At 37.5% G+C, this 144,179-nt stretch overlaps 1 protein-coding gene across 1 annotated transcript; it reads left to right on the top strand.

Moving 5' to 3' along the window:
- The first annotated feature begins 77,582 nt into the window (after positions 1–77,582).
- Positions 77,583–143,781, top strand: SLC12A2 (solute carrier family 12 member 2). The gene is made up of 27 exons (XM_084305621.1): positions 77,583–78,288; positions 96,777–96,896; positions 98,567–98,642; positions 99,214–99,309; positions 100,926–101,065; positions 101,836–101,946; positions 106,151–106,259; positions 106,767–106,894; positions 106,985–107,069; positions 111,372–111,526; positions 119,525–119,632; positions 120,533–120,656; positions 122,020–122,121; positions 123,379–123,534; positions 124,618–124,717; positions 126,563–126,674; positions 128,514–128,654; positions 128,886–128,992; positions 131,659–131,738; positions 133,092–133,232; positions 133,906–133,953; positions 135,418–135,540; positions 135,713–135,824; positions 136,271–136,357; positions 138,206–138,341; positions 139,759–139,826; positions 140,672–143,781. The coding sequence occupies exons 1-27, from the start codon at positions 77,683–77,685 to the stop codon at positions 140,805–140,807; spliced, it is 3,507 nt and encodes a 1,168-aa protein (XP_084161747.1). The 5' UTR covers positions 77,583–77,682; the 3' UTR covers positions 140,808–143,781.
- Positions 143,782–144,179: the final 398 nt, after the last annotated feature.

Below are 144,179 nucleotides of genomic sequence, written 5' to 3'. Positions count from 1 at the left end.
TGCTGTTCCTTGAATTCTCGTAGAGTAGAAGAAATGTTAGAGCTTTGCTTTTTTTTAAAGGAAACTTAATGTCTTGTTCTTGTTTTTCCACATTTTGAAGGAAGTCTCCCAAAGGAAAGGCGTGGGTTGTATCAACTGGGAGGAGAACATCAAACTCCATCTGCCCCAGCTGTGATAACCGTCTTGCAGCCACTCATGGCAAAGAATAAGAGTTAGGGACTAAAACCTCAGGGAATGTATTTGAAATGCTGCCAGTTTCACCAGTTGCCTCCTACTCCTAAATTAAGCTGCAATCTTTCAGCCAAGGAGTTGGATAGTTTGGAAGCACAGTAAAATGTGAGCTGGAAAAGAGGTGTTATCGTGAAAAGAAATAGATTAATCTACATTAGATGGATTGTTTTGAACAGAGAAGCAATTCTTTTTGATGGTGATGCTTTTAGGAACAGAGGACTAGTGACAGCTTTTGAGTCATCTCATCCAGTCCTCCAAAAGAGTAATTGTCAAACCCTGAAGAAAGGTGCAGCACTGAACCCCAGTATTTGGGTATTGGTTCCCAACAAAGGGAGGGGTGTGAAGTATGGAAGAAAGAGTTCACTTGAATTGGAAAGGCAATTGTGACTGCTAAGGACAGAAGACCCAAGCCTACTTCTTTCAAGAATTTATTTACTTTGGATGGAAAAAAATAAAAATAAAAAAGAAATCCACCTCTTTGTATTTACTAGGGTAATCATGTTTCAGAGCCCCAGAATATAGCCTATTACTCCAGGCTCTGGGGAAGTAATGTGGAGACTTAAGATAAAAAGTTTGAAGAACTTCAAAATTATGAAAGTCTTTGCCATATCTGTTTTCTGATGTTGAAATGGAACTAGAATGTAGCTGTCTTATAAAAGTCTGAAGTCCACACTTTGGGTAGGCACTGAAGGTATTTGGAGCCTTTGTCAACCCCTATCCAAAAGTGTGAGAGCTGAGTCAGAGACCTGACAAAGTCATAAGTTTATAAGATTTTCAGTATTTCATGTGTTCTGTTGAAGCAGAAAAGAAACTGGTGCTTATATGTTTGTTTGTTATTCACACTTGTTCCCCTATTTCAGAAGAGAATAGGAAATGAAGTTTGTTTATCTTTCTTTTCTGTGAGTTTTTAATTAGTCATATCCTTTGAACTTGTTCAGGTTGGCAAAATGATCTGCTAATTTGCAAATTAAGTTCAAAAGTACAAAACATTCTGATAAGTATAAATATAGAATTAGAAAAAGGTTCATCTTCATGAAATTGAATCTGAGCTGTCTTAGAAAAGAGAAAAATAATAATGATTGCTTTTATTGGCGTTCATTTAAATTGTTATAACATAAAATGTTACAAAGTAATGAAGTGTTTGTCTGAAAAGGAAGAGAAAAGGAGATAATCCTAGTATGAAATTGCCAAAGATGAAATTAATAGAAATCGTTGATTCTCTTTATCAGCTAAGCAGAGAATCATGAATGTTTCTGCTAAGACATTTTAGATTCAAAAGTGCCTGAACATTTTCACTGATTTTATTGGAAGAACTGCAGGACTTTTTGTTATTTAGTTATTTAGGTATCTCCTTGCCCACTTTGGTGTCAGGCTTAGCACCCAGCAGCACTTTTAACCAGAATTGTCCTGTTTTCTGCAGGAGCTATGGTGCGTCCATTTCACCTCCCACCACCTCTCTGCATAGCTATCACTGAATACAAGTACCACAGGTATGCCACCATTGTGAAATAGTGGCAGTTATTTAGTGAACTGAGACACAGCATAAAGCCAGCAATGGAAAATGTACTCACTTGGTCCCCAGCCTGGCTCTGCAGATGTTGCAATGGTACACTATGCTGTTTTAAGTTGTGAACAGCAACTACGATGAGTCCCTGTTGTAAAGGACAGAACGCAATTATATTCCTCATGGAAATTATTTTACAGAGATTACTGTTTTTATATGTTTTTAAACATGGAAGGACCCAGTTTTCTCTAAAAGACTTATGACAAATACAATGGACTACATTTAGCTCAGAGGTGTGTTTTAGTACTGTCGGAGACATAAATGTTTTCTGATGTTTCTGAAGTAACCAATGATAATAAATGGCTGTTCATTGTATAATAAGAGTATGATGATGAAGCTAGAAGGAAATAAAACTTTATCAGAACTTCAGAATTCAGAGAATCTTTCATAAAATGCTGTAAATATAATTATTTATATCTAAGAGTTTAATTGCTGCAGGTGAAGACATGACTGCACTCGCTATTGTGAAGAATGGATGGTAGTTTGGGGTGTTATTTTTAACTTTTTCTTCTATTCACAAAAAAAAAAAAAAAAAAGTAGCCATGATTTGAGGTATGACACAGAGATTGATAATGTTTTAATTGATTATGCCAACCATAGTTTGAAGTACTGCAATTTAAGTACATCATATCTGGAGACTTACGTTGGGATACAAGTTAAATTTGTACAGATAGATGGGAAGAAAGAATAGAAAGGTAGTGTAATGCTTTTAAGCCAGAACAAGTTGTAACGGAAGTAGATGAAGTTGCACCTGTTTATGACAATGTGGTTCTTAGCCTGTGATAACAGTACTAGATTATAATGCAAAACATGATAGAATCGTGCATATTTACCTTTGGTATTTGATAAACGCCAAGAACAATTCACAAGCAAATCCTACATGATTGCTAGACACACTCAACCCAAATGATTTCTTTTATTGCATGAAAAAAAATCAAGTTTAATTTTTTTAAAAAGTGATTATGAGAAAATTTGTCATCTAAACACACAGAAAGAATTGTCTATCAAAGTGTCGCTAATTCATCTGCAATAGACTTAAGTAAACAGTGAAACCAGTATGTGGATTGTATTGTTTCTTTTTGTTTCATTTCAATAAAACAAGCATCTAACTAAAGCCTGAATGTAGGCCTTTATTTTGGTTGTGTAAGCAGTATAGTTTGTTTTGTGGGTAGTAATTAAGCAATATAAACCCTGAAAACTTATATCCCAAGTCCTGGGCTCACCATAGCGTATAGGACCAACTAGAGGAAGCTGTGAAGTGCACATACTAAAGGCAGGATTTGGTGAAATACTGGAACAGGCTTCCTAGAGAGGTGGTTGATGCCTGTTGGTGTTCAGGAGGCATTTGGGTAGTCCCCTCAATAACATGCTTTAACTTTTAGTTAGCCTGATGTGAAGTGATCAGGCAGTTGGACTTGATCTTTGAAGGTCCTTTCCAACTGAACTTTTCTATTTTAAATTACCCATGTTGTAAATTTTCAGTTTATATTTGAAGTTCAGAACTTTGAGTTGGCAATAACTATCAGTGACAAGTTAACAATTTTGAGACATTGACCATGGAGAGAAAGGGTTAAAATGTGTTCTCCTGTATGACAAAGACTGATGATGCCTTATCCAATCCAAATATAGGGGAGGTGTGAGTAAAGAGGTTAGAAAGAGAAATGCTGGTGTGGTTTGAGCAGGCCTGAGACAAGAGCCCTGAGGGCATTCAGGTTGGGGCAAACATTTACTGTTTTTTGAACAAAGACAAGCACCAGTAAGAATTATAGTGTTGACTGTAAGACAGTCACTAGGGATGTGACTCATGAAGATAAGTGCCTATTTCCCATTGACTTCAGTGGCATTAAAACGAGTGCTTAGATGTTTTCTTTAATAGTGGTAATTTTCTGAAGCAGGGGCTTTGCTTCCTATACTTTAGAAACAAATGGGGAAGAAGGTAATAAATATAATTTTGATGGAAAATATTTTTTTACAAGAAAACAAAAAGGCAGATTGCCCTTAATAGCTAATTTATTAATATTTGCTCCAGGAATTCTGTGTTGCATTTTTGCTTGTTTGTTTGATTAAGGTTACCTTGGCCTTGAGAAGTAGTACCTTTTGGTAGAGTCATAATTCCAGTAAACTCATAAACTGCAATGAAATATAAAGTCTGACCAGTTTGTTTCTACCAAATAGTCATGATGGCACTCAACAGAAATGTTTATAATGCAGGAGAAATGCCATTGAAACACATATTTAATTAAGCTTTTGCTTTAACAGAAAAAGCATCAGAAACAGAAAAGCATCTTTTTGTGGAATACTTCTTTTAGTTAATTGGTCAAAAATCTTCAGATGAGCCTGACTACTTTAGAATGTGATAAAGAAATGCTGTTTGCTGCTGTGGAAGAGTTAATAAACTCTTAGTATATTTATGTCTCATAAATTTTCTTGAAGATCCTGCAGATACATACTATCTGAGGTGTCCAGCTCAAGACTGGACATAGGAAAAATGTCTTATCAGTAAAAATATTTATTCTTAAGGTAAAAGTTCTCTAAAAAGGCAGAGATTTAACTAATGACTATTTGTCCAACCACCCCTGGGAACTGCTTTTTATATGTGAATGAAAATATCAGATGGCAGCAAATGAGAGTAAGAAATACAAATTTTCTTAGTAGGTACCCGGAAAGAGTATTTTTAGATATTATGACCGAAAGTGTGCAAACAGCACAGCTGATGATGCTAAAATGAAACTCCTCATACAGCTGATAAGGTGTGGGTTTTGTTTATTTGCTTTTAATCAAGCCTTATATTAACAAATTACATTTTTAAAATGGAGTATTTTTATGCTATTATTCAGGTGAACAAAGAAAAAAAAAGACCTACACTAGTCTAAGCAACCAGGCTAGAATTTCATGTTGGTTATAGACAAATTGCTCATAAGGAGCTGAATTACAAAAATAGATGGTGATAATAGTATTTTTTCTTCAGACTTGTTGCAAATGGAAAAGTAGAGCCTAATGATCTATCATTAAGGTCATTAAACAATGCTTGCTTTCTTTCAGTAGGGAAGGGGAGATTTTAAAAAAGGCAAATACAAGGAGTTAAAATTAAATTTTTGTTATGCATTTATTTTTATGTAAGTAAAAAATATTCTTTAATAACACATGAATCAGCCATTTCTGAAATGTAGATATTTGAATGGAAAAAAAAATATCTTATTTTGAATAGAGAGCACTTGAGGTATTTACTAGTTTTCCCTGGAAATACAGTAAAATATGTACTGATGCCTTTGCCATGCCAAGGCAGTAGAAAATAGGGATAGGTGAGAAGATATCAAAATTTGGGGTAAAATTGAGTAGGTTTGTGGCTGACCTGTTAAAGAATAACCAAATTGATTCACTTTGGGTGTCCCATAAATTTATCAAGGAAAATGAAGTACCATTTAGTGAAACTACTTGTTAAAGTGTTTTTAAATGACAGGCAGAAATAATTAGACTTTGCTTTGCATCAGAACCTTGATGTCCCAGATCGGCACAAGAACTTATTCATATGGAAGAACAATTAGTAATTTTTAAATAATACTTTAAACCAAGAAAAAGAGAGAGTGGGATGAGAAGTTTTAATCTCCAGTGGTTTACAGAACACATCATAGAGGGAAATGATGAAAAAACCTATGTCCTTAGATCTGGATCTTGGTGGGTATGATGTGAAGATTTAAAAACAAAAAGTGAGAAAACAAACAAAAACCCTTTCTACCTTTCCTTAAACAGCGTTTATGAAGTTGTCTTTTATCCATTTTCACAGATGAATCCTGTTAGACTTCAACCTCCAGCAACATAACTCCTGAACTTGTGAAATTCTATACTTACTCATACTTGGCCACAAGTGCTGCACTTTCTGTCTCAGGTGCATGACACATGGTTAAGCTATCACACTTCATTCATAGTGTAACTTCGGTGTATTTGAAAACCCTTTATCTGAGAAAGAAAAGGTGATAAGATAAAATACCTTTTGCTGAGGTCTTGTATTCCAGGACTTGGCCAATATGGCCTGAAGTATTCATACAGTAATCCTTTCCCTTGGGTTTAATTTTTCAAAGCAAAGGTTTTAGACAAAAATTGAACAGTATTTAGGATACTGACATGATTTGAAGCACACAACACCTGTTCATTAAATTTCAGTAAGGCATAGGGTATGTTGGTGCAGTTTTTTAGTGAAGTTCTCTCTACATGTATTGTTCCAGAAAGTATTAACTTTAAAAGGAAAAGAGTTTCAGAATAAAAGTGTTCTTACTGTACCGGTTGTTTTTCCAAATGCCTAAAACTTACTGTGACAAAGTTGCCCTTGCCACAGGGATGGGCTGTCCATTCTGTGGACTACAGGCCTCTTGTTTTTCTTAAAAGCAGTGGAAATTATACCTACAATTTTACTTTAGGAATGGCTTTTCACACCACTCAAACTTTTTAATTGCAATGTACACTGTGCAACTGTGATTACAAAGGACACTCTTAAGGACTTACTATTATTTCTAGCTTGGTAACCACTACACCCACAGATATATGCTTTATATATATGTTTATAAAACATATAGGTGTATATACACCTAAACATACATGATTACATTAAAGTAAAGAATATGCTTATATGAGATCATTGTTGTTATATTATATTTCATATTTACATTCTATTTTTATATATAATATGTGTATTTGAAAATTACACCAACACACACATATACACATGTAATATTTCAAATGGAGGAACTTAATCTGGTTGCCTTTATTCAAATAAAACTTGTTCCATTCTATGTGGAGTTATTTTTTTCCCTTGAAAAAGGGGTGCAGAATTTCTGAGTTGCATAGTTAATACATATTTGCTAAATGTGAATGTTATGTGCAAGACAGAATGCTTGTATCCATATTCCTACTATTCATGGTGCCACTGAATCACAAAATGCAGCAAACACAGAGTACTAATACTAACTGGAGACATGGAGTTCTGGAGAGTGTTTATTTCAGAAATTCTTATATACATGTAGTCCAAAGGTCTAGAAATGGAATGGAAAGACTGCCTCGAAGAGATTGTGCAACATTGTGGAAACTGATGTTCGTTTGTTACTGCTTCAGCTTTACCTCCAGTTCCCCCTTCTGCAGATCTCAAAGACTGACATGGGTAAAGACACAGTCTGCATGATGATGCAATCACAGTGCTGTTTGAAAAACTTCCACAAAATTTGTAACTGTTTTCCCCATCCCCATTGGCAGCCTTGAGGGAACCAAGCCCACTAATGGGCATGACCTCCCTCCATTCCAAGAAACTGCTATCCCTTCTTTATTGTGGAGAATTTGGCGACTGATTGAAAATTTTCTAATTTCATGTTTTCACAGGCTGACTAACTTCTAAGTGACTGACTTCACTTTATTATTTGAAAACAATGTATTATTCATAATGATGCTTTCAAAACAGCTTTGTTCTGCATTTATGTGGTTAAGTCTATACAGCTGTGAACAGTCATTTGGCTTCAAAATAGTCTAGCTTTAGGTGACAGTTTACGGGGGTTTATTAATGCAGTTTAAGGAAAATTTTTATTAAGATAATCTCTATAAACAGCTAGTTTGTGTATTACACAGGGTATTCTTTCTCCTGGTGTTTTGTTCTTTCTTCGTACCAGGTGCTGTAAACTGAATAGAGTACTTACATGTGCTACAAATACAAAACAAACATCATCAAAAAACAAACAACAACAACGACAAAAACTTGCCTTTCTTTATTATTGTCTTCTTCCCTTGCCAGTATATCTTCATTTAAGTACATATAAGATCTAATTATAGTCTTCCACTATGAGCTCTCTAGAATGGATAGTCTGTAGTGCTTCTTTATGTCATGTTGGTGCAATGTGACAGTATTTCATGACTGAAAGCTGTTGGTTTAACCATACACCAGAATTCAAGGTTGTGTGTGTGTGTTTGTTTGTTTAACAATAGCGGGAAGGCTAAGCCAACATCCCACTAATTTAAACTAATCCTTATAACATGAAGGAAAAATAAAATGTCTGAGCTCCAGGAGGAATGTTGTTACACTTTTACTAAAAGAAGGCATAATTATATATGCAGAAGGCTACCAATGATCAGCACATTGTGTTATAATCAAATGCTTTCATCCAAAGTAAGAGAGATCCTTTAAAGGCTAAAATCACTTAATAATAATAATGAATCTCCTACCCTAGTGAAAATTGTATTATTTGATAAATGTCTGATTATAATTATGATATGCATGAAAAACATTTTAAACATTCACAATGTTAAGAAGGCAGAGAATGCATTCCAATCTCCACTTCCCCTCTCTCCTCCTAATTCCTTGCTAAGACTGAACTTTTTATACTGAGTTTTCATTAAAATGATGTTATAAGATTTTCTGTGAAAAAATACCCTTGTCTTAAGCATTTTAACTTCAGCTATATTGCTGCTTTGAAAAGAGACAATTCCCGTTTAATTGGACCAATATTATATAAATCATATGGTTATTTTTTAACAGTAATTTTCTTTTTTTCATGACTGGTTGAAAATATTCTGTGAATTTGCCATTGCTTTTCAGTGGAAAACTGTGTCTCCAGTTAAATATTCAGTATTTGTTTTTGAAAGTTTCTGCTGCCTGTGAAAATATCCCAATATCAAGTTGGAAAAGTCAACGTAGTAAAATGCTTGCCTAGTGCCTGAGTTTCAGTGACCCATGCTGACTTTTCCGTGAGTCAGGTTTTACAGCCTGACTTAACTACTTGTAATACCTGCTGGCCTTGTTACCACCAGAATATTTACCCCAGAACAAAGACTGCTGAGAAAATTCATATATAAAATACAAGTTACCATTAGGATAAATTTGGGAGTGTTCAAGCTCTGATATAAAAATGTTGTGTACGATACCAAAAGAGTTCCAAACTGAAAAATATTACTTTGGAGTTTTCTACCTCAAACTGTGGCTTTTCACTCGGGAGAAACAGGAAAGGAGAGACGGAAACCCTCGCATTTGATTTCCAGCAGAACTGCTGACCCAAGGCAGTTTTGAGAGGATGAGCGGAAGTCTCTTACTTTTGGTTCATCACCTCCAGAACAGTCTGATAAAATCCTGCTTGCTGCATTCTGCAGCCATCAGTGCAAATGTTAGTTCTGCATTTTTGGGAGAACATGCCAATCCCTGTTCCACTGTTTAGCCTGCTGGAAGGGAAATATTTACCTGTCTTCTCAAGGTTAAAACAGAGTGAACAATGAACAATGTGACTGAACAATGGAACTGAAGATACTACTAACAAAATAGATTCATAAGTTGAACCTTTGTGAGATAGATTAAAGAGAAATAAATAATGTGCACAGAAATCCCAGAACTACTTTTTCAGAGACACTTTTTGAAGGAGAACGCAGTAGTGAACTCTATACCAAGTCATATCCTATGCTTCCGTGACTAAGAGTTAATCATGGCATGAAAGTTGTTCATGTCTTTAAACTGTGTACATAGATGTGTGATTTGAAGACTCATGTATGGTTTCTGCCCTTCTAATTCTAATAAATGTGTAAAAGGAGCCAAGAACTTTGCCTGTGGTCTTTGCATTTTCTGCATCTAGGATCTTCACAAGGTGTAGGATCTTTTCAGCTCTGCTGGTGGGGAATTGTTCCCTATTCCATGGCCAAGTAAAGAAAACTGTGATATCACGTCTCCTTTCCTTAGTAAAGCCATTCAGTCAGCTATAGACAGGCTGTCCTCATAGTCTCAGGCATGATTCAGGCTACATCATGCAGTGAGCTGTGTGAATAAAAGAGCAGTTCTTGCCTACAAGATCTAATGGATTCAGATTGCTCATTCTTGATTAGTTTAGCTCTGCTCTGTTTTCACCATCGTCTGGATTTGTAATTTATATCAGCTGACTCAAGCAAACGTTGCAGTTGTACTCCCCTCCACACACACACAAACCTGAAAACTTGGAGTGAAAATGTAGAGGTAGCTCAGTTACTAGCACAGAATTAGATTTCAGTTAGGCGTTCACATTTAGAATGTGATGGCTTTCCTCAGCATTTTAGAGAGATTCATCACCATTGCTGATGGACCCGATATAGTCAGTTTCCAAAGTACAGAGTAATGACTGCACTGGAAAAAAAATATTATAAGACAATTAATTATAATAAGGTTTATGATTTTCACAGTATTGTCTACCTGCGTATATTTGTCAGTATTTTTTTCTGTGTATTTTCAACTGGAAAGTCTCATGAAGTGGGAGACAAAAGGTTCTGGTAAAGTACTACCTCTTGCTCTGTGTGCAACAATTTTATCTTATGATTATGCTTCATAAGCAATAGTGAGTAAAGTATCAGATTTCTCTACAGCTCTGTCTGGACCACACTGATAATGATCTCTTCTTGAGAAGATAACCCTTGCAAGGCAGCTGCTATCCTTTACTGTGAAATTTACCATATATTCTCCAACTACTCGATACATCCACTGTATAATAAATAATCTTTGATATCTGGCTATAAATCTTGCATGTTGGACCTATACTCTTTGTAATATCTTTCTTTGTTTTAATATACCTTGGACAGTATTAGCTAAAAATCTTAGTGTTTGCTTTTGTTTTTTAATAATTTCTTCTGTAATTTGTCTTGATTTGTCTTAGAGAATACTTAAAATATATTACTTCCTTTTCATTAATATTTTAGGGGAAAAAAAATATCTATGTACTTCTTTTCTGTTTTACCTGCTTCATAATACAGTTTACCTGCTTGATACCACTTGTCTGTCAGAAGAGAATACACTTGATTTGCCTTTGGAACTTGATTCTATTTCCAATCACTCCCTTATACACCTAAATAAGACAATTACTTTTTATCATTATATTTTCCTCTTTCATACTACTCCTGATGGTTCGTAGCCTAGCCAGTTTTACTTTGCAGTGGCTTCTCTTCTATCAACAAAATGCACATACAATGAAAGTCCACTGCAGCTGCTGATCTTCACAACCTGTCCTATAGGTAGTTATCAGACAGCAGCAAACAGTTGCTACTGAGGGGTTAAAATCAGCAGGATTAAAACTGAGGGGTTAAAAACTATCATTTCACTCAAGTCCCAGTGCTCTGGGGTTAAATGCCATATGAAAATGTTAGCTTTCCTCTGATGTATGTATCTAGCCATCACAGTTATGAAGGAAAATTTTGAAACACAAGTTATTGTAGAAACATAGAGATCAGACACTAAATATAGAGATTACAATTTCCTGTAATATCTTGACTTTTTGAGAACTCTGGATTTTTTTAAGGTAACAGGTAAGGTACTTTGGTACTTTAAGGTAAGGTACTGTGCCCTTCACAGAAGTTTCTGGAGGTCAGTCAGGAACCCTACATGACAAAGGACTATCTGTGGCTGTAACTGCCGCTGGTGCCTGTGGACTTCAAAGAAAAAAATATCTAGGTATGTAAATAAATCATAGGAGCCAAAGGCTTAGATTATTAAAAAAAAAAAAAAAGTCAAAAAGTCGTGCTGTTATGAGTGACATGGCCCTTTCACACTTCATCATCCTGAATGCTTGGTTAAAAGAGCAGCTGGACCTCAGAAACATGTCATGTACTTTACTTCCCTTGTTCTCTATTAATGAAAATATTTAGATAAAAAGGGATCCTTGTTTCCCAACAGTTCATCCGCCTCTCCTGTTTATTCTCTACCTGGTGTTACAGTCCTCCAAATTTTGGCAGAGTAATAATTTCCAGAGCAGTCCTGCTCTGTCACAAACAGAGGATTAGGATTTCAGATTTTTAATAAGTAGAAAAAGAGATGAATACTTAAACAAAGACTCTGTCTTCAAGTAAATATCCTTAGTAATGCACCATGAGGAAAGAAAAATAGTATGGCTTTTTCAAACTTTTCCACACACTCCCAGATGAACTTCAGGAAAGCCATTGTCTTTTGTCTTTATCCTTCATTAAAAAGCTGGTTCTGTGTTTCTGGGCAGAAGAAAGCCCTTGGCAAAATTTCAGACTTCACTGAATTGGATTTTAATGACCTTTTTGTAATGCTGAATGGCAAAATCCCACCTTAATTAAAGGGTGGGATTCCCGAAATAGTGCAGAGAGAATTCCCCTCAGATGGACACAGATCAAGGGGAATATGGTGTGGACTCGGGAGAGCAAGGCAATGTTGGTGTTCAGTATGCTTCAGGCTTGTGCCTGTGAAAAAATGTGGTTCTAAGGAGGTCATTGATTACACTAGCATCCAAGGTTACTCTGACTTGCATTACCTATCACATATTTCTCTAAAGTAGGAGTTTTAGTCAAATTGGGTGGGTTAGTCAAGCACATAAATAATTGAACTTGTACAATTTTAATTAAAAGTACCATGAAGCAATTAGAGTTTGATACCATGAATACAAACCTCTAGGTGTAGCTTACATAGCTCTGATGCAAGTTAAAATAATCTCTGAAGGACAGATTGTGCCATCAATATTCCCATGGGGTACTTGTTTATTCTCCCTCTAGTCCCTTTGAAACAGAGAATGTTTAGAACAGCAAAATCTGCTCTACATAGCTACTAGCAACTGGCTGTGTTGCAGGTAAGAACCCTCTGAAAAAAAATAGAGAATGCTTCCATATTTTCTCATCTGTTTTACAGCTAAAATAAGGCTCTAAGTGAGATTTATTTTAACTATTGCCAAAACAGTATTTTAGTGCTAGCTATCCAAGATATGGCATTTCACACAACTTCACAGATAGGAAGACCATAATATTCTGGTACAGCTATAGCCCTGGGACAATCTGCTCTTGTTTCTGATTGAAGGTACAGCTTGCCTGAGACACAAGCATACTGTCATAAGCTAAGTTTTTATACCTTCAAAGAATAATGTGCTGCTTTCCATGGAACATCAACAATAACATGTTCCATTGCACTCTTATGGAGACTGTAAGAACAGATTTTTTTTTTAGCTTTAGTTAAAAGAAACAGTGCACTGTTAAAAAAAAAAAAAAAAAAAAAAAAAAAAAAAAAAAAAGCCTGGTATTTTACATAGCATACTTGATTTTCCAAGAGTGATAATGTCTTACATGAAATGCATCTCACCAAAGCATAGAATGGCTTACTCCATATAGATATATCAGTTGTTCTGAGACTTATTCCTCTCTAATGTACATAAAACTAAAAGAAATCTACCAAGGATCTGCTGTGAGAGAAAACCAGGCCCTTGGTGCTCAGCACCTTGCTATGAATGTGCAGTCTCTATGTATATATATTCATATTTATACTGAACTGTGTACCAGTTCAGTAGCCAGAGCAAGGTGTAAGGTCAATCCACTCTGATGGTGTAACTAACCTCCATAGCTCTAGTCAGCATTGTGTTAGAAGCAAACTAGAAGCATGTGGTGTTGAAGTTATGTTGCTCATTGCAAAAAGCTTCCAAGAACTCCCTCATGTATCCCTCTGTATCACTGGGCCAAGTTGTCTGCCTATCTGTGTGGCTTCTTTCTTGTTTCCGTTTCAGAATACAAGAAGTACTCACCTGATAACCTATCTGCTGCTTTCTGAAAACAAACCACACAAACAGAAAGTGGACTGGATAAAGAGTCTGCTACCGTCTAGCTCAATCAGGTTTTCAGGACTGTATTTGCATTCAAGTATTATGTGGACAAATTAGTAATACTGTGATGTGTTTATATATGCATGCCTGTAGCAAGTTATTGTGTAATTTGGCCATACCGTGGATTCATCTGCATATACAGTTACTACAATTATATATGCAAATTACATATATATTCATGTGCATGTGGGATAACTGTAAGTACAAAATTTTGACTATTTAGCCTATATTTTATATGATTTATTATCAGGTTCACTTATCCACCCAATTTGCATGTCTTCTTTCTGGGTAAGAGCTATCACAGCCTACAAATTACTTTATTCTTATCTGCACTAGAAGATAGGTTTGCTGTCATTTGCACATCTTTCTCTATACACTGAGTTGTCTGATATGGTAATGTCAAAACACTCACACCTTCTCTTCATTATGCTTTCTATTCCCAACAGTTTAGAGTGCAAAGCCCTCCATAGCTGAGATATTCCCTCTTAACTGTTTTGCTATGGCTGCATGATCCAATTGAACATGATCCAATTGTAGCTTTTGGGGGCAGTTTTCTGGTTGACATTGCACTCTGTGTTGCTGTAGGTGAATTAACAAATGGTTAACAGTACTGGTTGAAAGTGTTAGCCCATTTTTCCCTACTCTGTGATAATCACAGTTTTGTAGATATATGTAAAGATAGCCAGGGAAGAAAAAAAAAAAAACAACACTGGAGGCATGTGAGGACTTGTAGTTTCTTTTGTTTGTTTCTTTGTTTTGATTTTAATTTTCTTTTGTGAGAAACTAATTTCTCAGTATAAAAGATACGGTGTCAAAGGGAAGGAGAGAAGGGTAAAAATGATAATGGAAGTGAATATTGAAGTCACATAAAATTGTTTTCTGTGCTGTGTCAAAGGAGAAGAATCTGCTACTTGTAGAATGATTTCATTGTGACAAGTGGTGGCGGGATGCAGCTGCTGTGGCCTTAGGCTGGTGGGGGGAAACCATTGTTGGTGATTTGCATGCCACTGTAATTCCCATTTCCCTTACCATCTCCTCCCTGTTCCTATGGTATATAAATCAGCAGTTTCACTACTTAAATTTTCTGCTCAGGGAGCAGGAAAAGACCAAAGCAGGATGAAATAGGGAGAACAAGCTCAGCAGAAAGGGGAAAGCTGTTGAGGTATTTAAGAAACAAAATATGCAGCAGTAACCTTAACCTACTACTCCCTGAGGGTCTTCAATTGAAGGAAATTCAGTAAAGAATGTAGAAATTTTTGTTCACATCAACCAAATTATCAGAGAGTAGTGGAACACTTGTGTCAAGTCCCCAGCCTTTCGGAATGAGACTTGGGAAACAGGATATGGGATTCAGCATGCTGAGCAGGATGAAACACTGTATTTATTTAGACAACACAAAAAATAACAGCAGAATAAATTTCTCATAGTGCTGAGGATCTCTAAGGATTTAAAACAAGGATCGTCCTTCTGCAATAACACACCTGCAGGTGCAGGTGGAGAGGTCCTTCAGTAGGAGCCACAGAGTAGATTTTTCTCAACTACAGGCAACACAAGGGCATATGTTTAAAAGTCAGATGGTTTTCCACATGGTTTAGGATAGCCCAAGTTTGGATTAGCTTGCTATCATGAGTTTCTATGCCAGCAAGTTTGATCTGTTTGATCCTGAAAAGTTAGGCATGAAAATAACTGCTGATATCTCATGTGGGGCTCAGGTGCTCTATGGAATAAAGTCTATCTTCACTCACCTGTGTAGATGTGTACTGGGACATTGCAGGTCAGCATGCTAATGCTATTTGAGTAGGGATAGCAGCTACTGCAAGATGCACTTCGAGCCTGAATCTACAGAGGGTCATTGTGTGAATGGATGCTTCCCAGAGAGAAGATGCATTCAATATGACCTTCTTCCTTTTTTTTTTTTTTTTTTTGTTAGAAGAGGATGTACCATAGAATCTACTCCATCTCTGTGCTATTTTCTGGTTGTTCTTTATCTGAGCTTTACAATAATGTTTCATGAACAAAGTAGGGTTTAATTCAATTTAATATAAAAAAATATATATATGTATTGTTTGTAGTATTTGTACTGTGTATAAAAATCTTGAATATTGAGGATTTCCCTGCCCATATTGGACTTTACAGATTTCATAGGACTTTTCTGAAGGGGGATATTTCCCTTACAGCCCTTGCAACAGTATTGCCTCCCATGCATTACTGTTGCTGATTTCCAAAGTAGCTGCATTGCTGTGGTCTGGTTTCCAAAAAGTAACTAAGCAAATATTTCCATATATATATATAACTAAAAGAGTTTGGAAATCCTACAGCTTAATAATAATAATAATAATAATAATAATAATAATAATAATAATAATAATAATAATAATAATAATAATAATAATAATAATAAATACATCTGATATGTTGGACTTTGCCTTCAGGTTTCACTGAAGAACCAAACTGAACAGATTTCAGGCAGAACAATTCTGAGAGCTGGAACTTTTCTGCAAGTCAGAATAGTTTTATTATATTTGGCAAAGTTGGAAGGTCTTTATTTTCTGAGTGAAGAGGTAATCCTTGTATGACCTGGAATTAGGCTATGCATTCCTATAACGGCCTGACAGCTTGTTTTGGAGTATCATCTTATTTTTTTAACAAGGTTTAATCAGAAAAACAAACAAACAAACCATAAGAACAGAGTAACAGTATCTTAGAATTCATGCATTAAAGGAGATTCATGTATGAAAGAAGAGGATTTCTCAGCTGATGTGCTTTTCTGACATTCTCCTTTTTTCCATCAGGCAGATTTTCCTTCTCCCTCACTCTCATGAAGTCATAGATTGCAACCGACTTGGAAATACATTCTCTTTTGTAATGTCTGTGTTGCTTTCATGTCTTATTTCCCTTTTGTTGATCACTTGTTTCTCTCTTCATGAACCATTACTGTAACTTTGTTCTAAGTATAATTGTGTGGGGAAAAAAAAAAAAGTATTTGGGTCAAAAAAATCAGAGGAATGTGGATCTTTATGGTACCAGGTTTAGTCACTTCTATTTTAAGAGGAGAAATTATTTGAAATGAGATGAATGAGACAAAATCAGGAATCTTACATTGCCATAACTTGCTGAGAAATGGTCAGCAGATTAGTTTATAGGAGAAGCAACTATTATTGTATTTTCAAATTGTACTGTACTGCAACTAATCCTGAAATTTAGTGTGTTTACAACAGCAAATGCATAGCCCTTCATCAGCAGATTGAAGCTTTCCTGAAAAAGTATTGTTTGGGTGAGCTATAGATCAATACAGAACAACTGACAGCTACGTGATGAAATATTTTCATTGGTTTTGGTGGGAGTTTAAGTGGGACACTAAGGACAATCCCTGAAAAGTTGTTAGCATGAGTTGTAACTGGTTTTCCTTTGGTTTCAGAGTGCTTGCTGAGTGCTCAGAACCTAAACTGATTTGAGCTGTGGCTAATCATGTCCAGGTCATAAGAAGAGTGAAATATTTTCCCTTTTGCCTCTCAGCTTGCAACATTAATGTTTTGATGCATTTTCATAAAAGTCATGTAGCTATCTGTGCCTCTGTAGTTGCATTCTGATCTGGTAGAGAGGTGCCTATGTTTGTCTTCTTTAAGTCTCTTTTAACATCAAACTTTGAGGGAGCAAAAAGCAAGCAAAGAAACAGGTATTTCTGAACATAGATTAACCTCAATGAGGACAAGACATTTAATGAATCTTAAAACATCTAATATCCTAACACACATAGGTCACAATATGTTTAATATGTCAATATTTAAATAATAATAACAATCAGTGTTTTCTTAACTGTGGAAATAGTGATTATAAACATTTTCTTTCATTTTTCATGTTGAAACTTTGCTTTTATACACTAGCAATCTGCAACCCTTTCTCTCCCTTCCCCCCAACTTTTTTTTTTTTTTTTTTTTTTCAGAGAGATCTGCATGATTCTAGAAGTCGTATTTAACTTTATAGCAGTTTGATGCTATTCTGTTATGCTTGAGTACTGTTGTCAGAGTTTTGTCTCTGAATGGTCAGGTTCATATATTAATTCTTCTGTAAGCCATGTCCAATAATATATACAAAAAGAAAATCATGTAAAATTGTGATCACTTTAGTATATTTGTATTAAAATTAAAGATAAATGGAAGTATCTAAGATAAATGCTTTAATGAAAATATTTTATGGTATTTGCTTTATTCCAGACAGTACAATTTTGCAGCATTTTGCTAAGAATAAGAATTTGAAAAACAACTTGAAATTTTCTGTTTTGATGGAAGGAAAATCAAATTGCATAAGCAAGAACAGTAGTTTTTGTCTAAAAAAAAAAAAAAAAAAAAAATGAACCATAGAAATAATTCTTCAGTTTGCTACCTATAGTTTCTTTTTAATTATTCATTAAAGAAGATATTATTGCTTTTTTATATATACATAGAGCTTGTGGAAAACATACATGTATTTATCTGTAGACAGTCTTCTGAGCATACTTGCTAAAATTAAGAAATTAAATCAGTGTTAAAATTGGTAAATCTTTTACTGAGTACTTCAGAAACTTGAGATACACTTTCAATTAATTTGATTATTTTGATGACTATTTAATTAACAAACCAATCTAAATAAAGTCAAATGCTTTGTAGTCACCTCCAAGATCACTGAGTCCAACCTCTGACCTAACACTAACCAGTCCTTCAATAAACCATATCATCTAAACGTCTTTTAAAGACCTCTAGGAATGGTGACTCAACCATTTCCCTGGGCAGCCCATCCCAATGCCTAACAGCCCTTTCAGTAAAGAAGTTTTTCCTAATACCCAACCTATACCTCCCCTGGCACAACTTTAGCCCATTCCCCCTCGTCCTGCCACCAGGCACGTGGGAGAATAGACCAACATCCACCTCACGACAGCCTCCTTTAAGGTATCTGTAAAGAGCAATAAGGTCGCCCCTGAGCCTCCTTTTCTCCAGGCTGAACAAGCCCAGCTCCCTCAGCCCTTCCTCTTAAGACTTGTTCTCCAGAGCCCTCACCAGCTTCGTCACCCTTCTCTGGACTCGCTCGAGCACCTCCATGTCCTTCTTGTAGCGAGGGGCCCAAAAACTGAACACAGTACTTGAGGTGCGGCCTCACCAGAGCCGAGTACAGAGGGACAATCACCTCCCTTGCCCTGCTGGCCACACTGCTTCTTATACAAGGCAGGATGCCATTGGCCTTCTTGGCCACCTGAGCACACTGCTGGCTCATATTCAGCCGACTATCCACCAATACTCCCGGGTCCTTCTCTGCCAGGCAGCTCTCCAACCATTCCTCTCCCAGCCTGTAGCTCTGCTTGGGGTTATTGCGCCCCAGGTGCAGGACCCGGCACTTGGCCTTGTTAAACTTCATGCAGTTGACCTCAGCCCATCAGTGCAGCCTATCCAGATCCTCCTGCAGAGCCTCCCTACCCTCGAGCAGATCAACACACACACCTAACTTGGTGTCATCTGCCAACTTACTGAGGGTGCACTCAATCCCCTCATCCAGATCATCAATAAAGATATTAAAGAGAACTGGCCCCAGTACTGAGCCCTGGGGGACGCCACTAGTGACTGGCCTCCAACTGGATTTGACTCCATTCACCACAACTCTTTGGGCCCAGCTATCCAGCCAGTTTTTAACCCAACAAAGCGTATGCCAGTCCAAGCCTTGTATATTATAAATATACAAATTCAGCAGCTGAGACAAAATAAGATGCATCTAGTCCCAAATCTCACCTGGTGGCCTCAGGGGTAATACTTAGTTTGGTAGTAAGAAAGCCTATTGTACAGGGAAGAGAAATGTGTTCTTTGCAGAGAGTAGAAGGTAGTTTAGAGCTGCACAGAGGTTGCTGTTGAAGATCATTCTGCTACGTTCAGGCACTGGAGCTGATCTGAAATTTATGTCTGTGGTTGATAAGCCTGCTATTTCAATGTACAGTAATTCTTTAATTATGTCTCTGCATTACTATGCATTTGTGTAACTGTAATATCATGTAATTATGTGTAACAATGTGTGACATAATAATTAATTCAAATATGCGCACTGATTCATAACACACAACTGACTCCTACACATACATGAAAAAAAATATATACTTTAAAAAGCCCCAAATCCTCATGCCTGTTCCACTACTTCTTTTTACCATAGAAAGTTTTATACGGATTTATTAAGACTACAGCATTCTAAGAAATTTGATTGTGTTGCTTTTATAGGTAAGCAACATGAAACACTGTAAGAACTACAGTTATGATTAGAATGATTAGAATGTTAGTGCACTTTGGTGAGTTACTTATATACCCAAATAGCATATAGTCAAGGAGTTCAGAGTGTAATTGGCAGAAAAATGTTTAATGCCCTCAGTAACAAGAAATTTTATAGTAAGGAAATGAGTCATTTTATCAAAAGAAACCAGCAGAAATACTAGACCTCTAAGGCTAGTCTTATTTTTAAGAGCTGAATTGTGCAAATATTAATTTACCTCAGAGTTGCCTACAGTAATGATTTTTTTAAGTGTTTATGATACATTTGATGTGGAAAAGACCAGAGAGATTAAGCTTGAATTAATCTAGAAGAAACGCAAATGACCTCTGTGTGCAACCCAGGTTCCCTTATTGAGCAAGCTGTGATTGTTGCTTAACACTGTCAGCAACCCAAATAAAATATCACATATTGCTTTATCACCAACAGCAGACATGCAAAGGTTTTTCATACACTGCTACACTTCTCTAGTAGAATGCACTGCAGGAAGATACCTCCTTTGAAATTCAGTACATATGCAGTTAAAAAAAAATAATAATAATAAATAAAATAAAATAAAATAAAATAAAATAAAATAAAATAAAATAAAATAAAATAAAATAAAATAAAATAAAATAAAATAAAATAAAATAAAGGATAAAATAAGTGTTTGAGTAGCATGTTTGTTTGTTTGTTTGTTTGTTTTTCAAGTTTCTTACAGGTGTAACAAGGCAAGCTACTGAGAAATATTGACACCCGTAGTAGTGATAACATGGGTGAAGGGTGTATGAAGGAGGACTCATTTAAGATATTGGTCTGGAATATTTCTTATAAAAAAAACTTTCAGCTTGACAGGCCACAAGGAAGGATTCCTGCCTCGTATTACTGCCATTTTCCTCTGAAGAAATATACAGACTTACAGTATTAGAGGACAAACTATGTTTTAATATTATTCATAAAGAACAAGGTACTAAATCCACTACAATACAAGGAAGAAAATTGCTTATACTGCCCTTTAATTTGGACTCCACACTCTGTTAAGAAAGTACCATCTTTTTGCTCTGTATTTGCACAGTATCATCCTCAGTGAAGATCGTGGAAATCCCAGAAGCTCTAACAATGCAAGCATCAATACTATGAGGAATAATTCTCTAATTTGACTTTAAAAAGGGGGAAAGGACTCAGAAAGTATTAAAAAAGCTTTAGCAGATAAAACATTTTTCTACATGCAACTGAAAGATTTTCTCTCTCTTATTTATGCCAAATAGTACTACTAGTTTGTAAGCAAACTAGTTTGATTTCCTATTTGTTCTCCCATAACTCTGGCCTGGGAAATTGATTTGACCTGGAAAGTGTTAGATGAGTTATTGCTGCTGAGTAACAAGATGACTTGCTAGAATATGTTGCAGGAAGGTGTTTCCCTTATTTAATTCACTGATTATCTAAATAATGAAACAGTCAGGTATTTGCAGGGCAGCATTGAACAATATGACAATTGAGTTCACACTGTTTTCAGTGTAAAATATCACTGGAAGAATCCTACGCTTTCAGCAAAACTAATCACGAATCTCAAAACAAAAGAAAATGCTTGTTGACCTTTTTTTCTTGACCTCAGAGAATGTTGAATTGCACAGCTGAAATAAAAAGTAGATTTGGCTTTGTGTTTGCACTGAAGCAAGGTATTACTCCAGCCTTCTGTTTATGCACTTGCTGCTTAGATAAGAAATGGCAGGCAAAGAAGGTAATTTCTAGAAGAGTTTATTACTGCATATGTAAACAGGAAATGTTTGTTACATAGGGGCACTGTTATGCTTATGATAAAAGTTCAGTGTGTATGGTGGGAAGGACAGAATTTTGCAACACAGAGAAAGCCAGCTTCTTCTGGCAGGACCTAGAGCATTCTAGGTGAAGAGTTTGTACCATTGGGCTTTATTTAGCAAAGGTTTGGTGTCTCATTGTATGGTGAAACGTTCAATATTTCTTACAATAAATCCTGCTTCAAAGGCTGTGTTAGAAAGAATATTTTATGTAAGCAGATAAATTGCACAAGCAGTGTGGACTCGATTAGGCTTGAATTTGACAAAGAAGTTGATTTTAAGTATAACTGTACTTTTTTCTTTAAGAGTTTTATTCAGTTGGCATTAACAAAAACAAAGCATTAATGACCTACAGTATTAAATGATAACATGAAGCTTACTAAAGTAAACTGTAGATGTGAATGCATGCAGAAATATGAAGAGAATGTCTGGTAGACTGGGGGAAACAATATTTCCATAGAATATTCTTGAAAACCTTGTCTCTTATTTCCATGTGACTATTCTAGGAGCCAATGAATTCAAAAAGGAGAAGTAATCAGGATTTTTTTGCTGCTGGCATTTCCTGGTTTTACCCTCCCTGAGCATTTGCACTTTTGATATTGCTGAGTGAAAGCTGTGACTAGACAGTCCTACGGATCATCCAGCTCTGTAATAAATTGTACTTTCGCATTTATTTGGGGGGCTGATAGGCCATGTAAATGTAGCAGTAACTAGTTCCACCAGCTTCACAATGGTCTTGTACCCAGCTACCAACATGAGGCTGTTCTAAATAGACACAGAATCAAAATGTGTTTCTTCACTTTTCTGCAGGTAAGGAATACAAGAAAGATGTTTCCAAATAAGCAAGGAAGTAAAACTTTAGAAATCTAAATTTCTTTAGAAATAAAAACAACAACTCACGAAACATACTATAATAACTTAAGGGGCTGTTTTTCGAGGTGATGCAGATGTCTTGGAGCATGGAAACAGACCAGAAAACAAACAAAAAAATAAACAAACAAACAAACAATCAAACAAGCAAAACACATTACTCCCATTGATTTAGGTACTTAAATCCCTTTAAAAGTCTGTTATTCAGTCGTGCATGCTGTCATAATACTTGCAGCCCTCCCATGCTTAAGAGCAAGGAACAGAAGAGACAGAGTATGTTATTTCTAAGATATCCACAGCAGACAAACATATTGTGTAGGACTTTTTAGTCTGATATTAAAGACTAAACCTGCTTGGATAAAGCTCCTTTCCTGACAAAAAAGAAAAATAAATCTGTTTCTTCAGGCTTGAACAAATCACTTCTACCCTTTCTTTAGGTAAGAGCCTATAATAGGTTGTTGATAGTTTGCTAACATTCCACTTATACACATAAATAATATTTATTAACCTGACCCCATATTACACCCTGTAATGGTTTTACTCGGGTGGGCAGCCGAGCTCCACCACAACCACTCTCACTCTCCCTCTCCTCAAAGAAGAAGGGGGAGAAAACACAACACAGAGAGCTCAAGGTTTGAGATGAGAATGGTTTAATTAAAGGGAAAGGGAATGGGGAGAAAAAGAAACAAAAGAAACAATAAGGCTGCGTGGAAGCACAGAGAGAAGGAAAAAAAAATACTCTCAACTTCCCATCAACGAATGGTGTTCGGCCATGTCCTGGGAAGCAGGGCCTCAAAACGTGTAGTGGTTGTTCGGGAGGAACAGCCCCCTCCCCCATGAGAGCCCCCCTTTCTATTGCTGAGTGTGACATCAGGTGTTATGGAATATCCCTTTGGTTGGTTTAGGTCAGCTGCCCTGGCGATGTCTTCTCCCTATCACTTGCCCACTCAATTTCAACAAATATGAATATTACTTTCAATCTCTCTCTCTCTATATATATATATTTTTTTTTTTTCTGAAGCTATTTAGAATATATAGTTGCTGTGGATTCTGTACTTACCGTATTTCATATCCTTTCCTTCCCACTGCCTTACCCCTTCTGTCCACATTAATTTCAAGAACTCGGTAAGCAGTAGGGAAAAAGGTTGGATAACGGATTTGAAGATCTTAGCAGTTGCTGCTCTTTGAAAAGCTATTAAGTTATCACATATTCAAAAGTATTCTACTGTAAGCCCCTGAGATTCTTCAAGCTCTATTCCAAATGCCTGTCAGTGTTGCCATCGCTGTTAGCTGTTTGTGGTAGTGATAGCAATCTGTCTTCACATATTCAGTATCAAAATATTCAGTGGTAAAAAATTCAGATAAAAAGGAATTAGAATGCCACAGATACAGCTTGTTTAAGTTTAATTTCAGCATTTTTTTCCAGCAGGAACCTATAATTGTCTGCACTGGTTGCAAGTCTTTAACCTGTTTTTTACCTTTCTAGAATATGAGTTACAAAGTGACTAGGAAAAAAAAGGAAAATTCTTACTTATGCCAAGTCAGATTAAAATTGAATTGACCTTTTATGTTTATTTTAAAGGAAAGCATGACAGAGGAGCTCTGTAGCAAACTCTGATTAGTGAAGGAGTGGAGGACTCTAAGCTGTGTTTGACTCTGGTGTCACCTACTCAAGTTTCACTGCAGCATGAGAAGATAAAGCAACTGGAACAAACTTTAGAACACAGTGGAAAGAAGATGCAGCAGCTGGTAGCAGATTTAAGTCCCAGGATATTCTGGTTGCTAAAGTCCCTTAAAAGCATTTATCAAAAGTACCAAGTGGCCATAATGTCATAATAAATTCCAGGGAAACTTCTGAGAACTGTATTTTTTTTAATTAAAATACTAAGTTTACAATGTAATGTAAAAGCCACTGAAGTCCATACAGTTCTCAGAAGGAAAGGTTATAACAAGTATATTTTGTAGCAATAAATAGAACATTTTCCTCCTTTGTTGTATCATTTAGAACAAGAAAATCAACAAATTTCAAAGCCAAATCAGAAATGGAGCCTTAATGATAACTTTAATCACATAATTAGCAAGGTATCAATAACCTTGGATGAGGGAGACACAGTATCAGTTAAACTAGGAAGAATGCGTCAGTCACAGTCATTAAAGTGAGCGCTAAAAAATAAACAAATATGCTAGAGTTCAAAGTTACTAAGCAACTGCATATAAAGGAAGAAAAGTCAAACTCCATGCATTTCTTCTGGGGAGTTCTACTTACTGAACTGACTGCACAATTATAGCTGCAAAATAAATTACCCTAGGGATTTTCTTTCATTGCTCTTTGTTTCCATTTATTTATTTTTATTTCATTAACACTTGGTAAATGTCTATAACACTAAAAATTACAATCTAGACAAGCTGTGGGTGGGATAATACCAGCCAAGTGGGTAAACTTCCACTTGGTAATATTGCAACTCCGTAGGAAAGCATAATGTCCTTACTTTCTCTCAGTCTGCAGTTTACTAAAAAGGAAACGGAGGCACCAGTCCACCTTGCTCAGACAGCACAATGGCAGTAACCCTGGGGTAGTGGAGATTTTTAAAAGGGAAGGAGAAATTCCAGCGAATCTAGCACCACATTGCATCTGACCCCTGTACAGCATGCCGATGGGCTGACCAACAGCCTTACAGATGCTATGGTCAGTCAGATTGCAGTCTAAGCATTTTCCTTCTTCTTCTTTAGATGACAAAATCCCACAGACTGAGGAAAGGTATGGTTCTGACTAGAATTTATCAGCAGCTCAAGGGGAAGGAAAAAGGAGGCCTGTTACTCCTTGCAAAGCAAGGTCTTTGTGCATGTGCCATGGGGCTCAGGGAAGACTTTTTATTATTGAATGATTATTGTTTAGTTTAAAACATATTAAAATATGAAACCATGTTCATACTCTGCAATGTGTATGAATAGCTTGTATCTTCACAGGTGGCAGTCCTTTTTAACAGCAGTTTAAATGTAGTCCCTCTGCTATAAGGATTCCATTTGATGTACTCCTAACTGCCTAACATATAAACTCATGGTTATATTTAAGTCTTTTTTTTACAGGCCTATAGCTCCTTTAAGAACCACAACTTCTTTTATTTAATGAATCATTTCATCACAGTATGATGAAGAATGTTTAGGTAGACTTCGTATCATTTTAGTGCATAGAAAGTGAGCTATATAAAGAGCACATAAGAGACAAACAAATGAATGGCTCCCATTCATATGACAGTTTCATTTCTGTCACACACCCATGAGACGATACATCCATGAAAGCCATTAGCCTGCTGGACTTTGAGGCTGCTGGTACTGTATAGAAACAAATTAACTGTTGGGCGAAAAAATATTTAATCAATTTTCTGCTAGAGAAACCTGTTACAAAAATGTATTTGTTGAACAAATCATAAAAATGATGATCTAACATATTCTGTTAGGGGAAAAAAAAGGGGGGGGGAAGGGAAGGGAAGGGAAGGGAAGGGAAGGGAGGGGAAGGGAAGGGAAGGGAAGGGAAGGGAAGGGAAGGGAAGGGAAGGGAAGGGAAGGGAAGGGAAGGGAAGGGAAGGGAAGGGAAGGGAAGGGAAGGGAAGGGAAGGGAAGGGAAGGGAAGGGAAGGGAAGGGAAGGGAAGGGAAGGGAAGGGAAGGGAAGGGAAGGGAAGGGAAGGGAAGGGAAGGGAAGGGAAGGGAAGGGAAGGGAAGGGAAGGGAAGGGAAGGGAAGGGAAGGGAAGGGAAGGGAAGGGAAGGGAAGGGAAGGGTATGCTTTTTAAATATCCAAAATATACACCAGCCCACTTTTACCATTTTGATATTTTAAATTAAATTTTTATCTCTAATTTCAAACTAATTACTTTTTTTATTATTATTATTAATCTTGTACTGTTCCAAAGGCAATTGAAATCAAAATGAAATATTTCACATTTATAAAAGTAAAATACTTAACTTGACCTGGTGTGATCTTTCCAGATATGTGAAATTATTCATAAGCTAGAGAGTGCACTTTCTGACAAGTCATAACTAAGCTTGCCAGAGAAAGTAAGATTTGTAAACTCTAAAAACTAACAAGATTTATAATCTTGCAAAAAACAATGAGTAACTTCAGTTAGTCACAGCACAAACAACCTGTAGTCATGCTAGAATTTCATAAATTTTCAGGAAAGTAAATGCTATTACCGAGTCAGCAACTCTCTGGAGTGATAAAGCATTTTTTGCAAAGCCAATGTCATCACTATATGCACACACTCATATGAATGGAATGCTGGAACCTGCAACTCCATTCGATTGATCTTGTATTGATTTCATTGAGAGTCTTGGATAATGATGACCCAAAGTAAGCAAAGTGTCCAGAGCAAACAGATCTTCACTTTCCTATGTACTTTGCAAAGACAAGCAAGAATTAAGGTTCTTGTTTGGCAGATATGAAAGATTATGACTTGTCTAATGTTACGCAGGCAGACAGGCAGTTATGAAGCTGAGGAGAGCCCAGTTCTGACATGTTCTGAAAGCCCTGTCTTCCATGTTACCCATCAGAAATTATCCAGTCATAGGAGATTGGAAGAACTATCCAGAACAGCTTCAGTCTGCTTTTTGTACAACATACATATAAAAATCCAAATTACAATATTTAAAAATTTTAGAAATACAGAATTATTGCTAGCTGTCACCTAGGTCCTTTTGAAACAAAGGGCTTAAGCATCATTGTTAAACCCTTTGACTTCAATGAGCTTTGAGTCAGTTGCTTTTTTGTATGCATACCCTTTATTGTAACTGTTTTCTGATGCAAAACAGAGTCTAAGCTGGTTGCATTGCCTGCTTGCATACTAAATTCTGTAGCTGTATGTAAAAGACATTTTTTTTTCTTTATGGTTAGTTACTAAATTTGAGGCATGAGACTCGTTCCAAGCATCTAAAAGAGTTGGATCATATTGGACTACTTACTAACTAACATCCCATGAACACAATATAATATATGCAAGGATTTGAACCTGCAAGGAATTTGGTACTCTAAAATATCATTCCTTCTTTGAAGCTAAATATATTGAAATCTCTTTAGTGCAGTTACATGAAATAAACATCCTACCTAAAGAAATGCAAAAAATATTATTTCTCTAAAAGTTCTTGCTATGATTTAGAAGAAAAATCTACAATTTTGTGACTGTGTTCACTTCTGCATTAGAAACTAGTGTAATATTTGTTTTATTTGAGAAAATTTAATCAACTAAATTTTTAGTTAACATATGCAGCTTAAAGCAACAACAAAACCCTCCATATATACAGTCTCTACAGGGAAAAAAAAAAAAAAGTAAACACTAAGAAAAAAGTTTAGAAAATATCTAAAAAATGTATTCTGAAGGAACGTGGGCAGCTTAAAAATCAACCCAAGTATTTCTGCTTGTCTACCATTATGTTATTCATATGCATAAATAGCTGAATGCATTATATATTTTTTTTCTCTTTTTAGGATAAGCATTCATTCTGATTTCTCTCTGGTCTTAATCATTTAGTTCCTTTTTTATATCTCTTTGCCTCAGAAATGTTTATTGTTAGATGAGATCATCCCATGTGTACAGACATGCTAATGACTAGTTTCAACACTTGAAGAAAGAAAATCTCAAATGAAAACATTGCATAAACACAAAAGGCTTTGGCAGTAGGTCTTAACTAGAGCCATGTAGCTATGAATGTATTTGGCAGGGCGGGGCGGGGGGAGGGGGAAGAATAGCTTTTCATCAATACTTAGCTTATGATTGAAACGTTTTTCACATTAATTTCATTCCAAGTTGTTTGCAAGGGATTGAAAGTGAGAGTGTTTTATCAGTGACCTGGGAAATAAGTTAGCGTACTCGTGACAACTATTTCTCTTGAATAAAAAGTAATATACTTCACAAAAATGTAAGTGGATAAATGATAAGCTATGGGAAAGGCAGCTGAGACACACAAGTAAAAGAAATAAGTATGGTATATGACTACCTGAAACTTAGATGTCTGAGTTTAAAAATAATAAAATAAAATATTTTGTCAGATATATGTGAGGACTATGGAGAATATAAACGATTAAGCTTTTTCTAAGCCCTAAATAAATAGTAATAATAATAATAATAATTAAAAAAAAAAAAGTTAATTTTTAAATAATTCTCTCATTGGAAGGAGATGTTTTCATTTGGATGCAGATCATCTCGCACTTTACCATGTTTTGGTTTTCTAAAAAAAAATATCATGGGTATATCTCAGCTACGAGTAAACAGAACAAAAGCAACACAGGAAGGAAGAAGAGACCAACTAATTTATTTTTTCTTCTCCATGATGTGTGTAAAGTGAACTGTCTGTATACATGTATAAAATACCAGATTCATATTTGTAGATTTTTGCTCAACACTGATGATACAGATTTTGCTACTTTATTTATTCATATATATTTATTTCTACTAAAGGAAACGGGTCCTGACCCTAAGACTTTCAAAGCTGATGGAAAATCTTTCGTTTTTACTTTCCCTTCCCTGGATCCAGCTCATGGAGCATAGGAAAGATACATATATATCCCTGTATATTTGAGATATGGTAACAACATAGTTGCTGGTACAGAGGATTATATAGCTTTATTGGTGGTGTTGGTGGTGTTCAGTTCCCCGAACAGAGCATATGTGGCTCCAGAAGTCCTCATATGCCTGCCTAGACCACAAGTCTCAAGGCCCTGCAGCCTTAACTGCCCTGACCAGCCTCACCGGGTTTCAGCTTCCGCACTCTGCAGCTTTGGGCCTAGGAGCTCCATTTAGGCTCAGGTCCAAGTGCCCTACTCCTTACCTGAGCTAAAACTTCATCAGACCTATGCTCAGGCTTTTCCTGGGCTTGCAGACTGGACTTGCTGGGTTGATGTTGGACTTGACTCATTACCTTTAAGTTGTCTGATGATTGGTAGGTTCCTGCTGGCCCTGTTGCCACTCGCTCTGCACTGCTCACATTGCTCAGGTACTGTCAGACTGCACCTGTTTCGGGTGGGCTGTCTTGGCTCCTATCCTGTCTTCTGCTGTGGAGCAGTCCCACTCTTGCCGTTTCCTGACAAGAAACTCTGTCTGTGGATCTGAGGTGCAGATTGGTTAGCTGTTAGTCTTTAAGCACAGCTTGCAGAGACAAAGTATCTATGAACATAACATCAGCATGACCTCTTTGTTAGATGATTCTAATGCGATTCAGAATGCTTTATCCAATCACCTTGAGAAGGTGCTGTGGGAGTGAAAAAGGGGGCTGCAAACAGAAGACTGCACCAGAAATTGGAGGAGAGGTCAGCAGGCAGTCTTTGTGGGCTTTACCATTGTGGCATCCCTGTATTCGCTGAGAGAAAACAAGGCAGCAAAGTTTTAAAAGAGATGACAATCTAGCTTGGAAATAGCTGAGGAAATTGGGCACATTTGTGTGTGCCTCAGCCTTCTTTGGCAAAGGGGGGAGGATCATAAATCTTTTGCCTTCCTTTAAGTTTTGAGAAGACTACAGGTGGAGGAGGTAGCAGCCATCTTAGGTAACAGAAACAAGCAAGACTTCATGCCAGAGGAGGGAAATGCCAGCTTAGTCTAAGAAAAAAATATAGAAACTGAGGTGTTAACCAGCCAAGGAACTGCAAAACAACATTTTTAAAGAGTAATTTTTTTCTTCAAATCCTGCCTGTCATTAAGTGTAAATGAGCAGTCTGAAACAAGAGTTAGCATCTCATTTCCACAAGCATGGTGGAAATGGTGGGAATGAAAAACGGCACCTCTAACATAAATTGCCCTGTTGTATTTGAAATATGGGAAGGTAGGCATTCATATGAATTGCAGGGACTTGAGAGCTGACAAAATAAAAAGCCTTTAATACAGGCTCTCACCCTGCATATTTCCAGTTTTTTGAATGGCTTGAATGCTCTTCCAGATATAAGTGTTTGCAATAATTTTCTGTAAGTGTAGTCTCCTCATTGTTCCACATACAAAAGTAGGTGTATCTTGCAGCACTGTTAATGCCATAGCTGATGCAGTAGCTTAAATAAGGCACATGCACTTCAGCCAGTTTTATGGCTACTTTTCCTTTCAGGCAATTATCACCTAAAGAGGTTGCAGTTCTATTTCCAAGTCACTGAAATAACTGAAATTCTAAGTCACATAATAACTAGGTAGAAGACTTAGAGAGACTTTCAAAAGCTGCTATGTTTAATCTTAAATGAATTTAATGTGCAGATTTTTGAAAGTTCTGCATTAAGGCACTTGAATCTTTAGGTATCCTAATACCTGTAAACACTGGTGCCTTCATAATAATCAATATAGACTTCCAAGGATATTCTTCCAGTAAGTAATAAACCCTCTTTATAGAACAAAACAAATTTATTTTTGCTGTTTCTTTTACTGCACATGCTTACCAATTTAAACAGCAAATGGGTCATTTCAAGCTATAATGTAGGAAAAGCAAACAAGTTGGTATGAGTGCTACAGACTCCGGCAGATTGTGTAGAGAATTAAAAAGTATATTCTTCAAAGGTGGCTTAACATCTAAGTGCTTAAGCATAGATATCAAACAACTGATTAAAATGTACACTGTCTTTTCTTCAGATTGAGACAGTATGGCAATATATGGAGAATATATATAATGATACCGAAGTTTTATTTTTTAATTCTTGCAAAAAGGAAAGCTCAGAATGACATTTTAAACATTATTTAACTAGGATAGAATACTGACTAAATAAACAGCTCTTATCAAATGAAAGCATCATTCCTGTTTGTCTGCAATAGCCTTGCAATTCACAGGACATCTTTTCTTTCTGTAAACTTCTGCCATGAACTTCACAAAGTCATGCTTTTGGTATATTTTGTATTTTAAACTTACAAATATTAAAGGAATATTAACAATATTTGGAATGAATGATCATTTTCTAGTTCACTCGGTACTGTACTTGAATTTATTTTCACTTCCATCGCTAGCACCATGCAGTTCAATTGCACACAGCAGTGTCAGCTGAGACAGTCCCCTCTTGGCTACATGTCTTACAAGGCAATAGGTCTCTTTTGTTTCTTTGCCCAAAACATGGGAATTTCCATGCAGCCTCCATCCTCAAGAGACCAACCACCCGCAAGTGCTGACAACAGTTACTATATACTAAGCATTTCCCAGTAGAGAATTATGCCAAATTATTTGACCTTTTCTTTATCTTTTGCAGTAGTTTTGTTCCACTGGCAATGCATAGTCCTGCCTAAAGAGGTTCTGCACAACTGTCTGTAAAACCAGTTTAAAAGGAGAACATTTAGAAGTGGCATCGTTTACTCACTCATAAACTTTTCAAACAGTTACAGTCCAGGAATCCAGCCTGGTAGCCATGACTTTAAAAATAAACATTTGGGATTATTTCTCTGCTCCCTCCCCTTCCCCACCCGCTTCTACGGAAACCGTTGTGGGGGCACGATGTGAAGCCAGTGGCTCCCTCGTGCTGACCTCTGTACATGGTTATGAGTTCTCCATCCTGAGCAGGATGCAGAAACACTGGAAGAGGTTCATGGGACAGCAAAGCAGGTCAATGAGCAGTAGCAGTGTGGAAGAAGGAGCACATAGGCTGGATCTCTCCCCTTTGGAGAAGACTGAGGAGGAACAAGAGAGAAGTTAAGAAAAGTTATTAGTGACAGGGAAGAGGCATGCAGGGAATGACTGTTCATTGCCTCTTCAAATGCAAGTATTAGGAGACATCTAATAAAACTACTGTCTGGCATGTTCAGATAAAACAAAAGTGTTACGTAACTTGATGCTATGAGCAGGGAGTGATGAATTTTTTCAATCATTCAAAAAGTAACCAGGCAAAATTCAATGGAAGAAAAAGCCACCAAGGGTTGTTAAGTATACTGCTTCTGACTCAGGTAGTCCTTGGAGTGCCAGTTACTAGATGTTGTGACTTTTCTGGGAAAATATTATTACTAAGAGATGTTAGTGTTCCCTCTTCTTATCTTACATATCCGATGTTGACATCTACTTCCTGCACACTCCTCACTTCTCTAGTTGTTTTTATGCTTCTCTGTAGATTTTGAAAAGACATCAACACTGCTTTTTGCTGTCTTTTTTTTTTTTTTTTTTAAATTTCTCATCAGATTTTGTCATCGGATCTTGTAACGGTGATTGCAGCACTCTACCCACTACGGGTACACTACTTTCCAAACAGAGCGGTTACCAACTGCTCAGGTTTGATTCACTATGGTTCTTTGGCATTGCCCTCCAGGATAATTGGGAAGTCCTTATTTCTCTCCCACATTTTGCTACACTGCAATGATGCTCTACATTTGACTGCTTTACTCTTATATGGCAAAATCAGTGAGGTGAGGCTCACAGACAAGAATTGCCAGTTGCGTAAGAGCTTTCCTTCACAATAAATCAGGTTGAATTTCTTAGCATTTTTTTTTCTTACACATCTCAGGGATATTTGAAGGATTCTATGAACATAACCATTTCTTTGAGTGTATTATACAAAAGGCTAGCTCCTGTTTGCAGGTAGGATGCAGCCAGAACATTGTTTGTTGCTTCCTGTGGGCAGCTTCCCATGCAGTCCTATTAAATTTGTCATTTATTCACCTATTGGCTATAGTCATTTATTGGCAATAGTCACTTATTCTGCTATAAGCTTAACTGAGTACCTTTACAATGAACCAGAAGGAGGGCTTTGAATCTGAGCAATTGTCAGAAGAAAGTTCTGCCTGTTGCTGGCACTGATTTCAGCTGAGCTCATAAGTGAAGCCCTGGGTCCAATGGGAAGAGAAAGGGCCTGAGGGTTGGATCAAACAGGGCAGTAGCTGCCAGGAGCACGCAGATCAGGTAGCTTACCAAATGGAGCCTGGAGCACTGCCCGTACAAACTCATCGAGAAGCAGAGAGTGCAAACCCACAGTGGAGATGCAACAATTCCCACTGAGCTTCCCTGCAAAATGCTGAGGGGATGTTTCTCAGGCTGTGTTCAAGGTGACTGGATAGGGTGTAGGTATTACAAGCAACATGTGTGCATGCCAGTAAGCTGTGGCATATGTAGTACTGTAGCCTCACTATATACTGACAGGGAAATTTACTTACCTGAAGATTAGTGCTTTGGTGTTATAGAACAGCAGTAAATCCTACATTTAATGTTATGTAAGCTCTGTGCAACTCCTCAGTTGCTATCTTCCCATTTTTCAAACTTCTTTTGGCATCTGTGAACATGGCAATCTAGCTGATCGCATCATATTTGTGCTTTTTGCATGTCCCAGAAATATGATGAAAAAAATGCACTAACTTTTTGATTTAAAATGGTGAGCTGTTCACCTACTGGAGGGAAATCCAGAAAAGCCTCTTCTCACTTTTTGTTTCTGAAAGAGATTAATTATTTTTCCTTACTCCTGTGAGGTAATTAGAGTAGTAGCCCACTTCTTATACATGCAATGGTAAGGGCACAAAGCAATTTTCAAAAGTCAGACTGAGAACAAGGTCCAGAGTTCTGACATTGACCCTCCTGCTCAGACTAAGAAGAAACACACACACACACACAAAAAAAAAAAAAAAAAAAGAAACCCAACTTCTCCCATACAGATTATTCTTTTCCTTTGAAACAGAAATATAAATACAGCAAAGCTGAACCACCATTTATAGGTGCAGTTTTGTGATTCTAAAAATAGCTGTAAGCAGAGCCTCTAATAGTCCCTAAATGACAGAAGCAAAATTCTTGTGATGTCCTCACAAATTATCTTATGCCTCAGAGTAACCTCCTCTACTGTGGAACTCTTTTTTTTTCAGTCTTGCTACACTGTTGAGACACTCAGTCATGGGAAACTGCGATTAAAACCCTCCTCCTAACACATTGTGGGAAGAGTCCTTTCAGTTGCTACCATGGCTACGATACATAAGCCAAGATCATTGTTTGTTATGATTGTAGCTGTGCTGAGCCTTTTTTTTTTTTTTTTTTTAAACCAACAGCTGTTGCGTATCAGTGAAATTAAATCGTTTCAAGCAGATATAAAATATAGGATTATTCTAATTCAGGTGAGTCATGCTGTAAAGCCATATCTCAGTCCTGTATAGAGCTATTTCTATCTTCTCTGTGGGCCAATCTCTGATCTTCATTATCACGATACTTTAAATACAGAGTGATTTAATTACTTAAAATTTTTCTGCACTATTAGTAAGATCAGCTTGTGCTGCTGCACCTCCTTACTGGTGTTTGTATAGATAATTTGTATAGATAGTTTGTATAGATAATTTGAAACAAACTTGTAGTTAGAGAAATGGTTTAAGTGTGTATAATTGCAAACTTAGCCATGTTTTAGAGGTGCATTTCCCAAAACTAATGACATTGGTGGCAATCAGTACTTGCACTTTATTTAAGTCGTATTATCCTCTGAATTAATCGGATTTATTCTGAGTGGATTTTGTATGAAACATTCACAATTTCCAAAACAAGATCAACAAAGAAATGTAATGTAAAAAATAATTCTTCTCTTTTCAACTGTAGGGTTGGTTTGGCTATTTTTATTTTTATTTTTTTTTGTTATTTCTAATTTAAATAAGTTACTCTTAAGTATCTGTGCTATGAGAAAATCAGCTATGTATTTTAAAAGAGACTGCTATACAGTTACAGACATCTGGTTAAACCATAACCTGAGATGCTAAGACATGGTCCAGTGCTGTTCTCCATTTATTCAGCCCCTAGCAGAGGTAAACCCAATTTCTAGTGTAAATTAAAGTAGATTCTGCTTTGCTTTATATTAAGTGTACTGGGACTATTTTTTTTCAAGTATCTCGTTACTTATTGGTGCAGCAGTCTAGCAAGGGGGTTGATATAAGGAAGTAACCCAGGCTGCAAACGGTGTAATGTTGGCTAACTTCTTTGGGTTAGTTATTCCTATACATAACATTGATAACTAACATATAAAAAAAAAACACAGTTGTGCAATTGTTCTGCATTTTATTTACCTGCTGTTTCTAAAAGCTGTTTTTCATAGGTACCTTTCTGAAATACATAATGATAGTTGTGACAGGTGTTTCTCTCAAAAGAGAAATATTGCCAATGTCTATTTCTCTGCAGAGAATATTCAGTATTTCTGCATTCTGCTTTGGAAATGGTGTATAACAACATATTTGGCATCTCTGGATCAAATATCATTCAATATCCACTTCCATAAAACATACGCATATATGCACAAATATACGCAAAACTGTGATTATCTTCCATTTCATTGGGACTGTCATCTAATACATGTTCTCAAATATATCTGTGACCTTAGTAAAAACGTACAGTTCAGGCTCTTATTTTATTTTCCATCGTTTCCTTTCTGACGGTGTTGACAGTATGCCAAGCAAGCAGAGAGCATTTCTATCTTGATATATGCTGAAAGGTTTATTAAGCACATCACTTTTCCAAGGTTGAATTAGTGTTCAGTCTCAGAAAAGCATACGGAATAGGATACTTCAGAAAGAATCTCTAAATATTAATTATCTCTTTAGTCTTAAGTCCTAACATATTGCAATATTTCTGAAGGTAAACAGGCCAAAGATTTGTTATAAGGGAGAATACTGGATGACAAATTCTTGGGTAAAATTATTTACGGGAAGATAGGAAATGAGTCAGGTATCTCAGGAAAAAATAGCTGTCTCACAGACATCTGAAAAAAATGTCCAGATTCATTTTTTCATTTCAGATGGAGAAAGGAAGGGGAAATATATCAATAGGAGTTACAGAACACAAATTCCCGACTTTCTTCTTAGCTGCATACCAGCTTTGTCTTAAATTTTTAGTGCTAGGCACCAACGGGTAAAACAGGCAAGGGAGAGAAATTATTTAGCTTTATTTCGTACATTAACAAATCCTGGATGCTGACACTGAATAGAACTTGAATAAGTAATTGCTCTGCTTCTGAAATTCTTTGCAAATATCAATAGCACTGCACAGAAAAAGGTTTCCGAAAGCTGCTTCAGGAGCTTTTTATATGCTATACAGAGTGCATTTTCATACGCTAAGCAGAATAAGTACAGTGTTACATGCAAGGAGGAATCCAAAAGATTAATGGAAAAAATATTTACTTCTTTCTAGGTTTTATCTTGCTGCAGCAAGATAAAAATAAAAATGCGGTAAACATGGAGAGTTAAAAGAGTGGACTAAGTAGAAGAACATTTGAGGACTAGACAAAACACAACTTAATAACTATTCTACATGCTCTAAGGAAGGCATCAGGGCAGCAATCACTAAGTGACATAGTTTAAACTTAGATATTTCAAAGAAATGGTTTTCTATCTGAGGGAAAGAAGCTTTCAATAGCATCATCCGGTACATTCTTTTGGTATGATTTGCCATTCACATGTGGCAGTGTATGAGATGGATGTCTTCCTGCAGTCTGAACTCTGTCTCTTTCGTGTCCTAGAGGCACCAGAAGATACCTCAGAGAGGTATCTATCTCTGAGGTACCTCAGAGACAGAGAGGCCTCAGTCTCTGAGTCTTGATCTCTGCCGCTCCCTCATGGTCCCTCCCTGCCCCTGCTCCCCGTGGGGTCCCTCCCATGGATGCCATCCTTCCCCAACTGAGCCCGCGGGGGCTGCCGACAGGCAGCAGCTCTTCAAGCACTGCTCCCACATGGCTCCATCTCACGGGGTCCATCCATCCATCCCCCAGGAGCAAACTGCTCCAGCATAGGTCCCCCACGGGTGGGCGGCAGCTCCCCCCAGACCCCCTGCTCCTGCGTGGGCTCCTCTCCACGGGCTGCAGCTCTGGCCCGGGGCCTGCTCCTGCGGGGGCTCTCCATGGGCCGCAGCCTCCTCCAGGCCACATCCACCTGCTCCACCGGGGGCTCCTCCACCCATGGGGGGGCTGCAGCGTGGAGATCTGCTCCATGTGGGACCCATGGGCTGCAGGGGGACAGCCTGCTCCACCAGGGGCCTCTCCCTGCACAGCCCGCAGGGGAACTGCTGCTGCCTGCCTGCACACCTCCTGCCCTCCTGCTGCACTCACCTGGGGGCTGCAGGGATATAGCTCTCTCATTTCTCACTCCTCTCTCCCAGCTGCTGTTGCACAGCAGTTTCTCCCTTTCTTAAATCTGCTCTCACAGAGGTGCAAACACCACCACTTACTGGCTCTGCTCTGGCCGGCAGTAGGACCCTTTTGGAGCCATCTGGAGCTGGCTCTGCTCTGACATGAGGCGGCTACTGGGTGCTGCTCACAGAGGCCACCCCTACAGCCCCTCTGCTGCCAAAACCTTGCCAGGTAAGCTGAACATAAGGGAAATACTGAGAACACCTTTGATGATGCACAATTTGCTAATACATGAGCAAAATGAAAGAATAATTGCTAGGGTAAGATTTTTGTTTTTCTAGACAAATGACAGGAACGAGAACACTGGGACAAAGGACTTGCTTATACAAGATATGCAACCACATTTTCCAGATAGTAGAATTCACTAAAACAAACAAACAAAAAAAGACATTTTTTCATACTTCCAAGGTTTACTGGTGCAGCAATAGTAAGGTACGTATTTCAGTATGGTAAAGTCAGTTGGTTTCCTCTTGTAGAGGAGCTTGCATTGAGTACCTTTCAAAGCTTGCATGCTTACTTTTAATACCTTTTTTGGGATTTGGAAAATAGAAGGGGTCTGGATCATTTTCATTTAAACTGTTGTAATTTGCTTTAATAGTTGGTCCTTTAACAGCAGTTAGATCCAGTCTGACATCTTTACTTCCAATGTATCAGGTAAGTTTATAGCTCCACGGATTATAAATCTGTTCAACTAGATCAGTGGAGAAACATCTGTCTCTTAGCCCCAGGAGAGTACCTACATGTATATCTACAGCTCTAGACCATTACTCTCTACAAGACAGGCTCTCTGAATAGTTGGTGATTCCCTGACCATTCCTTTACAATGAGGAATGGAGGAAGACAGCCTGACTGAACAGACTGCTCACAGTTTGTTCACACAGATTGAGATATATTCGGAAAAAGAACAGCATGTCAATCACATCTCACAGAAGTCTTTTTCCCAGGGTACCTGTAACATTTTTATTGTAATTCTCACGTACACACATCAGCAGTAAAAGCCATCAGCACAAAGGGCAGACCAGGCTTTAAAGAACAATACATGCTTAATATACTAAGAAAAATGAGTAATGACATTTTTATTTTTTTCCAGCACAGGTCTCCTTAGATTAAATTACTGAGTGTTTATTTGCTGCTGCTCCCCAAAAGCAACGTCAATTGGCTTACATGCACATTTAAATCCAGAGCTGCTCTTGTCTATAAATACCTCTTTCTTTGGTTGTGACAGAATAACTGTCTTCCATTGTGTTGTCATCCAAGATCATGATTTAGCAAAAGAAGCAGAAAATGACCTAATTAATTCTCTGTACTTAGTTGCACTCTTTCCAAAACTTCAGAAAAGTATTTGAGGTATATAACCTATATAACTTGAGACAGCCTGTGTCCCCTTAGAAATATTACTCATTGAAAATAAGTACTTGGATTATTTTCATATCAGATCAGCTCAGTATCTTCTTTTATAGTTCACAAGATGGATGATGATCAAAAAATGAATAGCAAGCTAGTATTATGCTGTCATTTGGTGTGAGACCTCATACCTTTGTGCATTATTTACTGTCTATAATTGAAATGATATGGTGCATAGCGAACGATTAATTTCCTCCTAGAGTTTCCTCTAGTAGCCTCATTATTTTAAAATTTCTTTTAAAGTGATTTCATCACCTTCCAAGGTGCTAATTGCTCTTGTGAGTTTTTAATATGATAATTTCATTAATTGCTATTAATGACCTACCTCTTGATTGTTTAGAAATGTTGGCTTAATAACATCCTATGAAATTACTTGGCAATTTTCTTAATTGAATGTAGGATGGTAGGGAACAGGAGGAAACATTAAAACTAAAATTATTTCAGAATTTACAGCTTTATGAAACTTAAAATGTATTTTTTTTTCTGAATGTTTAGTATGTAGCTAAACTTGTTTTACTGAATGATTAGTATGTTTAGCATCTTTGAAAAGTCAAACTCTTGACTTCAATTACAAAAGTCATTGCTCAACTCTGCTGCATATCAGACTCTACATGTTTAAATTTAGCTCCCAGAATAAAAGAAATGCATACTATCTGTTTCAAAGATGTGACTTGGCCAGTATCACATGCCATTTTAATAAAAGAGGCAAGAATAAAATCTAATTATTCAAGATGACATTCAGTTGGTATGAATATGAAGAGACATTTTTTACCTGGAGTTTTTCATGCTTTATTCGTTATTCATGTGTGATTACATGCATTATGTTGTACAGAAGTTTTATTTATTTATTACAGCTTGAAAGGCTAAAATAAATCTATGATACTAGCAATTTAGCTGTTGAATAATTTGCTAGTGTCATGTCAGGTCTTGGAATTTTTAGCTTTGGATAGAATTTATAGTCATGATGTTTTGCAAGTTTTTCATTGTTGAAAAGTATGTGAAAATACAGCAATGCATATTATTTTAATAATTTACTTTGAATACACTTACTTTAGAATGCACACCTACTTCTGTGATGTATGATTCCCAAACACTGAAAATGGTGGTTTTATTTATATTTCTATGTTCATCTGTGTGCAATACATTTGTATGGAGCCAAAGTCCTGGTCTCTGAAATACCTAAGTCAATTTCAGAACTTTGCTCCTAAAACTGATGTCATGGATTACACTGTTCTTTCAGTTATGTAGGTGAAACAAGAGGTCTGTTACTTCATAATTTAATAAATGAGAAGGAGAAAGAAAAAAAAAGATTTGGCTTATCAGCAAATGCGTTCAAGAGTTCAGCCATGCCAAGATGTTCTTACCACCATGTGAACATTCAGGCTACATGATTGAGCAAAGTAGATACAGCTTTCGTTTTAAGTGTCAGTTAATGTTAAAATTTTTCTTCACCCTCTGAATTCTTAGCAGGCTAAAACCTGTTAGCCAAATCAAGCCCAAATCTCTGATTTTCAGGTCCATTCGGTCCAATACATGTACCTTTTAAGCTGGTCATTCATGATACCTACTGAGTAGGTAGCTCCTTTGAAATTGGAGAATTTCCATTTATATTAGTGTTTCAGTCACAAGTGCTACAGGTGCCAGGCTTCTCTTTTCACCTTTAAATCTAGAGCACATTCTGTTTTTCCATTTTTATTTAAAAGCCAGAAAGCTGTATAAACCAGTTGATCATCCCCACAACTGTGTGCAGCTTAAAGGTAGTTAGTAGTGGATTGGGAGGTGGGAAGATAAAACACAAATACAGCTACTTGAATCATTGTTGTTTATTGTAATTTTTAACGTTGCAGTAGTAAATGAGGACTTCTGCAGGACTGTTGGTACATGGAAAAGTTGTGGTCTAACCTGAGACGAGACAAAGCAAGAGAATAACTAGCAGAATCATGAAGAGAAAATAAAAAGTCATAGCAAAATGTGATATCTAATTGTTATATAGTCAGCAGCTCATTATCTTAAGGTACTCATATAGTTCAAATTAGTTTAATTATTTTTTTATTGCACCTTTCTGTCAATATATAATGATATCTGTTCAGACTTTGCCAATGTGATAACACACACATAAGACCAGACTGCATCATCACTATGTTATGGGGCTGTTACAGACCTTCTCTTGTCAGCAATGTCTGTCAAATAAATTAAGCTGTTTGACAGATAACTAATTAAAAGATGCTTATCTATGCTTTTTGGAAGAATTCCCAAAACCATAGATGGCAGGTTTAGAAGCTTATTTTAGTAACAATAGTACCGTATGAGTTCTGCAATATGCATTAGCAGTTAACTCCCATATTACTGCAGTAGGTTGACTGGAGCATGACAGTTTCATTTCTCATACAAGGTAAACTAGGCAAATCTGTGCAGCTGGTAAAAATATAAAAAAATAGAAGTGAAAATCCATTAGGTTCTCTTTGGCCTTCTGCCCATTTAAGGAGAAAGTAACTCTGGCAACTTGAATTTCCCACAAAATTAAGACAGCAATGTAAATAGAATACATGATTCACAAGAGATGTGGCTTCATGTTTTATTATGTTTTCAACTCTCAGGACTACAAGGCATTGTGCTTTTTAAATTAGGATACCCTGGACTCAGAAAAGGAAATGTGTTATTCTTCTTGACCCCCAGTACAGGAAATGATTAAAAGTGGTATTTACTTTCAGCAACGAAGCGCTGGGTTAAACATGCCCTAGATCAGTACCGCTAATCATCTGTAATAGTTGAAAGTGTTTGGCTTCAGCACACTTTCAACACACAAGAGTCTTGAATTGCATTAATTAATTCATGAGACCACACAGTTGAAGAGAATGTGTCTGGTTGATGAGGTTCTTGGATGGGAATCAATGGCTTCATTGCATGGCCATATTAACTTTCTAAGTATCAGCACTGTGAGTTTCATTACAAAGGACATAATAGATGGCACGCATCTGAGTGAGGTACACCCCGGCAGCCAGTCACTTGCAATTTATATACAGTCCCTTATGAATCAAGCTGTCCTGCTAGTGTTCAGGAAGGGAGAGAAGGACATCCCTGAAGGTCCTGATTCACAGCTGACATCTAACCTCTCTTTGAAGTATCATGAAATGGATGTAACAGGATGGGGTTTTGTGCATTTGTAGAGTATGTGCTACTGTGATAAATAGACAGGAAAGATGATCAAAAATAGGAAGGAGGAAAATAAGGAAGTATGATTTTGGTAGTTTTACAGAAATCAGATAGTTTGACAAAAACTTTTTTTGTTTTTATTGACAGTGGGATATTTTTGAAAATAAACTCAAAATGAGTTTTTATGTATATTTTCCTTCCGTTTTCTTTTGTCCCATCCCATTGTTCTTTCTTCCCCACTGAAGACAACGCAGGGCTTTGTCTTATTGATGTATTTAGGGCTTTTTTTTTTTTTTTTTCTTGTTTCCATTTGTATTTTTTCCAGAGTGAAGAACATTTTGAAAAGAAAAATAGGTTACTTTGATTTTTTCCTCCGATTTTCATATTTTTATAGCTTGGGAGTTACCTATTCTGCTACACTCAGTTGCAAGCAGAAAGGAAAAATGAGAAAACTTAATTTGTATGAAAATAAGCACAGTGTTCTGGAATGAAAATCAGAAAATGCTTTTACAAAAAAAAAAAATAAAAAAAAAAATCCCATGAGCTGTACTATAATATATAAGTATGAACTGCACAGGATCTCGAGACACTCAAGGTGTGTATGCTTCATTTAAAAAATATTGCCCTCATTTCCCAAATGGAGGGCTCTTCAGTGACATCTCTGAACAAGGTGATAACACTGGCAGGGGCACCTATTGAATGGGCTGTTAATCTGGAGTCCCACTGTGTTTGGGATGCTCCAGAGTCACAGTATGTTAGCATAATGCCATACTTTATTTTGTTTTATTGAGTTCCTTGGTCTTGTTTTTCAGTTCCTCCCTCTTCTAAGTCTTAACTCTTCTGTTTTTATTTCTGTTTTCAATGCTTTTCTTCTAAATTTTTGTTCTGTAAGTAGGAAAAAATCTTTCTGAAGTAAAGAAGTAAATTGCTAGTTAGATACCAGTTGGGAAGTACTCCTGACTTGTGACACGAATCACCCACTGGCCTATTTGATGTATACTTGGCTACAAAAAAGAATGCTACATAATTTATTGTGGCAGTGCATTTGGATGACAGTGCACTGCCCTACAAATTTCTGCACTCTCCTCCAGTGTCCCTTTTCCTGGTGCACCAGTGTACTGAATCACAGGCTCCTGCAGAGCTGAGCAGTAGCCTACTGCAGCCAGCTCCTCCTTCCCCCTGCTGTGGGTGTAGTAATGTAACCATCAGATACTCTGCAAGTTAATGTACCATTTTTACTGTGTGTGTGTGTTTCAAATTCATCTCCGAAGACTATCATTTCTATGGCATCCTACAGAGCTTCACAGCAGTAGAAACATGTGTTTTACTTGACATTATTTGGAGGTTGAGTTGGACATACAGTTAAAAATATTTTTCTCTAACTTATGGGGAACTGGGTTCCTGATGTTCAGTATATGCAGGGTGTTGAAAAGATATAAAACCCTTCTCTGTTAACATCTCAATGAACTTAATGATAATCCCATCTGATGTCTTACACTCACATTTCACATGTGCTGAACAGTTACATGTTTCTTGTACATTCCTTTGAAGTCCTTATATAAAAAAGATCATCACAGAATTTTTTAATCTCAAATATTAAAAGCAGTTGCATATCTGACTTGAGGCATGCTACTAACTGCTGATATAAGGCATACCAGAACAGGAAAAAAAAAAGTGTCAGGCCTTTATCTTACAAGCCACCTGTTTCAGAAACTGTCAGCCACCAGCCTTTTGAACTTACTTCATTAAAAGCACAGAACTGAGAAGGAGGAAAGGGAGCTGGGGAAGGACAGAGAAATTTCAAGGCAAAAGTTCCAAAAACAAACTGCAGTTTCCTTCCAATCTAGGGAGTACCCCAGCAAAGTCCCTGCCCGAAACAAAAGGCCTATCCTTGAACGGGGAGGGAGGAAGGGTGAGGTTGAATTTTGTGTTTTAAAGGGCACCTCAGTTCCATGTAACTGTTTGTTATAGCACAGACCTGAAACATTGCTGACATCAACAAGGATAAGATTGGTTTGTTGCAACTGGGATGTGGACGTACTGCTTCATAAAGTAATGTAATAGCTTTACATTTTCACTCCCTGAGATTCGTAGTTTAGTTCCCTTACATGGACCATTTCCATTGGCCATATAATTTGTGGGACTTACAATAATTACAAAGGAACCCAGTTTTCAACCTAAGCCCTAAGCCTCTTTGTCAGGGATTTTAGTAATACCTTAAAAGACTGAGTGGAAACTGAGTAGTTAACTATTGTTAACTATTTTTTGTTTTGTTTTGTTTTGTTTGTTTGCTTGTTTGTTTTTTAAAAATTCTGTGTTTACATTTTAATTTTCAGGAACTAAATTCCAAATTGTTCAATGAAGTGAGATGAAGGCATTCACTTTATCATGGTCATTGTTCGGATGGAATAATTATGATGTTAAAGAGACAGCTACTCCGCGATGTCAGTGCCAGTGTCAGATGTCTCACAGTGCAGAAGCCTAAGAACAGTTTATGGAAAAAGAATCTAACAGCACCGAGTTATAGAAACTGGAAATATTAATATCGTGGACTAACAGTTTTGTTCACAGAATTTCCTGTGGTCAGTCTTGAGAGCCAGAAGCAATAGTCTTACTTTGCTCTAGCTTTTTTTCCTGGAGCAACTTAAGCAGTGTATGTGGGTTGGAATACTTCTCATGCTTTTTGCTCTCTCATTTTGGTTACATGTATGGAAAAGAATTTACCAAAGAGTTTTGGAAATAAAAGGTCTTCAAGAGCTGACAACAATGTATGAACCTTCAAAAAACTCAAGGAACTGGGGTGCTTGTATTCTAGGACAAGAAATAGGATTGATGTATTTGCTTGTATTGCTTTTGTCAATGTATAGAAGAGCTTGCTGGCTTTAGACTTACAGCAGTAAGCTGTTTGGTAAAGTGAGAAATAGTGTCTTAAGGCCACTTGTACTGTTAAAAGGAGAATAAATGCTGTAAGGCACAGTGGAGACCTTAAAAAGCAGCACTGGCATGTTATGATTGTAATTCATGTTTACGTCACTTTGGTTGTCACAGACTCAGAAAAGCCAGACAAACTGAGTCATCCTGGATAACATCCAAAACCTCCCACATGTAACCTGGAAAAGACTGTCCTTTCTAAACTACATATATATCATAAATATCCTACCCATTTTCTGAAAAGTTAGTTTGACGTTCTGATGTTTTCATTTACAAGAACTTAATTACACATAGTAAATAATACACCATTTTCTACTGTTTTTCTAGGAATAGCTTTAAATCCTGAAAGCAGATGGATGCACCTTCCTAAAAATATATATATTACTGGTAATACTAAGAAACTCAAAGGTCATGACTGCTATTCTGGTGCATGGTACATTACATGTTTCTGTAGACTGGAATTCAACTTCTGTTTTAAGTTGTTTTAAGAGTATAAATGAAATATTCTCAAAAGTACTTCATACATCTAAGAGCTGTCATGGAGATACAATTGGACCTGCATGGCAATTTCCCATCAGTGACTTCCCACAGAAGTGGGTAGAGTTACAGAGAATCAGGCTGAATGAACTCTGGGAACTCAACAGACATTCAGCATAAATTATCTACAGCTGTACCAGATGTTGCATGACACTAAAAAGGCGTCATTTAGGTTTTTTAGACCAAAGCTGGAGAACACTATGATCCATTACCTTTTTACTGTTCTTTGGAAAGTTTCTGTAGACCAACTTCTGGTCTATTTTTGTAAAATCATGAATAGAGACCTTATTTGCGTGTTTCCCCTGTGTACATCATGGATAAGCCCTCCACGTGTAATTGTCTGATTGTTACCTGATCTGTATAGCACCTAAGAGGGCAAGCTGTATAACAGTACCACTTATTGCCCTCTAACTGGGAACTACCATATCCAGTCTAGCTTGTCACTGTAGGATTTTGAGCCAAGTTTAAATGTCATGATGTATGGATTTGTTTTGTTGATAATTCAGAATGTGTTGAAGGGGAATATTGGGATACACCTGATAGTCTGCCTTATCACCACTGTATAAATTTTCACGTTTCCAGTTCTGAACTCAGAATAAAAGGGGCTTTTATCATGTCTAACAAACAGTAGAGCATCACAGCAGTTTATAACTGCTGGATTCTTTTAAAAATTATGCTGGCAAATACTTTATGTGGTAATTGCCCTTTTTGGAAACTTGTTTGCCCGCCTACTAGATTCTCATAATCTCTCTTTTAATTGCTGTATATTTATTGGATTCTGACAGAAAGTTGCCAAACATGCCTCTGATGACTGCATACAGTCAAACACATTTAGATAGCACTTTCCTTAAGCAATCGGTGCTGTGAAAGCAATCCTTATGTAAAAGAGAAGAAAAAACCCTGTAAACCAAAAAAAGACAATGTTCTGTCATCTTCAGAATCATGCAGTCAGTCTAACACTAATGCCAAGCATGCTAAAACAGTGGAAAAACCCCAAGCACTGTACGTCAGCATTCCGGTATCTTTCAGAAATGATTCTTGTAGCTTTGGACTGGTGCGACAAGAAGACACGAGACATCAATCTTTCCCTAGCTGTAGCAATAGGATTATATGTCACTTGAAACATGTAACTTATTTTCTCTGTTTTATGTGCGGGACGTTTGCTCATTCTTTAAAATGCTTTGAACTATGTGTGGAACAGTGCTGTGTAAAACAGAAATGTTACTGGAAGATATGTGAGAGGTAAGGTTAGTAACGGTAGGTTTTCTCTCATATAGTTTATTTGGCCAGCTGGAAAAAGGGTCAGACATAATGTTCTTATTGTCTAAATAATTGACTTGATTGGCTTAAGAGGTCTGTCATCTCCCTTCTTCTGAAAAAAATAAATAAAATAAAATAAAATAAACATTCATATATCACTTTGCTGTAATAACTATTATGAGGACCTGGCTCCCTCTTAACTCGAACAGTAGAAGGCCTGACAGTGGTGCCAGTTGGGCCAAGAGTAAGAGGGAAGGGAGGATAGAGGGGAAGGACTATAATAGAATATAGGGAAAAGTGGGTGGAAGTAAGTAATGCGATCAGAACAAGAAATTCCATAACAAAAGAAAGTTTGATGACCTATTTCTATCACCAGTTTTAGTTGCAATACTAGTGTGTCTTAAACACATCCCATGCAAAGTGCGTCACAGACTTCTGCTCCCAAAGTGCATTAAGTAACAATATGTAAAAGCGCGTGGCTGGCTACCCATTGATATGAATACGTGTGCCTTTTTCCTACATGCTGGCACTACTTCTTCCTCAAATTTAGTAACCTAGAAGATTAAAGCTGTCAGTTACATATAAGGGTTAAGAACTCCAGGGAAGATTTATGATCTCTGCGCAGTCTCCAGGGAGAATAAGCAGACTGTTCCCTGCCAAAACACTCCTAAACTGCCCTGCAGTGAGGAGCATTACAGGAAAAGCACCAGAGATAGATAGGGGGGAGGGGGAACAGTGAAGGAATAGGGAAATGCATCTGTCAGCATCTTACCTGCTCTGTTTATTCTCCACTCTTACTTCAGTATACTTCCTCTTTTCTTTCAAGAATTATATTCACTGAAATTAATGTAAAGGTGACTTAATTCAAGTTGCAGTTTTATAACATGTCTTCTGCTGCAAATAAAAACTTCCTTAGAATAATGAATTTAAGCAGCTTTCTGGTAAAGAAAGCTGCATAGATGTTAATTGCTAAGATTCTAACCTGAGATAATTTTCATAGTTTACAAGTCTACTGATACCTGTAACATTGTTTATTCACTTAGTGCTCTTTTAGAGAATAATGCTTTTTGACTCAATTTAAAGATTAAAGCCTTTCTGTGCCTGAAAATCTGAGAATACAATTTGTTTTCGGTTTCTGTCATTTAGGTATTAAATAAAAATGAGTTTCTGGAATTACCACAGTCCAGCCTCTTGTCAAAACATGATCACATTCTCTGCCTCTGCCTCTCTCTCCACCCCAATACCTTCAGCATAAATGTAGCATTAAGCAGAGGTCTTTGAATCACTAATTTCTCAAAGGCTTTGTGAATAGGCTGTTTAAAGGAGAAAAACTCCAGCTGGGGGGGGGGGGGGGGGGGGGGGGGGGGGGGGGGGGGGGGGGGATAAATAAATAAATACGTGTGATTTATTCTGCAAATCTGCACCTGAGACAAACTGCTTATATGCCCCAGCTGTGTGAAGTCTCCAGCTGAAAGAATACATATCTTTTTAAAAATGAAAAACAAGCATCAGCCACAGTTCATTCATTCCATTGCTTGCAGAACAGCTTGCTTTTCTACAGCTGTATTCAGACTGGGGCAAAGGTGAGGGCAAGCATGAAGGTTCACAGGACTGTAAGTTAACCCATATGTGTATTCTTACGAGTAACATCATTTGGGTCAGCTCTTTACAAACTATCCAGTCAGCATTGAATCCCCTTACCCAAAAGTATGTGTAGTAGTGTTCAACACAACTTTGAACCGGCACTGGGTGCTGTTTCTCATGGTGCAGCTCTTCCCCACAAGTGATGAAGTAGCAATGTCTTGTCAGTTAGAAACAGAAAAACAAGCCAAAGGGAGGGTTTCACTCTTTGGCCCAGGGAAGGGCCATGCCAACTTCACCTCAATAGCCTTTCCAAACTTCACGTTGCGTGTCCTCACTTGTGTAACAATTCGCATCTTGTTTGCATAAGGTGTGTGAATGAGATGCATCTTTCCTGTGAAGCAGGAGCATTTCTGAACAGTTATGTAATAAAGGTATTAGTGTGCTTGCATGCATGCATAATACTGAGGCAAAAGGAGAACAGCGTGTGAAACTTAAGAAAACACAAAAAGCTTAAAACTCTTCTATAAGTCCAAATTCAATATCTGTGCATCCTTGGTCAACAGTGTTGTACTTTATAAAACATTGGCAATAGGAAGTGCGGTCTAGTAGAAGCTACACACAAGCACCAGGACTATGAATTTGAATATGCTGTGTAGCCCTGAGTATGTTCACACCCTTTGCATAGCTGTGAAGTAATTTTATTGTAGTTTCACTGGGCAAATGAGTGTCCATGTGTAACAACTCATAGATGGAGGGGAAAAAGTACACAAATTACGTAGAGATTTAGTTCTAGCGGAACCCTGTAATTTGGCACGGTTTGGGTTGAAGCATCTAGCCAAATGACTCATTGAAACTGGATTGTTACATTAGAAAAGTATTGTTCTGGAAGGAAATTTAATGAATTGAAGGTACAATCTAATAAGACTCAGGATGCCAATATCAGTTTCAAGCAAATAGGCAGCTTCTTTATGGAGCACATGTATTTTTGGATAGCACTAAAACAGTGCCATAAGGAACTGTAGGAGGATAGCAGAGTACAAGCCAGGATATCTTAGAAAAAGTCACAGGCAGGAAACAAGCAGAAGATACCATGGGGAGTCTGTCTACATCCAAAAGCCTCTTTGGAATGCCTCTGAAGTTAGGAACTGAGAAGAAGTGAGACAAGCTAATTTTATTTTTTTCAAAGCAAAAATTGCTTTTACTGTTATCTCCACCACTTCTGTTCCAGAGGTACCAGCTTTGTAGATTTTATGAATGTTTTTCTCAAAAAGTGAACTGAGGCAGTATCACTGCATCCTTTTTCTCCTTTAGTTCTAGCACTGAGCTTCAGTGTCAGTCCTGTTGCCCTTCAACACCTGACTTGGCTCTTTTTCCAGGCAATGCAGAATTTTTTAGCCTTATCTGAATACTGTTCCTGCATGGTTCCTCTTCCAAGCAGGCCAGAAGTCCAAGGCAGATGGTTGATAGCAATTGACTAAATCGTGTCTCTAGCCACTGGCTGAATAGGTGTAAAACTCAAACTAAGCTTAAGGATATGAAATACAGTAATGCAATCATAGTGATGATGAATCATGGTTCCTTAAAACATTTCACTGTTAGACATTGAAACTAGGGCATTTATTAGAGAAAGCTGGAAGGAATTTTACTATTTCTTCTTTCTCAAGGACAGTTTCAGAATTTTATTTATTTATTTGTTTATTTTATTGCTTTAGTTTTGTAGTCTAATAATCAGGTAATAATAATTTTCCTGGATTTCTTGCTATTTTTTTCTGTGCCTTTCCTGTTCTGGAGTACGTTTCTTTGAAATAAATCCCTTTGGATTTCTTTCAAATAATTTTACCTGTTTGAAAGTTAGGTGTCTTGTATAAATTCATCATCTATATTCCTTCTCTAAGTGGAAAGAAAAGCACTTACCACCTATCTTAGATTTCTACCTTAAGGTGGCATGAATCATACCGTAGAGGTAAATCTCTTTCTCCATTCTCATTGTATCAGATTAAACAATTTAAAATTGATGTTTAAATTTAGATGGCTAAAGTTAGGGGTAAGAAATCCCACCCTAGAGACTGTTAACAGAAGCTTAAGTTATTCTTCTCTCTTACTTCCAAGTGAGAAAAGATTAGATGTCTTTCTAATTGTTGATGCCATAAAGTTCTTGCAGACAAACACAAAGCAATCAGATATGAGAATAATTTATAAATATTTGTGAAGAATAGAAAAAAACGAAGCCATGGTTTTTATTCCCTGGAAGATATTAATGGCATTCATATGGAGGAGGAAAATTTGTTACTGATTGTTGGCAATTTACACTAACAGAGGAAGACACTTTATTTTTCATTGGTATTGTTTGGTAGACTGAATCACTTACAAAATTTAGCACACTGGTTTGCTGGATTACGGAAGAGGCAATGTTTTCAAACTGCAGGCTGTAAAATTTATAGTAGCTTAATGTTCAAGTATGTGGTTAGAACTCAGTGGTAGCAAATGTTTTGGAAGTTCAGAGAAATGACTTGCATCAGTGGTATATTTATATTTTTTTATAATATTCGTACAAACATGCACAGTATTGCTATATAGACAGGAAAAATGTTAACTGAACTCAACTATGCCTATATAGTTCTTGATATTATTGCCCTTGCCTTAATGCAAAAGACAAGATGTACTTAATACAATAAAATCTATCAAAAAATGAACTGTTGTGTAGTAATTGAATTATCACCTCATTTTTTCTGAAGTTAATTATTGGACAGTAAACCTCATTCATAAGCATACTATTGTATTATTAGTGTTATGCAGCAATTAAAATAAATCAGTCTGTAAGTGAATAGCTTTTGTGATCTCTCAAAAAACATTGTGACTAAACAATGTTCCTTAAAGATATTTGCCATTAATTCCATTGTTATCCAGAAGATGTTCAAAACACACTAATTGACTTCATAGTTTTTATTTACGGTCTGTTTTAGGACGATTTTGCATGTATTGGCAAGAGAACTAAAATGGGGATTAGAAGATTTTTTATTTTATTTTTTCAAAACTCTGTTTAATACCGGAGCTTACTGGGGATTTTAATTTTAAATTTAAATAGCATTTAAATTTTCCCATACTGAATTATGATACTCTTTCTGAAGTGTACAGTATCCTAGATCCTCATCATAAGAAGTCAATCCCTATATACCTTTTATTGACTTTGCAGAATCAGAGGATGCTTTTGAAAGCTTTGACATAAATGATTATTTGAGGTCACCCTCAAAGACAGTAGTAAATCTAGAAACAACACCTACTTGTTCACAATCTGCTGTTCCTTTCTTTTTTTATATATATTTTTCCTGGTTTTCAGGCTTAGCTTTCTACCTCAAAATTGTAGTGATGACAATTACAAAACACTATCAACATCTTGTGCATTAAATGCAATGCATATTTAAGGGAATCCTGGATGCATATATGGAAGTCCCAGGGATATCCCCAAATCAATGCAATACGTGGTTTTCCTTACCTTCATAGGTAAACATTAACTGAAAAGAATTATTGAAACATTAACTGAGAGAATTAATGCCTTACCAATAATGAAAAAAGCAAACATCCATTTGATCATGACTTTGAATCATGACCTTGCTAAGCCAATAAAAAAAAAGTATAGTAACCAATAAATAAACCATATACTTATGAAGAAAAGAAAGCTTCACAGAGCTACCATGTCTCTTTAGAAAATGGCTGGCAAAGAGCATGAATCAGGCAGAGCCTCAGTAATGAGTTCAACAGTACAGCCTTTAAGTCCATCATAAAGCATATGCTTGCCACAGGTTTCCCTGCTTTCTATAGGGAAACAAAACAAAAGAAAACAAAAACATGAGAGAGAGAGAGAAGCTGATTATTTAAGCTTAGCAGATCCACAGAGTGCAATGTGTTTTTTTTGCTTGTAGTTGGAAGAATGCTAGAATCACTTGATCTCTAAAAGTGCTCTCAGCGAGAAGCACATGAAAAGGACATTTCCTAAATGTCTTTACAAGTTTTGTCTGTTTGTGTTACTTCAGATTTATCTGCCATCTTGCTAAAAAGTGACTTCATCTGAGAAAGTTGCAGCAAGTTGCAGCCAAGTGTCAAAGAACGCAAACAATAAGATAGAGAATGTAGAAGTTTAATATTTACTTAGTGTTTTAAAATAGAACATCTATTCCAACGTACGTAGGGTTTAGATGCCACAGAAAAGACAGAGAGAGCACTGAAAATTGGTGCATTACGCATCTATTCTTGACCTGTAACTTTCCCCCTTCTTGCTTTTCACTGTTAATGAGTTAGCACGTGCAATTATTTTCAAGTTAATTTACATATTGTGTTACATGTGTTTGTTTTTTTTTTTTTCTAGAATATCATGGGAAGGAAAGCTAATTGGAGGATGTGTGTAATATGAAACATTTGCAGATTTGTTTCAAGTTACATAGTCTCTTGTGTGTTTCCCATGTCATACTTTCAGAATTTGGAAGCAGGCCCAAAGGGATAACATTAATATGTGTGTCAGGTACATATGGCCACATCTCACAGAGAAGTATTAAGTGGGAGGGCACTGGACACTAGATAGATTTTTACAAACATTTTGTACATCAGTACATCTGCAAAGCAGAAAGGTGAGTAATTACATATGCAGGCACTTCTATGTTTTTCAAAACTCAAAATACAAGCAGGTAGCAGGCTGGCAGTTAATCTACCTGAGTGCAGGTGTGGATTTTGCTTTGGGCTTTTATTGAAAAACTAGGCCACAATGCCCAAACACTGCTTTCTAAATTAATCTGTTTATATTCTAGGATGTAGCCTAGAATAAGGGTAGCCCAAGCCTGCACCACTAACTCCAGGTGGTCCTGCAGGCACTGGTATCTTCAGCATCCCACTGGAAGCTGTGGTTCCAACATACTGCTTGGGAGAGTTAGTTCTCAGAGGAATGGGCTTCTAGACGATAAAGTGAGCATGCGCTCAAAAGAAAAACTTAATAGAGGAGTTTATGACTAATCTGATTCAGCCAGCTGATAGGCCTGTGTCCCAAGATAATCAGCTTGTGATCCCTTCCTGTTGGTAGTAATCATTCAAGTAGCTTAGTTTGAACCTGCTAAAAAACCCTACCTATCATTTGTTCATACTGGCTTCCTCCCACATATTCCTTTAATTCCAAGGTTTTTTTGCATGAGTCCTCTGCTGTCTCTCACCTACTAGGGAACTGTCTCCTCTCATGTTTCTGTTAAGTAATAGTTAGGCAGCCATGTTGTAAGAGTGCCGATGATAAGGGAAGTGGGAAGCGTGCCTGTGGCTCGTGTACTGCTTGTGCATAGTGCAGCTGTGGCTCCCATAAAAGACTATTTCATGGCCGTATAAAATAGACAGAAAATTCCTGGGTAATCCTAATCCTCATCTCTTCCAGGAACTAGATTATCATGAGCCTCAGCTGCACATCAGCCACATCCCATCTGGCCAAGATTCAAATTAAATCCATCTGAAACTACTGTCATCTGCATTTTAATTCCCAGAACTCTTTCCTTTTGCCCCCTTCCTGTTTTGTAGCACATTTTCTCCAGGATCTAACCTTTGTGAAAACATTTTGATGTATGGTTCATAACATCAGAAAAACTGGTTTGAGGAGTGATACATCTTCAGCTAATTGAATAATTCACTTCAGGGGCCTTAGAACTATCTGAAGTTTGGTTCTAAGAAGCTTTTTAGTCCAGGGGAGCCATCAGTGTTTTCTAAATATGAAAAGGTAAAAAACACAAATGATAGCAGACAGTCATCTGAGTAATTCTAAAGTGTGCTGGATTAATATGAGAAAGAAACTTGAAATTGCTATTACACCTTATATGTCAGCCTCTCTTCATCTTTCTGTTAATTTTGTTTGTTACAGAAATGACTAGAGTAAACATGAACAGGGCCTTGCTTATACCTGTAGAATTTTGTATTGTTATTTCTATAGTGCTTTATATCATAAGTTCTTTTGGAGGCTCTGATGTGTGCATTGTCCTGTTTGCAGCCAGTAAGATGAACAAGCATTGTGTAGTATTCAAAACTGTTCTTGTAATGTTGCGCGTCCTATACGTGCCTGCAAGCATTTTACTAATACACAAACCTGTTTATGCTTAAAAAAGAGTTTCTGAATGTGGAACTAAATTGATATGAAGACTGGGACAAACTCAAAATGACTGGAACCATTCCATCCAACGCAGGTGCAATGTCAGCATAATCCAAGCAAGTTGGGAGTTCAAAAATACTCAGCAACGTCTTCTGTGAAGTGGTTCTGCAGATCCACCTTGTTCATATTAGCACTAGATTGATTCTCGTGGGAAGGGTTGCTGCAACAGGAATGAAAAGATTGTTTACTCCTCCTCATGCAAATGTTCAGATACTTGTTTCTGCTTCTCCTTCATGCATCCATAGGGTTGTGAGAATTTGGGTGGTCCAGCCCCATGAGCATGTAGTGAGATTAGAGTCATGGTGCTTGTAAAGCAAAGATAGGTGCATAGGTTCAGAAATGTTGATACTGGCAACTGGCAGCAAGGGAACCTTTTAAGGGTGCACGGCTCTAAGGCCTTTGGCAGGAACCATACAGTGGTTACTTGAAGTAGCACCATTTTATTGTCAATATTGCTATCAAAATATGAGTGTTGTTTTTAACTTGATCGCGACTGAATGTCTCCTGAATAGTTTGGTACCCTTAGTATTTCTACAAACACAGCTTCAAGGATCCCAGCCTAAGGTACATTCTTTTGTCTCCCTCTGTAAATGTTTAATTACTGGCTCACAGAATAATGTTCAGTTGACACAAGCATTCGCACATCCTGGAATAGTTCTTGGTGTCTACATTTCCATTACGTTATGGTCACACAGTATTTTATGAATGTTGTATTAGAAGAGATTTAAACATTTTGTATTAAAGCAAAATTCCTGTGAAGCTATATGGTGTCCTCATATTGATATGCAAAATGCCACAAAATTATCATCTTTTAGTGTCTGATAATTAAAATGTAACTTATTAATACTATAAATATATTCACACATGTAGGAAAAATATAAAAAATAAAACCTCAAAATTCATTTTTCTGCTTTAGAGTACTTGGATGTACAGAAAAGATATTCCTGCATTGTAAATTATACCAATTCATGAAAATATTTGTATTACATTTCTCTTAAATATGTAACTCTGAGCTCTGCTGAAGTATATCAGAATTCATCGTGATATGCCAAAGAAAGCATTCATATTTGGATCGTACCAATATAGCAAATCTAACCCAATGTTTAAAACCCAGCAGAATGCATATAAAGTCTTAACACTCCTGCCTGACAGATATTTGTAAATGGTTTGTTTGTATGTGTGATAGCTTGTTCCATTTTTAACATTTTTAGCAGAAAACAACTCAACACTCCAAAGGTGAAAAGAAATGTGGAAGTACTTATCAGTTCATGAATGTGTGGGAAAGATGACATTGCCTCTGGCTCTCTTATTGTTAAAGTAAGTGTTTTTATAGATTGTAATTTACCCTCCTGTAAAAGAAAATGCTTTAGAATGTGTCAACATTTTGGCACCAAGTAATTCTATTTCTATTTAGCAAAACTTAAATATGCATTAAAAATATAAGTTCAAATGTTTTGCTCAAAGCCACGCTTCACCTTCTGACACAGAATTTTACGTCTCCTGAACAGAAATGCCATAAATTAAACAGAACTGTGTTTTTTTTTCACTCTTGGGATTTTATTTATAGAACATTTTAAAATTAACAACTTTACTCTTTCAGCACGTAGTTTGATGTTGCTCTACTGAAATTAATCAATTTTACTATCAACAACTCACAAAGATTGGATTTAGTCTTAAAATTAAAAAAGAATAAAAATAGCATTTCAGTCCATGCTGAGAGGTACACTAAAATCTGTTTTGTCTGATACAGATTTCTAGCTTTTGACAATACAGATGATGTTTTAATCTAATTTCCACTGAAACTTAATAACCAGAATATTTCAAACTCTGAGGAAAATCTTGTATTCCCCAAAGTGCAAATTATCAAAGTACTTCATAGCTGTAACAATAGCCTTTTGGTTTTAATAGCCTAAAACGCAAATGACATCCATTGGCTATTTGTTAATTACGTTTTTGAATTGCTTATGACTACACTAGAGGATATCTTCCAGGCTCTGATTTCTATTAATAGATGCCTGCTTTGTACGGTGTAAGAAAAATCCTCTGTTCTATCTAGCCTCATTAAGACAGTAAGTCCTCTTTTTTTTATATTGTCTACTCTCAATAAAGTACCACCAACTGCTACTCTCCCATAACAAATAAGTAATGCCAATGTGGATATACATCCACATTGTCCTCTAAGTTTTGGGAAATCATTTGTGATTTCTCAAGAAATATGGAAGGCTAATTAATTTGAGAGCAGTTGTACTTAGTGCTTTCATAGACTTCAGTGTTCTGTAATCCTTCAGAAATAGGCTAGGTTCAGTTCAAAGGGATATTTATCACAGTTATCTAAACGTCTTGAGATTAGACTAGAGTGTAGATAACATAAAGTGAGCTTTCTTATTAGGTATGTATTAATTTGTGTTTTGATAATTTGGAAACAATTCAAGTGTAATCAGGGTCTGAAACAAAACCTGTAACTGTGAACTTATAATGTTTACGCAATGTTTTGATAACAACTATTGAATTTCGGAAAGTTCTGACAGAAGTTCAGGTCTGCTTTTGTTTTATCTCTTCAGCTTTACTTAATTAGCTAAAGCAAAAGAAGGGAGACAGGTGTGTAAATTTTCTGCCCAGTTTGAGGACAACTAAGAATACTACAGCTATTCCATATTACAGTATCTCAAATACAAGCCCCCATCTCCTACTACACACGCGGGGGAAGACAAAGAATTAAGTACCTATTTTCCCATGGATGTTATCAATAGAAAATATACATTTTGAAAATCAAGAAGTGAGAATGACAACAATTTAATTCTGAAAAAGCTGTAGAAAGATCTCTTCAGAAAATGCAACATTGCTGTGATAAAACTAGGTATCTTTAAAATTACAGTACTTATTCATAAACCATTACAATTTATATTATTAAATTCATTGCTATCTTCTGTTGTGACCAGGAGATAGCCTGTTAATAAGTCTTATCCTGTTTTTCAAAAATGTCCTTGAACAGCATACACGCACAGCAGACACAAACATTTACATGTTGCAACTCGTGGTACAGATAAAAAAAAATTCCATAAAAACATATTACGTACATATTGACAAGTTGGATAAGAATGTAAAGACTGATCCAGGAACATGTATCTGCTACACTGAATAAGCCCAACATTACACCTGCCCTGGCTAGGTGAAAGATTGTCTAGATATGTAAAGGCAGAGCAAACACTAACAATGAAGCTTTCATGGGAGGAACAGAACTATCTGCCCTGTGAGCATAGGGCAGATAGAAATATCTGCTCAGGTGAGTCCTCCAAATGCACAGCGTCAAAGCTAGTTAAACAACTGAAGAAGAACTGGTGAGAAGTCTACTGCTGCAGGTTTTATTAACAGGTTAGACAAGCATATGTCATGAATGTCACTAGTGCAGTCAATTTCTCATACTCCAAGGTAACGATTGCACACCTTCTCAAAATCTGTTTTCCTTTCTCACCCCTTCCTGCTCCAGTTAATGTTCCTACTATCTTTGTCCACTGAATTTTTTCTTAGTCATATTTACTTCTCTGTCTTCTTCAGCAATTGGAAGTCAGTTCTATAAATCTACTGCTTCCTTTCAAGAGAGGAAACGAGTCAAGAAATCTAGACACACTGAATACACAGGCAAAGGTTTTATTCTCTCGTAGTACATTTAAAACAGCTCTGTTCTCATAACCTGTGCAACAGGAAGATGTCTTCTTTGCCTTATAGTCTCTGAAATCCAGAGTCTTCATGCAGGTATCATTCCTAGCATTCATACGTCTTATGTTTGAATACCACCCACCTAATTTTACATACTTTACTGATGCCTAAATTAAGAATTTAGCTAGCCTATCTTCTCTTCCAAGCTAATAGAAGGAGGCAGAACCCTCTTTGGAATGATTCAGATCAGTTGCCTTCTAGAAGTGCTTAGGTCCCTCCACCAATTTCAGACTGGCTCTGGGAAGTGAAGGCACCTCATCTGAATGGATTCATTCACTTCATTTGAACTGAGGCTTCTGTTCAGTAAAATAAAGGAATTTCCTCAAATAATGGGATTGCAAAACTAAAGGACTCTCAGAGTTAATCTTTAACTTGAGTGGTTAATCCAATGTTTTGAATACTTGGGATAGGGAAGTTCCAAGAGTTTCAATAAGGACAGAAGGAGAAGGTGCTTTGCCAAAGTTAAGATGCAGGGTGTTGGCACTTGGAGCAAGTTCAAGTGGAAGTTCTGGGAGAGACTGTTTTGTTGTTGTCTTTGGATAATTCACTCAGACTAGGTCTGCAGTGTACAACAGACTACCCGTAAGGAGAAATGAGGAATACAAGCAGTAAATGTATAGGCATAGAAAGGCTATGTTAGAAGTTATGTTTATGCTGGTGGCTTTGTATGCATGGTGGTGGGGAGCAAAAGAGAGACCTGTCTTTACTGACCAAGTTGGAGAAAGAAGGAAAAAATGAAACAAACTTAACCCTGACAGGGAAAGAGCAGAAAAGAGAGACTGCACTTTGGTCGCAACAACCCCATGCAGTGCTAGGGGCAGAGTGGCTTGAAAGCTGTGCGGAGGAAAAGAATCCGGGGATGTTGATTGATGCTCACCTGAACACGAGCCAGTAGTGTGCCCAGGTGGCCAAGAAGGCCAACGGCATCCTGGCTTGTATCAGGAATAGTGTAGCCAGCAGGACTAGCCAGCACCTCAAGTACTGTGTTCAGGTCTGGGCCCCTCACTACCAGAAGGACATTGAGTCCCTGGAGTATGTCCAGAGAAGGGCTCTGAAGCTGGTGAAGGGCCTAGAACACAAGTCCTGTGAAGAGCGGCTGAGGGAATTGGGGTTGTTTAGTCTGGAGAAGAGGAAGCTCAGGGGACATTTTAGTGCTCTCTATAGCCACCTGAAAAGAAGCTGTGGGGAGCTGGGGGTTGGCCTCTTCTTACAGATAACTAGTGAGGGGATTAGAGGGAATGGCCTCAAGATGCACCAGGTGAGGTTTAGGTTAGAAATGAGGAGACATTTCTTCTCAGAAAGAGCAGTCAGGCATTGGAACAGCTTGTCCAGGAAAGTGGTGGAGTCACCGTCCCTGGGGTGTTCAAGGAAAGGTTGGATGCAGTGCCTGGGGACATGGTTTAATGGGTGACATTGGTAGTAGAGTGATGGTTGGACCAGATGATCTTGAAGGTCTTTTCCAACCTTAATGGTTCTATGATTCTACTGGGAAAGAATTTCCTCTGTTTCTTTTCCCAAGCCAAAATACCCTTAGGAAGTGTCTGTGTGACAAATGGTTCTCTGAAGACCAATTGGACCCTGGATTTTTTGATAATAATTTGACTTACGTGGTAATACTCCTTTGTTAATTTACCAGAAACCACCTTTACCAGACATGAAAAATCTAAGTACAGCATTTCTTTAGTGAAATTAAGAAGATAACAAATGACTGACACACAATTACCTACATTGCTTATAACATTTTTGCCAAATATATATGTGCACCCTCAGCAAGTTTGCAGATGACACCAAGCTCAGTGGTGCAGTCAATACCAAAGGAAGGGATGCCATCCAAAGGGACTGGGACAGGCTGGAGAAGTGGGCCCATGTGAACTGCATGAGGTTCAACAAGTGCAAGTGCAAGGTGTTGCATCGGGGTCGGGGCAATCCCATACAGAAGTACAGACAGGGAGAAGGCTGCTCACTGTGAGCAACCCTGTGGAGAAGGACTTGAGGGTTCTGGTAGACGAAAGGCTCAACATGAGCCAGCAGTGCATGCTTGCAGCCCAGAAGGCCAACTGCATCCTGGGCTGCATCAAAAGAGAAGTGACCAGCAGGTTGAAGGGTGGTGATTGTCCCCCTCTGCTCTGTTCTTGTCAGGCTCCGCTTGGAGTAACTGCATCCACATTTGGGGTCCCCACCACAGGAAAGATATGGACCCGTTAGAGCGAGTCCAGAAGAGTGCTACAAAGATGATCAGAGGGCTGGATCATCTCACCTAAGGGCTGGAGCATCTCACCTATGAAGAAAGGCTGAAAGAGCTGGGGATGTTCAGCCTGGAGAAGAGAAAGCTCTGTGGAGACCTCACTGCAGCCTTTCAATACTTAAAAGGGGTCTTACAAAATCACAGAATCACAGAATCACAGAATTTTTCTAGGTTGGAAGAGACCTCAAGGTCATCGAGTCCAACCTCCAACCTGACGCTAACAGCCCTCCACTAAACCATATCCCTAAGCTCTACATCTAAACGTCTTTTGAAGACTTCCAGGGATGGTGACTCCACCACTTCCCTGGGCAGCCTGTTCCAGTGCCTCACAACCCTTTCAGTGAAGAAGTTCTTCCTAACATCTAACCTAAAACTCCCCTGGCTCAGCTTAAGCCCATTCCCCCTCGTCCTGTCACCAGGCACGTGGGAGAACAGGCCAACCCCCACCTCGCTACAGCCTCCCTTGAGGTACCTAAAAAGAGCGATAAGGTCACCCCTGAGCCTCCTCTTCTCCAGGCTGAACAAGCCCAGCTCCCTCAGCCGCTCCTCGTAGGACTTGTTCTCCAGGCCCCTCACCAGCTTCGTCGCCTTTCGCTGGACCCGCTCAAGCACCTCGATGTCCTTCTTGTAGCGAGGGGCCCAAAACTGAACACAGTACTCGAGGTGCGGCCTCACCAGAGCTGAGTACAGGGGGACGATCACCTCCCTAGCCCTGCTGGTCACGCTGTTCCTGATACAAGCCAGGATGCCGTTGGCCTTCTTGGCCACCTGAGCACACTGCTGGCTCATATTCAGTCGACTATCCACCATCACTCCCAGGTCCTTCTCTGCCAGGCAGCTCTCCAACCATTCCTCTCCCAGCCTGTAGCTCTGCTTGGGGTTATTGCGCCCCAGGTGCAGGACCCGGCACTTGGCCTTGTTGAACTTCATGCAGTTGACCTCAGCCCATCGGTGCAGCCTATCCAGGTCCTCCTGCAGAGCTTTCCTACCCTCAAGCAGATCGACACACGCACCTAACTTGGTGTCATCTGCGAACTTACTGAGGGTGCACTCGATGCCCTCGTCCAGATCATCGATGAAGATATTAAAGAGGACCGGCCCCAGCACCGAGCCCTGGGGGACGCCACTAGTGACTGGCCTCCAACTGGACTTGGCTCCATTCACCACGACTCTTTGGGCCCGGCTATCCAGCCAGTTTCTAACCCAACGAAGCGTGCGCCAGTCCAAGCCAAGAGCAGCCAGTTTCTTGAGGAGAATGCTGTGGGAGACGGTGTCAAAAGCCTTGCTGAAGTCAAGGTAGACCACATCCACAGCCTTTCCCTCATCCACCCAGCGCGTCACTCTGTCATAGAAGGAGATCAGGTTCGTCAGGCATGACCTGCCTTTCATAAAGCCATGCTGACTGGGCCTGATCGCCTGCTTCCCCTGCAAGTGCTGCATGATGACTCTCAGGAGGATCTGCTCCATGAGCTTTCCTGGCACTGAGGTCAAACTGACAGGCCTGTAGTTTCCCGGGTCTGCCCTCCGGCCCTTCTTGTAGATGGGCGTCACATTTGCTAGCCGCCAGTCGATTGGAACCTCCCCTGATAGCCAGGACTGTTGATAAATGATGGATAGTGGCTTGGCCAGCTCCTCTGCCAGTTCCCTCAGTACCCTTGGGTGGATCCCATCCGGCCCCATCGACTTGTGCACATCTAAGTGCCGTAGCAGGTCACCAACCAGTTCTTCATGGATAATGAGGGCCACATCCTGCTCCCCATCCCCTTCCACCAGAATGAAAATGGTGAAGAAGGACTCTTTACTCAGGTAAATAATGACAGGATGAGGGTCTTAAACTAAAAGAGGACAAATTTAGACTAGACAGGAGGAAATTCTTCACTGTAAGGGTAGTAAGGCACTGGAACAGGTTCCCCAGAGAATCTGTGGATGCCCCATCCCTAGAAGTGTTCAAGGCCAGGGTGGATGGGGCTTTGGCCAACCTGATCTAGTGGGTGGCATCCCTGCCTATTGCAGGGGAGTTGGAGTTAGATGATCTTTAAGGTCCCTTCCAACCTGAGCCATTCTGTGATTCTATTATAATTTTCTACTACTGTATGACCTTAATCAGACTAACAGTCATAATTAAGAGAGATACAACATGTAACAGATATAAGTTTCAGTGGTTTGTGGGGACAGGACAAGGGACAATGGCCACAAGATGGAGCACAGGAAATTCCACACCAACATGCAAAAAAACTTCTTCACAGTGAGGGTGATAGAGCACTGGAACAGGCTGCACAGGGAGGCTGTGGAGTCTCCTTCTCTGGACACATTCAAGGCCCATCTGGACACCTACCTGAGCAACGCGTTCCAAGGAACCTGCTTTGGCAGGGGGGTTGGACCTGATGATCTCTTGAGGTCCCTTCCAGCCCCTACAATTCTGTGATTCTGTGATAAGTAAATAACCCCCCACTTTCCTGAATAATAAATGCAAAACACATTTTTTCAGATCCCATTTCCTAGGCAAAGTTTTAATGCAAAAGGGCTGATATTTTATTTTCTCTATTTACCCATAGTATCAATGAATTACCAGCATATGTTTAGATAAGTGTATTGTGATGAAACTCTACAGCTATTTTTGCAAAGTTACTGTTTAGAAGAAAAACTAGTTCAAACTCAGAAAATAAATCTTAGGAAAATAAAGCTGTTGATATCAATTTACAGACCCATGAGCCAGATTCAAAACAAAGCAAAAAAGTATCTACAACAAACCTAGCATGCAAACCTGACAAGGACTTGCACAGAGGTCACTATATTATCACAGAGATGGTATGATTAACGTAAACATACTGATAATAATTTTTGACCTTTTTTTTAATGGAAAAAAAAAGTCATGGAACTCAGTTGTAGTCCATTTTTATTAATCAGATTTAAAAAGCAGCACAAAATAAATATAAATTAGAACTGAAACAATCTCACAACAGAATAATGGAAAAAATAGCCAGCAGAATCTGTTTTATCTCAGCATTGTGTTCTTCCTAATATCTGCAGTCTGACTCCACTGGTAAAAAATAGTTTTGAAATTTGACCTGTGTCCAAGTCAAAATGCAGGTGAAGAAATCAAGAGTGTCTTCGGTTGTGCTTAATGCTCAGTGTGATGTTTCCCAGATTAAAAACGTTGTTTTTGGGTACATCTGGATAGTACAGAAGAGGAACAGCAACAGCTGCAAAAATTTAAAATGTATTATGAACCATAACTTTTTGTCCTAGATTTCTAAACTTTCTGCCTTTGGCCCTGACCTTTCCTTCCTGTGAATAGTGAATAACCAAAAAACAAACATTGTACTGTAGAACTCTCAGTGAATCATATTTGTTAGTCAGTTACCTTAAATGAATCTTCATTAATCCACAAAAACTACATTATTTACTGAAAGAGTAATTTTATCCAGAAATGCAAAGTTATACAAAGTATTCATAGTTTACAGAACAGTTTTAATATGAAGTTATTTTCTAATTTCATTATCCTTAGTGGGAAAATCATTATGGTATATAACATTTTAAAGTTAAACTGGTGTATTTGCTAAATGTCATTCCTTTTCTTTGGGAACAAATGGATACATTTTATTTTTCCATTGGAAAAAAAAAAATATATCAGAAATCTGAGCCATGCAATAGCTGGGTTAAACATAATATGTGAATGTATGCAAAATGTTCAGATTATGACATGAAAGTCATAGTTCTTACACAGTGCTGCTAAGTTTTCAGGTAATCATATCATTAATAAAACACTTTAATAGGGTCTTCTACATATTTAAAAATGCTTACACTTTAGTGTAAGACACCACAGTAATCTTTCATAAATTGACAAGACCATTTATTGTATATAGTTGCCAAATGCCAGAGATGTCTACACTTCATCAACCTCTTGACAGCAAGCCAAGGAATGAGCAGAGTGACAAGCACTACCATATTTGGCATTTACTTATTTAATTTGATAAAACAAGAAAACACCTGTTCTCCTACTGGAACAACAAAATTGGTATATTAACAGCCTACCCAAATAGAATAGTTGCAAATTAGCAAAGTACTGGTTGAATCCATGTTCTAGAATATATAAGACTTTTGAAAAAAAAAAAAAAAAGTTTTGTATATTATATTTCTGAAGTTTATATTCCCCTTCACACAAAGCATGTTGTGTATAATTTACTTTATAATTTACTTTAATAGTTGTAATTATAATTTAAAATGTACCAGGAGTTCTCCCAAAATAAAGAACTAACAGTGCCCATGGATGGACAGTTCTGTTGCATGTGTCAGTATATGTTTATCTGAAGACCAGACGCTGTAGGATAAAATACAAAAAACACTGTGTGAATCTTAAAATAATCTTATATGGAGTCCACTGACTATAGCTCACAATTAGGCTCAAATGCTAGAAAAAAAAAAAATCCAGGGAATTTAAATGTAAGGACCACTCCTCTGTTCTATTTTCAGTTTCTATTAAATACATTTTCTTACCAAAAAAGAACATCTAAATAAACAACTCCAGTAAAAACATTTAAACATGTCTGGTGAAACATGAAATATTTCAATCCAGAACTCTGAAACTCCTCTTTAGCTAACTTCTTTTACCTTATTTTTCCATTGCCGAATTGTAAAATAATTTTTCAACAGGGATCTCTTGTAGCAATCTACCTCTCTTTCACGTGGTGATTAAACAAGCTGCTTGACCATAGTGGATCTGGACAACTTTAATGCTGAGTACTCTTTTCAGTGCTTCACTGAACAGCAAATGAGATAAATGCATGCTTACATAATTTGCTAAGTTGGTGGTCCAGCTATGTAAATTAAATATATATATTATACATGTTTATTTTAATACACTACAAGTCATTAAAGAAATTTTTAAAATGCAGTGGCCTAGAGCACTACTGAATATTATCATCTGGAATCTGATACCGTTCAACCTGCTAAAACACAAACTATGTTACTGGATGAAAGCCAAAATGAAAGACAGAAGTAAAAGAAGATGAGGAATGTAAAACAATACACTTTCAATAGCTTCAGGAGAAGTTATTAGATAGGAATTTGAAATTTCACTTGTAAATCAATCAAGACAATGATAGAACGGAAGTACGTTCTGTTCCAAGATGTGTCTTTGTTACATGAGGTAGCTGGTCATACAAAGAATAATGTGACATTTGTAATTATGGGGTCAAGCAGAAGGACAAAAGCAATGAAGAATCAGTTATCACTCCCACTTAAAACAAAACCAAACATCAAACAAACAAAAACACTAAAACCAAAATTATTTTAAAAGATCATACCATACACATTAAAACTATTGTGTGCTGACAGAATAAAGAGATAACAGGAAACATTCAGCAATACCAAAAGGCAAATCTAGAGATTTTTGCATCTTGATGTTCTAGTTAAGAAGATAACCAGATCTCACAATTAGAGGATACGCAGAGACAGCTGCAGGGAAGTATTTCTACTGCATTTCCTTCCAGTCCATTCTGAAAGATTAAGGAGTGTCTATATTAATTCCCTTTGACATAAATGGGCGATGACAATAGGCTGCAATGTGTGGGGGTGATGCTTGCCATATGTTTTTTGACACAGTTGAAGTAGCTATTTTTGAAACTGGATAAAACAGGAGTTTTACAATGTGACATATGGGATAGAAATGAGCTGTACTTACAGTAGTCATTCTCCCTCTTGGTCTAGATGAACTGTTTACAGGATGTCTTCAAGATATGAACTGGTTAAATTATCAAAACAGGAGCATATCTGTACAGCTCAAGTTTTATGCATCTTTTATCAAGGGAGAATAAAATCAAAAGTACAGATTCTCTTTTGAACATCCCTACCATCGTTTGAGTCAGATTTTGAGCTGCCAAATTAGTTTTCCAGAATTTATAAAGATACCTGATGGGCACGTTTGCATTGCCAATGGTATTGGGCAGTTAAGATAAAAGATCTCTGAACTGTTTTATTACAAAATGACTGGCTTATGGTCCCAGTGGCCCATCTGAGCAAGATCATCAGACATTATGCTTTCTTTGCTAATTCCCTTCTTTTCTTAACCAAGTAGCCACCACCTGCCTCTGAACAGAGATGTTTTCCTAGAACCAAAAGCATTATATGAAGAAAGAAAATGCAAACACTGCCTGAAAACATAGCCTCTAAGAGTGGCCAGTGTCAGGATTGAGCATGGGGAAGTTCAGAGTAGCAATTAATAAACTGATCTGGGAAGAATTTTTTTCTAATTGCTTATATTCTGACAGAAACATATTCAGATCTTTAAAATTTTATTTTACCTGAAAACTGCTGATGTTTTTACTGGACATTAAAATGTCTAGTCCTTTCTTCCCACCTTACTAAGCATATCACATCTGCATCAACAAGTTAATTATGCTGAGTGTCATTACTTTTAAATTTCATTGATTATCCTATTCTATTAGAAAAGTAGACAGTACCTCTCTGTTTTCTCTCTTCCATGGCCTCTTAGCACTTTTGCACCCATCTACCAAGTCCCTTTCTATCTGACCTCTCTAAAGAACCACAGGCTTTTCAGTCTCTTATTTCCCTACCTCTAAGTACTTTTATTCCCCTAAAAATGGAAACCTCTGTCTACCACTGTGTTTTTTGTTTGTTTGTTTGTTTTGTTTTTTTTTTTTTTTCTTAAACAGACTAATCAGAACTGTGTCTATGTTATTTAAAATGTAGGTGGGTGACTGCTTGAATCTTCATAAACATTAAATTTTCTTATGTTTCCCAGGAACCATCCATTCAGGTCACCCTAAAATTATCATTAAAAAAAAAAAAGAGTTCAAAAATATTTTTAGGAAGAAAAATGTTTCTAACAAGTGATTCTAACTTATATAAAGATACAGGGCTATATATATACATGTATATATATATTATTGTAATATTTTGGTGTGATAATCTTCATAGTCCAGTGATAAACTCTTTGAATGGTTTCAGGTGAGTCACTATCTAAGCATTTAAAGACTTTCAGAGCACATATGAAAACACCCCAAGAAAAGAAAAGAACACCCAACCACAGTATTTAGGCATTGTTCAGGAATACAATAAATTATACAGCAACTTGTCCTGCCAACATATCTTAAAAAGCTACACAAAGGACCCACAACTAATATCTGTAATGCAATCTGAAGTTCTAAGATAAAAACTTAAAGCAAGGGAAAAACAAGTACATTACTACAAACCTTTTTTCAGCTCCCACTGCTTATAAGATTATAATGAATTTGACTGCCATTGCTATTAGTAATCTCCCAGATGAATCTGTGGGTGGAACAAAAATATAGAAATGAAAACTGAAAGGGCATTGTATGTTTAAAATATCCACCTCCACTTACACACAATAAATTTGATTGAAGCTGTCATCTTTCCATGCCTCAGTTTTCTCCTTTGTGAAACAAGTCAGAAGACTATGCTCTTTCACAACTATTAAACTTCTCCTACTTCTTAGTTCCCTTGTCTTCCTACATTCATATCCTTTTCTGAAGATGAAGAGGGAGAAATCATTATTAAAACTAGTTACTAGGAAATATACTTGGTTCTGTACCATTGGTTATACTCCTAAGTGCCATCACTCCAAAGACCATATGCATGCTTGGACACACGTCCCATATGCACCCATCCTTGGTGATGCAGTGAAGGTCTGTCGTCCTTGACCAGTCACCTAGAATCTCATCTCTTGATGTCTATCAAACTTCATAACCAAGACAACTACATGCCATACCTCCTGAAGTATTTGAATATTAATTTTGAAAGGTTATTGATGAGGTACAATAGAAGTAATCTACCTTTCTCATATTCTTAACTTCCTGAAGGTTAAATTTTGAACTCTTTAAACATAACTCATGAACCAACATGAAAAAATGTATAATGAGCAAATATATAATATTTTATGCTGCTGGTATATGGGAGACTTTTAGTTTGTCCTTTTAGACGAAGGTATAAAGATTTCCATTCAAACAATGGCATTTCTTACTCCAGACTGTACTACTTAGTTTTAAGTGGCAGAGGTTATTGTGCTGTACTTTGTGAAATATGTTTATGGCATCTACAGGTGGGAACCTGGAGCACAATTCTGCTTTTCTTACCGTCTTCAACAGCATCCTAGAATTAATAAGTATCCATCTCCTTGGCATAAGTTTGGCATAAGAGAGGAATGATAAATTCCTGCAGAGCAAGAATATATAGGACATGTGAATCTCGTTGGCAATGCCTAGTCAGCTTGCCACTCTTATTAAAATGCATGTTTGGACTTCTGCTGGAGAGCAGTAAATCACAAATCTAACTGAATTTGACTTAACTTTTATAAGGTTGACATACAAGACTTGGCAAGTTTAAGCTGTTGCAGTGCTATATAGAAGGAGTCCACTGATTACAGAAAAATATAATGCAAAGAAAATATAATTGAGATATGACTGGAATCAAGTAACAGAAGAAGGCAGCAACAACAAAAATCTTAAGACTCATACTAGTAGTTGCATTCTACAGTCAAGTCATGACAGTTTGGAACTGTTATGAGAGGTGGTAAAATTGTTTGAACAGCAATGGTCAAAAAATGGTAAAAATAAGTCTACACAAAACTGTCAGCCTCGCTAGGACTAGAAAGGCTGTGAATGCAAAATGACATCCTATTAATTTCTATACCTTCTATTAGTTGTGGATTGTTTAAAATTTTCTTGTTTTCCTGTTTTTGAGAAAACAGTTTTATGATCATCTAGATATTTTTCATCTAAACAGTTGATCAGTATTTAAATCATTTATTTGCCTCTTTATTTGTCTGACAATTTTCTTAACAAAGGTAACACAGAAATTAGTAGGAAGATGTGACACGGATAGATCACTTATCTACTTCTTGGTGTGGAAAACAGCATTAGCACAAACATATGAAGGAAATGATAAAAATACTTGTCAGTGAAGCAAAAAGATATGTAAATGGCAAAGGAAATTCAAGTGTATCATAGTGACTAAAAATGGTGGGCCTTTGAAACAAAATTTACAGTATCTGAAAGTAACAACGGGTACTACCCAAACGAGAAGTCCTTTATGCTAAGCTATGTGACGATGTCAGCCTGTGGAGCCACAGAGCACCATGCTGAGCCTGTGGCCAGAGGGGAGCCCACCCTGTGCCCTACCCCAGTTGCCCCCAGGCTGGACTGGGGGCCAGTGGCCTGCCTGAGGAGGAGCCGAGGGCATGGTGGCCGGTGGCAGCCTGAGTGTGGGGCTCCAAGGGGTGAGTGCCGTGCCCGGGCCCTCCCAAGGCTGCCCCAGGGAGCCTCAGCCCTGTGTCCCGTGGCTGTGGCCTGGCCGTCAGTTGGGCCCGGGGACAAGGAGAGGTGCCAGTGGTGCCTGCCCACTCCGAGCTGGCATCGTGTTCTTCTTCACACACCTTTATTTCTTACCTTTTCTTTTTGGTTTTTACCTCTATCGTTTTACCAGCCGGTTGCTCAACAGTACCAATAAACGGTGTCATGGTATTTCTTGGAAATGCTTAGTGGTTTTCCATGGGATTAACTGAGGAAAATTCTAAACTAATGTGTTATAATAAGGCATGATTAAAACTATGTTTTCCAAACACTGAACAAAGTAGGCAAGGTGAAAGAGACAAAAAGGATGACCATAGCATTGGTAGCCTCTGTAGTTGGTAGCATCCACTCAGTTTGTACTGAGGGTTTATAGAATGTCAACGAAAATAAGTTGATGGACTAACCGTGATAATAGAAGAGGAGTTAAAAGAAAAGGGCTGCAAATTAATTGTGCAAAATAGAATGTGGTTAGCTGGCTTGAGTTCCTGGAAATACAGATGTCTTGCCTGGTGGGCAGCTGGCCAACCCACTCCCCTAGGCTTCCTTATGAAGTGGATGCCTACTGCAAAGGACATCCATTTCGGAAGCTAATGAATGGGATTCAAAGATGGGAAAGTTATTTTTATCTTCAAGAAACATGATTAAATAAACAAGCAAAAAATGCCACTTTGAAAATGGAAGACGAGAAACAGAAATCACTTAGGTACACTCCTGAAGGGTAACACAGTTCCTCATCCCTGCATTCCGGTTATTTCCTGTATATATTGAGAACCATCTCCAGTTGAACATTTGAGATAACTTCTGGCACTTTATTCTAGAGAGGAAAGAGATGAACCAAAGAAGGAACTGGGTCATGTAAAATGGACTTTGTTCATGCAGAAGTGTCAGGAAGGAAACATCTAAGTAGGTTCATAGCTCAGGAATAAATGAAATTGAAGGATCTCTGGTGAGAGAGAGTGTGTGATGTCCATCCTGAGCTGCCTGGCTGTAATCTGCATGTAAACTTTAGAATCAAAATTACTACTCTGGTCTGGACTGAACAGTTATTGAGCATTCAGGCTGTCCACTTTACATTTCAGCAGACTCAACAGTTCCCTGCAGCTTTGCCTACAATACACTTGCTTAGAGACTCAGACACAGAAATGACTAAAACTAGAAACAAAATGAAGAAGGTTTAACGAGGAACATCACTTTGAAGATAAATCAGGCTGGACAAAACAGTCTGTTTGTTTGTATTCATATTTACATTTCCAGAATTCTTGCAATATGCTCATCTATGTTCTCTATGGATCTTGATGGAACTTCCTATAACCACAGCAGTTTAATATAGCAAATGCTATCCCCAGCCTGAGCAATTTCTTCTTCCTAATGCATATACACACCATATACACACTACAGTTTTCAAATGCCAGTCAGAAACAGGAACGAGTCAGGCGTTTAGTACGCTGGATGATATATGATAATTAAAGACCATAATTATAAGAATTTGACATTTAATCTCATTTCGTCACATGGAGACCTTGGCAATGGTTTCTAGAGGCTGTGGGGGTTTGCTGGTCTTGACTGAACTGATACGGCCATGAGAAGAAATTCATTTCCTTAGATACAAAGACAACTAGAACTTTAAAGATAAAAGTGCACCCTAAAACTAGATATGAAAGCTCACAAACTCGGGGCAGGGAGCAAGTGCTGAATCTCCTTCTCCAATTACCAAAAAAGCACAGCATCTTGCAAAAATTTCCATTTCTGGGTGGACATGAGGTATGACCACCACCTTGCTCCTAAGTAAATGCACTGTTAATATAGTATTAAATAGTGAAGTCTGTTGAAGGAGCCACCCAAAATCTCTGGAATGTCAAATACATTAGAAATACCTAGAATCCTTTTGGAGGTACTCTTGTTAACACTTGGTCAGTCAAAACATGGGAGTGCAATGAAGTGTGTGTTAGGGCAATGGAATAGTGAAGACACACAGGAACACATCAAAAGCACAGACAGAACAAGAAAGGCCCCTGAAACAGATTGTTCCCCCGACACATATGGCTGGCAGTAAAAGGGCTTCATTTCTTAGCATCTTAATCACAGGATTTGTCTGGCGGCCTTTCAGAAGTGTTGCTGCAATTACCTTTTCTTGTAAGCTAGGATTAGTATAATACAAATACAGGTAAATTGCCACATGACGATACAATATTTGTCAGGATTTCATCCAGATTTCTGAGAAAGGCAGCATTACTTAAAAAAACACTCACTTGGATTAACACCTGCCATAATTACAAAGGACACAGTAAACAGCATGGTAGCAGGACACCATTAAAAGTGTGCCTCTACTTGTCATAGAACAGGAAGCAAAAAAGGTGGGAAAGAAAATACAAGAAATGGAGGAAGAAAAAGGACAGATTAGGCCATGTGTTGACTGGGAAAATGTAACATGGAATCACGGTGCAGAAACAGAATTTTTAGATGTTAACAGTGACTGTATCAAGGAACAACTAGGTAGGTAGTACAGAAGAGGGCAAACAACCTTCATTATGGTTCAAGCAGCACAGGGGTCCTGTTTCAGAATTCTAGTGTTGAAGAACTGCATTGCAACAGTGACTATAGCTTGCCCTGAAATTATATCCTTACCAAAAAAAAATATATAAAAAAAAAATGCACAAAGGCATGCCCCAAATTCACCAGATCTGTGTTCAACAGAATAAAACACATAACAAGGAAGCCTATCAAAGACCGAGATGGATAGGAGACCTAAAATAGCCAGGTTCTTGCAGCTGGTGATTGCTGAAAAATACAATGTTATAGAGAGCAAGGAAATGCATACCACCAATAAAGAACGACCTAAGAAAAGCAGAACTGAAGCTGGCACAGCTAGACAGCAGGAATAAGGCAAGTTACTAGAAGTCATCCTCTGAAAAGCTGAAGTTGTGTCCAAATATATAAAACAAAAACAAAACCACCATCAACAAAAAATAGTAAGCATAGCAAGCCTACCCAAACAGAATCTGCGGAACATAAAGTAGTAAGATCCTATCTCTCACACTTACCTGGAACAGCAAGCCTGTCAAGTCTTGATGATAAAAAGAGCACTGCAAGAAGATAAAGCTGTATCAGGCAGCCAAAATGAGTTATCATCTCCCTGCACCGTGGAAGAGGCATGAAAGGTTCCTCTGCTGGAACTCGTTGCAAGGCGTGAATAGAAGGGTTCTGCATGAACAACAACAAAGCACCAGGTTCAAATGGCACTCAACCCTAAGCTCTAGAGAAGCTCAAGGATGAAACTGCTGAACTCTCTTAAAACCAACATTGGGCCTGAGGACACAAACTTTGGAAATAAGATACCTATTTTTAATAATTTGAGGGGAAATCTGTGGATCAGACTTAGAGGTTGTTATCAGACAATCTGAGAAACTGTAATAAAGAACAGAATCAGTGACCATATTGGTAAATATCACCTTTGGGGTGTCCTGAATCTTCTCGTTTTTAATGTTACTCCTGGGAGTTTTGGAGTCTCCTAATGAATTTGTCAAAATTGGTAGCATTCACAAGCCTGTAGGTAAAGATTTGTTGAAAGAATTTACATGTTTTTCTGAAACACATTGAATAAGGTATCTTAAAGACTTATGTAAACTAAGAAGCCTTGAAGTAAGATGGATGGTCTGTGTTTTGATTAATACCTGGTTTCAAGATAGGAAAGAAACTAGAACTAAGTGGTCTGTTTGCACAATGAAAAGAGATCCTCAGTGGACTCTCAAGTTGGATCACTGTGCGTCTCAAAAGGGATCCAGTGGAACCACAGCAGCACAGGGATGTGTGGAACAGCATCCATAGGTGAAAGGAGTGCACTACAATTCTTATGCTTGGGAAAGAGGCAAGAGATCTAGTGAGAGTCTAGATACCAACCACAATAGTCATAATGTCATAAAGAGTTTGTGCTTTCCTGTATTTCATATTGGGTATCTAGTGAACTCTATGGAGTATCCACTGAAGATGGCAAATGGCAGATTGCAAGCAAAAAGGGAAATCCCTGCAAAAGGATGTTGCAGAAACTTAACGTTTTCGTAACATCAGGAGGAAAAATAGACAAGTTCACAGAAGAGAACGCACCTCTGGCTTAGGTAAGCCCTTAGCCACAATGTCTTGGAAGGTACCCGCAAGACCAATGCTTGCACTGCTCTTAGTCTTTCCTTGGTGGCCACTGCTTCAGGCTGGTGACTGGACTAAATGAACTCTTCATCTGACCCACTACAGCTCTTCTGTTTTGGTGTTCTTATGCTTTAGGTTCATAGGATGTTAGACTCCTTAGTAATACTGACAGCCATGCCAACAGGCCCTTCAGTCCTCCAGCCCTCCAGTCAGAAGGGTTTATCTGGTGACAAGTTGCATCTGTGATAATAGTAAACCAATTCCACCTGGTATTCCTTCTGTAGGTGTGTGTGTATGTGTATTATATATGTCTACATAAATAATAATCTAATGTTCTTTACTTTCTAAACTACCAAAACCTAATTTGGAACTTTCACTAGTGCTTTTGCAGTGACAGGACACTGAAACCCTCCACAGTTCCTCCACACTTTGTAAATAGTAGTAATATTTGGTGGTAAATAATCTTAGCTAGCATAACAGTAATTTATTCCTTACTGTTATTTAATGTATTGGTTTTGTTTTGTTCTCCAATGACACCCAGACTCTACTATGTTAGTGCTTCAAATAGTGCTATGCCATGAAATGTTTACTTGAGAGCTTTATGTGAATATCCTTCACCATTTTTTTCTTCAAAGTGTATTTTTTGGAATCAATGACACACTTAGCCGTCTGATAGGGAGTGTGTGCCTTCTATTCCCACTTACTGTTACAGATTCGCTCACCTTTCTCACAGGCGATGTGAAGTCCCAGGACCTTTATCAAGACTTGGTCCATTTATTCGTGTGTTTCCTGTATAGCGGTATTTAATCCCTTCCATGTTTTCAGTTTTGAGTGGTCTGTTTTCCGTACTGATCTTCTTTCTATTCTTCAGTCCTCTGTTTCCTTGTCTTTTGTTGGGACTGTGGTAGTATCCCCAAGTCTTTGCTTCCTACAAAGCCAGTATTCATCATCATCTCACATAACGTGCACTACGTGCACACAACAAACTTCATTTGCTGTGAACACTATAGCTGTCATTTCCTTTAATTCCCATAAGGCTCTCCCTCGTGTGGATTCATGTACCCCTACTCCTTTCTCATTAGGATGATGTGCTCTATCCTAGGGCTTTTCTATGCTCCATTTTCTTCTCACTTTCCACCTAATTCCCTTGTTCTGCTTCTCAGAAGGCACCCCCTCTTGAAGCTCGAAAGGCAGGGTTCTATCTGCCACCTGTTCTGCTCAGACCAGTGGTTTGGCTGCCCTCAGTGTGACTGAGACCTACCATCCCTCAATTCTGGGAATGTAGAATTGCAGGACTAGCTAAATGTTCAAGCGATCCTTCACAAGACAGAAAAGCGATCCTTTAAAAGACAGAAGAGAAATTGGCATTAAGCAGGCTGTAGGCCTTGCATGTGTAGCCCATACATATCCAGCCATACCCACAGAAAACTGATTTAAAATAGTTAAGAATCCTTATATAACCCCATTGTACCTAGGAGTATGGGAGCTTGTAGAAGCTGCCTCTTTTTTGTTGTTGTTGTTGTTATTAATAAGAGAATTGATGGAAATCACTAATGACCATTTCCAAATCTGTATTGCTTCCAAACCACTTACCAGAGGACAAATTTTCTGCAGGTGTGGATCACTCAGTGTTTATGTCTGTTATGCAAAACGTATGGTGGAGAATTTTCTTTTCATCAGCTATTCAAGTGCTGTCTGCTTCCTGTTCTGATGTCCTTTATTCTGACTTTTTATCACCCACTGTTTTTGAAGTTCTTGCCTATTGGCAAAAGTCAAAATTGCCCCATGGTTTAACCTTTTACTTTCCAGTTCTCTCACTGATTTTCATGTTTGTGCTTTACACTCCGAAAATTTCCCAAACTGTTTCTTGTTATCTGTTACTCTCTAGAGCTTTGGAGTATGTTAAGAAACGTCTCAAAAAAAACAGACGTGTATGATTTCTGTTCTTTTGTAGAATAGCGTCTGAACAGGAAACACTCACAAAAGCATCAGTGTCCCCACCTTTGCAGCCTACTGAAGTGTCCTCAACTCTTTTATGCACTCATCTATAAAATTGAAAAACTTCTTCCTCTAAGTAATTGTTAAGAAAGAAAAACAAGCTTTGTTTTCAAACTCCATCCCCTTTTTTGTTGGATTATGTCACCAAATTTGTTGTGAATTCAAGTAAGACATCAGAGATGCAGTGAGCTAGAAAACGGATGTTGGCCATCAGACTTTGCTAGGCAGAAAGGAAAAACATTAAAAAAAAGCATACAAGCAAACAAAAAAAAAACACAATTAGGAAAAAAAAAGATTTGACTAGAACCAAGAAATACAAACCAAAATGTTCTTGAAGTGAACTGCTGCCACTGCTTGACAGGACTAACTTAAGTGAATGCTGTGAATGTTAGCTGAATGATTTTTAATTACTAAAGAAGGTGCTTTTTGGTGTGTGTGGGGATGGACGGATGGACAACGATGACACTGTCGCCTAGCTCTCCTGCTACTCTGTAAGCTATTACCTTCAAGAATAAGGAAAATAAAAATAAACGATGAGTTGGCCGGTCTGTTAGTTTCTGTCTTACCGGGGAAGCAGGAGGATTTTGTGTAACTGAGGTTCAGCCTCAGCAGTGACTTAATGGATTATCCAGACACCTACACCCGACTGAGACAGAAGGAAAGGTCGGAAAGGTTGCATTTTTAAAAAAAAAAAAAAAATTGAAGCACGGGTACGCTTTTAGGGAAAGAATACCTTTGTGGAGGGCAGGGCCGGCAGGACAGGACGCAGCCGGGACGCTGCCGGCACCGAGCCGTGCCGGGGGCAGCGCGTTGGGTGAACGCCTTCACAGCGCCCATCTCCCATCTCCCATCCCCGCGCTCACCCGTCCCAGCCCCACACCGTCCCACACCCTCCCGCCTTCACCGAGCCGCGGGAAACCGAGAGGAGCGAGAAAAAAAAAAGCGAAAAAAAAGCGAAAAAACAAAACAAAACAAAAAGCGGCGCCCGCGGCAGCGGCAGGGCCGGGCCGTTGGGCACCCGCCACCTGCGGCGGGCGGCTCCTGAGGCGGCTGCGGCGCCGCGGGGCTCCTCTCGCGAGACGCGGCCCCGGCCGGGCAGGCTCCGTGCGGCGGGCAGGGGCCGGGGGGTCGCGGCCCCGCTGCCGGTGCCGCTGCCGGTGCCGGTGGGGGCGGATGCGGCGCCCTCCGCCGCCGCTGCCGGCCGCCAGGAGCCGGCGGCCGCCGCCCTGCCCGCCGGCGCTCCGCCGGGCCGCGCCTACCGAGGGCGGGCGGAGGCTGGCGGTGCCGGCGGCCTCCCCGCCGAGCCGGGAAGCCAGCGGGCGCGGCCCGGCCGCCTCGCCTCGCAGCTCCCCAGCCCCGCCGCCGCCCGCCCCGCACCGCCCGCCCCTCCTCCTCCTCCTCCCCGGCCGGGGGCTGCGGGCGCCGCTTCCTTCCCGGCGCCCCTGCGGGGCCCGCGCGGCGCTGTCAGGGCGGCGCCGCCGCGTAACGGGCGCGATCGGGGCGAGGAGAGAGAGGAGGAGGAGGAGGAGGGGGAGGAGGGGGGAGGCGAGCGGCGGCAGGAAGGCGGGGAGCGGCGGGCAGGGAGGGAGGGAGGGAGGGCGAGGGAGAGGAAGGGGGCGGCGGCGGGGGTCGGGCGGGGGGCGGCGGCCGGCCCGGCGGCATCATCACCTGGCGCTGCGGCGGGGCGGCGCCTGGCGTTGTCTGCGGCGCGCTGCAGCCCCGGGCGCTGGTTGGCGGCTTAAAGCAGCGGAGCCGCCGCCGCCGCGAGGGGCGGTCAGAGCAGCCGGGGCCGCTGCTGCTGAGCGTAGCGCTCGCCCGCGGGCAGCCATGGAGGGGAAGCAGCAGCAGAAGCAAAAGCAGCAGCAGCAGCAGCAGCCCGGCCCCGGCGAGCTGAAGGTGCCGGGGGCGGTGGGTGAGGATCCGCGCGGCGAGGAGGGGAAGGATGCGGGCACGGCCGGCGGCGATGCGCTGGGCAGACCGCTGGGACCCACGCCGAGCCAGAGCCGCTTCCAGGTGGACCTGGTGGCCGAGGCCGCCGGGCGCCCGGCCGAGCCAGAGCCCCGCAAGGCGAGCGGGGAAGGCGGCGCAGCGGGGAAGGGCGGCGAGGAAGCCAAGGGGCGCTTTCGGGTGAACTTCGTGGACCCGTCAGCCGGCGACGAGAGCCCCGGCGAGCCCGGCGGCGGCAGCTCGGAAGGCGCCAACGTCAGCTTCCAGAACGGCGGCGACACGGTGCTGAGCGAGGGCAGCCTGCACTCGGGCGGCCACCACCACTACTACTATGACACCCACACCAACACCTACTACCTGCGCACCTTCGGCCACAACACCATGGACGCCGTGCCCCGCATCGACCACTACCGGCACACGGCCGCCGACCTGGGCGAGAAGCTCATCCGGCCCAGCCTGGCCGAGCTGCACGACGAGCTGGACAAGGTGAGCGCCGAGGGGGCTGCCCAGCGCCCTGCGCCTCGCACCGCGCCTCCGCGGACACCCCTCGGCCTCCTGGCGGCGCTGCTGCGGGGGCAGCCGGCTGCGGGTGCCGGCCGAAGGGCTCCCTTCCTCCAGCTCCCCCCTCCTTTTATTTATTTTATTTCATTTTATATATATATATATATATATTTTTCTTTCCCTCCCCCCCTCCGTGCCGCAGTGGGTATTCCCCCCAGCGGGCGCCAGGATGGGGAGGAGGGAGCTGCGAGCGATGGAAGCGGTGCTAAAAAAGGAGGAGGAGGCGGCGGCGACGCGCGCATCGCCCGGCTTTCTGGGGCCCCTGCTTTTTGGGGATGCCCCTCCTTGTGGGGAGGGGACTGGGGGTACCCTGCACCATATGGGGTGGGGTGGGGTGTGTGGGGGTGCTGGGGAGGTTTGGGAGCCCAGCGTGCCCGGCTCCAGCTGCCCTGCAAAGCCCGTTTGCGCAGGCTGGCAGTGCTGAAGGGCAGGCTGCGGGCGAAGCTGCACCCGGTGTGTTTTTGGGGTGATGAGCCGCGTTGAACCATCGCAGCGCTGCTTTCTTGCAGCATCTGGGCGCTTGGACGCGCGCTAGTAATAAGTACACGTTTCAGCGGGTCTTTCTGCTGGCACAGGGAAGCGAGGGAGTGTGTGGGCCACATCCTAATGAGGCGAGGAATGCTCTGCTTCCAGAACTCTTTCCATCCTGCCTCTCGCTCCTTCTAGGTGGAAGCCCGTGAGAAAATGTCTTCTGAGACCCCTCGCACCGTTGTTAGGCAGCTTAGTGCATCTGTACTGACTTAGTATTTTTATTTTTGTTGATTATTTAGCTGTGTTTCTTTGAAACTGTGGCCCTATCTGTTCTGATAAAGGCGATTGTTAGTTGCAGGAAAGTATCTCTGTGGCACAATTAAGATTAGATATCGGAGTAATTACAAACAGTAACAGTGAATTACTGTTGCCTCTTAGGTCTTCTCATGACTGAGTTATATGACATTCTCTGAGTTGGTGTGGAATGGAAGTGGACAATTACTGTCTTGTGCCTGGGGCTAGAGATGCAGTAAAGAAAAAGCCATGCTATCTGCGTAGAAACACAGCGAATCTTTTTCAAATTTGTCACACCTGGTTCCTAACCAGATGAGAAGGAGTAGAAGGGAGAAGTTCGTTAGATACTCTGTTCAGTAAGCAAAACATAACCTGAAATTCTGAGCCTGGCAGGTACTTATTCAGTGTGTTTACACAATAGCAGTCAAGGAAGCTCTTTATGATACCATTAAGACATTTTGGTGCATAACCAGACTTAGTCTGGAACTGCACTTTCTGTAAGTGTCTGTAAGTCTGTAATTTCTTTGTATTTAATTTAAAGGATGGCAAGCAATTTTCTTGGTGGGTTGTAGCTAAGAAGAGCTGTGGACAACTTAATTACTGAATCATTCTCAAAACAATTACATTGTAAGCATTATTTAACTTAAAGTATTAATTTCTAAAATGTCCTTAATTTGATATGCAGTATGGATAGGTATCCAAGCGAAGAAGAGATTTTTTAAAAAATAAGTAATTCCCCCCGCCTTCTTAGAAACTTGAAAAGTTAACCCCTTTCCTTAGCTGTGGGTTTTTGTACTAGCTTACCTGTACAGCATGTATGTCAAAGGCTTAGTAGGGCAGCTAGTATAAACATTCTAGTCCAACTGAATAAAATTTAGACTAAGTAAAGACCTATTGTTACACCCACAAAATACTTGCTTTTCTGTGGGAATTGTTGTTGGGTTTCTGTCCTGATCAACTTCTTGGATCCAGTGCATCAAGATGGGCAATTATTTTGCATCACAGCTGATTGAAATGTGTTCACCAGCCATGTGGTTTGTTGCTTTGAATTTAGCTATTTCACCTTGCAGGATGTTTGCACTGTACACTGGCTTCAAAGGTAAATGCATGTTGAGAGGCAGTTACAGTATTGCTCGTGCTAGTAACAATTAAATAACATTTTGTTTTTTTCATAGCCTTGTTTACAAACTTCATATGTCTAACAGTTCTTCTCATTCTGTTCTCACAGAAGAGCCCAACACGGGGATGATGCAGTTTGAGGAAGATACACGTGTACACAAGAGTTTGCCTTGTCACTATAGAATAGGTTTCTAACCACCTCAAGTGTTGTTTAATCATTGCAACTGAAACTCTTAGAGTAGAAAGGGGTTGTTCTCAAAACTGGTTGTGGTAACACAGCTGGGAGATGCTCCAGTACTCATGTGGATGAATTGCATGCTACTGATCTTGGTCCCTCACATTAAATTTAAGGTGAGGAGCTTGTCGCTTATCAGTGGCTGCAAATAGCCACGGTGATCAGTTCGTTGCTTACCCACTTGGTGTGCATTAATCTCTCCATCCTCTAGAGAGACGGCAGAGGGAATTTTGTCATACTGTTACAGCTGCTAATGTCATAGATAAGGTGATGCTTTGCAGGAGCATCGGTCTCCAGAGATGTAGAGCTGTGAGGATGGTTATCATTAACAAAGAAGTGGGAGGGAGACAGCACACTGTGTCACTCAGGTTTTTGTTGCAGTTGCAACACTGTGCACTGCCCTGAGGAGGATCCACTGAGAGGATCTCCTTCAGTCATAACAAAGACTAAAGTGTCTTAGCTTTTCTTTTCTTCTTATGTTTCAGTAGTTTTGCCAACGACTGTAAGTAAGCCTACAGCCTGTAGAATGCATTCTGTAGGCCTTTGTCTTCCTCAATACAAAAATCACTGTGCTCTAATATAGACCTTACAGTTCTGGAAGGCAAATGCTTTTAAAGCATTCAGAATTTGATTGTTGAAATTATTCATTACTGTGCATTAATTTGTATTTTTTTTATGTTGCATTGCCTTAATTAGGGAGTTTGTTTTTTTGGAACAAGAAACTTAAGTCTGTGAATGATTCTGATTTAATATACGCCTTTTGTTCTGTCACTTACAGCTGTGGTAAGTAGATGGTATGTAAACCAAGCCCTCTACTGGTAGCTTTGTTCTGTTGTTCACTAAATACTTACTGAAAGTACTAGTTGGTTCCTTTCACAGGCTATAAGATGGTGATCTCAGAGGAAGATCTTTCTCCTGCCTAAAGTAAATGGGGAAAAGGGGGAAAAACACACCAAAAGACACTTAGATGCACAACTTTGCTTTCTCAGCCACAAATCTATGCATCTATCCTTTGAATTTGGAGACAGGAGTAGGAATAATGTTACTGATTGTCTTGATGCAGGATTCATTCTTTCTCGCTTTTTTACTCAAGTTGGTTTACTGATCCTTGTAACTGTTTTTCAGTCTTTGATTTGTATTTTGTTGAAAGCTCTTAACTTAAAACATTCAGCTGCATATGGCACTACTTCTTAACAAAGAATGTGTAATCTCTTGAAAATGGTGTGAAGGGATGCAAGACACAGACTCTTGATGGCTCTTGAACAGAAGGCCTTTATTGCTGTTTTTTCTCCACTACATATACTTTCTCTGTAACCCCATGTGCTATACATGTGCCTGAATTGGTCATACAATTGGTTAGAGACCCTCAGACACTCACCTCAAGCCAGCCAGCAATTGGCCACTGCGCAAAACTCATCTTTAACACTGCAGCCAAGTTAATCTCGACCTTGCTCAAGTTTTTGTTTCTAATATTTATTTCCTTGTTATTTCTAATTCAGGGATGTGTGAAACAGCGCAAAGCCACCTGTGAATTCCTTTCGCACAATAGTGAATGGCTACTGTGTCCCCAACTTTTTTCTAGTGCTTTTCTCTGTTAGTCTGTAAAGAAGACAGCCTGGTTAAAGATGCATAGAAGACTAAAAGGTGATTTTAGCCTGTTAAGTAGGCTGACCATGTTATGTGAGGTCTGTCTGAAATCTGCTTTCTCCCTGCTGCCCCTTTTAGAAGGCAGGAACTCGTTTGCAGGTAGAACTCTTCTTGCAGCACATTGCCAAAGCCCCCAGTCAATCAGTGGGCCTCTTAACTCTTGTGTTGGTGTGGTTTAATTCAAATAGCTTCTTTTCTTTCTTGCTCTATATATTTGTAAGGAATACTTGCATTTCTTTCTGAATTTCCATCTTACTAAGATGAAACATGAGAAGCTCTCTTATCCAGGCTTGGTCATTATGCTTTCAGACATCCTAGAAGCTTTTCATTTGTAATTATTCTCGTTCTCAGTTTTTGAAGAACGGTGAGCTCTGTGCACCTGCACTCAGATGTGGCTTTTACTAGCTGTGTGCAAAATGGTCTTTCAGTGTTGTTGTTGTTTTTTTTGTTGTTTGTTTGTTTTTTAATCTGTGTGGAGAATCATCACTTTACTTATTCTGGTACCACACAGTTTTTGCACCTCAAGGGTCATGGTGATAAGCGATATTATTAATTACTCCTGTTTGCAGCAGTTGTTCATATTAGTCCTCTAGGTTTTTTTTTTTTTTTATAGGGGCCATCTGTATTTTCAGATCTGTTGTATGAATCTCTTTATCACATCTATGTGATGTCTTTAGTCTAAAACACCTGTAGATTAACAGAACCCTTGTACAGTCTTCAGCAAACAGCTAGTACTGTTCATACTGTTGTTTTTGCTTTGTTCCGGAGACACTAGAAATAACTGAGAGCTGTTAACAGTATATAGTTTGAAAATGCAAGTGTGGGCTGCTGCTGAAAGGTGTAAACTGCTCTATTCTCATGGTTGTGTTTGTATTTATACGGCTTAAAGATGGATCTGGAAACCAGTCTGGTTTATGGAAAGCAACCCCTACCTTGTTATTTCCCCCCCCCAACTGCAGAAATCTTGTACTGCATGAGGTGGGTTTGTGCCCTGGTACAAAACAGGAGTTGTCTTCATTTTGATGGCACAACTGTGTCAGTTAAAAAAAAAAAAAAAAATGTTGAGCATGCACCCCCAATATATGTTAATTTGTAGATTACACACATGTACTCCTCTACTAATATTATGTATACTATAAGACATGCACATAAATAGAAGTTAAAGGATGAGATGGAGATGAGAAAAACTGCTTCAACAATAGTTTTAAATTTTGTTTGTTAACATTATGAAAAAATACTCTATTCTCACACTCCGGTGGATTGTCCTGCACACACATTGGTTTGTGTGCATCCCTCCTTGGAGATTACTGCAATACACTGAAACCCCTGAGCACTAATGTCAAAAGAAGAGACGACACTGTAATTTTCCAGTGGAGTGCAACTAGAGAAGGAAGGAAAGAGGCAGTGCTTGTTCAAAGCAGCTTGACTTTTAATAAGCCAATCTTAGCTCCCATATCATCAGTATCAGCAAGACATTCAAGACCAGAACGTGAAAGAGCAGCACTAATTTTTTATTTGGCTAGGTAGCTTTTCTTTCAGCATAAGCTACATCATAACTGGTTAAAAAATCAGGTGATATGAAGTGAATATTAATCTGCAGTATAACTTTTTCCCCATTTGGTACTGTACTTGATTAGACATCATCTGACTTTCATTCCTGAAGAATATTCTTGCAGAGAAGGAGGTTGGCAAGATCGCTATCTCGGAGTAATTCAAACCAGTATACTACATCTTCAGCTGCATCCTTCAGATTTTTTCCTGAAGTTCCACATAATACTCAAACAATGTGGGCAACCACAAACCCGTCTGCTTCCCCTGTGCTGCCTCCCTCCCTCCTTTCCTCCCCACCCCTCATGCCCCTGTTTGGCATAGGTAATGGCATTTACAATGTGTTCATTTGTTAGCTATTTTTAAACAAAAATCTTATTAGTGGACTTAGAATTGTTTGCCTTTCAGTATTTTGGAAGTTATCCAGTTCTTACAGCTTGAGCACGTGGAACATCTTTGATTTATTTCTCTACTTCAGCATGCTGATTAGACCTGATAAACTTAATGAATTGTGGTTGGTTGTTTTTTTTCCTCCATAAAACACATTTTTTGTCTGATAAATTTAACTGACTTAAAGATGTAGTGAGTTTAAAAAAAAAAAAAAATCCAGTCTGTCTGAAGCCTTTTTAACAAGGAAGCTCATCTCACGTCTTCATTCTTGCCAGCTAATTTTTCTTCTTCAGATGAACTGCTTCTATTTCGGATTATTCAGGCTTTTGAATTCAAATGAAATAGAAACATATGTTGCAGCTGTGAAGAATATGTCAGTGCCAGGTTAGTGTTTCAACTTACTCCAAGGGGTTTACATGGTAGAGAGACCCCTAAAACCATTCCAAGTAATCTTCTTTGGAGCTGTAAGCAGTTTGTCAACTTGACTTGAATATAATGTTGTGCCAGTACAAGTGCAGTGCTGTGTGAATGTACCAGCTCAGCTCTGTGCTGGCTTGGGGTACTGTGCCATTAGCTGTATCTACCACATTGTGGTGTGATGTTAAAAATTCAGTCAGTGTCCAACTGATTTTAATTACTTCAGTGGGCTATCTAGGCTGTCATAAGAAAATGGGCTAAATGTAACTTTGAAAAATTATTACAATTTTTTTTACAAATCAATTATTTGTAATAATAAAATTTTAATATTTGTTTAACAAATTATTACAAATACTTTTTTAAGAAGTCACTTTCTAAATGTAATTATAAGGTTGTGTCTGTGTACTGTAACATACTTGCTCCTCATTCCCCACCTCTTGACTGGGAAGTGCATCATGTTCTCTGTGTCAGAAATACATGGCAATTGGAAAGTGAACAGCAAGAATTATAAAAATCTTCCTTTGGGGGAAGAAGGGTACAGAATGCAGAAGATGACTTGGGAATTTGCTGTATTGGAAACAAGTTCTTCAGAAAGATTGAAACAAGGATTCTCCTTTGTATTTATTGACGGAACACTGAGTTTCTCAAACTACTCAAGTATGCAAAACTGCTATGCAAGTAGCTTGCTAATAGGATTTGATTCAGCTTTATGCAGTTAAATGCTGCATCTGCTTCATTCTGGAGAACAAGAAAATAGTGTGAAACTTGAAGGGTCTCTTAACTGTTCTGTGTAGTAGACATGTCTTTCAGAGATAAAGTGAAAATTGAGTGTGTTCAGAACCTGATTTTCTCAAGGAATCATTTCTTTTTGTGTCAGAGGAGTATGACAGTCAGTGGACAGTAATGAATAATTATTTAGATAATCATTCACTGTACTAGTTGTAATGGTTCTTCTGGAAAGGATCAAATTCATTGGTGTAGCAGGGGAACTAGTATGATTTTGGAGGGCACTGGAAAGGTGTTCTAGCTTCCAGCTTGGATGTTCTTCACCAAAAGAGCCTAGTGCTCCCCAATCAAGACTTAAACAGAGGGTAAGGTTTGATCTAAATCGAAAAGGACTTAAGTTCCTGTTCTTGTATAAACCTTTATGGTGATCTGTCACCATCATGACTCTTGTACATGAAGCTACTTATAGGTGAAGCTACATGCACTTCTTCCTCATAAAGCTTGATGGATTGGTTACCCCTGCGTATGTGCAGGAAGCCATACCTCCGTTTTTTTCTAACTTAATGGTGCAATTTCCTGTTAACTGAATGTCTAGACACTTCCTGGCAAAGGAAGATTTAAAATATGTATTTATATCTATATATTTTTAAATGATGGCAGACCATTCCTTGTCAGGAAGGGATGACTTTGCATATAATATTTCTGGAAGTGCAAAGCATGAACATTGTAGGTTTACCATGGTTTTCCATTGTACAGCTGCTGCATGGAGGTCTCTTCTCACTTCTTATATTTCAGTATTATCAGCTGGCTTGGAGTATTCATGTTATCCTGTCCTTATGGAGAGATGTTTGAATGAAGATGTGGAGAGTTTTCTTTATCTTGATGCTTTTGAAAAATGCTCTTAACCTCCAGTGATTTTGCTATAGAAACAAATACTATTTGTCTCTCAGATAGGTAGCAAAGAGTCTAGTCTCCTGCAGATGTCAACAAAACTGGTGCCATGTCACGTGTAAGAACTGCTTGAAAGGATTCTGTCAGTCATTGTATGCTCACCGCAGCCTTTCGAATCTCAACATCTCCATGGATATCTAGATTTCAGTGCTTTCCCTCTGTCAATATAGCTAGTCCTCGATTTACTGAAGTTTAAATGGAGTGAAAAGATTTGAATCTGAACTTCCTATGCTAACGTTAAGACAGCTAGATTGAATAGTATTGGTGTTGTCACCATTTACAGATGCACTGATGAACATGTTACTTTGAGAGAGACTTTATTTTGAAGAGACATTTAGGAAAGCAATGCAATGTCTGATTTTTTTTCTTATAAAGTGTGGAAAGCCTCAAAATTCCTAGTAATACAAAAGAGGCCAGAAGAAAGATTGGGAGCCAACCTTGGAAGACTATGCAGTGCTTTAATGTCTGTTAATATGACCTGACAAGTCAGTGGCTGTGCAATATTTCTCACTTCTGTCTCTGTCCTGATTTTTTTTTTCTCCTCTCAGGAGTTTTTTGCAAAGTATCCACAGAAATAATGACGAGGGACAGGTAAGGCTTGTTGCAGGCTCCAGTTGAATTCTGTAGTTTGGGCAAGTTATATCATATCCTGCAGCCCCCTTTTTGTTGCTGCACTTCTTTCTTTTGAGGTGGTAAGATCAAGATCAGTCAAAGATCACATTCTCTTTATTTTCGCTGATTAAAGTACTCTTTAAGTATGGGCAGTTTGCTGTTACTTATTTCTGAATTGGTTGCAGACCTTTTTCTTCAAATAAAAGTACCTCAGAGTGCAGCTTGCATCCATCCTATATTTGGAGGGGAGGATCATAATCACTTCCTTAATGAGAAAAGTCTGTAGCCATTGTTTGGTTTCTAAGCTGTATCAAAGATGGTTCAATAACAATTTATGCATCTAAGTAATGGTAAGTTATGATCTAATGGTAATGCTAAGTAATGGTAAGTTATGATCTAAGTAATGGTAAGCTTAATAAACAAGTCACCTATCGTTTTGTAAGTACACTACCTGGTAAGTACAGTGATTAACTCCTCAGTTGAAATCATCTGTCTAAGTAAGTTTCTTGATTAGCAATCTTGCTAGCCTGGTTAATAATTCCAACTACTGGTGAGAGTTGGGAGGAAAAATAGATGATTAAATAGATTAATAGATGAAAAATAGATGATCTGTTAAAGTAAAAATCTATTTGAAAATCAGAAAATACATCTATGAATAAGTATATACATATTGCTTAATGTTTGTGTTAGAAGCAGTATTGAGTTGCAAGACAGTGAAATACAAGCTGATGGCAGAGATGTGGAGCTAGCTAATTCTTCAGTTGACATGTTAATTGTAACTATAAATTTCTTCTGTGTTCAAAATTGTTCCACTGTAATCAAAGTACTACAGACTAATTTCAGCTTAAGATAACATTAATGTTCTGTGCTTGTTGCAATCTCTTTTAAAATCTCTAGAAGCGGATGCCAAAAGTATTTGCTGCTATATTTTAAATATGTAATTGTAGAGAAGGTAATGTAGCCAGAGCACTTAAGTTTTTTTGTCTTTTGGCTGCAAACTTGGAAATGACTTCCTTTGATTGAGGCTAGTATCCAGCGGTCAGATGTGTTCATGCTTGATCCAAGGAAGAAAATCTGCATTTTAAGTGTTTCATCTAGGTGATTTATCTCCTGTTGCTGTAGGTAACCTCTGGGTGCCTTTTAATGGTTTAGTAGTCTCTTCTAGGTCGTGACTGTAAAGACAGTGAAATCATGGTATATAGTAGCAGGATTTCATGTGCTAGAAGTGGGAGCTATAAATTCTAGTAGGAAATCTGTTAACTCATTCCTGGCTTAAAACCAAGCAATAAAGTACCTAATGTGCCAGGCATTGACTGCTGAATTTTCTGAACTGCAGTCAACTGCTATTCAGTGTACAGTAACCCGCAGCATTCCTTGAAGGTGTATGTTCTTTAGTTTGTTTTTTAAAGAAAATTCTCAAGTGGCATTTAGTCAGACATCTTGGGCATGTCTTCAGTTGTGTTCTTTTGCGTGTGCTACCTGGCTGGGTTTTTCCCTCCCTCATACACTGGTTCCCATAATAACCATTTAAGCTTCCAATTTAACTCCTGCACGTCCTCATACAGAATATCTAAATCTGTTTTTGTAAACTTGGCAAGTTCATTTTTAACTAAAGAGTTGTCAGGGACTTGTAAAATTTCTAAATGCCTGTGGAAACTGTCTTTGAGTAGCAATAGTAAACTGAAAAGATAATGGTGTTTGCTTGGATTATCGCCCTGTTTGAAGTACCAAATATACCTGTCATCATCACCTGTAGGTAAGATGTAGATTAGTGATGTGTGAAGGTGTAAAAATATGACAGCCTACTTTCATACTCAGATTGAGGGCTATTAGGAAACATTAATCTAGAGTAGGGCATACTAGTTCTCAATTTATTTGCTAACTTATGGTAAATCTATCATCATCCTCTTCTCAACAGGTGTGGTGACAAACAACTAGAACTGTATGCAATGTTTGAAGTGCAGGTGTACTACATCTTTTTCCTTGATTTACTCATTACATGACACTTTCTTTAGTTTTATTTTTTTTATTCTGTTCAACTGTTACTGAGTAACAAGGTGGTAGCTCTCTGAAATTATTAGGGTAGGCCGGAAAAGTGTTTTTCACAGGTAATGAGGGATGCAGACAGCACTTGTTTGTTTTTTTCCCAACATGTTAGCTTGCTTTCACAGAGATTGAGCTAGAAACTGGAAATTAATACAACAGAAACTCAAACAAGATTCTTCTGCCTCATTTGATGCTTCAACACAATTTATTATTTAGAACTAACTGCTTCCACCAGGTCTGAATATTGATGCATACTCCACAGTTCTGGGGTCTTAATGGGAGGGAGGTTTAGGTAAACTCCTTTTGGCATAAATGAAAGGCTTACTGAAACGGATCGGTAGAGAGAAGAAAATAGCTGTTTGTCTACAACAGTATTGTTAGTGTTACTAGATGACAGAATGGACTGCCCATGCCAGTACTGATTGTTCCCTAACCAAGTTATAGTAGCGTAAAATATTTTTAACTAGTTGTCTTCAATTCTTCTTTCCATTTAAAGCTTTTTGTTTATGTTACAGAGAACACTTTAAAACTGTCGGGCTTGGCAGATGTGTTTTTCAAGTTGAGTATGAAAAACTTGCTGTGATTTGTTGCTTGTCTCCCGACCAAAGTTAACAACAGTACTTGAACCATTTTGAACATTAGAAGGCTGAAGGAACAGTTAAATATAGGGGTCAGTGTTACCAGATCATGTGAAAGACTTGAGAACCGTTTTCATTCCTGTATATTTAATTACCTAAATACTCTCCATTCACAGGCAGACAGTCAAATTTAATACTATTCTTGATAAAATGCTCATGCATATTAATTGCAGGACTGTTTTGTGTCCCTGGACAACAACATACACAAAATGACTTCAGAGATTCACAAGTTTTGGAAAGGAATCTCAATACTACTTCTTCCTCCACGCTAAACTATGAAGATAAAACTATTAAAACATTAAGCAACTGTCAGCATGCTGCAAATGCAGTGGTTGAAGAACAGAGGTGCTTGATAGCGTAGTGTACATCAGTGTGCATTTAATAGCAAGTTTACTCCTTGCCAGTGTGGTATCACAGTTAAAATACATTTGTGAAAGGTTTGTACTGGTACAGAAGTTGTCAGTGTTGCATCAGAGGTAAGCATGTATGTAAGCAAGATTATTCTATGTAGTCATTCTGTGTGTAGAGTACATCTAGCACTTATAAATTGTTAGATCATTGGAAGCATCACAAGTGAAGTGGGAGGAAGAATCCAAAAGTTCATTCCAGAAGGGGAAGTGGAAGGTCTGTTACTGCAAGAGAAGACTTACGGTCATTAAAAATCATGGGAAATGTGTTGTTTGGTGTTTTTTTTTTTGAGCAAAACATACAGTAATTCTGCTGTTATCTGATAACTCTTCCTGATCTCTCACTTATCTGCACTCTAGCAATAGAATGTCTTAATTAGAAGAGTAAGACAAATGTTGAATAGCTTTTTTCCCCTCATTTTTTTGAGCTCTGTTAGTTCAGAAAATTTTCTGTCCTTTCCATAGTGGCAAATTTTGTGCTTGAGTAGCCACAGCATTAAATGTGTGCAGCTAGAGTTGGGCTGTTTAGGAGTATAATCACTGCATGAGATGGATTCCTTGACTGTTGAGACTGCTGGCATGCTACATCTAGATCAATACGTTTTACCAATCACTTCCTGCCACTAAAATGAGCTTATTAGAAGTGGCAGTGCAAGTAGAATTGAGCTTTTGTAAGAGAAAACAAGAAATTGTTATGGTCGTGAACAGCTTGGCAATCGCTCTGGAAGCTTCAGTGAAGGGCAGTAGCAGATGTGTGAACGTCTCTCCTTCTCCTGAAGAATTCCACTTTGATTGTTGAAAACATCTCTAAACACAAAACTGTTGGAAGATAAAAGCTTAGTCACCTTGTCAAGGCTTTGGCTGTATTTGGTGACAACAGGAGACCTGATGTTAAACTGAATTGTCCTGCCTATACTTCAGATGATGAAAGGACCGATCTTAGGTGGCTTCCCTAATGTCCTGTCCTTAGGAGGTGTGTTAAATGATGAAACTACCATGCTCAATGTCAGAATATGTCAATAGAAGGCAATCTTGAGTACAAGCAACTGTTCTCTTGATTAAATATCACTGAGTGCCATTTTAAAATATTGCTGCAGAAAATGGAGTTTGAGAAAGCGAGGCTCTGTTGGTTTTCTGTGACACTTTGATAGTACTAGCTAATTAAGTCCACTTTACTGCCATATCCTACTAAGACAAGGAAAAGCTGCCATTGTGGAGCCTAAGGAACTAGTGTGAGGAAAAACCCATACTTCATGGCATGTGCTAAAACAGTAATTGGTCAGATTTAGAAAAAAAAAAAGTTAAGTGCTTCTCTGGTCTCTGCTTGCACAAGAGTAATGGGAATAGGAAGAATTAGCTAAATAAGTTATTCACTACTTGGAGCACACTAAATTAGGCAGACCACAAAGAAAGTACAGATTATTCATCTGCGGGCTTCTACTTAAAGGCTGTAGGTACAGATTTTATGTGGATAAAAACCTGTAAGATTTAACTATTCTCCCCTCCACAAAATTCTTGGCAGAAAGAGCAGTGGGGAGTGGCAACCACCTATTTCTACACTAAGATTTTTGACAGAACATTATTCAAGTTGGAATTAACATGTGGTATCAGATCTAAACTCAACATTGTATCATGTTTTATTTTGTAGTGGCATAAACTTGAGTCAATGTTTTTCTGTTGCCTAACCTAAATGGTGTTTACACCAGGAAGAAGAGAACTCACATTTGGTAAGAAGTTAAGAATCCATAAAGCCTTTGTTCAGAATCTGGAATTTCTTTACCTTTATGATATAATAAACTAACTCTTTTTTTATAGCTATCAAAGATAAGTGGTGTACTCTTAATATAATAGTACCCCTTCTCCTCCCTCCCCTAGAACAACCCAGTTGTAAACTTGAAAAATCAATCTAGTAATGTTCAGGCTTACAGAACTACTGCTCAGCAACTGTTTGCTACCTGACAATTCCTGATCTTTCATTCACTGACTTCAGTATGCGTGTAAACAGTGTTTTCAAAGTACAGAGAAATCAAATGCATTGTAAGAAAAATCAATAGCAATTGAGAGAAATAATTGACTAAAATAATTTTCAGTAAGATCTTGTCCAAAAACAGGTAGTCTTAAATACAGACTTAATAGCCATCTTGTCCTTTTTTTCAAGTCTTTCATACAACAATACTTGAAAAGACACAAGAGCAAATGACTTCATGTACATTCATTCTGGTACCACCCCATTCAGGGCAACAAAGCCTCAGTATGTTGTTCCTAAAATGGAATCTAGATAAGTTCACCACGAATAAAAAAGCGGCATAATTTAAACAATTATTGGTTGTTTCAGGATTCACCGTAAATCTGAATAATAATTTTGCTGATGAGAGAGTTTTCTGGACACCAGTATGTTACAGGCTGGATGTGGAAAAATCTGAAGTCTCTTCTGGCTAACAACTTGTTTCTCATTTCTGATGCACTTCTAATAAATATGTGGGCTATTCATAATTGGTACAAATAACGTATTGTTATACTTACGAAGCAGTACTGGAGATGAAATAGTAGATTATCTTGTACTACAGTCCACTGAACAATTTAGCAATGGAGATTTGTGTGTAGGAATAGAATTTAACTGTTTCTTGGCTAGATCCTATCAATGTATGATAATTGTCAGCCTGTAAATGTAGATTATTTTTCCTTAGTGCAAGTGAACACTGGCTCTATCTATAGATTTCTTAGATAAAAGACAGTATTTTGATAAATAACTGTGTTTAAAACATCATTTGTGATCTGAAATGACAATCTTCTTTCATTTCTTTCTCTTCTACTGCCTCAAAATCCACAGTACCAAATTTTTTTTTTTTTTTTACTGTTTGTGAAGATATCATTATACACATATTGCTGTTTTTAAAGTAGTGCTTGTGAGTTTTTTTTCTTCACTCAGTGACTTGACTAAAAACAACCACAAGCATGAAAAACACTGTCTGTTTTATTTACAGCTGAGACCACAGTAGTGCTCTATTAATCTGGCATTAAAGGGCTAAACTTGGAGCCTTGTATAGTTGAATGCTTTTGTGCCCACACTTTGTAATATCTGTATTCTCACTGGTGTTTTTTGGGCACCCACTAGCACTGATAACCAGCAATAACCTTTCAGTTATTAATTTTTTTTTGTACACTTGGAAATAGTTTTCTATAAAAAAAAAAAATATTGCATAGTTGTAGAGCGACAAGGCATATAGAACAAAACTCTCTTGTATTCATAGTGTGAATAGCTTGAAAATAATCTTGTTAACTGATAAATATCAGTTACGAGCTGTTATCTCCTTCAGAATAAGACAGGCTGATGCACTACAGTAAAATGTGCAGCTCTATAATGGGTGCAGGTTCTACCAGTACATGGTCAGCCATGGTCAGCTTGCTGAAGTATGTAACTGTCTCTTACAGTAGGACACTCAGCCTTCTCTTAAAACCTAAAAGTGAAGCAAACTAGAACACTTTAAGATAAAATAAATAAATGTTATGATGCACTATTACTGTATAGACTGCTTTAGTTGAATATAAGGTATCAATGTTTTGGTATAGATGGATACTGATTTCTTCTAGCTTAGTCCTCCCCTGACTAGCCTTTTCAAAAAAAAAAAAAAAGTTTAATTGTTTCTTACTGGAAACATGACATGCCTTTTTGTAATACCAAAAGGTGTTATCAGTGTTGGCTGTTTTCTTGGCCAAAGCGTTAAAAACTGTGTATTTGATAAAAACAGTGCTCCCTGAATGCTAGACTTGAAAACTGAGTTCATTGCGAATGTGGCGTAGTGATTTCTTATGGCAATGTGTATTTTCTGTGAAAGAATAATAATGTACAGTCACACAATTATGTGCTTGGTTGGAGGTCTTGGTTCAAGGTTGTGAACATGTTTATTAAACTACCCGTGGGACTTCAGGACTTGTTTCCTGCGCTCTGTTTGAAAGTGTTTTAAGGTGACCGCAAGATTCCTCAGTGTTCTCCAGTTACTGTGGTCGCTCAGTTTAGCAACAATGGGAGTATGCAGTTCAGCATGGAATGCCCATGAAGAGCTTAAATTGCAGACACTGATAAATTTCCATGCATCGTATTAAATGTTCACATGATAAAGCAGCATAGCATAACAAGAAGGTTTGACACAATCCAAATCTGTTCTTGTAGCAGTTGGTTCTTTCTGGTTGACAGATAAGAGTATAAAATACTCTTTCATATACTTGTCATACTTCTTCATACCCCAACTTAAGAGTATGAAAGCATTTTCTGTGCAGCTTTTAAATACGCCAGTCAGGCTTTTGTAGCTGAAGTTAAATGTTTGTTTCTCATAGGTTTATTTTTGAAGAAAGAATAGGGAAAAAAAAGAATGCAAAATAGATTCTAAGGAAAGAAAAGGTTCTTTATAGTACTTTGTGAAGTCTAGTAGTGCGCTTACCCTGAACCCAGTGTTAGGGAGAGCCCAAAGGGTGCCCTTGAGTTAGTGAGCATCCCATAGCCGTGGGAAGCTGTATTGTTCCCTTGACTTGTTGTCAAAAGTTTTTTGTGGCTGTGAAAACTCAAATAGCAAAAAAAAAAAAAAAAAAAAAAAAAAAAAAAAAAAAAAAAAAAAAAAAAAAAAAAAAAAAATTAATCACTGTAGAAAATCCTGGAAATTAGGCTTCTGTTTATGGCTGTAGTCTGTCCGTTGCTTTTAATATTTCTTCTTTTTTCCTTTCCTCCGTTTTGGAGAGGGTGGTGGAGAAGGGGGGAGACAATTCTGGGAAGTGTTGTGAGAAAACAGCAGTCTTTGATGAGGGAAGACATTAATACCTAGAAAGAGTTTTGAGTGTTTTGTTAATAATTATGTATTCCAGTGTTTCTAGGGAAGTTATCCTAAGGAAGAGTTTAAGTGTACTATAACATATCAGTATGTAGACCTACTCTTTTCCATCATAAATTTCAGGTGTGTCTGAGCTGAGTGACAAGTCTGGTGAGGTGCCTTTGTTTCTTCAGCTCTGATCTGGGCAGGTCAGCACAGGTTCAATAACCAGATGGTGGCTTGTAGCTGTAGGTATTAGAGAAAAAGTAGATATTCTCCTTTCCGACAAACAGATGCTAGAATGAAGTCTATGTAGAATATTCAGTGTTGTGGTATGGTGACCTTCTTGTTTGATCCTTACCATTTTTTTCCACTCCAAATAGATCACCCACCATTTCTTGCTTGATTTTTTTTTCCAAGTCTAGAGTGCTTGAATGCAATTAATCAGCAGATAGATTGATCTGTTCAAAGGCCGTACAAAACTCCCATGAAGTTACATCCATTAGATCTCCTCTGTCTAGAAGAAGTGCAGTTCAGCAAGCTGGTTAATTTCCTTTAATGTTTCTTTTTGCCCTCTGTTTGGGGTTTGTGTATCTATTACCTCCTTCTCTGAGACAAGAAAGCCAACTGTTTAAGAAACCTTTCTGGTAGAGATAATGATCTGTAAACTGATGAGAATTTTGCCTGATGGCAGAGACCTTATGCCACGCAGGATATCCAGATGTGTTGCAGGTATATCTGTTTTCTTGAGAATTTTATGACACAATGTACTTGAAGGAAACAGCAGACATGAATCTGAGCTAACAATCTTCGAGTAAGGTTAACATAATTGTATTTTTTAATCTGTTCATGTGTTTGCCTCTAATTTTTAAGGAATATAAGTGACACCTGTTGTGACAGCTCTGTAAATGTTTCCTTGGGAAACATCTGTGCTGATGACATATTTGATATTAATGCATCAGAAAGAGGAACTTTCTCACAGTAAACTTCCTGACTGCGTGCCATTAGCACTTAATATACATCTTGAAAGTGTAAATTGTGCCCAGTCTGTTTTGTCTTATTTAGCAGATGTAAGTTCTGCCTTTTACTTCACTGGGATTGAGTCTCTAATTGCATAAATGTTTTCTAAGCATGCTAAGATGCAGGCTGCCTAGCAAAAACTGCTCAAGCTGTTTTGTTGAATAGCACCCTCTGAATGATACTCAGTTTTCTTTCTAGTGTGTTCATTCCATATACTTGTTGCCCTGGATAGCTAACGTACTTCGCCTAGAGTCCTTTCTGAAGGTTTCTTACAGCAAGTGTAGGAAATACTTAGGCTTAAATGCTTAGGTGTTGGTTTGGCTTGGCAAAACAGAACTGCTTTTTGAAGAGCAAGCCTACAGTGTGTGCTTGAGCACACTTATGTGTATGTAGTTATGTATATCAAACAGGTGAGGCTTCTGCATTGCAAGTCTGAGTTAAAAAAAAAAAAAAAAAAAAAGCCACAAACCATTTTTTTGCACGGGACTGATACTTTCTGTCTGTTATCCTTCTGTTTTAAACAGTGCTGAGATGTCTGGGAGCAGACTCCTCTTCCTTCCATCTTCCTGAAATGCCACTCTTCTACCTTCCTTTTTAGCAGCATCATCTTACAATGAATAGCAGAATAATTTACAGGGAAGTCAGTGTACTGAAAAATTGATCAACTGACAGCTAAGACTACAGGAAATGGTGTAGATGAGGGTCAGTAACTTGTGGTAGTACGCTTTCAGATTAAGAAATAAAATTCTCCATATGGTAGCAGTTACTGCGTATGAAATTGCATATTTTTTTGTGAAAAAAAATAATCCATAACTGTAGGACACAATTCAAAATATTTATTACTCAGAGTGGTAACTGTTTGCAGGTAACTTTGGTAACTGAAAAGGAATACTGAAGTTATCCTCTTCAGTTTGGTGTATATTCATTAAAAATCGTAAGATGTGCCTCATGTAAATGGCATGTAAATGGTAACTTCTACCTTGTCATTTTTTAATTATTCTGTTTGCACAAGTACACTATTTTTAAAACTTGAGTATCAGATTGCCTCTGTGCTCTGTTAAACCTCAAAGAAATATTTTTTTTTCCTAAGGAACCCTTTGAAGATGGCTATGCAAATGGAGAGGAAGGAACTCCGGCTGGGGAAGCAGCTGCCACTTACACACCTGATAGCAAAGGTGTAGTCAAGTTTGGCTGGATAAAAGGTGTATTGGTAAGTTTGATAAATTGTGCCTTAGTGACTTTAAAATGATCTTTCTTATTTACTTATACAGAAGCAAAAAGAAAAAAAAAAACATGTGAGGAAAGTACCTACATGTGTATGGTAAAGCTTGAATTAAGTATTTAAATATTGTTGAACCTGTTACAAAGTAGTCATCTCCGAAGCTGTTGAAGTCTCAACACTAATTTTATTCTTTTTTTTTTTTTTTTTGGGGGGGGGGAGATCCAAGTCTGTCCCCATTCAGAATAAAGAAAAACTAAGGGTAACACAACAGATTTTATTTCAAGTACATATTAGTTTATTTTTTTAATACTTTGGCAGAGAGGAAATGTGATTAATACATGTACTCTCCAAAGCTATACAATCTTGTAGTGGAGGCTGCAAATGCAACAACTGGTTAATCCACATTGAACTCAAGCATTCAGAATACCTAATTTTAGTTCAGAAAGCTTCCACTGTGCGTTAGCAACTTCCTTACAAGACTTTAAGCAGCCATACCCTTTCTCTTGGGAGAAAGAGTACTGGCAGCAGCTGTCTAACAGATAATAGGACCTCCTGTTGATATACCCCAACCAAGGACTGAGTTGTTCAGCTTCTTACCTGCTTTAAAATTACTTTGAATTTCTCTATACCCAAATTCTGTATTGCATTATTTTTGTAAGCAATAATACTAAGAATTAAATTTTGGAAGATATATTGGTAGTATATATTCTGTATGCTGATTTGAAGCTGATATTAGATGTTATCATGGGATAAATGTTGCTGGCCAGTTTCTTCCAAAGTCTGTTAAAAAGTTTTAAGCAGGTTTTAAAATTCTATTTTTAAATTTTAAAAATTTTTAATTTTTAAAAATTTACCATTAGTGTTTTCTTATAGGCATAAGCTGTTGAGGTGAATGTTTCTAGCTCAGGTGTTTTTGCATTTTGCAAGACTGCATAAAAATCTCTGAAAACACTCTTACTTCCATGGTTTGGAGAGGCACTTGTCTACCTTCAGTGACCACCTAAACTTTTTTGGGTTGATACTATACTCTCCACATGAGATTCACACAAGACCTGCTGCTTGTCTTCTGTCTAAACTGTGCACATTGCAAACTATTTTATGGAGGAAAAGAAGAAACAGACTTTGTCCCCACTCTTCCTACATTCCTCACTTCCCCATCCTGTTAGTGTACAGCTCCATTGTAAGATACGAAAGTTCAAGGGCTGTCAAATTGTGGGGGTTTTCTGTTTTTTGGTTTTTGGTTTGTTTGTTTGTTTTTTTTTAATGGAGAAAATATTTGGCAGGTTGTTTTAGTACTGGAAAAAGGAGTTGTGGGAGATCTGAATTAAGAGTATTGGAAACATAACAGTGTTAATGATATATTCTGTAGTATGAATTTTAGATTCTAAAGGTTGGGGTCTAAATTACTTATTTGTATTGCTTGATCAAGAACTACTACAACTGTCAGGTGTAACTATAACTTGTTCAAAGCAGTAATTTTTAAATTATGTTTCCTTTTAATTTTTAATCTAACTTGTCTAATTAAAGAATCTGTTCTTTTAAAACAATTTGAAAAGTAGTGAAGGACTATGAGAAGTCAGACAATATTAAAAGTAAAATGAAAAATTAGTGGAAATGATTGCAGATGTAAGACTCATATTAAATGTCTATTACCCTAGGTACGATGTATGCTGAATATCTGGGGTGTGATGCTCTTCATCAGACTATCATGGATTGTAGGACAAGCTGGGATAGGTATGTGTAAAATTAAATAGTTTTATTTCAGTGGAAATGTGACTTAAGAGACTTTCATCCTGAATTTGCTGTTACACTGGTACAGAAAGTTGCTTTAATATTGTCAGGATTTTTACTTAAAAGTTTAAGCAATATGAAATTACTTACTTTCCATTTATCTAGAAGATGCATAATTTTAAAAATGATCTTTTCAGGTCTTCAATAAATTATAGAGAGAAACTTCTGGTCTCTAGTTATTAAAATCTGCATATATCCTATATAGGATATAAGCCTTAGAAAATTATTTAAGTTAGCTTTGAACTGCAAAAGATCTGTCACCTTCCAAAGGGACGTGTTTCCTTGAAGCTCTAGGGTACAGCTTTTACTCTGATTGAAAATATAATTTATCCAGTTTTGTTTGTATCCACAAAACACTTCAGTACAAAAGGGAAATAAAGCCCTGAATGTACAGGACCACATAAAATAAACTTGTCAGGTTTGGATGACTAATTTTTTAGATAAAGTTGAGTCTAAGATCTGTATGCTTGAATTCTGCTGGACTTAAACCTTAAACTTTTTTTTTTTCCAAAAGGTCTGTCTGTTGTTGTTATTGCAATGGCTACTGTGGTGACAACTATTACAGGACTGTCTACTTCTGCTATAGCCACAAATGGATTTGTAAGAGGAGGTAAAGCTACTTTCATAAAACTTTTAAAGTATCTTATCATTCTCAAGCATACACTTCAAAGATGGAGTCTCTAATTTATTTTCCATTTTCTTTTAGCGGGGGAGTAAGAACAGAATGGATAAAAATAGGGAGGAATTAAGTTTTTTGAGGAGCACAGTCTTTCTGATTTTCTGTATTTGACTTCAGTCATGTAATGAAAAACCAACAATTAGCCTAGTAACTTGATTTGACTGGTGGCTTTCTTTTGTAACGTGGAAGAAACATCGCTTTTAGTTTTTGGAATACAAACATTTTCAGGAACAAACAGGGTCTTGATATTCACCTACGTCTGCATGGGCTGGTCAAGAATGTGTTGCTTTTGTGTTCTAGTCCAGAAATACATCTTTCTAATAAAGTAAGTCCTATAAAGGGATATGCTATATCTATATATAAACATACAGCAGGACATGGTCTAGGTCTAGCATGATTTCTTTTCTTATGCACAAAAGAAATTCCCCAAACTCTCCTTGGTCATCTCCAACTCTTCCCGAGGGTGATGTTCATTTGCTTTCATAGTTTATGCACTGTTGTCATCAGTGCGTGTAAAATGGTTGTGTAAATGGTCAGTACCTATGGCATGCTCAAACTACTTCATGATGGTACAAGATGGCTACTGCTAGAAGTTGTGGTAGAATTAAAATAGAAGCAGTTCATTTGTCTGTGCCTATAAAATTCTGTTGCTTTAAGAATGAAGAGAAAGGAAAAAAGAAATCACTGCAACAAAGTTAACAGACCCAATGGGAAAGATCAACTATAAATATTAGTATTATGTCAAGCTTAGTTTCTAAACTTTTGTATACTGCATTATATGTATCAGATTATCCTTTTCTAATGGGAGACATTTGTTTTGAACCACTTCTACAAAATAATGCCTTATTCAAAATTTTGAAGTTCTTAGAGAATAATTTATTTTTTCCTTTGAAAAAGTTATGGTAGCTTATTTTTTTTACTGGCTGAAATTCTTAAATGCAAAGTGTGTTGCAGCTTGGTACCTATACACTTCTTGAATGAGAACTGAAATTAAGAATAGATTGTGAAAAATGGAGTTGGCATGTTACTGTTCTGACAGTGTCACTGCACGGCAGAGAATTCTCACGATAGCAATGCTTTAAGAAAGAAGTCATGTAGGTTTGGGACTTGAGTGGGTTTGTAACAGTATATTTTGGCTAGTTTCTTGAGCTATAGCTGTAATAGTAAATTAGTACAGTATAACTGTAATAGTAAAACTATGCACAGTTGCTTTTAAATTTCAAATAAGTTGTAAAGTATGGGCAGCTGTACTACTGGCCTTTTTTAATAGTGGAACTGGTTGCATAGGTGAATAATATCACGTGGTACATGAGTTGGGTGATTACTTCCAACTGGTGCCTTTTCTTAGAACCTTGAAATATACTTGTGTTACTTCAGCATGCCTGTTCCTAAAATACTGTGTTTGGGGTTCTTTTCTAATAAATCAGGAAAGATATAAGAATAAATTTTATCATGTTCATGTAAACACTATGTTGCTGATGCCTGTACATTTTTCTTACATTTTTGTGGTGTTTTTTTGTGTGTTCAATTTTTTTTTTTCCTTTCAGGAGGAGCATATTACTTAATTTCCAGAAGTTTAGGTCCAGAATTTGGTGGTGCCATAGGATTGATTTTTGCATTTGCCAATGCTGTTGCAGTAGCCATGTATGTTGTTGGCTTTGCAGAGACAGTTGTGGAGCTGCTTAAGGTATATGGATAATACTGATTGTACTGATTATGCTGTACTCTATGCAGGTTTGTGCTGTTATTTAGTGGCAGAAGATTTCATAGTTAACAAGATGTGGAATGAGGCACAAGGTTGCTACTGATATATGAATAAATTAATTCAGTATTCCAGTAGCTTTTTGATGTATAAGAAATTATCATTGATCTCAAACTGGAACTTTACTCACTATTTTTCCCTGAAAAAATAAAATGCAGAACTTGTTCTGAAGTTCAAGCTGCTAGCTGTTGAGAAGAGTGGAAGTATAGATACCTGAGTCAGAATCATAAGTTATTAATGCTAAGATTCCTAGCTAGCTGTTTCTTGTTAACTGAAAGTAATTTATATTAAGTTCTTTTGAAAAAGGGTTTTGTTTGTTAAAAGCAATTCCTTAAGATAAACACAACCAATTTATCTGTTGCATTTTTGATATGAATACTGTACTGTAGTTATCATAGAAGGGAAGATGTCTGAAATGCATTGCAAGAATTAAGAGTAATGGTGAACAACTAATATATCTATAGATGCAGGATGGTAGCTGTTACTGTGCTGGTTTCTTCACTGGCAGTTGAAGAGGCCATTTGCTCTGGGGATGGGTTATAATGACTGTTTATTTTCATTTAGAATTATTCAGTGATATAAAACAAAGGAAAAAGAGGTTATGTCTAAAATAGTATTCAACAATACACTTCTATTCTGTAATAGGGAAGATAGGTACTTGATAAAGGTATATTACTTCTTGTTTCCATTTCTAGGAAAATGGGACATTGATGATTGATGAAATGAATGACATCAGAATCATAGGAGCCATCACAGTAGTTATATTACTTGGAATTTCTGTAGCAGGAATGGAATGGGAAGCAAAAGTAAGGAACTATTACTTTCTCTTTTTTTGTTTGCTTTTTATTTGTCTTTTTCTTTACTCAGCTGCCTGAATAATTTTTAATATATTTAGCACACTCAATATTGCATACACAGTATGTTAGGAGTCAAGCAGTGAGCAGTTTTTAATCAATAGAATCATAGAATATCCTGAGTGGAAACGGACCCACATGGATCACTGAGTCCAACTCCTGCATCCACACAAGACTACCCAAAAATCAGAACATATATCAAAGAGCGTTGTCCAAATGCTTCTTCAACTATGGCAGGCTCAGTGCTGTGACCACTTCCCTGGGGAGTCTGAAGTGCCTGACCATCCTCTCAGTGAAGAACCTTTTCCTAACAGCCAGCCAGAACCTCCCCATCACAGCTTTATGCCATTCCAATAGGACTTGGGTCCTGTTGCAGGTTGCCAGAGAGCAGGATCAGCATCTTCACTTCTGATCCCCTTGTGTGGAAGCTGCAGGCCACCATGAGGCCTCCCCTTTGTCTCCTCTTCTTTAGGCAGAACAGACCAAGCTGCTTCTGATAAATCTTCCCCTCTAGACCCTTCACCACCTCCTTTGGATGCTCTCTGATAGTTTTATGTCCTTATTCTGTGGTGCCCAAAAATGCACACAATGCTCAAGGTAAGACCACACCAGTGCAGAGTAGAGTAGGGTAATTGCTTCCCTTGACAAGCTAGCAGTGTCATGTTTGATGCATCCCAGGATACAATTGGACCTTTCGGCTGCAAGGGCAGACTGACTTACACTCAATTTACTGTTGAACAAAACACCTAGATAAATTTCTGTGGGGTTGCTCTCCAGCCTCTCTTCCCCCAGTATACACGGGGTTGCCCTGTCCCAGGTGTAGAATCTGACTCTTCCTCTTGTGAAACTTCATATTGTTGTTGATGGCCTAGCTCTCTAATTTGTCAAGATCTCTCTGCAAGGACTCTCCACCTTTAAGGGAGTCCACAGCTGCTCCCAATTTCGTGCCATCTGCAAACTTACTCAAAACACCTAGTCTACATCCAAGTAATTTATGAGAACTTTAAAGAGAACTGGCACTAAAATGGAGCTCTCGCAGATCCCAGGAATGACTACCTGCTAGCCTGATGTAACCCAATTTACTAGAACCCTTTGAGCTTGACCTGTCAGCCAGTTGTTCACCCATTGTAGTATGTGCTTGTGAGAAACATTGTCAGAAGCTTTACTGAATTCCCAGAAGATCACAGCAACCATCTTCCCTTAGTCAACTAGATGGGTAACCTTGTCATGTAAGTTTGTTTAGCAGGACAGTCTTGTCGTGAACCTGTGTTGGCTATGACCAATGACCACATTATCCTTCAGGTATGATGGCTCTCTGTCTAGCACTAGCTCACTAGTTTGCATAGATTTATACAGCTATCCAGACTGCTTTTCTGAACTGCAAGCTTTAAGTGTCTCTAACTGAGAAACAGCAAAATCTATCCTTCTTGACTTTATCAAGAAGGTTAACAATATTACTTTCTGAGTAATTTCAACACAAGAAAAACTAAAAGCAATGAAGTGGAAGTTTTCTTTCACTGGGAACTTCACATGAGCTCTCTGCTTGGAGAATACATGGCCAGAATGGAAACCAAGTTACGTAGTTACTGCTAACTGAAAACCAGTGTTCTTGCTTCTCTCATATTCTCTTCTGTGTTTGTTTTTATTTGGAGCAGCCAGACAGTGCTTTTGCAGTCAGTTGGTCCAGCATCAATGGGATTTGTGAACACTGGTAGTGATGAATGTGTAGGAGGGGTAAACTACTTTTCTTATCTTTTTGTGGCTGTATGGTCTTAGGTCAGCTCTGATTGTGGAAACAAACGTGTACAGATTCTAAGATACCTTAAGATAAACCATATTACTAGTGTTCTGATAGACAGTCGAACTTGCTCATTTCTTTGTGTGTGACTGGTAGGCTTTTTTTGTATGCTCCATAGTGTGCTCATTTGATGCTTTTTAAATAATTGAGAAGAGGTTTACTTATCTCTGTTCCCATTTATAGGTGATTGTGAACCAAATATTTTTGCAGTGAGAATCATCCTTATTTTCTGCACTGAGAGGCAACTGAAGGATCTTCATAATGTAGATGTTAGAAGTTTCCTATGCTTGTGTGTCAAGTTGATGATGCTTATAATCAGAATGATGGTTCTTGTTGCTTCCAGTCATAAAAATAGGGACTGTAGAAACAGGCAGTGAAAATAGTAAGTACATTACTTGGATCTACCATTTGAAGGAAAGAATCTACAGAAAACAGTTTTGGCGTGTGCTTTTAACTTGAACAACATGCTTCTGTAAAGATTGTTTGCCTTCTCAGACAGTGAATTTCAGTTCTTAATGGTATTTCTATGCCCCCAACTTTGAACAACCCCATTTCTAACCACTTATTTTTTGCTTTGAAGGAATTAGTTGTTAGTGACTGGTCACTGTCATTTAAAGTCTTGAGAAACATCTTGCTTTTTCTCTGCAGCATGAGAAAATCAATAACAATAGCTTGCAAAGAAACGGCCTAATTTTTTTTTAATGTCTCTGTATGACACTTCAACCGTCATATATGTATTTGGCAGCCTTATTAGGAGTTCAATAGCTTTTTAAAATGCTGCTCATTGCAAAAATCAAGGCTTGTTTGCTTGGTTTCTGCAACATGGAAGAAGATATATAGGAGCTATGGTAAGCAACTGAACCTGTCAAACAAGCACTTCATGTGGGTTAATATCCAGCCTACCATAGCAAGACACTGATCCTTTCCTCTTGATAATAGTGTCTATGATGTTCTTCCATGCCTTCTCAATGGCTTAGAGAATTCCTTGGAAAATGAGACAAGCAAATCAATAATAAGTTTTAGGTAGACCAAAAAGCTTATAAAGAGACTGGGAAAACAGGAAAGTATGCTTCAGAAATGACTTCAGAATGAATTCATTTAGCTCTCGCCCATTCTTTCTAAAGTCTGAGACTTCTGAGTGCAAAGAAGAGATTTGGAAAATGTTCTTATCTTTGTAGAGAAGCTGTGGTTCATTGCTGAATAAATCCGTCTACAGAAATTGTTCTTGGTAACTTCATATTGAATTCTCTGGGCTTATTGAAGACTTTTGTAATCACCCAGCTGCATCCTTCCACCTCACTTGTTCTTCTGTAGGCTTGGCAAAGGCGAGATACAAATATGATGCACAAACTGGCTTCTTCAGGTGGCCTTCTAACTATAAAAATACTACTTTTACTACTGCAGGCTGTCTTGCTCTGTATGTTTCTGTGCTGCCTGGATTTACCTGTAAGGTTGCATAAACTGAAAACTTGTGTTTGTTGGTTGTTTTTTTTTTTTTTTTTTTTTTTTTTTTTAGCAATCAGCAATGCCACAGTGCCGTTATTTTTTCAGGTTTGGAATAAAAAGACAAGCTACAAGAATTTTACCCCCAAGACACAAGCACACCAAACCATTCTATGATTCTGTATATGACCTTGTAAGGAATCAACCCAAAAATAATGGATCAGTGTGTTTACTAGTTAAATACAAAGTCCTGATCTCTAGGCTTGTCACTATGCACACATTTGAGCTCTTGGATCTTATAAAATACATTTTTGTTCATAGTGTAGGATTTTGTAAAGGTTTTATTGTCTGTCATTAGTCCATTGTGTCAAATAGCAAACAAATGCTGTTGATTTCCTGATGTGATAGAATTCTTACAAAACATAAAATATTTTATGTTTTATAAATTTAAATTATTATAATTATTTTAATTGTAACTTTTTATAAATTTTATATTTTTATTATAAAAATATAAATATAATGTGCATTGTAATTATAGTTAATGGTCCTGTCATTTGTGTGCATTCTTTCCCTGTCAGTTTATTCAATCTACTCAAATCCTTTCCTTCTGGAAGGCTTATGGGAAAAAATAGGTCTCTTAAGTACCTTGTCTCTAGAGGAGTAATTTTTTGATCATATGGTAATAATACAAAAAATACTTTCCAGGTTCAAATTATTCATATTTATTTTTTGCAAATCCTGATACGTGTTCTCTCAATCATGCTTTAATTTGGGGTGAAGGGTGGGGAAATAAGAATATCAAGCTGAATTTGGAATAAAGTCAGTATTTACATTTTAGAACACATTCATAACATGGAGACTTAAAAACTGAAATGCAGGTTCTTTCTGACTGTAATGGTAATATTTTTATTTCAGGCACAGATAGTCTTATTGGTGATTCTTGTACTTGCTATTGGAGACTTCGTTATAGGAACATTTATTCCTTTGGACAGCAAGAAGGCTAAAGGCTTTTTTGGTTATAAAGGTATGCTGGAACAGTTAGTACCTTATTAACAGTTAATATCTTTGCAATGTGGAGGCTTGCTGTCATAATTGAGTGAACATCTAAAATAGTTTAGTCCTATTTAACTATAGAGATTATTTTTTGTGATTCTTTCAACGTCCTGCTGTTTTATTCCATTGAAGTTTTAAGGCACAGAATTGGTTCTGCCTGCTTAATATTGATAATACTAAATAATTATAATAATGCTATATTATAAAATTACTAAATATTGTAGTTATACTATTTTTTTTAAAGCTGGAGGAGAATATAAGTACTTCTGGTTTTAAAGGCTATTTCAGTTTACCGTGACCTTTATTTTGATAAATCAGGGCTTTTCTACCTTAAAATCTTCTACAGTTGATTTTTGTTAAGTAGGTTACAATGCTGTGATTTTTAGATTTTTCAGAGCTATTAATGTCTAGAATTGGCTAATACTGTAGTTTCTGTATCAGCACTGGCAGACATATATAAATAATTTTTTCTCTACAGCTGAAATATTTATGGAGAATTTTGGACCAGATTTCCGAAAGGAAGAAACGTTTTTCTCTGTATTTGCTATTTTCTTCCCTGCTGCAACTGGCATACTTGCTGGAGCAAATATCTCAGGTGATCTTGCGGTGAGTAGTAAATAAGCAAACTAAACACTTTTTTCCAGCAAACAATGAATGTATGTCTATCTCTGTCATGACTGCTGAAATTTGTTTCAGGATCCTCAGTCAGCCATACCTAAAGGAACATTGTTGGCCATCTTAATTACCACGTTGGTTTACATGGGAATTGCAGTATCTGTAGGTAAGTAGTGAATATTTTTAACTTTATCCTTTCACATTTTTTGAGTGTGTTTTGATATGGTTTGCAATACAGTTTTTCTTTAATGCATGGGAAAGGAACAGTTGGAAATGTCTAATTTTTAGTGTTGGAGATTGAACTTTCAGCTGTTCTTATTTTCTAAAATGAGTGAAACAGTCACCAGTCTTAGGAGAACAGCAGACTAAAGCTGACAGACTTCACACTGATCCTTCCTAATTTGTTCCAGGTACTTAGATTAATATGTTTAGAATTCAGCAATGGGATGATGATCCTTGGATTAGAAAGGTGTATTTTCACAAAATACTCACTGAACAAACATCTTTTGATCTGAAGATGGTGGTAGTTAGCTTTTATCAGAATAAATTCTGGGAAGATTACACAGCTCCTTGGAGAGGTGCAATGAGCTGTCCCAGAAGACTGAGAAGAGCAAGTAGGGAGGAGAAACGATCCTAAATTGGTCTGAGTACACTATAACTTCCCTTCTGAGGCTTTCTTCCCTTTGCCACAGTAGTTTGAATATTCTCAAGTAGAACTTGCCTTGGTGTTGGATGCTTTCTGTCTGTTCTGCTCCAGGGCTTCAATGGTCATCCAGGTTTTTCCTGATCTGTAATCTATTATAGTAATCTTAAGAATATAAGCATGTCTCTAATATTTCTTGCCTATAATTGGAAAAATTTTTATACATGTCAGACAAATCAGTTTTTTGCAGTGCTAATCAGTTTTCTTATATGAAAGACCTTGCTTTATCTTAGCTATACTGCTGTTTAAATGAATTTGACATTTATAAAAGCACCATTGATCTTACCACTAATGATATTTCCTTTCCAAAGATACTAATCTTGCCAGTCTGCCTCTGTCGGCTAATGTTGTCCTGTAGCTCTGCCAAATACTTGCTCTGTAGCAATTGTGCCCTATGCAACTTAATGATCTACATTATTTTCTAATTAGATTGACCACAGGCTCCTGCTACCAAATCTGAATACTTTAGAACTTGAAACCACATGAGAGTAAAATACTTATTAATATTAATTTGTTAATAGAATACTTTGATCATCTTTCAGACATGAAAAACTTAAATTTTCATGTTACAAAAAACACTTTACAGAACTAACATGAAATTGTTTGCATCAGAAATGCTGTGCCCTAGTTGTTTCTTATAACTTACGATTAGAATTATGGTAATGGTAATAATTATTATTAGAATTATGGTAATAATAATGGTAATTAAAGGCGAGTGTGATTGCAGAAGGTAGAGATGATGAAATGAGTGAAGTCTAGTCTTTTTGAGGCTTTGGATCAGGAATCAGGCAAATGGAAATACTCTTGTTCCTTCCCCTGCAGACTATTCCCCACTGTATACTTCCAAATGTAGTGATGAGAAAGTCATTAAAACTTTGAAGAGGCTAGTAAACATAACAGAGTAGTGATGTCTGAAGAGGAAGTAGATATTTTGAATCTAGTGTAGTATTTGTATGTTCTTTAGTAAGCAATAGAGACACTGACTAAAGAGGGCTTAGAAAGGGAAAACTTATACTAGAGAGTTAGGCACCCTATTTAAGAACAAGATAGCAGTAGTGAGGGAGAAGTGTGTGGTTTCGTGCTTTGACTACGGAATAATGCAGGTGTGCAGGTAGCAGGATTAAGGTTGCATAATCACATTTTATCATTTATCACGGACATTTATCACAGAATTTCTAGGTTGGAAGAGACCTCAAGATCATGGAGTCCAACCTCTGACCTAACACTAACAAGTCCTCCACTAAACCATATCCCTAAGCTCTACATCTAAACATCTTTTAAAGACCTTCAGGGATGGTGACTCCACCACTTCCCTGGGCAGCCCATTCCAATGCCTAACAACCCTTTCGGTAAAGAAGTTCTTCCCAACATCCAACCTAAAACTCCCCTGGTGCAACTTTAGCCCATTCCCCCTCTTCCTGTCACCAGCACCTTCTTGATGAGAATTCCTGAAAGAGGAAAAATTAAACATTTGGACTGTAATGCATTTACATTAAAAACAGAAGCTCCAGTTTAAAAACAAACAAGAAAACTCACAACCTTCTGAGTAGGGTTTCCGTACACAAGGAAATAAAACTAATTTAATGAGTAGCCATTCATAGTACCAGAGAAGCTAAGAAGCCCACTTATTTGCAGTCTGAAGTGCCAAGGAGCTACGTGAAGTTAGGAGAGAACTTGATCTAGATGGCCTGTTTACCTCCTCGGGCTTATGGAATGACAACTTCATTTTACTTTTGCAGGAATGTGCCTCTAAAAGCTTATAAAAAGGTGAAAGCCTGTCATCCTATTCTTACAGGAAAGAAAAGTTGCAGGTTCTTAGTGAAAAGACTGCCAGAATCTATCATAAAGAAAACATTTCCGAATGAGGGCTAATGTCTGAACTGTTACTTATACTTAAGTATCTTCTGCTGAGAATAGAGCTTGCCCACCTGGCATCTGTCCTGCTTTCTCTTGTAGTAAGGCTCATATCACGTTTGCTCATAGTGCTGTTGAACCTTGAATCCCTGCGTGAAAGAGCTGCCAGCCTTCTTTGTCTCATACAGATCTTTTAAACTCAATTAAAACAAAACAAAAACCCAACCCTTCCACATACCCATAAAAAAAATGCATAGGAGAAGTAATTGGTGTAGGAGACACCTGTTGAAATTTAATCAGATGGACTTACTAAGCATTGGAAAAATAACAATTGGAAGCAATGAGTAAAAATCAACCTACCAGGACTAGGTATTCTAAACTATTACTGAGGTTTTAAAGGTTCGGTAGCAATATGGTACAGATATTTAAAAGTTTAGTTTCTCAATAGGCAGAGAGAAATTACTTTAGATAACAGGCACTCACTTGAGAAACTTAATCTTGTTGCATATCTGTGCCCTGCTTTTCATTACTATTTTGCAAGGAAGTTACTGAAATCATCAGTAGTCACATGCTTCCTTTCCCAGGACCTCCTTGTTTAAATTCCTAGAAGACAAGATTAAGGGATTTCTCAGCCTTTTTGCTCTGTAGGGTTCCTTCTTCTCTTCCCCATTCTGTATTTAATTCCTTGAAATACTGTCCAAACAACTTAATGCTGTTTTAACAGTTGAGGTATTTAAATAATGGTCTGTTCTACACTTCTAAAAAGAACAAAACAAAGTCTTGTTAATCAGATGAGCATTCTTAGTGCTTAAAGGCTGAAACACTGTGTCTACCGTTTTACAGAGCAGTGAAATAGCATATAATCATAGACAAATTGAAGATTTGCAGATTGTGATAGGACTTAATTACAAAAAATGTGGTGGCTGTGGTTCAGTATTTCACCAAGACACCAACTTTTAAAGTACCCACATCCTATGTGACTGTGGTATATCAGAAATGGGCTTGCAAGGCTTTCATGATAAGCACTTAATTTTTTTGAATGGCTGAGACATGTTGACTGAGCTGTGCAGCCTGTTTGCATACTTAGGAAAAACAGAAATCTGTGTGTTACAAGGAGATTAAAACTTGTGAAAGTGTTCTGCAAGAGTGTGCTTCCGTGGTGTATATGTAATGGTATGCTCTAAAAGCGAAAGCATGTATGTAAAACTTTATAACGTAAATCGTGTTATACATATAGATCTCAGTATCTCACTGAGAGTGGAGAGTAAGGGGAGAATTCCAAGACTACTACTTATGAAATAATCTAAGAACATTAACTTTGTTGCGTGATTCACCTGTTAGCAAAGGGACCAACCTTTTTGGTCATTACATCTGAACAACTTCTACTGTGGAAATTGTCACAGTTGAGTTTCTAAGAAAGATAAAAGCTGCAATGCTGTGTATTCCTGTCCACATATGTTTTTACAAACAAATACAAAACTTCATTCCTCTAAGAAGATTAAAAAACAAAACAAAACAGACCCAAGTGATACAAGTTTGTATTTATAATTAGCATTATTTACTAAGTTATGGGGAAACTCATGATTCAAAGCAATGTGCTGAGTTAAAATTGTGCTGTTAAGCTTCATCAGTTCTATTGATGTAGCTTTCCTCTGTGCTAAAGTTTTCCTTGTTAGACTCATTTATTTAATTATTTATTTATTTTAAGAACTTCTCAGGTAAGTAAACAGCTAGTTAGCTTGTTTTTATTCTTCATGGTGAACATGTGCTTAAATCTGAGATGTATTAAAACTGTAAATGCTATATTTAATTTTCATCTGAAAAAATATAGTTAAAAAGGAAGTTGAGCTTGACACATCTCTAAATTCAGGTTTAGTCTGATGATTATTTTTGTTGTTGGGTCCACTCTAGGTTCTTGTGTTGTTCGAGATGCCACAGGGAATGTTAATAACACCATTATCACTGAGCTGACGAATTGCACTACCGCAGCTTGCAAGTTGAATTATGATTTCTCATCCTGTCAGGCAGGGGCTGATTGTCATTATGGGCTGATGAACAATTTCCAGGTATGAAATATTCTCTTAAATCTTTTAATTGGATTTTTGATCTTTTTTAATTGCTTATTGAGGAGAAAATCATACACTGAAAATTCTTAAATACACAACTGTTCGACATAACTTTAAGTGGCATACTCTATCTAGTATCAAGGGCAAGGTAACTTAAATTTTGGGGTGTTTATATACAGGTGTTTATCTGGGAACAGAGTGAGTATTTATAAGCTGTGTAGCTTATGTTTTGGGACTGCAGCTTGCTCTGTTTAGATATCTAAATGCTATTCTTCATGGATGTGGATGGATGTACTGGATGTGGATAGATGTACTTAGTGTTAAATAGTGATTCATAGAAGTCATAGGTGGTCTCTTTCAGTAACTTCTTAAGTTTTGTAGCAACCATGTTTATGGAAAATGTTGATGCATAATTGCCATATACATATATGTTGCGAGGACATTTGTTGTCGACGGAAGGAAGACACAGACGCTCAATATGAGTGATCAGTGAACTTCGATTTATTGGATAGCTCAGTCGTCTTTTATCTAATTCAATATAATTAGCTCATACATATTGCAAAAGCTAAGCTCATGATTGGTTAGTGCATTTCTTTATTTTATCAGCTAGTTTCTCACTCCCATCAACCGAAATAACACAGTTAGTACTTTCCCAGACCACCAACAGATATCATGTTCTTGTACCTGAAACCTCCCTGAAACCTCCCAGATTTTACGTACTTTCTCAGACTCATTTACGCACTTTCTCAGACTCATATGAGCTGCGTTCGATACTTTGTTAGCTCGCGACCTCCTAGTTGCTCAACATTCACATGACCTACTTCACTTAACCATTCCTCCACAATTCCCCCGTTTTTATTTTGGGCTACAAACACCTTCTCTGTGAGTTGTTCTAGTTTCCTAGATAAGCAGCTAAAGACTACCCGTGCAGCAATTATAATCAATACAATTATAAGCAAAAGGCGAAGTCCCTCTTTGATTAAGTAAAAAACCCATCCCCCTACATTTCCAAAGACAGATTTAAGCCAATCATCAAACCAATTATTCTGTATCGTAATTTTTTGTGTATGATCCCTTAACCATTTCAATTGATTGTGAATTGATTGCCCATGATCAGAGAGATTAAAGCAACACATTCCTTCTACATCTTCACACCCATGTCCTTGCGCTAAAAGCAAAAATCAATTGCAGCCTTATTTTGTAACACAGCATGCCTAAGACTATCCATATCTTGTGCCATTTCGGTAATAATCTCCGTTGTTACATTTGATTGTTTAACAGCCCAACAAGCAAGCTTATTAATGCTAGTCAAAGCATGTGCAGTTCCTACAGTCAGAAAAAGATCCATTAAGCAGAGTAATACTGGCAGAATATGGTGCTAACATTTCGCTCAGTTCCTTTGGATCCCCTATTGGGACCCCAAACAAGCATGTTCTGAAAGGATACATAACATAACACAACTATACAACTTAACCCTAATAACACTACAATTACTGTAAGCACTTAATGGTAACACAATTAATAGTAAGTAACACAACTTAATAGTAACACACTTAAACCTAATCACTTGATGGTGATCGAAGGCTGTTCTTGACAGTTGTCGAGGTGTCACAACCCACGTCATTGTCAGAATAATTATCAGGAACCTCTTCCTGGTCGTCTTCGGCGTGTGCAGATTCTAAAGCTGCTTCAGTCCACTTTGCAGTGATCCACTGGGTACCTGTTTCCGGCACCATTTCAAAATCTCTATAACATTTTATAGCATTTTTGCAAGTAACCCTTTAACCACATTTATCACAGTACTACATGCAATGATGATTGACACCACAGTGAACAAAATCCTTAATCCCTCTTTGACTAATCCCAGTAACCATCTATGCATTGTTTCAAACAAATCAGTGAACCATTGATTGAAAGGATTGATACCATATTGACTCTTTCTCATGTGCTCTTTCAAGAAAGTAATGGATTTGTGAATTGACTCATTATGATCAAAAAGTTTTAAACAGTACGTTCCCTTAAGTTTCTCCAAGTGGCTACTTCACACAATGACTCCATACTTGTGAAACATGATTTTGCTCGACCAGTACTAATTTCCTATGATTTCAGCCTGTACTATGGCAATAAATGGGCTCTCGCTAACACAGCACACTTGCACACTCAGAGCACACTTGCACACCCAGAGCACAATTGTACACTCAGAGGCCTCTGGCACATCTCACTCTCAATCATACCACAACCTCAATCATACCACAAGAATATAATTTAGAATGATAAGCAAACAATACATGCGGCCAATATAATTTAGAATCATAACCAAACAAACAAGTATTGTCTCTCATTGTGTTCCTCCTGAAGTGACTTGCAACACTTTGTTTTAAAACCTTATCCTTACACAAATACTTTCAACACAAAATACCTGGACATTTAAGAATAACACATACAATTATTAACACTCCAGTTAGTATCCCTTTTGCATTGCAAGGTAAACCTCCTTTAAAAAGAATGCCAGAGAGAAGCAGCACAGCCGCCGCTGCTTCCATGGTTACGTCAGACAGGCTGCAGGGTCCTGATGTCCGTCCCTCTTCTCTGTGCCGACTCGCCTCACGGTGAGCTCCAAGCGCAGCGCTGCTCGTGGCGGTGACTGAGGAGGGGGAGGCTCCCATTGCCCCGTAGCCCCCTGAGGCAGCGTTATCGTTCTCACTGAAGGCAGCAGTGGGCAATCCCCAGCTCCAGCACTTCCCGGCAATCCCAGTCGCTCTGTAGCGGTAGCAGCAACTCTCTGCTCAGCCTGATGTATAACTAAGGCGTTAGTGACTGCTCTCCAAGGCTTCAATAATTTTTTAGCAGCCTTATTTTCATCAATAACTTCATCAAACAATTTGTCCCCAAATTTACGCCACTCTGTTTGTTCAAACACCGTATCAGGATTTAAAAAACAACCCTTAACTACCCCATAAGCTAATAACTTTGGCAATTCCTTTTCACAACATATACCCTGTGTGCCCCGCTTTTCTAAAAAGCATTTGAGCAAATCATACGCCGCTTGTCTCTCCATACCTTTATATACGTCGGTACCGTTGCAGCCTTTGCAAAGACCTCGGCGACGCTTTCCGGCGGGACCCTCTATAGGCTCATCCCGGGTGCGAGGACTCCCTTTCCGAGCTGCGGGTGCGGGGATTCCAGGTTTCTTGTCCATTCACCTTTCAGACCTCGGATGCGGAGATTCAGCAATTTATAATCCTTTTCACCTCCTGAGCTGCGTTGCAGGACCGGTCCTCGTATTCCTTCCAACCGTGGCTCGCAGGTTCAACTCCAGCGAAGTTCCTGTTCCCGTTCAGATGGTCCCTGTTCGGGCGCCATTTGTTGCGAGGACATTTGTTGTCGACGGAAGGAAGACACAGACGCTCAATATGAGTGATCAGTGAACTTCGATTTATTGGATAGCTCAGTCGTCTTTTATCTAATTCAATATAATTAGCTCATACATATTGCAAAAGCTAAGCTCATGATTGGTTAGTGCATTTCTTTATTTTATCAGCTAGTTTCTCACTCCCATCAACCGAAATAACACAGTTAGTACTTTCCCAGACCACCAACAGATATCATGTTCTTGTACCTGAAACCTCCCTGAAACCTCCCAGATTTTACGTACTTTCTCAGACTCATTTACGCACTTTCTCAGACTCATATGAGCTGCGTTCGATACTTTGTTAGCTCGCGACCTCCTAGTTGCTCAACATTCACATGACCTACTTCACTTAGCCATTCCTCCACACATATATAAAGTAAGAATGTTGAGAGGCTTCATAAAATCTAATGTTATCATTAGATTAAAAAAAATCACAGGGTTTTTCATAGTCTTATAGGTACCCATGAACTACTACGGGTTCACAAGTTCACTATTATTAAGGGTTTGAAAGAAACCAAGGAAAACATACTAATTCCCACTTAAACTTTCCTTACAGTAGTCTCTCTGCCCTAATTTTTTTTGTAGTAGGCCTGCAAAAGGTTGGGTTGAGGTTAATTGGAAATTCGCTGATGGAAAGAATGTCTCTTTCAATGGCATGTGTGTTTCGGTCAAAAGTACATATACTCACATGCAACAAAGATTGTCAGCCTTTCTGCAAGACTCTGTTGAAAAACTAATTACAATTTACATGTGTCAAAGTAATGTTTAATGCAGACCATTTCGTTAAAATACATCTTTTTAGTGAAGTAAAGTGAAGTAAAGTAGTGAAGTATTTATGTATCGGTATGGTGTTGATTTGTTCTGATTTAGAAAAAGCATATACACAGTGTGGAACTACTGTTATGAGAATAATTATTTTGCAAAATCTGAATTTCCTCATTCTTTCAGGCTTGAAAGAAGACAGTATCCGGCTATATTATCAGTGTACAGCTGAGAATAGTGTAGAACAGGATTTGATAATCCTTGTGGATTGTTCCAACTAGGTGTGATTCAAAGACCTGGCTTCCTTGGATCGTAACTTTCTTCAAGTCATAACTTCAATAAAGATACTTCTCATAAGTGGCTAGCACTTCTAATAAATCACTAGTGTTCTAGTTTATCATCATTTTTGTCCAAAGAATACATTCATGTTCCACATTAGTCTTACTTGTCTCTGGAAAATACAGTAGGTTATGAATAAAATAAGAGTTTCAAGGCCTGGGCCTACAGAGAGAACCCAGTGCCCTTTGTTGGCAAAACCCCCTTGTGTTGGGTTTTGGAAACTTACTGGAGGCTGCACAGCAGCTCTGAGCAACCTGCTGCAGTGTTTGGTAGAACTTTGTTCTTCTGGTAGCTAGCTGAACTTCCTCTGGCTGTCTTCCTCTCATGCTTCTACTCTTTCTCTCTGTGAAAGAAGTTGAATAAGAGTGAGTACCTTCAGAGAAATTAGGACTTCTGTCTAGTTAAAAAGAAATTTGTACATACTCTAACTGAACTTCCCTCAATTTAGTATTTCTGAGTAGTAGGTGTAAATAGAGACTGTTTTTCTGTGCAGGTGACAGTTCAGGGCTGGGTGGCCAACCTTGAATACCTCTCAAGCTCTTCATACAAAAAACTTCTTCCTGCACGATAAATAACTGAGAACATATGCTTCACAAATAAACTTATCTCTAAAGTGAGCAAACATATTTTGAAATGCAAGTAAGTCATATTTCTTATGACTTCTGAGTGTGCAAGTCATAAGGCTGAAAGTGTCAGTTTACTCTTGTGAATGAAAAATGGGTGATATTTTATATCACTTGTCTTAGATTTTATCCAGCACTCTGTTCTTTCAGCAAGGAATTAATCTGAAGTTTGCCTGACTTGAGTTTTGGATATGTTTGTTGGACAGAAAATGGATAACTTACAGGATGGTTAACAAACAGAAATCTTAGACACAAACTTAAATGAAAACTGATGGTGAGAGGCTTAGAATCAGATGCTTGGACCACCTTAGGCTTCTGTTACAGTCAATGCAGGTATATGTAGGCCCTCACAGGCTTCCAACAGCTTTCTGCTCAGCATCAAAATGGCAGTCATCTGGTATCTTCAAGAACTTGTTCTGTCACTGTAGCCTCTGCCTGGAACTCACTTAGAATAAGTTACAATGGGTAGTTTAAATGCAGAATTTGGTCACATATCTACTTTGACATATATAGAAATTGTCTTTATTAAAATGTTTAACTTTGGATGAAAATTGGAAGTAGCATGAATGGAAGTACGCCATTTCAGAAACAGTGTAAAAGTTCTGCTAAAACATTATTCCTGTAAAAGGAGGAGGCTGTAGAACACTAAATAATTGAAAGAAATGGGTTGAATAGCATTTCATGCAAATTCATTTTGAAGAGTTAACTTTAAAGTTATCTTTGCTGGAGTTTGTATTCATATGGCATTTTTTTCTGCTCTACAATGGTTGGAGCGAAGAACTGAAATTGTAGTCAAAATAGAATATTTCAATATGCCAAATCTTTCAGTAAGAAACTGTCTAAAGAGGAAATGCCAAGCAAACATAACGAGTCCCTTAGCAGCAGTAACAATGTATTTCTCACAGCACCAACTGAAATAGGGCAGTTCTTACTGGATGCCTGTACTTCCAATTCTGTCTGTTCTTCTTTCAAGGATGAAGATTTTACTGCTACAGCAATTGCGTATGTGGGCTCTTTGGTTTTGCGGTCCTGACTTTTAGATTATAGTCTGTATATTGTGTGGGTTTTCTTAACACTAGCATACTGGTTCAGCTGGAACTGGTTCCTCTTTACTCCCTCCCCAGTTTAGAAGCTTCTTAATGTCTCTTACGCTAGTAACCTAAGCTGTAACTTGCTGGCTTTTAAAATGGACAAACACAGTCTGCATACATCTTGGATTTCTTTCAAATTTAGAAAACAGATGTAAGATTCAAAAATAGTGTAATTAAACAGAGGCAACGAACAGCACCTAGAAAGAATATAAAATTGGAGTCGGTAAGGACTAATTTGCAAACTCTTAAAGCAAGTGTAGTAGAGCAAAGGAAATGTTTTAAATTGCCTGGGAAGAAAAGTAAGGGTGACTTGTAAACTTATTCCGTCTATCAGAAGTCCTTCCAGGGAAGATGGAAGATTGCAAGCAACCGTTGCAACAAAGAAAACTGTCATGCTGTTTCTACAAAGATTATTCTATGTTTATTATGTTGCTGAAGCATAGATTTTTCAAAAAATTAATTCATCAGTAAATTTATTTCTAGAAGAAAATTTAAGAAAGTACAGTATAGTGTTATTACAGTCTGGCATTTACAGCTGTGATTTCTTTTTTTATTGTAAAACTAACCTAAATCTGGGCATAGGAGGGAGGGATAGCTTAATCTTGTGTAAGCGAGAGTGAAAGTACTGAGTTAAAGGAAAACATTAAGGAAGTATTAGGAGTACTAACACATTCCTGATATGCTTAACTAACGTGTATCATTAGTTTTGTTCACGTATGAATAAAAGCCCGTCCTACCATAACCTATTTTGTTGTAAACTTAAGGTATACTTCAGGAAATCCTACCCCTCATTCTTCATGCTACCAACTATGACAGCTGCTTCATTCTCGTTTTGTGTGTCTGTAATTGTCATTTGTTTTTGTAGACAAGGCTTGCCGTGAACTTATAAATGAAACCTGATGCAATCTAGAGATTTAATTCTGTTTGAGGGACCCAGAAGTCTTTGATCTGGTGTAGAGAAAAATGCTAAATTTTTATAATTAGTTTAGTACTAGCTATATGAATAAAACTTCGTCAGCCCCATGTATATTGTTTTTTGGGAGCACATCTTACTAAGATTGCTTTAGAATTGCAGATGAGAATATTCAGGGTGTATGACAATTAGAAGCTGCCTTGGTTTTAATTTGGGATTTTTTATCATACCAACATTCTTCCCTTGTATTTGGCTTGCTGAGCATCCCTTGCTTTGTTAGTCATCCACTCTGCCAAGAACTACATATTGTGTTTCACTCATTGACGTTACAGAATTGTCCAAGGATGTGATCTTGGGGAGATAGGAACCGTCATTGTGGTTTTGAATGGGAAACATGCCTAACTTGGAGCAATAGAGATGTTGAGAAAGACGAGATAAATTTTCCCAAGTTGTTCAACTTCAACTGCTTTGTCACTTTGTCACCTTGGCTTTCCGTGGCCATGTTATTCAGTGGTATATTAGTCAAATAATGTAACTATTTCCAATGTGTTTTTTCTTCCATGACTTGCTTTCCAGTCCTTTTATGAGCTCATGGAGATTTCCACCATCAATTATTTTATGTGGTTGTACTACATGTTGTGTGATAAGCCACTTTCTCTTGTTCTGAAACTAGGATGTGTTTGTGTCCTGACTTTCCCCTAGCTCATTCGTTGCTATAAATGCATGATACTTTATGGCTTTTGAGTGGAGTAAGAAGTATTTTATTTTTCTTTTGTGTAGTGAATATTGTCACCCATCTGTATTCCATCAGTTTTCCATTTTGTTTAAAAAAAAAAAAAAAAAATGTTCTGTTTGCAGGTAATGAGCATGGTGTCAGGATTTGCACCGCTGATTTCTGCAGGTATTTTTTCAGCCACTTTGTCATCTGCATTAGCATCTCTTGTGAGTGCACCTAAGATCTTCCAGGTACGTATGGAAGCAAAACCATAATCTCTTAAAGAATTATTCAAAATAAACTTTGAAACAGAATTTTATAAGTGGCATCCAAATCTGCTGCTGTCCTGCTTTCTGCTATGAAAAGTGAGAAAAACATAGCATCTAGATTTTCAGGAAATTGCTTTGCCTTGGAACCAGGAAGCATTTAGATGAAATACCAATGGAGCACATGCAACAATAATAGATTAGTTCATTTCTTAAAGTAATCAGAAGGAGACAGCATGAATTAGCACCTGTAGCTGCTGAATGTTCATCTGCACAGAATACTTAATCAAAATAGTATGACCATGCACCAGTTCTTGTGTGAATCATTTTACATTAGTTTTTGTTGGCATTTCTGAATGAATTTTGCTTTACCTTTTTAACTCCTTAATCCCATTATTTGTCCTGTAAGTTCTTTTTGATTCAGTAAAACTTCACTGTTAGCAAATGGGCATTCTTCCTCAAAAGTTCAGTATGGAGTTCAACACAGAAGGGGGTTTGCAGAATATAAATACAAGCGTCAATGCAGAGAACTGGTGTAAACAGTGGGCAAACTTTCCACTTTCTGAGGAAACAATTTTTGTCTCTAAAAAGCAACTCTGATTGTAAGACTCCAATAAAGTACAGTAGTCAGCGACTTACAGAAGAGCGGAGCTTGTTCTTACAGATAGTAATCACTGAAGGACAGAATACTGGAAGTGCAAAATGTGAAGGCAATTGCAAATGGAATTAGTATGTTAACTACAAACATACCTTCTTTTAGGAAGAGAGTGCAGTGAAAAGACAGCATTGTCTTTATGTGCAGTGAAAAGACAGCATTAGCTACATAAATGAGGATACATTTTGAACAAAATATAGATGCTGACTCTTGCATTTTATTTTTCTTAGGCTTTGTGCAAGGACAACATCTATCCAGGATTTCAGATGTTTGCTAAAGGCTATGGGAAGAACAATGAACCACTGAGAGGATATCTTCTAACATTTTTAATAGCTCTTGGATTCATACTAATTGGTTAGTTTGAAATTATAATAAATCTAAATATCCTTTTGTCCTTCATGAAGCATTCTATTCCATCTCATGACTTGATGACAATGTCCTTGAGGTCTAATGCACTGCTTGTTTCTATGTGAGCATTCTAAATTTGTTTAGTTTGAGGATTTTCTCCTGTCTCCTAGATACATCTTTGTATAGAGCTAGAATAAATCTGAACTGAACAGTAGGAGTACTACAGTTCTCCTAATCACTTCAGGTGCCTGTTTTTAGATACTGTAAATGAATGAAAAAATATATTTTGCTTGAGGTAGAGATGTAATAAGCTGTAAAGATTAAAAATCTGAAATGAACTTTCATAATTACAAACAGCTTCAGTAAACGGCACACTTAGTGAACAAAACTTGTTAGAGTATGTTCTTCTGTTATGCTACAAACAGTATAGATTGCTCAGGCTGCTGTTGGCAAAGGTAAAGATAGGATTACATGTGTTCTATGTGGGTGAACACAGCACAATTAGTTCACCATCCATGTGACCTGTGCTAGTGCTGTTAAACTCTTCCTGATTTTGTTTTATCCTTCCCTGTCTATGCTTAGAGGAGGTACAGTCATGCTGTCTCAACTACAGTGTGCTGACTGGAAACCTGATTATAACAAATGAAAACTTGCAGATTAACATGGCAAGTTCTGCATTTTGATTGCAGTTATTTGATGGTGAGAGTGCATATGAATGTTTTACACTATACCTTCTAATGGAAAAAGAAGTGTCAAGCTCTTCCATCTCTTTCACTAATGAGAGTATTCATCACTGTTGCAATAATATTGAGACATAATGCATTAATAGTACCACTAATTCAACTTTTAAGAGCAGACCAATGAACATGTTTGTTTCATTGGCTCACTAACTGCACTTACCATTCACCATCGCTGAGTGTCTCTTAGTTTCATTATACTCTTATTCTTTGCTATGTGACAGCTGAGACTTCAGCTAGAGGCATACTGCATTTATGTTAATGATCTAGTACTTCTGGGGTTCTAAAGAACCCGATATATTGCTGCAGTGTTTGGCCAAATCATGGTGGGAAAGGAATTGTCTCAATGAATTATTTTGAGAAAGTACGTAATGCTTAGAGGCAGTCCTGGAATACTAGATGGCATGGAAAAACGTTTAACTTTTTTTAAACTGAGAGCTGCACTTCCTGACTATCAGAAGATAACTCTGTAAATAAGAGACTGCAAGTTAATAGCTCTCTTTGTTGAACAGAAAGCACAAACTGCTTCTGCCTAGATAACATAAAATTGGTTGTAACAGAATTGACTTCAAAATGTACAAAGTCATTGGATGATATGTTTTATAACAGCCTGCTTTGTTCTTGTTTTACAGCTGAACTGAACGTCATTGCACCTATTATCTCTAATTTCTTCTTGGCTTCATATGCCTTGATTAACTTCTCTGTGTTCCATGCTTCTCTCGCAAAATCTCCAGGTACGAAACACATTTTGGGGTTGAGAATTAAGCTTCCAATTTCTAAATGCAGAAACAAATTTAAAAGCTACTCATATAATTGAAAGTCTGGTTCAATTAAATGTCTGTTTGACTGTCATGGCACATCTGAGGTATAGTCTTGACAGGATGTGCTTGAGTCTTCCAAATTTTGGAGGATTGAATGATCCAGAAAAGCCTGAGAGCTACAGATATTTGTCATCTTTGAGGGAAGAGATTATTACTCAGTGTTTGTTCAGAGATTCTCAAATAGGTCTCCTATGATTTGTCTCTGTTGTATATCACTTTTGTTATTACCAATCCTTAAGAACTATTGCTTAAGAAAGCTTTCTTGCTAATTCATTTTCTGGTCTTCAGGGCCCACCATTTTGCTATCTTTGGGTTTCTCTTTGGCTTTGCACTTTTATGGTATTTTGCATTTTTTTGGTATTGCAGGTAGTATTTTTCACGAATACTTTTTCACAAATTCAGCATATTTTCACAGCTTTTGCTTGGTGTGCAAGGCTAGTTACGATGTAGGACTAAGCCAAATGACACTTTCAGAACCTGCATTTCTCAGACCTGGTCTGCCATGTGTTTGTGCTGAAATGCCCCTAAAAATTTCTTAATTACTGCCCTAGTAGGTACTGTTATTTTTTGAGAGTATGTGCTCTCTGTTTACCCAACAACTCTATGCAAAATACACTTGTAAAGTGGGTGTGTGGATTGACAAATAAGGATGTAAAATAAATGGCGACAGTCCAGCGCTTTGACGTACTTAGAACAGACAAATCCAAGCAGATTTTTTTTTTGTAGAGAAAATTTCTGGCCATGTGCAAATAATAAAAATACACGCCTAGAAACAATACTACAGGACAGAGACACTTGCTGATGTTTTGTTATACTATCTTTGAAAGCAAAAATCAATTGTCAGTCAAGTTCTTGTCAAAGGTTCTTTTAGCCTGATTCAGTAAACATGCTGGCACAAGCATCTTCAAGCTTTCCTTTTGAGACAGCTTTTAGAGGTCAACATATGAAACGTAGAGCTGTTGCATATAAGATGTGAATCTGAAAGGTGTCAGAAAATTAAATGCTTAAATGTGTCAAAGTCTCTATTTGATATGTTATTGGAATTGCCACGCCTTATGAAATGTGATTGAAAGCATGGAAAGGAAAAGATGAACAGCACCTTTCTTCTCTTGAAGATTAAATTATTTTCCACTCTTACCTTCCCTGTCCTCCAAACTACATTTTGACTAGGTTGGCGCCCTGCTTTCAAATACTACAATATGTGGATTTCTCTCGTTGGAGCTATTCTCTGCTGCATTGTGATGTTTGTCATTAATTGGTGGGCAGCACTTCTGACATATGTCATAGTCCTTGGACTCTACATTTATGTCACGTACAAGAAGCCAGGTATGTATGGGGCTGCTTTTGGTTCTGGTGGGAGGAAGAGGCAGAAGGAAGAAGTGTGACCTTTGGGGACAGGGAGGGTGGCAGAACGGATCGATAGACAGGACAAAACCTTGATGGTGATTAGTTCAAACTTCTGTTTCAAGCTTTTCATTTGTAGTGAAATATAATTACACCTATATATTCATTCACTGCTGTTGTTCTTTCCCCCACCCTTCCACAACATGCCTCTCAATCAAATATGGTTGCTGTTAAACATAAACATTTGAAAAAAAAAAGATGAAAGGAAGAGATACAAATGGATTACAGTGATGAAGGCACCACGAAAGCATGTTTTGTCAGGAAGTGAAAGGGAATACTTTATCTTTCTGGTTTGAAAAAGCATTTGAGTAGTATTTGTTTTTTCAGTAAACCATTCTTTTATCTTTGAACAACAATTTATACACTCTTCCTTCCGCTAAGAATACTGTATGATCTTAAATAAAAGATGGAGCAGAACTGAGCCACAAAGCGTTCCTGTAGTTGACAATAAGGAAAATCCTAAATCTTGGGCCATGAAGATTAAGTACTTGGAAGACAAGTTCATTGTAGCTATCAGCAGTAAATGGAAACAAATAGAGAGAATACTGAAACTCTTGTTTCCTTTTAGATTTATTTTTCAAAAGGAACTACTTAATCTAGGTAATTTCCTTATCTTTATTGCACTAGTTATTCACTAAAAGTATTTGACTTTGGTTAGGAAATATTTTGAGGTGAATTTTTCCTTTTCTGTGATGTAAATTAACTAATCATATTTTCTCCTTAAGTGTTACTTTTGAACTTTGAATTCAATCTTGATAATGCTGGGGAAAAATCATTTTTTTCTTCCTAATTGTAAAATGAACTCTCATTTGCTAAAACTTCTACAGAGGTCTTATCTTCACGTGGAATTGTCTATTTAATTGTAGGGTTTGTTGACTAGAATCGTGTAGAATGTACTGAGATGGAGTTTAAATCTTGTGTGTTTTGAGTTGGCATCAACAACTGTTTTGTGATCATGTAGTTCTGTGTTGAACAACTAAGATATTGAAACTTCACATTTCACAGATGTGAACTGGGGATCATCAACACAAGCTTTAACTTACTTGAATGCACTACAGCATTCTATTCGTCTATCAGGAGTGGAAGATCATGTGAAAAACTTCAGGTACTGTCTTAATATCAAAGACAAAAAATTCTACTGTGTAGTCAGTAGGATAGACTCAGTGTTTATTGTCATAGTTTTCATTAAATTGGCTGTTTACCTCCTGTGGCTTTTAACAGCTTTGAATTTCACTATTATGGACATCCTGTGGATGTAACTAGACTAGCTTTTTATTTCAGATTAAGAGAGCAATTCAGAAGTAAGTTGATGGATGATGCCTATTTATTGTCATTCATGCATCATGGTTTTTGTGGCTGGCAGAAAAAACTGCTAATTGTATTCATTTCTGATGAAACTGGACTGAAAGATGACCTCCAAACTGCTAACCAGCATTTGGTCCACATAAGGCTAAAACTGGTTTAAGCTAATATCCCTGAAACGTGTATACTGTGGATGTCATCAGCACAGGCTGTTTCACATTAAACATTTGGTCATTATCATTATAATGGTAAATGGACTACATGAGTGTTTCACATAGCTGAAAGGAGAGAACTGATTTTTTGTTATCTAGCATGGCTGCCTAGGATGGTCCTACTGAAGTAGGCAATATTTCAATCCTACAGTATCCATGCTGCTTTTCTGGAGTAGGCTATTCTAGATGAAATATGCTTCAAGAGATAAATTTATAAAATGCTGTGACTGAAACTATTTCCTCAAAATCCAATTACAAAACTCAGTCTAATTATGAAACAGCTTATCTGAAATCCTAAGACCTACATGACATTACAATTTATGATTACCTACACTGTATTACATTGAGTTGCATTTTTACCAGGAAAGAAACAGTGACTTCAGAAACTCATTGGTTGGCTAGCTATCAAGAGCAGCAATTCTTAATCCTAATGCAAATCTGAAGGCTGGCATAAGTAATTTACAATATTTTATTGTAGTCAATTTTGAACTCTCTGCTGAAACTTCTGTCAGCTGCAAGTCCATTTTGGATAGCAAATTTAGATGAAGAAACAGACATAAGAAAATTCTTACTGAATGTAACTTTGTGTTGACAGAGTAAGTGCAGTTAAGTGAATGCTCTGCTGATCAGTATGCATTTCAGATTGCATTAGAAGTACTTCAGCTCTTTTGTTTGAGAAGCTAATATGTAGCTTTTTGAGTTGTAAACTTCAATAATTGTTTTGCAAAGGGGATATGGATCTTCTTGTCAGTTTTAAGCAGAGTAGCTTTAGCAGTTGTATTTTTGGCCTGATACTGGCTTCTAGCCTATGACAAAAAGTGTTATGGATTTTAGAAAGACATTGTAAAACTAAGTAGTTTAGTGTATAAAAAAAAAAAAGTCTGGAGAGATTGAGGAGATAGAGACAGATAACTTTCAGTGGTTCTTATGATCTAAAAAATTATCTTCTGAAATGAACAAGATACTTAATACTTGGATACTTAATACTTTAAGACTTTTTAGAAAGAATGGCTAGAATAGCTTTACCTGCATTTGTTTGGCTTTGCCTTTTGAATGATTAAAAAAATTGCATGATTCCAGTTTTCTTGGGTGACATAAAATAATCTAAGCTAGAAGATCTAAGAATGTGGCTGACAAATGGGGGGAGAAATTCATCCCCCTAACTTAGTCTTATCTAAAATCAATTTCTGATCACCTTAAATATGTACATTTTCACATTGAGTGGGATTATTACTTCTGGAACCAGTTAATCATAGGTCTGATGACAGTTGTCAAACGTCTGTTTTTAAAAGATTTAAATGAAGAAAAGATGAACTTACAACATTACCAGTAAGGACTGTGTTCTTAGGACCAATATTTAGAAGAAACTTTTCAATTAACTAAGCCTTTAGATAAAATGAATTTTAACTTCCCCCCAACTGTATTCACAATTGTAGGCCTCAGTGCTTAATTATGACAGGTGCTCCAAATGCACGTCCAGCTTTGCTTCACCTTGTCCATGCTTTCACCAAAAATGTGGGCTTGATGATCTGTGGTCATGTACATATGGTAAGTGTATTCTATCTAACTTTAAAGTTACCTTACTGTGGCCTTTTTTCTTTTCTTTTTTTTTTTTTTATTTCAACAGATCTGTCTTTCATTTTAAATGAAAGCTATTAGTATCCTGAGATGTACAAAAAAGAGAGACTTACTAGGAGGATATACTCATGTAGGGCTCATCCCCATTCCCAGTTAGCTGTGCTGCCACATTAGGGAAGCTTTGAAAGTTATGTTATCTGCCATAACTTTCAATGTGGCATGCTTTGCATCAGCAACTTGTAGTTAAAGGGAAGTCTTGCGCTGACAGTTTTGCTGTAGGATATGTGGTGGTAGAGGGGGAGAGTTTGCAAAAAGTTTGCAGTGTCTTTAATTGTATCTTTAATCAGTTGACTCCTAAATACTTAGGAAGCTCTGTAGGAGCAAAGGGAATACTGAATTACAATCTGGGTCTCTTTCTGTCCTTGTCTCATTCAGTTTTACGTACTCTGTCATGCTTTGGACAGAGTGGTTTGTCAAAATGACAGTGTATGGCTAGGTTTCTTTCTGGTGCTCCTGTGAAACAGGGAAATTGATTCCTGTGTAGATACTCCTTACAGAGAGTGTTCTAAAATCTTATTGAGCAGTAAATTCAGTATCAATTTAGCCAGTAGTTTAAAATCGCTTTTACCTTTCAGCTAGGTTTTTTTATCCCTTCAGTTATCTAAATGGTTTCGTTGTTGAGATGAAACAGCAGTGTGAACAGTTGTTTCCTCCCTTTTGCTGTTTCTGACCAGCCCTGAGTATTTCACTAGCTTTTCTTCATTTCCATCAGGGTATGATGATTCTGGGTAGGGAGTGAGGGGTTGTTCTGTAAGGATGTAAATTCAGCAGTTCTTACTACTTGAAAACAAACAACAGGAGGAAAAAAAAAAAAAAAGGTCCCTTGTAAGCAGAAGAACAGAACGTGTATGGTATCTTCTACAGAAGGCCAGAAAGGATTTTGGGGTGGGGGGGGCGGGGGGGGAAGGAAGCAAGCTTCATTTTTCAAAATTGCATTGTCAGGAGTTGTCTTAACTAATACAAGGTGGCTGTTATACTATGACCTGTAACAAAACTGCAGTTAACTACAGAGTAGCTGTTGCATCATTGGTAAACATTACTAAATATACTTTAGTATATTTGGATTATGTAGCTGTTGATAGACATTTTAACACCAGACTTTTTCTGATGCATCACTAACATCATTTAAGCAAGTGTAACTTTAAGCTTAATCAAGCTTCATATTTTTATATGCTTAGATTTACCGTATTTGCTGAATAAGACTTCATTCTGATCTGATGAATGGAAGAGAGGAAACTGAGTTAGTGCAGTCAACAGAACATGTTTTTAAATAAGCAAATATTGGTCACCTTGGTCTTGAGAACCTTTTAATTTCAACATTTGGATATCTTGGAGGAACATAATGATTCATCCTGGTGCAGGAAGTAAAAAAACATATTTAAAGAGAAGGTGACTTTGACAGCAACACATTTCTTACCATCACAGACAGAATTGTGGTTCTATTTTAGATAACTTACTAAGAAGGCTGGAATTTATCATAAGCAAATGCATGGAGACATAATTAGCCTCTCAAGAATGAGAAATAAGTTACTGTCAACAATCCCAGCAGAAACTAGTAGATTATCACACTTCCCTTGTGATAATCTAAAAGTGTAGGGAAAACCTGAGCAAACTGGACATTCAGTATATGGACCCTGGAGGGATGCACCCATAATTGCTAAGGTAGCTGGCAGAAAAATAAACAGGGTGTTAACTACTCAATGCTCATAATTTTTACTCACTTTCCTCCATATTTCCTTGTGTTGAAAGGGTCCTCGGAGGCAAGCCATGAAAGAGCTGTCCACCGATTTGGCCAAATATCAACGATGGCTAATTAAAAACAAGATGAAGGCCTTCTATGCACCAGTACATGCAGAGGACTTGAGAGATGGAGGACAGTACTTAATGCAGGTACATCTCTCCCTTTTGTTTTTCTTAAAGAAAGCAGTGATGTTGAATGTCAGAAGTGGAAATGTTTTGGTATTTTGCATGCTGGCATATTTCATTATGTGAAGTTACCTTAAGACTTTGTTTTCTGATTGAAAAAAAAAAAAAAAACAACAACAGTTTATTTCAGTAATATGTTGGGTGTTTTAGTTTTTCTTTTTTTAAAAAAAGACAAACATTTTATGTTCTTCTTAGGCTGCTGGTCTGGGGAGAATGAGACCTAACACCCTTGTTGTTGGGTTTAAGAAAAACTGGAGGCAAGGTGATATGAGAGATGTTGAAACCTACATCAATTTATTCCAGTAAGTAGAAGATGTGGATGTGTACCATTTGTGTGCCACTTCAGTACACTTGGTAATAAGTGAAAACTTTTACCTCAATTAGGTCTTTGTTGCATAAGCTCTTGTCTCTGTCAGGTTGATCAAGATTTTCCATATTGTAGATATACTTTTTCCTGATACAGAAATTAATAAGCAACTCTTGATAGCTTAAGCAGATTAGATTTCTATATAGTCACTTTCTGCATGTAGAAGTTGTGGCAATGGTCTGAAATTTAAGAAAGGGAAATTCCCTTTAGAAAGGGAATTAGTACCTTACATGTCTGCTGAATTCATTAAACTATTTTATATTGAAAGCAGAGTTTTTTCCTTTACTTTCACTCTACGCTTTTCAGACAAAATGAACTTCTATGCTGAAGCTCTGTCTTCATTAAGTCTTGCCCTAATGTAAGTGAAGTATTTTTTTGGAGATGCATGACACTCAAAGTAATAAAGAAGCAAAAAAAGTACATGGGAAAGGAAGTCTCCGGTTTACTTTGCCAGTACTGAACGTCAGTCCAGTTCTGGCTGAAAAACATAATACAATGACTTGCGCTGCTAAAATTTAAGAAAAATAGAACTAGCTTTTCTCACTTATGTAGAGACTTTTTTTTTGTTTTCTTTATATGCTGTTTAACTTGTTCTATCAGTGCTTTACATTTCTAATTTACTATGCCTGAAAAAGAAAGTTGGGAAGGGGGTTACAGGCAAAGATAAGAAAAGGAAATACACACACGCACAAACACATGTTCTCCCAGTTACTTAAGAGAAAAGCAGGAGAACCAAATGCAATGAAAAAATAAGGCATCGTGTTGGTTAGTTCTTTTTATTTTTTTCCTAATTTCATTTGGAATGGCTTGTACTAGAAGAACTCTCAGGACCTACAAAGTGTGGTTTTCCACATCCCATACCTTAGGAAGTAAACGCTGTATTTCAAGCATATTTTCAGAAATTTCCTGGGAAATTAAATGTTGCTAAAGTTCACAATAGAAATATACTTAATATGTAATGACCTAACAAATTTAAGTAATGAATTTAAAATGTCCCCTAATGGACAAAACTTCCACCAGTCTGTTGTTTTTATATTTATTATAAAATATGTTGATATTTTGAACACTTTTCTTTAAAAGCAATATGACCACTTGTGGTTTAGTCCTGTCAGGATGGGGAGCAATCAGGTGAAAGTGCAAGAACTCATGGCTTGAGATGAAGACAGTTTACTAGGTAAGGCAAAAGCTGCAGTTGCAAGCAAAGCAAAACAAGGAATTCATTCACTGCTTCCCATCAGCAGGCAGGTGTTCAGCTACTTCCACCAAAGTAGGGCTCATCATGCATAATGGTTTCTTGGGAAGAAAAGCATCATCACTCCATTCCTCCCTTACCTCAGCTTTTATTGCTGAGCATGGCAACATGTGGTATAGGACATCCCTTTTACCAATTTGTGTCAGCTGTTCTGTCTGTGTCCCAGCTTCATCTTGTGAACCCCCTGCCTCCTTGCTGTCAGGGTGGCATGAGGAGCTGAGAAGTCCTTCGCTCTGTGTAAGCACTTTTCTGCAACAACTAAAAACATTGGTGTGTAATCAGCACTATCTTCATTAAAATTCCAAAACATGGGATCATCTGAGCCTCTACAAAGAAAACTAGATCTATCCAAGCCACAACCATAACAATAAAATGTTGATACTTTGAACAGTTCTCTTTAAAATCAGTAAGACTTGATGAAAAGCATTCAATCAGTGCAATCTTGTGGAATTTCTGTCCATGTGAATAATGTGGAGTTTTCATTACAGCAACTATTTCAGAAGTATTTTTAAGACTGATTTTTCTTTATAAGACTTTATTTATATGACTAATGCAAACTGTATCACAGAATGGTGATTCTTCAGGATACTTCAGGAATGGGGCATCCACAGCTTCTCTGGGCAAGCTGCTCCAGTGCCTCATCACCCCCAGAGTAAAGAATTTCTTCTGAATATCTAATGTAAACAATATCATAAAAGGGTAGATTAAGTTTATATTTTTTTCATATTTTGGGGATTTCTTTGTCCTTCGTTTTACTCAGACTTTAATCCAGGGTTTTATTCAGTCCTTTTGCTTGTTTCTACAATCATGAAGTTTTTTCTTTTAGTTTCTTTTTTAAAGGAGCAAATTCTTTCCCCTCTAGATATAATCAAAATAAGCACGTGATAGCAAACTTATAACTATTTTGATTATGACTTAAAACTTTATGGCTTCCTTTAATACCCAGATGTCCTGGAAATTCATAACTCTCAGATGAAGGAGATCTCAAAAGAAATCTGATGTCTCTCCTGACATCAATATTTATAGTTCCCAATGTATCTTGCCAACTCTGCAAATCTCAGTTGATCTCTATTTTTTTATTTAATGCACAGTGGTTTACTTTTATTTAATCACTGTTTTATGTAAGGGAGAGAGGAAAAGGAAATAGAAATACTTAATGTGCTGCTTTTCAAGATAAGGTGTTGACCTGCAGTTGGTGGTTTGGAACTGAAACTTAAATTATTACATAAATGTGTGATATGAGAGCTTAAATGGCAACATATAAACAACTAAATCTGTTCACAGAGGGTGTGTAAAGTAGATCTTTTGGGAAGGAAGAGGTTCTAAAATGTTTGCTTTGTTTTGTTTAGTGATGCCTTTGACATTCAGTATGGTGTGGTTGTCATTCGCCTGAAGGAGGGCTTGGACATTTCCCACCTTCAGGGACAAGGTAAGATATTGTTTTCTTTAGCTTATAAGTATTTTTTTCCCTTTTAATACTATTTCATGAAGACACTAATTAAGATAAATTATTTAGAAAAAAAATAAATGGAAAAATGCAAAAAAGCAAAAAAAAAATAAACTATTCTTCACAGAATAAAAATCATTGAAATGAGTAAGCCTGAAATATGTAATAAAAATAACACATGTTTAACAACAGAACTTGTTTTTCTGTGCATTTCAACTATCTGTATTTGTAAGCTGTTGCTTCCCAAAGATTTACTATTTTACTGAAACAAAGAGGCTACCAAATTGGCATCAAGGCAACTTGAGTTGTATGATCAGATACTCTGGGTCAGGTGTAAGGTGTTCCCTTCTTCCCTCCTACCCCAATGTAGTTTGGAGACCTCAACAGTAGTCAGCCATTAGTTTGGAGTTGCACCAGGAACGTCTTTGTGTTCACTGATATCCATCAACTCCTAGGTTGCTTCAGCTCTGGCAGCTATCGAGTAGCTCTGTTGAAGCCAATCCTGGAAAAAAGCTGTGAGACTTTCTGGTCTTTGTGTAAAGCTCATCCTTTACTTGGAGTTAGTTTACAATCTTCTCCTTTTGTGTGGAAAATAATTCACCATTTTTTTCCTTTATGGTTGTAATAAAAAGAAGATCTTGACGTCAGATGTTATAAGTAGTGTAACACAATCTAACAGTAGAAAATGCAATACCTTTACTACACGTTTCAAACTTAAGGCATCTTGACAACATTAGATTCATACTGCTTGGTCTTCTGTGATTGGTGATAATACTCTGGCATCATCAGTTGTCTCATGTACTTAGTGTTTTTGCTTCTAAAATCTTCTTTTTTTGTAAGAGGCTTTTGGTTTCCTTCAAAGGAAGGAAATGTTTGCTACCTTGTGAAATAATTCTAGCTAATAGGAACTATTTAGCTCCTATTTTCAAATCTTATTATGCTAGATGTACTGTGTCTTCACAGTTCTACACTTTGGAAAAAAAAAATGTAAAAAATCAATTATTATAATGGTAATTAGTGCAAGCATGAGGATTGTCATTCCCACCAGGGAATTGATATTAGTTAGCTCTGTTTTAAGTTTAGCCTGTGGTAATGCAATTAAAACTCAAAATCTGTGAAGGAAGTAACAGGAAAATAAAGCTCTGTTCAGAAGAGATGCCTCTTTGTACTTTGAAACAGTTTGTATATATTATTTTGCTGTTTTTTGCTTATAACAGCATACTAGTTGCAGTGCAGTTTAACCAATTGCAAACCACCTCAGTAGTCACATGCCTCTGTCTTACTCCATTTGGGACAAATAAGTAATTTATAATGTGGTTCTTTGCTTTCCCAAAGAAGAGTTACTATCATCCCAAGAAAAATCTCCATGTTCCAAGGATGTCATAATAAAAGTGGATTATAGCAAGAAGGCTGAGACAGACACTTCAATCGCTTTTGTTCCATCATCTAGTGAGAGAACTCTTGCTCTACGTAAAGGTAACTTCCTAGTTAGCAGTGAAATTTGAGTTCTTACTCTTTTTCTGCCTTGTTCCTTCTTCAGTCCCTTTCATCCTCCCAAGGAATTAAAAAGGTTTTTGTTGTGTTTGTGGAACAGAGAAGCATGTCATGCTTTTCTAGCTGTTGATACCTAATAACTCATATATTGCTTTAGAGACTACTGGATGTAAAATAAATCTTCATGACCTAAATAAAAACAGGTGGTGGATTATGATCTACAATACACTTTTTGTTAATGAGATTGAGTGCCATTAAAAACTGCTTGAGAATCAGGCCACACAGCTGTGGATTGCATGATTTTTAAAGCTGCTAACTTAATGAAGGTGCTTTTTAGCTCAGACTAGAACATTTTATTATATGCATGTTAACAGACATGCAAATCATTCAGGATTCTTTGACATATGACAGCAACCAACTTTCTTCTCTTTAAAATAAAACCTTAAATTAAGAATTTGAGTGAGAAATATGATTTATTTTTAAAAAATACAAATCAGTTCTTGGGACATAACTCTCAGGACTCTGTGTTTTTCTTTGTATGAAAATTCACTTCATTCTACATCTTTATTTTCTTTTTGTTTGTTTTATAGACTAGTAGTATTTTCATCACAAAGGAAATTAACCTTTTTATTTTGTATCTTTAAAAATCTTCCAGAGGAGGAAGAGGATGGAAAGACTTCAACACAACCACTGTTGAAAAAAGGCAGGCATTTTCCACCTTTTTGTTAAATCATTCTTTTGCATTGTTAATTTCAGTTTTCCTTTTGTACTCCTTTCAACACATACATTTGAGATAGAAAAATATCAACCACGCAAGCTTAATTTTTTTCATATTTGATTGGGAATATGCTTCATCTGTAGGGATTAGGTTGTGGAAAAATAAAGCTTTTGGAAGTTACCAGAAGAAGTTGCTACTGAGAAGGGATCACACATCTGTCTAAGATATGGATGTATCTGTTTGGGTCCTTACTTGATTTAGGTGTAGTGGAAGAGCTCCACCAGTATGTTCAGAAATATTCTAAAGCCATAGCTGTTGCTCTGTTCAGAATTGCTGAATAGCTTGCAAAGCAAAGAATAATACAGCCAGTCAGTGAGATTAACATCTGAAATAACGTGCAGTAGTAATTTAAATAAACAGCATTTTCAGAGATGAATTAAACAGTTTTCACTCATTGGTTTATTTCAAACTTTTTTGAGAGTTAAGCACAGTTTTTTTGCTTTACCAAAGATGCTTCTAACTTTTTTTCATGTTTTCTTCATAATTTCAAAAGCCATAAGCTGTTATGAAAATAAGCATACATAAGCAGTAATGAAAAGTGGTGTTACATCTTGAACCACAAGATGGCAGTTTGGAAGAAGTCCCAGTGTACAGTGAAGTAGAATATTAATACAAATCAGTCACAGATGTACTCTATGTTTAAAAATTCCTAATAAAATAAAAACTGAGATGAATAACAAAATTCTGGTTCTTGTTAAAATTCAGGTTTTAACTAAGGGAAAGGAGTTACAAATAAATTATGTAATTATTAAAAAAATAAAATAAAACGTATAATCTCATTGAAAATGCTTATATTGTACTGTTCTCAGCAAATCCAATAACTTCATTGCACAAAATAGTCTGTGCTTCAGAGCCTTGCATATGCAAAGAACTAACTTAAGGAATCCTATCTTTTGTAAAAAGATGAATTAGCTCTTCTTTCATCCATGCACTTAAAGGTAAAATGGATTTGAAGAAAGAACAGTGCTTAGGAGGTGCTATCTCCTTTTACATTAGCATCAAGATAAGAATTTCCCTGAAACTTATCTACAAGACGTAGCAACAGCGCATTACTGAATGCTATGAAGTATGTACAAAATGTTAATGTCCAGGCAAATGTGTATAAAAATCTTGCAAATCTCTTCGTTTGTCAAACGTGTGCTAAATGAATTGGAGGCTTAAATCTTTAACCACTAAAATTAATTTAGGGAGTTTGTGGACTCCATAAATACAGCTCAATCGATATCCACTTAATCAATAGTGGAGTCTGGGGAAAATAGTTTTAATGTTGTTTTTTAATTACTTTATAATTTGGAGAAGTTATAATCAAATAAGTTACAATGCATTTGAATTTAGGGGTTACTAAGAAAAACATTTTAAAAATGAAATGCCATCACACTTTCTTTCCAGATTCAAAGAGTCCATCTTCTCCTTTAAATGTGGCTGACCAAAGACTTCTCGATGCTAGTACCCAGTTTCAGAAGAAACAGGGTAAAAACAATATTGATGTCTGGTGGCTATTTGATGACGGAGGTAACATACTTAATACTTCTAAAGCATGTGTTCAGAAGAATAAGTGATTTTGAATTAATTGCTAATAATTATTTTTCAGTCAGTTCATATGTAGGTTACAAATTCATACTGTTAAACTCCTTATATGACGCTGTGTTTTCTGATACATTCTCAAATTCTGGTTAAAATGCAGGTTTGACACTGTTGATTCCATATCTTATTACAACCAAGAAAAAATGGAAAGACTGTAAGATCAGAGTGTTCATTGGTGGAAAAATAAACAGGATTGATCATGATAGAAGAGCGTAAGTTTACCTTTATAATTCTCATTTAAATGCTAGAAGAACATGCTAAACAGTAGATGGCTTGCTCTTATGAGTAGCCTTCTTTCAATTGTTATTTGGTGGAGATATAACCATATTCTATTCTTGCTCTTCAAGAAAGTTCCATTGCCACCAGATTGTGTTGGATGTGTTACCTCAAGTTAAACTACTGTTTCTGCAGCATTGTCTGAAACGAATGTTTTCTCTTCTTAAATATTGTTTGGGAGAGCTTTAAGGGAGAGTTCTTACTTTATTTTGGAAAAAAAGAAATAGTGTGTTGTTGATTTATAGCTGTAAGTCAGGTTTGCATAATATTATTCAGACAATTTAACACTTCAGTTACCTTTTTAAGCTATTTTTCTTACCTGCTTACCCTGTTAAATAATTACAAATCTGAACATGCATAAAGGTTTGCTTTTCTGTTACAGGATGGCTACCCTACTCAGCAAATTTCGGATAGACTTCTCAGATATCATGGTTCTTGGAGATATTAATACTAAGCCAAAGAAAGAAAAGTAAGTCTCAAAACAGAATCAAAAAAGCTCATTTGTTAGTTGAGCTCTTGATCTATTTCATGAATTAGAATAGTTATGTTGAAATAACATTTGGTGTTAAATGTTCACGAAAATCAAGGAAATAAACTAAGCAGAAACTCTTACACTCAAGAATATACAGTTTTTCTTTTTATGTATTTTTAAATCTCTTGCCCTTAGATTGTAACCTTAAACTTAAAAATGCAGGCAGGTAGGAAAATGGACTTAGTCTTACATGGATGCTTATATGTAACGACGTCTTGTCTTCAAATAGCCTGGTCTATTTTTCTTCCTTTTGTTTTAAATTCACATTGACATCTATGATTGTACATGTGATACTGATTTTCCATTTTTAAAAAATGCTAGTTGTATACAACATATCAAGTAACTAAAATTGGTGGAGTACTTCTGGCACTCTGATACTTTTGGATGTCTTTGTTCTTGGGAGTCTGCTGCTGTGAAATGCATAAACTTAATTTTAATTCTCAATTATGTATTAGAAGTTGAGGCTGTAGAATTTCAGAGAACTCATGAATAACCTCTGTGAATGAAAATTATTTCTTCTGAGAGCATTTTTAGTTGTCTCAGTGGAAACATTTTCCACAATAAATCCAAAAGCTGCTTAAGAAATCCAGTTGGAGTTAACAATAGCTGTAAATTAACTAGAAAAAAGATTTATCTGTAATATTTTCTGTGCTGTACGATAGAATATTGTTAACGCTTTGTTTTTTTCTATCAAAAAGTAGCAGTTTGCTTTTGTTTTGTAATGAAGGTGAAGTCATTGTGTCAACTAACACAGTAAAGACTCTTATAACATGGTAGTTTACCTGAGGACAGGAACACCTCAGGTTGAAAATGGTCATGGGGGAGTGACTACTATAACTGCATGGAAGCTTAGGTGTTACACTTAATGATATTACAGTATATACTTAGTAGTAGTAGTTTTTTTAACTTTATAAACTATAATTAGCAACTACAGAAGATGGTGAATACCTTGTATTCTTTATGAAAGGAAAAAGAAGTGTCAAAAGTGCTTATTCCATCGGGCATAAAGCATTTCACTGTGCTCTGCGAAATCTTTCATTTACTTTTCTGACTTCTCACGTCTTTGGGCTGTTCAAAGACAAGTTATCTCTCTTGAAGCAGCCTTAGTTTCATGCTTAAGTGTTGTAATGTGGATAGAGAAAGTAAATGAGAAGGATCAAAATATGGGTAGGAAAAGCTGCTTTTTATAGAAATGAATGGCTTTTTAGTCTTAAGGTTTTCTTTTAAAGTTCCTGCTAAAACATACAGGTGAAATCAAAATAACAGTTCACATTCTAAAAAGAAATGTAACAGCAAGACTATAGACAAGATGGCTCTGCTTATTGGGATTTGAATGTAGCTCTTAGACTGTATTGGAAAGATCAAACATGTAGCTAAAAACCCTAATGGCCCTAGCATGAGACCTGATCACAGTCCAGTGCTTTTTACTCTGCGTGACATATAAACTCCTATTTCAAAATTAATCAGGAAGAAGCTATTGTTAGTGATTGTTAATATACATTTTCTAAGCTAGTATCTTCAGCTTTAGAACAATTACAGTAAAATTATTTAGCAAAACTTCTGCAGTGAATAGTAAAAACTCAACAGATGTCACTAATTGCATGTCGCATTGTAGTGTTTGCCTTTATCTTTTGTATAGCCTATGCACAGCTGATTCTGTGTGCAAATAGTTTGTTCATTTTTATGTGGTATTAAAATTTACTTTCTAATAGAATGAAAGGCATTGCTGACATACAGACCAGTGTTAAATGTATTTTAATATGTCTGTTCATGTAATCGTTCCAGTATTGCAGCTTTTGAGGAAATGATAGAGCCCTTCAGACTTCATGAAGATGATAAAGAACAAGAAGTTGCAGATAAAATGAAGGAGGATGAACCATGGAGGATAACAGATAATGAACTTGAGCTTTATAAAACAAAGGTTCTGTATTTCTTAGCTTTTTATGTTAAACATTGTAAAGTTTTTTTTTCTACTGTATTTGTGCATGTGATATTGTCGAACTGATTCTTGCTTTACCTCTTTCATAACAGCTTTTATGAAAACAGCATCTAAAACCAGCTGGGGAGGGGGCACAGTGAAAAAACAACAAACTGTTTCTGTTCTTTGTCATTGCAGGTTCTAAACTGATATCCCACAGGTTTTAGCAGTTCATTTAGAACACTAAGCTCTTCCTGACGTTTTGTTTAGTTGAGCCCAGACTACCCTTTGGTGCTTCGTTATTTAAAACCAACACACACCTAACTGTGTTGTTAAGGAGCAGTTAAAGGTTTGATTTTTTTTTCTCAAATGGTTGTGCACTGTAGACATCAGAGGCATTCCTCATTCTTCCATCAGTGTTTCTGTGGAGGGCACTCAGGCAGCATCCTGTAACAGGATACTACAGATACACCCATGTATCTAAAGAAAAGACTGGTTAAAGCTTCAGTGATCTGAAGTTCTTCACTTTTTTCACTTTCACGTTTTTCTTGTATTCCTATCTGGATTTTTACAACCTCTGTGGGGATTAGCAGTAGAGAAGTAGCAGGAGTCACTGCATTGTAAGTGTAAAAAGCAGGGATATAACTAACATGTAGGTTCAGATTGGCAGCTGAGGGCAGGATCTTGTAACCCCATATTATGCAGGGACTAGAGGAAAGACTTTATAATTAATGAACTGCATGATGCCTTGCTGTTCCTTATGCCTTACCCTCAAAACACTTTTTCAATGAGATAATAGCAGTGATGTATTCTTTTGTCTCCTGATAGCTGATTTGTTTCTGCCAACACTATCCAGCAGGCTAGCAGGACTTCTGCTGACATGAGAACAGCAGAATTGTAAAAAAAAAAAAAAAAATAGCTGCAAGTTAGCTGACATAAAAGAACTAAAAATGGCTATATGAATACAAACTAAGAAAAATCATCAGTAGGAGGAAGGGGAGTAGCTGCTTAAGATGTTAAGAAAGGTCGGAGTGCTAAATAAGGAGATACATTATGGAGAAGGGCTTCACTTTAGTAACACCACCTTGCTCTGAGCTTACAGGATATAGGTAGCTAAGGGAACCTTGAAGAGAGGTTGCCTCCAGCAGCTGCAGAGGGATGGTATCATTAGAAGAACAATCTTAAACTTAGTTTAGAAGGTACTTGGTTTATTCGCACGTTAGGCTTACCGCTTTCTTTTCTCCTAGCTTTGGAAACATAGATACTTAAGGAAAGCAAGCAAGATGCCAACCTGAGGGGCAAGCACATGCTTTCCAGACATGACTAACACCAATTAACTATACCTGTTCTTACATTGATTAAATGATTTTTTTGCAGTTTCTGTAGAGGATCTTCCTAACAAGTTTCATTTTAATTACAGACTTACCGCCAGATTAGGCTAAATGAGTTGCTGAAAGAACATTCAAGTACAGCTAACATAATTGTCATGTAAGTAAATTACTTTTATTATTATCTTAATTGATGCAGAATTGTGTGTACTGTAAATATGTGTAAGTACAGGTTAGGAAAAAGACTGGCTTGGCATTGAAGTATGGAAAAATACTCAAGGAGGTTTTCAGAGCTGATCATTCTGATATGCTACTTCAGATAATTACCTCCACGTTCCTGGTGCAGCTTGGGATTCTCACAGTGGTTCTACTCCTGCATGCCAACTATCCCCACCTTTCTCAAGCCCTTCATCTCAATTTTTTTCTAGATGATCTGTGTAGATAGCAGTAGCAGTGTTGTCTGATGATGGATTTCCATGGAACTACTTCTGGAATAAACAGGCAGAACACAATGTGTTTTTTTCACTGATTTCCTTGAGGATGCTGCTTCAGAGCTCTATGAAGTGATACCACAAGCAAAGTTTGAATACGGAAAACAGACTTCCAGTAGTTCTTGTTTTGAAAGAAAATAGTATGACATGCTTCAGAAAAAGAGAGACTAAGAATATTAGACTGCATCCAACCTAGTATCATAAGAAAAAGCAGTATTTTAAAATCCTCAGGAGTCTTTAAATATACATGTATGTCTCATTGAGGAGAATCCTGCCTGAATTAGATGGTGGTGAGAAGCCAAAAGTGAGGTGTGAGTAGATCCTGTAGTGCTTAAGATAACAAGCTCCTTAACTCATTAACTAAGTTCTGAGGAAAAAGCAAAAACTAAAAAGCTTAGGAAACTTGACTTAATATCTATCTCTTTGCAGAATCATACTTTTGCTTTCATTTGATATGACTTGTATTTGTTACAGGTTTAACTGTTCTTTTTTTTTTTTTGTGTGTGTATTTTAGGAGTTTGCCAGTTGCACGAAAAGGTGCAGTTTCTAGTGCATTATACATGGCCTGGTTAGAAGCTCTTTCTAAAGATCTGCCACCAATTCTCCTTGTTCGTGGGAATCATCAGAGTGTTCTTACCTTCTATTCCTAAGAGTACTGCACAGGGGACAGCTATGATGACATGGTACTTCAGTGCCCGGGGAGAGTGACTGAGGTTGTCTATAGATTATTAACATCACAAAGGCAAAAAGTGACTCTTCTTTCACTATTTCACTGACTTGAAAGCACACGAGGAAAGTTAATGTATTTCTAAAGTTGTGACATCTTCAGTTTATTCTATATTTTCTGTAATTTTATCTTGCTTAATGGGGGAGGATTCCTTGTTAGACTGAAGAACAAGACAAGTTTTTTGTTTGCTATTTGAATAGCAGCAATAAAAGTGTTTTATTTTTAATCAATGAAAGGATTATAGATTTATAAAAGCCTTTTAGCCTTGAGGTGCCTTCTGAAATTAACCAAATCTCATCCACATACATCCTATTTTGTAAATTTCTATAGAATGTGTCAAAATCTGCCTTCAACTAAGACTTTAGATCAGACTTCCTTTGGTTTTTAATCTCTTCCATATTACAATAAAAATGAATGCTGCTTTTCAGTCTTCCATTGAGCTATTAGTTTTTAGTACTGGGTGTTTTCTATTGTCAGAAAGTTCTGGTTTTTTTTGTTACTATTATTATATCTGTTAGATTTAAAGGTGAGAATTGAGGCAGGTCAATTGAACTAAGACAAATTCCTGATGTCAGGACTCTGTACTACCAAATTTTGTAACAATTAAAATAAAGCTAAACAGTTAAAATAAAACTATATTGTCAGAGGATCCTCTTCTCAAATTTGACATTGTGTACTTCCTTGGCACTAGTCTGAAATACACAGCTAAGGTTAGCTGACTTTGTGAAGGATGCTGTGTAAATCTATAGCTGTAGTTAGAAGCAATTCATCTTAACAGACTAATGCCATTTATCTCCTGAAGAATTGGAAGAAAGAAAAAAACCTGTCCCAGTTCTTGGCCTATTAATATTTTGGTGTCACTTACAACTTAGTTTGAAACAAAACTCAACTTAAGGCTTAAATGGGGATAATGTGAGCAATGTGATACTATCTAACAGAAAACAGTAAACACTATGTGGAATCTTGCTATCTGATATAAAAAGCAAAAGCTAAGGTTCTCTCGCATTTTTCAACAAATGGTTAAAAGGACCACTAGTTACCAGGGGAGATGTTTTTAGTCAATTCATTCAAGTTGTAAGAAAATACACTTAGTCTTATTAAAAGATGCTCAGGTTTGATCATCTGCCAGTTTAGATTTTTTCCATACATTCTACTTTATACATTTTCTATGTTCAATCAAGAAACTGCCAATCTTGTATGCCCTTTCATTGTGTATTTTGACAACTTCATAATTTAGTCTACTACTATGAACACCTACACAAGCAATTACACTTGAGCCTTTATACAAACGTAAAATGTGAACTGTTTTTAAATTCCTATATATTTTGGATAGAAAGGATTGCCTAAAAACATTTCACAAGCTTTTGATATTAGGATTGGACATACTACTGGATCAGTTTACCAGTGCTTCAGTGACTTTCATTTAAGGATGCACAGAAAAGTTGTATTATACTAAATAGGAGATCAAATTGAAATGTACCGGTTTCTTTCTGAAGGACAAAGCAATTAGTCATTATGTGGCAAGGTAGACCTTCAAGTTATGATTCAAGATTTAAAAAAAAAAATACTCTACACAATGCAGTATATGCTGTTGTCAATTTCTTGTTGAACTGCAATTTTTTTTCCATTTGTTTCTATCAATTGGATTTAGTCTATTGAATCATTTCACTTTAAAAAACAAGAACATGCATGTTTTGCTGCTAAGTGTGAGATAACTGATGCCAGCATGAACCCAGCTTGTTAAAATAAACATAAGACAGTTTGCAGTAAAAGTGCTACTTCCTCCCAAGTGATGGGGTGGAAATCAAAATAATCATTGTGTCTATTACAGATTTTACCATGGTTGTTGGGGAGTATGGATGTCACATTGTGAATATGGAATCATTGCCATGTTTCTTCTTGTTTTGTGGGTTACATTACTTTGAACAGATGGACAGTAAGGCATGGACTTAGTGCTGCTATCTTAAAAAAAAAAAAAAAAGTGCACAGGTACACTTATTTAAATGTGGTTTTTTTTTGCCCATTCAGGAAACCATTGCTTGTGATCTGTAACACAGAAACCAAATGAAGTGTGTGTATACATGCATATATGTGTATAAAATTATATAAAGTATATCTAAATATGCATATGGGGATAGTTAGGGTAATGTCTGTGAAATATGTAGGATGCTTTTCACATATGCACTCTCAAAAGTCCACTAACACTAGGCACAAGGTCAAGTTTCCAGATTATTTGCTACACTAAAACTTCAACAGTTAATAGTAATTGTTAGCAACAAATGTCAGTTAGTGGCAGTCATTTCGACGTCTGCTTTGATTTTTGACGCCAAATTTAGTTATGTTCCAATCGTTAATTACTTGAAAAATGAAGTATCACTGACACATGAAAATTCATACTTTCTATAGATTAGGTTTCTTAGTATGGGTTTAGAAAGTCAGCAATAGCTGGTGAAAATCAATTATTTATTTCTCACTCTATTTGTATTTAGGTTTACTTTTACATACATTCTTTTTATATGCTTTTCTGACATTACATATTTTAAAATAACTGAAAATAATTTAAAGATTTGAGCGTTAGTGGGTGATGACCCACTTGGTTTGAAGATGTAATATTTGATACTGTACTGTAACTGTCACACACAAATGCTTTTCTAATGTTTTAACGTAACTATTGCAGTTAATACTTTGTACCATGGGGATGTCACTGCAATAAAAGGAAGTGAATTCAATACAACTGTCTTGTCTAAAAAAAAAAGCTTTTATTGGTGCAGGATAGTGAACTGTGCTCATAATTTAACCAAATAATAGTTATGAAAATGTTATCTGATACACGGATCTGCTTATTGTATACATCTGATATTTTACCTGTTATTGTGGAATTGGTATGGGACTATTACTAAGAGGAATATAGGTATAAGGTATAATAAAGGTATAACAAATATGTATATATATTCATTCACAGGTGGTATGGTTGCCACTACTAGCTGGAAGGATTATTTTTCATATGCAACCAACACTTTATGTGAAATTTTAGAGAGCAGAACAGACAATGGGGACCAATCAGCAATATGCAGTATGTTTAAACTGGAATAGTAGTATCAGAAAATCTGTTCCTATTACATGTGGAACTTATGAAAGACTGTCTAACTCACATTGGGAGTCTAATCCATTGGGATGTGAGGAAGTAGGTTGGGAAAATAATTTTGACATTCAGTGCCAAAGCCACTTGTAAGCAAGACAAGCTTGGATTTAACTGCATTGTATATATTCAGCTAGGAACTAGTTGTGAAATGTA

The sequence above is a fragment of the Netta rufina genome (assembly GCF_964035555.1).
Source record: "Netta rufina genome assembly, chromosome: Z".
NCBI lineage: Eukaryota > Metazoa > Chordata > Aves > Anseriformes > Anatidae > Netta > Netta rufina.
Note: the sequence above shows the minus strand (reverse complement) of the source record. Positions and strands in the feature narration are given on the sequence as shown.

Coding starts and splice junctions, on each gene's coding strand:
- SLC12A2 (XM_084305621.1), top strand. CDS start 77,683: ATGGAGGGGAAGCAGCAGCAGAAGCAAAAGCAGCAGCAGCAGCAGCAG. Junction 122,122..123,378: donor TTCTCTCGCAAAATCTCCAG/GTACGAAACACA, acceptor CATTTTGACTAG/GTTGGCGCCCTGCTTTCAAA. Junction 135,825..136,270: donor ATTGATCATGATAGAAGAGC/GTAAGTTTACCT, acceptor TTTCTGTTACAG/GATGGCTACCCTACTCAGCA.